The 144,179-nt window shown below is 46.9% G+C and overlaps 1 protein-coding gene across 1 annotated transcript; it reads left to right on the forward strand.

Annotated features, from left to right (window-relative positions):
- Positions 1-58,353: 58,353 nt before the first annotated feature.
- YEATS4 (YEATS domain containing 4) lies at positions 58,354-101,772 on the forward strand. The gene is made up of 7 exons (XM_082252682.1): positions 58,354-58,640; positions 75,202-75,321; positions 87,747-87,813; positions 87,907-88,001; positions 99,243-99,335; positions 99,538-99,625; positions 101,525-101,772. The coding sequence occupies exons 1-7, from the start codon at positions 58,590-58,592 to the stop codon at positions 101,692-101,694; spliced, it is 684 nt and encodes a 227-aa protein (XP_082108808.1). The 5' UTR covers positions 58,354-58,589; the 3' UTR covers positions 101,695-101,772.
- Positions 101,773-144,179: the final 42,407 nt, after the last annotated feature.

Genomic DNA, 144,179 nt, shown 5'->3' on the forward strand with positions numbered 1-144,179 from the left:
CAAAAAAAACTTTTCAGTCCATGAGTTCCAAAAATGCAGATGAAGACTTGCTGGTTTCCTATAGCACAGCCTACCTGACTAGCTAACTATTATACAAGGTCTCTGTGACCCCAGAGTCCCAATAGCTCTATTCAATACTCTGGCTAGCGAAGATTAGTTCTTGCTGGCTCTGTTACACCAAAGTCCAGCAGGCACTTTACTTATTGCATTTGTTTCAAAAATAGAAAAACACACTCCTTTCTTAGGAAAGTTCGAGTTCAGTAGTTGTACCAAACTGATGATAGTGTTGCAAACAGGCAACACCAATAACTGAAAGATAGCATCAGCCATTTTCTCCAGGAGGCTGAGGCTAGTTTTCTTCACACCTGGATGAGAGGCATGTTGGCCATTCAAAAGCATAAGCCAGCAGGTATTTAACTTGAGCTTGTTTGCATGGCTACTTCCAGAAGCAACACAGCCACACAAAAATTGCAGAGGACTATCATCATCATGAACTTTGCTGATTCACTTCCATAGCAACAAAGTCCCACTGCACATGTAATTTCATCTCACCTTTTTCATAGCAAGACACACTGACAATGAAGAGCAACAGGTCAGCATGTCACTTTTCAGGGCACCTCCTGTAACTGCTGGCAATTCAGAGCACAGCCCAGCAGTAACATAACACAGACAGGAGTGTCCCCAAAGCAACTTTCAAAAGAGGAACAGCTTCTGGTGAGACAGATACAGCTTCAAACTTGGCATCACACAGCTGTATTCCATAGGATTTCGACACAGAAATTCAAGCTTTATACATCACCAGTAGTATCGTGGATCAGGCAGTTGAATAGGCTTCCCAGAAGATCCAATAGTGGTGATGTAATGCCTTGCATCAGCTTGATTGGGCCTCCTTATAATGACACAATCCGGGTATATATGCCGACCATAGTCCCAGGTTTTCAGAACTTTCGTGTACTGTTCTGCTTGTCTGGGTGACAACTCAGAGATTTTACGGTATGCAGGAATTCTCAGATAATCTATGATTGCACTGTCAATCCATTGAGCCCGCTTGTCTTGAATTTCAGCTACAAGAGACTCTGGCACATAAGGATACAAATAGCCATATTTCTCAGCTATTTTCTTCATCACAATTCGCTGAAACTTAGACAATTTTGACAAGATTCTAGGGTCTCCATAGCCAAGCAACACAGGCGTATCTGGAGCACACTTGACAGGATACCCTGCAATTGTATCTGGTCTTGGAGGGACACTTGCAGGACCAGATTCATGACTTGCAGGCAAAGGCAAGGTAGGCCTAATACTGGAGGTAATATTGGGTGAATGGACATCCTCCTTTGTAGGCTCAACTTGCGGTTCAGTCTCACTATCAGACCAATTTTCACAAAATGACACAGTGTCAGAGAACAGTTCTGAGATTCGGTCAGACATTATGTCAGAGTCTGACTCTGCAGAGAACTCTTCAGCTGGGAGCAGGTTAGGCCGGGAAATTATAGCAACAGACTCTCCTGACTCTGCTCCCAAGGAAGACACTGGTCTCACAGTCCCAACAGGTACGCCACCCTCACCCACATCAGGCTTACCAGGTTCAGGCGATTTCTTTTCCGGTGATCCCATCATCAAAGCAAGTAGGCGACCTCGACCGCGACCACGGCGGGAGGTCACTGGGATGTCCGGCATTGCAGCGGTCACTGTAGCTGAAGAAGAAGAAGGAACAGGAGCTTCAGCAGGTAGAGCAACAGTAGTAGTGACCACTGGAGCCGGTCCGGAATCGGCAGTTGCAACACATTTGAGCCAGTCCACTTGCAGCACCCGGGGTGATAAGGCCGGTGAGACTACTTCCAGGAGCGATTCCCCGCAACTTCCGCAGGTGATCCAGGGCCGAATACTAGTAGCCAGTCCAGAACATTTCACACATGTCAGCCCGATCGCTTCATAGCCTCCAGCCGTGTACAGCACCAGGTTCCCTTTAGGTGTGTACCGCACCCCGGTGTCAGTGATGACTTCCTTCAGCCCAGCGGGGCTAGAACCGATGCCTGGCACAAACACTCTCAGGTCAGAAGAGGGAATTCCAAAGTGCGCCATCTTCACACTCTTCCAACACGTGCAGCCAAGTAACTGCGCACACAAGCGCGGTTTAATTTCCTCCGCGTGGGAACAGCGACCCCTCCCCCTGCCAAGGGATTGGTCCAGCCGTTCAGCAATATCTTCAGCGCCCGCCTCTTTTCCTTTGCGGCGCCAAAAATCTTCTGGAGTCTGCCTTAACCCCTTCAGCCCTGGCGTAAAGTGACAAAAGACCAGGCTGACACTCTCCCCAGAGCAAAGAGACAGTTAGGTTCTTCCCACGTTGTTAAAAGGACAAAACACAGTCTTTGAGGTACAAAAGATGTTACTTGCCACTCTCCCACGGAGCCAAACGGTGATTCCTGCGCGGTTGCTATAGGCGACCACCACAAAAATACCGCTTCGCCCCACGTTGGGCGCCAGATGTAGCGGACCCCCCAGAACCCCCTAGGGCCTAGTGATAACCTTCAGAGGCAGAGAGGGCTACATACCTCCTGTGGGTGTGGATTGTCAGGCATGGTGGGTAGTGATGCAGGTAAAATAAAGGTTGGGCGCCAGTCACTTTTATGCTGAAGTAAAGGAATAGTTTATTTCTTCTCAACAGGACAAGAATAAACAGGGGGAGAGAGGGGTAGGGTCCAGGACACCCTTTAAGAACAGTCTATTAGGCAGACTCCTATTGCAAAAGACAGGTTATTCAGACAGCAGTACAGGATAGCAGACCTTGAGAATTATTAAGTATCCATGAGCTTCAGATTGATCTGGGAGACATCTTCTCTCCACTAGACGCAATCCCTTTTTGTGGTGGTCTGTACTGTTTGGACAGCTATCCTCCATAAGATACAAGCAGGTTACTCACACAGGTTACTGGATGTCTGTGGATGATCTTTCCCTTGTGGGTCGCTGGCTCTCCTCAGCAGAATCCCAGGTATCTGACCAGGCCTCAGGCTTCAGGCCTAGTCAGCAGCAACAGCAGCACACACCCTTCCCCAAGGGGGGTAGGGGCGGAAGAGAGCGAACATTGGACCTCCCATCCTTTTTATAAGATCCCCCACAATGCCGTAGTGACACTGTGATTGGTTGAGGGACACCTGGACATTAACAGTTTGCTTAACTGTAATTCTCACTCTAGTGCCAGAGGCCACAGTGCCACCTACTGACAGAAGGGAGAAGCGCAGTCAAACAGATTAGAAGGGAAGTCCAATTAACCACAGAATAATTACAGCCAAGCTAAGTAAGGCTCAGCAAACTAAATTTAACAGCAACCTTGCATAAAGACAAGGGTGCTACACAGACAAGGCCTACTATGCATCTACCTAGCACCTACCTGTAGGGTGCTACATATATAGATATATATATATATATATATATATATATATATATATACATCTTTTTGCACACATCTCCAAAATATTCTTAACCTTTATAATTTAAAAAAAATGTAATATATTTGACCCAGTTTTATATAATGGGTTTAAATTAAATCAGTTTAAATATATTATATTTAAAAACATTATTTTAAAATAAACAATTTTTATTAACATATATGGTACTATCTACCCCCTCGTTATAGTATTAATAATCTTGATTTAATTTATTTATATATATTTTCTGCTATTCAAAGACGTCTATTTCTCTGGATAGGGTCATAAATCTAAATTTCTCCCTTTTAAAATGAAATCAAATATTTATTCTTATAAATACATTGCTCCCTTTGCATGACCTATATATTTATGTATTTATTGTATTTAATTCGGTTACTACTTGGATATTATATTTTAATTTTTTGCATATGGACACATATATCTATATATTTAATTTATTTAACACTTGGACATCATAATAGAGTACTTTCCCATTATCACGTAATCTATATATAGTCACAATATGTGAGGGCATTTTTAATATAATTTTTTAATAATAATTTTTAATCATAATATATTAATGTAATTAGCAGTCATATAAACCACCATTACTTTTTTTTGCCATTGATATTTATTGCTTTCCCCAACATACCAATCATTAAGACCTCATTTCTGGAACCAATACTAGTTTTTTCTAGCTAACAACAATCGACAAACTTTATGTTTTTTCTGATTGGTTGTTTAGCCGCTTAATATTGCTTGTTCAGAATGATTTACATACCTCAATCCTGCCTAGTAACTGCTGACAGTTTTTCCAAACTGTTTTTTTTCTATTGGCTAACACAGTTAGTTTCATCCGGTTGCCTAGTAACCACATAGTATTTACACGGAGCGGAGGTGACGGTACTTACGCTTCTGAAGACATCATTGATGATGAAACGCGTCAAGCGTAACTACGTCACTTCCGCATCGTTGGAACGCAGATCCGGTGGTTGGCTAACACAGCGTCCCGGAAGCCACCGCTAAAGAGGATCTCGCGGTCCCTACAGCTTCTGTCGCCTGTTTTTACCTGTCTAAATGTGAGTACGTTATGGATTTCTAATAAAGGTTATACCTTTTAAACGATACATCACTATATGAGGCTCTTTTTCCCCTATGGCACCCTGGACATATTCCCTATGAATATATTTGATATATGATATCCACGATACACACGGCTCCAAGAATATTGCACCAGAGGAATCATCTCATATGAAAACCTTATGACCGGATAGTGGATCTGTGTCCTATACGCTGATTACCCCTGTAGGGGTGCTATCTGGTGAGTGCGGGAGAGATTGGGAATAAGAGGGGAGCACTGTCTCCACACCCGGCACTTAAATAACTGGAGCACCTCAAAAAAATCACCTACGGTTCGATTATTCGATTGATTGATTTCTCGATTACTGTCACGGATTAATTATATATAAATTTATAATCTTACATTTTTTATAGCATGGGTCCCAAGATTAGCACTTCCTAATCTGGACCATCCGCACAATAGCACTTTAGTATCACTCATTGATTATTACTTCCCCCGGATTATATATTATATTGGTCTGTTTAGAACCATATTTCACTTACACATTTTATTTTGGATTTCACTATATCAATTGCACCGTTTTTTTTAATTTTTTTTTTTATATTTTTTACTACTTAGTTTCATAGTAATTTATTGCAGTGGAAGGATTAAATTACTCTTCTGTTGATTCACTGGCCAGATTCTTAAACTGGCTATCCTCACTACAATCACTTTTTCTATATATACCACAAATATATACATTTTTGGTGGTGTGCGCACTGGTATTGCACTATTGCACTTTATGTTTCCATAGAATACATATATATGTATATATATTGATTTGTGATTGCACTGTTTTGTATTATTACACTTAATATTTATATCAATTTTTATATCTAAGAGGATCTCCTGCACATAAGTTATTGGTTTTACCCTAATCTTCCACATACCTTTTAGGCAGCGCCAATTACCTCTTTTCTTTTATATGTCTCCGCTGACATCCGATGCCGCATAGGGATGCATGGGGGGACCGTTCAGATCCGCCAAAAAAACGGACAGGTGGATCTGAAAGGTCCGCCTGTGTGAAAGAGCCCTAAAGGGAGTGCTCCTAACCTCAACTTGTTACCTGTATAAAAGATACCTGTCCACAGAAGACAATCTCTCCACCATGTCCAAGACCAAAGAGTTGTCCAAGGATGTCAGGGACAAGATTGTAGACCTACACAAAGCTGGAATGGGTTACAAGGCCATCACCAAGCAGCTTGGTGAGAGGGTGACAATTGCTGCGATTATATATATATATATAAATAACTGTCAATCTCCCTCGGTCTTGGGCTCCATGCAAGATCTCACCTTGTGGAGTTTTAATGATCATGAGAACGTGAGAAATCAACCTAGAACTACACAGGAAAATGTTATCAATGATCTCAAGGCAACTGGGACCATAGTCACCAAGAAAACAATTGGTAACACACTACGCTGTTAAGGACGGAAATCCTGCAGCGCGCACAAGGTCCCCCTGCTCAAGAAAGCACATGTACAAGCCCGTCTGAAGTTTACTAATATACATCTGAATTATTCAGAGGAGAACTGGGTGAAATTGTGGTCAGATGAGACCAAAATCAAGCTCTTTGGAGAAAGAGGGATGCTGCTTATGACCCCAACAACACCATCCCCACCGTCGAACATGGAGATGGAAACATTATGTTTTGGGGGGTTTTTTTCTGCTAAGGGAACAGGACAACTTCACCGCATCAAAGGGACGATGGATGGGGCCATGTACCACCAAACTTTGGGTGAGAACCTCCTTCCCTCAGGCAGGGCATTGAAAATGGGTCGTGCATGGGTATTTCAGAGTGACAATGACCCAAAACACACGGCCAAGGCAACAAAGGAGTGACTCAAGAAGAAGCACATTAAGGTCCTGGAGTGGCCTAGCCAGTATCCGTACTATATTCCCATAGAAAATATGTGGAGGGAGCTGAAGGTTTGAGTTACCAAACGTCAGCCTCGAAACCTTAATGACTTGGAGAGGATCTGCAGAGGAGTGGTGACAAAATCCCTCCTGAGATGTGTGCAAACCTGGTGGCCAACTACAAGAACCATCTCACTTCTGTGATTACCAACAAGGGTTTTGCCATTAAGTACTAAGTCAGGTTTTGCAAAGGGGTCAAATACTTATTTCACTCATTAAAATGCAAATCAATTTATAACTTTTTTTAAATGCAATTTTCTGGACATTTATGTTGTTATTCTGTCTCTCACTGTTAAAATAAACCTAACATTAAAATTATAGACTGATCATTTCTTTGTCAGTGGGCAAATGTACAAAATGAGCAGGAGATCAAATACTTTTTTTCCCTCACTTTAACCACTTGCCGACCGCCGCACGACTATCTACGTCGGCGGTCAGCCCCTCACAGGCAAACTAACGTAGGGCTACGTTGCTTGCTTGTGAGGGTCTAGGGAGCGAGCGCGCGCCCCCGGAGGCGCGCTCCCGCTCCCGCGTGGTCACGGACCCCCCCGCGCGTGTGACCAGCGGACCCGATGTCCGCCGGCCACTCGGCGATCGGCGGGGGAGAGGGAGAATGTCAGGCAGCTTGTGTAAACAAACTGCCTGTCATTCTCCTCGCTGCAAAGACACTGATAAAACGGATCTAGTATGTAGATCCGTTGATCAGTGTCCTTACAGCTAGAGCCACAGCCAATCACAGTAGAAACCACGCCCCTAGGGACACACACAGCCCCTCCCTTCCAAATAAAGTTAACCCCTTCACTACCAGTGTATTTTTACAGTAACAGTGCATATGTATAGCACTGATTACTGTAGAAATGTCACTGGTAACCCCAAAAGTGTCAAAAATGTCAGTCAAGGGTCCGATCTGTCCGCCGCAATGTCGCAGTACCGCAAAAAAAATCGCAGATCGCCGCCATTACGCGTTAAAAAAAAAAACAACAAAAATGACAAAAATCTTTCCCTTTGTTAGTAAACGCGATAACTTTTGCGCAAACCAATCAAAATACGCTTTTTGCGATTTTTTTTACCAAACATAGGTAGCATAAAACAAATTGGCCGAAAATTTTTAAAAATTTTGATTTTTACATTTTTTTTGGGGGAATTTCATATAAAAAAATGTGAAAAATATTGCTATTTTTGCAAAATTGACGCTCTTTTTTTGTTTATAGCGCGTGATCAAAATATCGCACAGGTGATCAAATACCACCAAAAAAAAGCTCTGTTTGTGGGAAAAAAAGGACGTCAAATTCGTTTAGGTACAGCGTCGCACGACCGCGCAATTGTGCGTTAAATTCACGCAGTGCCGAATCGCAAAATACCCCCTGGTCGGAATGGGGGTAAAATCTTCCGGGGCTTAAGTGGTTAAGCGGAGTTGCTGGAAGAAGTTCAGTGAGTAGAGAGACCTTTAGGCTGGGTTCACACTCATCCCCCCCGCATCCAATTGGCATGACAGGAGACTGTGACCAGCTCTTATTGGAGCAGGTTCCCACACCTCCAGGACAGCCACAGTCCACACTGGAAAAGGGTCCTGTGCTTCTTTGTGTCTGTTTCCGGTCCGAATTCAGGCAAAAAATCGGACCTGATTTGCACCTGCAACAGAGAACAGGGTTGCACCGAACCCTCAGGCCGGCTGCAGCTAGTGTGAACTTGGCCTTAAAGTGGACTGATTCCACAGAACACAGTAACATTCTGGTGGCTGTTCACAGTTTTCCCTCCTGAAGGATCTGATAATATTGGCATTTATAGGTTCATGTCACAATAGGGTAAAGTGTAATATTCTGTAGTATTCTACATGATTTACATTATTACTGAAATCATATTGGTAACAGGTTCATCCTGCTTTTTGTGCATAATACCTACCATACACAGACTGAAATTTTTTCACGATACAGCTAGTTGTACAGTAATGTCCACTTGTATGAATTGTGATGGATCGTATTGGTAGGGCGTTATACTCCAGTGCTAATGAGTAGGTTGTAATTGAAATAAATAGAGGAAATATTCTGGATAATAAATGTACATGTTGGGTTAGGTGAGGTTTTTTTTTTTTTTTTTCATATCCTGTATCTGTCCAGCTTTACTTCTCTTTGCATGTGTTTTTTGCTTCTTAAAGATAATGGGGTTGATTTACTAAAGGCAAATAGACTGCCCTCTGCAAGTTCAGTTGTTTCAGAGCTTAGTAAATAAGGTAAAGCTTCACTTTGCAAAGAATACCCAATCACGTACAATAAATGTTTTTAAAAAACTGCATTTTTGCTTGCACATGATTGGATGATGGTAGTCAGCAGACCTTCTGCTCATTTACTAAGCTCTGGAGCAACTGCTCTTGCAGAGTGAGTCCAACTGCACTTTGCCAAGTGCACAGTGTATATGCCTTCAGTAAATCAACCCCAATGTGTAATGGTTTTGTTCATAATGTACTATATTTATTATGGTCTGGACTAAAAAAGCAAAACCATTTTTGAATAAGTGGTTTAGCTTTCATGTCCCCTCTTTCTTGGTTTCAACATCTGTTTATGTGGTCCTTGCGGAAAACTATTATAGTGTTGAAATATAATTTCAACACATCTATACAATACGGAACTGGTCAACAACACATGTTTCACAATGCTACATCAAGCATGTGATGGAAACTGTAGTGTATTGCATCAACTGTAAGAATAATGAAATAGTAGAAATCCCTGATTTTTTAATTTGCTGAAATCAGGAATCCAAAATAACTATTGATTATAATCATTTTATGGTCTATAAAAGAAAATCCTTGTACTTTATGCACTATTTTTTGTACTCTTTGTGTGCACTCCTTGGCATTTAATTGAAATGCATTAAATCATATATGAAAAATACACTCATCTCTTGTCAAAATCACACCTAGTATTTATGGAAGAATAGAACAATGAACTGAGCTGAATGCGAGAATTTTGCTGAATGTAATTTAGAAGGTATTTTTGATCATAGTTTTTTTCCCTTTTAATAAAGGTGTTACAAAACACTTTCAGCATCTTTTAACAAGTAAATTCTCTGACTGCATAAATGGTATGTTAATGCCCCAGGGACAAACACCATAGAACATAGATACAGTGCCTTGCGAAAGTATTCGGCCCCCTTGAACTTTGCGACCTTTTGCCACATTTCAGGCTTCAAACATAAAGATATAAAACTGTAATTTTTTGTGAAGAATCAACAACAAGTGGGACACAATCATGAAGTGGAACGAAATTTATTGGATATTTCAAACTTTGTTAACAAATAAAAAACTGAAAAATTGGGCGTGCAAAATTATTCAGCCCCTTTACTTTCAGTGCAGAAAACTCTGTCCAGAAATTCAGTGAGGATCTCTGAATGATCCAATGTTGACCTAAATGACTAATGATGATAAATAGAATCCACCTGTGTGTAATCAAGTCTCCGTATAAATGCACCTGCACTGTGATAGTCTCAGAGGTCAGTTTAAAGCGCAGAGAGCATCATGAAGAACAAGGAACACACCAGCCGGTCCCAGATACTGTTGTGGAGAAGTTTAACCACTTGCCGACCGCCGCACGACTATCTACGTCGGCGGTCAGCCCCTCACAGGCAAACTAACGTAGGGCTACGTTGCTTGCTTGTGAGGGTCTAGGGAGCGAGCGCGCGCCCCCCGGGGCGCGCTCCCGCTCCCGTGTGGTCACGGACCCCCCCGCGCGTGTGACCAGCGGACCCGATGTCCGCCGGTCACTCGGCGATCGGCGGGGGAGAGGGAGAATGTCAGGCAGCTTGTGTAAACAAACTGCCTGTCATTCTCCTCGCTGCAAAGACACTGATAAAACGGATCTGGTATGTAGATCCGTTGATCAGTGTCCTTACAGCTAGAGCCACAGCCAATCACAGTAGAAACCACGCCCCTAGGGACACACACAGCCCCTCCCTTCCAAATAAAGTTAACCCCTTCACTACCAGTGTATTTTTACAGTAACAGTGCATATGTATAGCACTGATTACTGTAGAAATGTCACTGGTAACCCCAAAAGTGTCAAAAATGTCAGTCAAGGGTCCGATCTGTCCGCCGCAATGTCGCAGTACCGCAAAAAAAATCGCAGATCGCCGCCATTACGCGTTAAAAAAAAAAACAACAAAAATGACAAAAATCTTTCCCTTTGTTAGTAAACGCGATAACTTTTGCGCAAACCAATCAAAATACGCTTTTTGCGATTTTTTTTTACCAAACATAGGTAGCATAAAATAAATTGGCCGAAAATTTTTAAAAATTTTGATTTTTACATTTTTTTTTGGGGGAATTTCATATAAAAAAATGTGAAAAATATTGCTATTTTTGCAAAATTGACGCTCTTTTTTTGTTTATAGCGCGTGATCAAAAAATCGCACAGGTGATCAAATACCACCAAAAGAAAGCTCTGTTTGTGGGAAAAAAAGGACGTCAAATTCGTTTAGGTACAGCGTCGCACGACCGCGCAATTGTGCGTTAAATTCACGCAGTGCCGAATCGCAAAATACCCCCTGGTCGGAATGGGGGTAAAATCTTCCGGGGCTTAAGTGGTTAAAGCCGGATTTGGATACAAAAAGATTTTCCAAGCTTTAAACATCCCAAGGAGCACTGTGCAAGCAATAATATTGAAATGGAAGGAGTATCAGACCACTGCAAATCTACGAAGACCTGGCCGTCCCTCTAAACTTTCAGCTCATACAAGGAGAAGACTGATCAGAGATGCAGCCAAGAGGCCCATGATCACTCTGGATGAACTGCAGAGATCTACAGCTGAGGTGGGAGACTCTGTCCATAGGACAACAATCAGTCGTATACTGCACAAATCTGGCCTTTATGGAAGAGTGGCAAAAAGAAAGCCATTTCTTAAAGATATCCATAAAAAGTGTTGTTTAAAGTTTGCCACAAGCCACCTGGGAGACACACCAAACATGGGGAAGAAGGTGCTCTGGTCAGATGAAACCAAAATCTAACTTTTTGGCAACAATGCAAAACGTTAGTTTGGCGTAAAAGCAACACAGCTCATCACCCTGAACACACCATCCCCACTGTCAAACATGGTGGTGGCAGCATCATGGTTTGGGCCTGCTTTTCTTCAGCAGGGACAGGGAAGATGGTTAAAATTGATGGGAAGATGGATGGAGCCAAATACAGGACCATTCTGGAAGAAAACCTGATGGAGTCTGCAAAAGACCTGAGACTGGGACGGAGATTTGTCTTCCAACAAGACAATGATCCAAAACATAAAGCAAAATCTACAATGGAATGGTTCACAAATAAACATATCCAGGTGTTAGAATGACCAAGTCAAAGTCCAGACCTGAATCCAATCGAGAATCTGTGGAAAGAACTGAAAACTGCTGTTCACAAACGCTCTCCATCCAACCTCACTGAGCTCGAGCTGTTTTGCAAGGAGGAATGGGCAAAAAATTCAGTCTCTTGATGTGCAAAACTGAGACATACCCCAAGCGACTTACAGCTGTAATCGCAGCAAAGGGTGGCGCTACAAAGTATTAACTTAAGGGGGCTGAATAATTTTGCATGCCCAATTTTTCAGTTTTTTATTTGTTAAAAAAGTTTGAAATATCCAATAAATTTCGTTCCACTTCATGATTGTGTGCCACTTGTTGTTGATTCTTCACAAAAAATTACAGTTTTATATCTTTATGTTTGAAGCCTGAAATGTGGCAAAAGTTCGCAAAGTTCAAGGGGGCCGAATACTTTCGCAAGGCACTGTATTGATAACAAATATACATGCAATCATTATTAAGACAAGTGGTGTTCACAGAAAGGAAATAAGAAGATTCCAGACACGGGCAACAAAAATAGTGAAATGTCTGAGGGATAAAACATATTAGGAGAGATTTCAGGGACTTAGTGTAGCACTGCCCCCTAGGGGACTGCTGGATATAACACTTTCTGGATTCCCCTGGGTTACCCATAGCAACTGATAGCAGAAAATTAGTACTTTAAGTCCTTAGATCAGTCAATGATCAGTCCAGGGGATGTTGTTTTTGTGTTTTTATTGAGAACTTAGATAGGAGAAGGGATTAATGGAATACTCCAACTGACAACTATTCACAATAAAGAGGACAACTGACTTTAGAGTGCGGCAAGGGCGCTGATTCGCCCTGCCACTAAGGTGAAGGTATGTTAAGTATTCCTGCCTGAAATTCTCTTCAGGGCTTTAAACTTGGCACCCCTTTCACTCTCTCTCTGTTTGCTGACACCTGTACACTCCGGAGTGGTCCCCTTTCCAGGCAGACCCAAGCGCAAGTTCCTCTATACTTAAGGAGACTGTTTTTCCAGATTTACTTCAGCCCCAACTCCTTCAGTCAACATCTCCAGGACCTCTGGGTTCAGCCACACTGTCTGGTTCACCAGGCCTACTGCCTGTGACCACCATCCATAACTACAGAAGGAGAGACAGCCGTCACACTACTTCCGGGGCCTGGCTTCCCACCCAAAGACCTCTTGCCTCATGTGCTCCTTGCTTTTATACCCTATCCCATGATACACCACTTCCTGTGCCAAACCCATGGGACGGTATCTAAGCCTGTGTGTCATTGGCTGGGTTTCCTCCACTGTCCAACACACCTCTCCATTGGACACAGTGGAGACACTCCCTCAGCCCCATGAATCACACATGGAACACATGAGCAGGCCTAACGATCAGGCTCCCCTGATAAGTAGAAGGAGCAACTAGGCTTTACCTACCTAGCACCTATCTAGGAGGGTGCTACATTAGTATGTACAGTCTGGAGGAAATAAGTTTAAGGGGTCCATAACTGAAACCTTTAAATACAGGAAGGGTGTGAATAAAGTTAAGGAGGGCAGTTTTTTGTTAGTTTGAATCAATGATGAACACAGGGGCAAACTGGCAGGAGGTAAGTTCAAAACTACCCTTTGAAAGTATTATTTTTCAGAAAGAGTAGTTGATGTCTGGAACAGACTTCCAGTAGGGGAACTGAGTCAGTCAAACGTAAACTAATTAAAATATGCTTGGGACAGACATACAGCTATACTCTAACAGTATAACGTAATAAAAAATCAAAAAGGTGCAGACTCAGTGGACCACTTGGTATTTCCTTGCCTTTGTTCTGCCAAAAACTCCAACTTGCCGAGATCCTCAAGAGTCGTTTTTTCCGGTGAGTGTACACCAGGAATAATTGGAGATTTCAATCACTTGGTGTTTTCACACAACACCGGCAGCCTATACACTCCAGTAGATCCTATAATTAGTGCAGATTGTTAGTCCGCCCACTAGTAACCAAAAACATGGCCGCCTCCAAGGCAGCGACAACTAGTGGGCGGACTAACAATCTGCACTAATTATACCATCTACCGAGGAGTATAGGCTGCCAGTGTTGTGTGAAAACACCAAGTGTTCGAAATCTCCAATAATTCCTGGTTTACACTCACCTAAAATAATGTCATTGGAGATCTCGGCAAGTTGGAGTTTTTGGCAGAACACTGTCACTCTTCTATGTTTCTATTTAGAAAACAAGGATACATGGACATTCTTGTGCTGATTAAATTATTACGTGTGTGTTTAATGCTCTCCTTTCCCAGCCTGTCAGTTTAGGTGGACGGCCATGTCTTTGTAGGCTTGCAGTTGTGCCATACTCTTTCCATTTTCGGATGATGGATTGAACAGTGCTCTGTGAGATGTTCAAAGCTTGGGATATTTTTTTTATAAGCTAACCCTGCTTTAAACTTCCCCAGAACTTTATTCCTGACCTGTCTGGTGTGTTCCTTGGCCTTCGTGATGCTGTTTGTTTACTAAGGTTCTCTAACAAACCTCTGAGGGCCTCACAGAACAACTGTATTTATACTGAGAATAATAGAAAAAAGGAACTGTGGGGAATCGTGGGTTTGGAAAACCAAACCACAGTTGATTCTTCACAAGGACATATGGCTGGACTTTCTAAGGCACATCATAGAATGAATCATAGCGAATCATATAATTAAAAAAGTTTGTTTATTGATTACAATTGACATAAAAATGAGGACAAATGAGCATATTTTCCTCAATAGGACATACAACACATATAGCTGACAACTAGGCACTATTAAAATCGAAAAACCCAAGACTATTTTTTACCCATATGGTCAAACGACCATGGGAAAAATGTGTGGGTTATTAATAGTTTCACAATATTAGAGTACAGTGTATATTATATAATTATATCTGATCTCTGGGTCAACGCGTTTCGCAGCGTGCTTCTTCAGGACCACAATTTTACATCAGAGATTTCTGTAAATGGGTGTAGCCAATATCTCACCCGGGTTGGATAGGCTCTGGCAGCAGTGGTTGAATGACATACCCGACCTGGACAGGGAGGACTGGGAGGACTGCTTGGGGAACTGTTCCAGATTGATGATAGCGCCCAGGGACAAACTTATCCAAACAAAGTTCCTGCATAGGGTATATTATACGCCCTGGAGACTGCACAGAATTTACCCCACTAGATCCCCGCTTTGCCCTAAATGTCTAACTGGAGAGGGTACCTACTTGCACATGTTCTGGACATGCCCACGGGTGGCCGAGTACTGGGGGCAGTATTTGACACTCTTTTTTTTCAAATTCTTTATTTATTTATTTATTTATTTATTTATAGGAAAAGGAAAAAGAAACCTCTTACAGATAACAAAGCTGCAATTAACAATAGGAACACAGCAAGTAAGTGTCTTGAAAACATAAGATCAAATCAATCATGGTGTCAAAGATATCCATCAAAACACAATCAATTGAAGTCTAAGTACACATCTTAAAACACTAAATCCGGCTCCCGAAAAAACAGAGGCGGGGGGCGGACCAGTCATCTCAGAAAAGGGCCAGGGGGGAAGGGGGTAGACAAGACAAGGGGATGAGGGGTCATAGCCAGAAAGGGAGGTAAAACTATTCAAAGGGGAAAAGGAAAAAAGGGGGGGGGGAGGAAAGAAAGGAAGGTTGTGATAGTTGCATCCAAGCGAGGGCTCGGCCTCCACTCACGGTGTGCCATCACCTAGTAAGGCTTTGCCCTCATCGGAATAGATAAACATGTCCCAGGGCGCTCAGGTTCTCATATATTGTTCCGCCTATTTTGAGAGGTTAGTACGAGATCTTCCAGGACATTTATCGATCTAACTTTCCTAAGCCATATAGCGACGGTGGGTGGGTTAGAGCTCTTCCAATAATGAGAAATACACGATTTCGCTGAATTCAGCAAGTGACATAAGATCGATTTTTTATATTTCTTGGGAGGTATTGGTGTACAATGAAGTAAGAAGAAGGCAGGGTCCTTGGGTATGAGGAAATCGGTAAATCATTGGGCTATAGCCCTAACTTCTGTCCAAAACTACTTCAATCTGGGGCAGCTCCAGAATATGTGGAGCAAGGTCCCCGGTTCCCCTCGGCATCTCCGACACTCTGATGTATTTGGAAAAAAACGGTGTAACGCAGACGGGGTATAGTACCAGTGGGATAAGAGTTTATAGTTAATTTCTTGTGTCCGTGTACAAATGGAAGATTTTAGGGCAAGGTGAACTATATTTTGACTCTGGACAGGTGAAAAAGACCTACCCAACGCCCTTTCCCATTTCACCAAGCCCAGCAACTCATAACCCTCTGGAGGAGACACAAGTATAGAGTATACCTTAGAGAGGGAGTGAGGCAAAGGGCCATCTCCAGTACAGTAGGATTCAAACCGCGTAAGCTGGCGGCTGTAAGTCTCCGGGGAGTGGAGTGATCAAAGAAAATGTATAAGTTGGAGGGCTTGCCAAAGCTTCAATTGGAAGCCCCCATCTGGCCTGGTCAGACTCTCAACAGAGGGCCAAGAGTTCCCCACCACAAAGTGCGAGGCCTGCGAGTAGCCCCTGTTTAGGAGATCCCAAAAGCCTTCCCGTTCACAGCCAGGTGGAAAAGCAGGGTTACCCAGAATTGGGAATAACGGCGAACTGGGATGGGGGGGGAGATGGTAGAAGTACGAAGCGCTAAGGCACAGAGCTTAATTGTAGGTCCAATAGTAGGATGCAACTTAAGAGGACATGGGAGAGTCGAGTAACACCAAGGGGGTCCGCGCAAGGGAAAGGGGCTAAAGCTCTGTTCGATGGATGGCCAGAGTTTAAGCTCTTTATGTCTGCAGCAATCTACCAATCTCCCTAGGTGTGCCGCCTGATAATATTTAGCCAAGTCAGGAACCGCAACCCCCCGTAGATTTTAGGTAGTTGCAAAAGGCGTCTATGAAGCCTAGGGCATTTGTTGGCCCAGATAAATCTAGTGAAGATTGCGGTCACCTGTCGGAAGAAACGCATCGGAACAGAGATAGGTAGTGTCTGGAGAAGGTACAGAAATTTAGGAAAAATACAAATTTTAATAATATTACAACGGCCAAACCAGGAATGAAGACCTGACTGCCATTTAGTGAGAAGGGATAGAATTGTACTCAATAGGGGGGGGGGGGGGTTGAGGGAGAAAAGTCTGGTCGGGTCCGGGGGAATATAGGTACCCAGGTATTTCAGTGCGCTCAGAGTCCATTTGAATTCAAAGGTAGATTTGAGATGAGTAACCGCACAAGTGGACAACATCACACTCATAATAAACGACAAATTGACCAGCGCTATGGACTGTGAAATATGGAGAGAATGTGATTTAAGAAAAAAGGTGTAAGCTGCCACCAATCAACCCTTATGTGCAAGGGTGAAAGTGAGAAATTTGGGATGTGATGATTGGTATCGGCGCTACCCAGGCCCGGATTGGCTAATCGGGAGCATCTGGAGAATTGCAGATGGGCTGGTCCATTTGGGGTGCAGGCAGGGCCGGTGTAATGCCGAAAGTTACAAGTATCATCTTCCCTGGACATGTCCATATCTGTGATGAAGGGGGGGGGCACACTGAGAGCTTTTGCCTTCTCCTGCCTGACAGGGGTAAATATCATTCTCCCTCCTGTCACTGTACAACAATGTATGATCCTCGGACTTGTTCATTCCATTCACTTCACCTCTGCCTTATCTCTCCTTCAGCTGTTTATCACTCTACTCTTTACAAGCTCCCCTCCCCCCTGTCAGCTTCTTCTACTTCCCCGTTCCCGGCCAGGTCACTTGAGTCTTCCTTGTTGGTCACTTTCACTTTGTCCGCAGCATGTCGTCTCTTTACCTTCCCTGAACAATAGTAAGTCAGCACTGAGTCTTCTGCTCCTCTCTCCTGTTCACATTAACCCTTCACCTTCTTCTTTCAGCTGTCCACTCCATAAATCTGCACTGCATGTCCTGCAGCCTCTGGTCCCAACTCTGGGCTATCCAAGCAGCCATTTAGCTGACCCTGTCCTGTCCTAAAATGCAGCATTAGCACTTTCTTTACAGCCCTTCACTCTGTTCTTCATTAACACATATTCTTATTACCCAGACCTGACCTCCCCCCCATCCCTATCCCCCCTATACCTTTTCCCCCCCTATCCCCCCCATACCTACCCCCCCACCTATACCTATCCCCCCTATACCTATTCCCCCCCTATCCCTATCCCCCCCTATCCCTATCCCCCCCCCCATACCTACCCCCCCCCATACCTATACCTATCCCTAATAACCTGTGTGCTGCGGTTTGGTCACAGTGTGATTGTGTGTGCGTTTTACCTGGATTTAGGTGGACTTCTATTGAATTTCTATTACAAAGTGCGTTTTCATGAAAGTACATCAAGGTCCTGCATGTTGCATCTTTGATGCGATTTCAGAAACGCACTGTGTAATGGAATTCAATAGAAGTGCACCTAAAATCCAGGTAAAACGCACATACAATCACACTGTGACCAAACTGCAGTGCACGGTGTGACCCCACTATAAGGCAAACTTCACACCTTTGAATGTCAGTCACAAGATTGTGGCTTTCCTGACACACACACAAACAAATCGTCCATTAGTAGACGTGCGACAGTGCCATTTATTGGTAATGGCACCCCACACATCTGCTATCACATGCACCAAACCACATGGTATCTCAAAAGTGAAACATCTGGGGTCTGTTTAGAGCCCTGATATTTAATCAAAGCCCCCCAACAGGGCAGTTAAAAATGTAAAAAGTATATATATACACTGTACATATAAATTCTCAACACAATATAAATAATGTAAAACATTTGTAAAAAAGAAATAATTAAGGGCTTGTTCACACGTGTTTTGGTCTCTGAAAAGCAACCATCATGCAGATTGCTCTTCAGACTGCATTTGACAGGAGGTAAAGAGCCGTTGTATCGCCTCCCTACTGCCTGAAACAAACCTTCTACCATTATTAGCCTTATGGGGTGGGGGGGCACAGCTTGCCATGTTTGCCCTGGGCACTGAATGACCTTGTCTCGGCACTGGGTGCAGGGGGTCCGGCCGCACCGGGCGCAACATCTGAGGGGGTGTCGTGTAGCATGACAGTGAAGGCAGTTTTATTCCAGGACAAAGCAGTGTCCCAAAATGAAACGCACACTGTGTGATTCCTGAACTGGTGATTCCAGTGACATCAGGCACACACAGGCAGAAGCCCAGCATTGATAGCGGAAGAGGGTTTAAATTCCTCCTCCTCCGCGCCAAGAAAGTAGCTCCACCCACCTCCTCCTCGCTGCAAGTAAGTGGATTGTTCATGTTGTCCTCGCTCTGGCTCTGCTCTTCTTCCTGCTAAAAATCACTGCCCTTGCCACAGTGTAGGATTGTCTTCTCATGAGCTTTGCATTACTCAATATTCCCCAGGATCTCAATAGAAGGAGATGATGTTCTCCTTGGTTAGCTACCTCTGGAGGAGGCTCATCCCCCCCCCCCCCCTACAGGTATTTATGGGATATTTATTATTTTTTTTGCAGTTTTAACTAGCATTTTATGGAGGGTGAGGTGAAGGATGGCCTTGAATAAGGAGATATTGCCCCTGAGTTGCAAGGTCCTCTTGTTGCCATCATCATTAATTTTGGTGTTCCTGAGACAACTGCACAGTACAAGAACAAGAAGCAGGCGTTCCATGTGGGAGCTTGCATGAATCTTAGATTTTTGCATAATTCTTAGAAATACATAAAATTCAGATTAAGGTGAAGTAAATTAATTTCTGACTGCAGCACAGTTGCAGGGTTTGGTAGTTTACTGAAGCAAAATTGGAAAAAAGCCTCCAATGGACGCAGCTTAGGGGCTTTTGAGGTCCTTGATCAAATGCACATAGACCATACATGACTGAATGTAACTGTCACCTTTCACCAAACTGAATGTGATCTGTGGATTCTACATCGTTGCATGTCTGTGTATTTCTCTAGAAATTTGTACAGGGTAGAGGTTTTATGTGAGCTATAGCCGGAGAACAGATTACAAAAGTTCCCCACTTTATATCACTGAAATGTTTAATCTCATTTTTAATACTAAGCTAAAACATGGAATAGGCTGCTTTGGCAGCACTATGAATTAGTGATTGACCGATATAGTTTTTTTTATTGCCGATACCAATATTTTAGCCATTGAATATCGGCTTTTGCCGATATTGGCTGATATTTTCGTACATTTAAAAAAAACTATGTGGCAAATAAGGTTTAATGTTGATAAATGTAAAGTTATGCACTTGGGGGCTAAGAATATGCATGCATCATACATACTAGGGGGGGGGGGGGGAGGATCTGGGGGAATCCATGGCGGAGAAGGCTACTGTATTTGCACTGAATTGTAAATGATGATATTTTTTGAAAAATACAATGAATTACAAGGCTGTAGAGAACAGTGCGCCATTGCAAACTTATATTGTGAGGTTTTAATTACATTATTTTAATATAGTCAGTCGTGAACTAAAGTGGGCCAGTCTAAGGCATGAAACTCCAGGGCTGAAAATGAGTCCCACTCCGGCCCTGGCGCTACCTTAAAGTGATTAAATGATAAAGTGCCACAAACTGGCGTGAGTGAAGTTATCAGTGAGAAAAAAATAATAAAAAAATAAAATAATATATGAATCTCAAAGTGTTACCATCTGCCGTGGGTGAAAACTCAGTGAGAAATTGGTGCGTGATAAACAAATATATGTGTTTATTCAAACAATATGAAAATATCCAAACTCACAGCCAAAATAAATATGGTGGTGTGTAAGAATCACAAAACATAAATACTGTGAGGGGATGTGGAATTCTAATCCTTCACACTACCACAGGGATATTTACCAGGCCACAAATGCCTGATATATGTGCCACAAAAATTATGTGATTTAACAGAAAAAGTGAGATTACTGGTGTGTAAAATCCAAACTCGCCACTGGGTGGCGTGTCAAACATACGACCTGTTCACTTATCCATAAACACTGTATGGATTGAGGGGATCCTTCCTCTGTTCCCGGGGGGAGCAGCGAGCCGGTAATCTTGCTCTAAATCCTCCAACAGAGAAAAGGCCCCATAGTGAATAGACAGTATATGCAGAGGTGGAAAGTACGATGTGCACTTTTGTTTGGATGATCAGGATCAGATAGCGTATTCGCGCCGGGATGCTTCCGCGTTCCACGGCCGATAACCGGAAGTGACGTTGTGACGTACGAGACTCCGCCCTACGCGTTTCGTCAGAGGGACGTCAACTCATCACTTCTGACTTGGAAAAGTTGATTTTCAAGATTGAAATCACATTGTAGCGGTCAAATTTCGCCATCAGGTTGGGAAGGGAGATGAGGGGATCCGTTAGTGAAAAGAGCAGGTCGTCGGCATAAGCCGAGACCTTATATTGGGATTCCCCTACGGGGATACCCCTAATGTCAGGGTTGGAGCAGATTCTACTCAAAAAGGGTTCCAAAGATAAGGCAAATAACAGGGGAGAGAGGGGGCAGCCCTGACGGGTACAGTTGGAGATGGGGATTGATTCGGACAACTTACCGTTCACCGAGGCGTGGGGAGTCGAATAGATATTAGAGATCCATTGTATCATCTGTTCCCCAACTCCAACACCCTGCAGGACCGCAAACATGTAGGGCCAACTCACCCTGTCGAAAGCCTTCTCAGCGTCCGTACTTAGGAAAACTCCAGGTAGTTTTGCATCCCTGGTCCTATGGATCAAATTAATCACCTTGATGTGTATTTGACACTCTTAATACTCGCCTGCAACTATCGGTTTCCCTTGACCGCGGAGCTGGCGCTCTTGGGCATTCCGGACACGGTTAAACGCTCCAAGAGTTATAGGTTATTGCTTTCCCTTCTGCTTTACTATGCAAAAAAGGAGATCATCCTTCTCTGGATCTCTCTCTCCCCTCCCACGACGGCTTCATGGGAGGCTCTCGTCAATGGGGCTCTGCCGTTGTACAAGTTGACTTATATTAATAGAAATTGCCCCCAGAAATATGAAAAAATTTGGCAACCTTGGCTAGACTGTTCTCCTCTATTGTATCAGCCTTCCGTCCTCTTCGCCCTTTCTTTTCAAACTTGAATTGTGATGGGACACAGCCGGTCACATGGTAAAGAGACATTTTTTTTAATGGCTGTTTACACTGATGGAAGATGGGCTGTGTCCCGACGGCGAGCCTCCGGGGGGGAGGGGGGGGCAGGAGAGCAGCATGTTCCTACCAGCGTCATTTTACAATGCGCCGGTAGGGAACTGGTTAAAGCTCACTTTATCAGTCTAAAGCCTTGGACTGAGTTGTCCTATAAAGGTAAGTCACTGAAAGAGTCACTGCTCTTGTATTTGCAACACTTAGCTTGAGCTATTAAGTTCTGTAAACATTTGTCAACAAAGAGGTTAAAAAAAAACAGGAAAAGATGTGAAAAGGAGCCTAAACCTTCACTTGCTGGTTTAAAGGTGAATACAAAATAGTAATATGCAAAGTTTTTTTTTCTAATCAAAAAAATATTTCTTAACACTTCATTTTTTTTAGCCCTGACCATAGTAAAGTAAGAAAAGTATTTTATACAAAAGCACCGTACATTCCTTTTAATTGTTGTTATGATATTAAACCAGTGATTGTATTTTATGATGAATATATTCCAGGAATAGGTTGGCATAATATGGGCATTTTTTTCAGAATTGCAGAAAAGGAAATATAGGTTTTTTATGGTCAATTTAGGTTGTTAGTATTATGCATGGTGATTAATTCAAGTGTTGAGAAATCTGTGGCATTTGGAAGGCGTCTATCTCAAACAGATGACCAGTGGGTGTTTTACCAAAGGTTTTCAAGTTCTTTGTATCTAAAAACATTCATCCATATCCATAAAAAAAATGACTTTGTAAGAAATTAAAATGTATTTAAATGTATTTCTGCATGCAACCTCTCTTGTGTATCTTGGAGCACAATGTCTCCCACCCCCATCTTTTTATCTTTGTAGCTTAGCGCATAAAATAATAATATACACTGCTTAAAAAAATTAAAGGAACACTTTGAAAACACATCAGATCTCAATGGTGAAAAATACCTTGTTAGATATTTATACAGGAATGGACTGGGTAATGTGTTAGGAATGAAAGGATGCCACATTGCTTGATGGAGCAAATGAAAATTATCAACCTACAGAGGGCTGAATTTAAAGACACCCCCGAAAATCAAAGTAAAAAAATGATGCAGCAGGCTAGTCCATTTTGCTGAAACTTTATTGCAGCAATTCAAAATGTTACTCAGTAGTTTGTATGCCCCCACGTACTTGTATGCATGCCTGACACGTCAAGGCATGTTCCTAATGAGATGACGGATGGCGTCCTAGGGTATTTCCTCTCAGATCTGGACCAGGGCATAACTGAGGTCCTGAACAGACTGAGGTGCAACCTGGCAGAGTTGGTGGGTACTGCTGGAGCATACTGCTGGCTGGTACTGTTGGTGGGTACTGCTGACTGGTACTTCTGGCTGGTATTGATGGCTGGTAATAGTGGTGGGTCCTACTGGCTGGTACTTATTGGCCCTTCATGAGAAAGGAGGTTGAAAGGTATTGCCACTCTTGTATCAGATGTATTCAGAGGAAGACATTGCCTAGCAGAGCTGCCCCAATGAGCCATCTAAGAAGCCAAGGACCAATGGAGTTTGTGTGCATTGACTTCCTGTGTCTTGAACCCGATCTGGGTGGGCATAGTAATGTCCTAGTTGTGACCGATCATTTTAGTAGCTATGCTCAAGCTTTTCTAACTCGAGACCATCAAGCTAGTACAGTTGCCAAGACTCTCATGGAAAAGTTATTCGTTCATTATGGCCTACCTCAATGCATTCATTCAGATCAAGGTCGGGACTTTGAAAGTAAACTGATACAACGACTTTGTGAATTGCTGAGCATACAGAAGTCCAGAACTATCCCGTATCACCCACAGCCTGAGAGATTTAACTGTACCCTATTGAACATGTTGGGGACTTTAACCTTGGAGAAGATGGAACACTGGGGTGACCACATTGATACTGTGGTGCACGCTTATAACAGCACTGTAAATGACTTTTCCGCATATTCCCCTTATAGGTTGATGTTTGGAAGAGAAGCTTGGTTACCAGTGGATTTAGCTTTTGGGACGTCACCTGATCATACTTCTCAGAATTCCTATCGTGGATATGTGGATAGGCTTAGGAATAACTTGAAGTTAGCCTATGAGAAGGCTGTAAGGGAGCAGAGTAATAAGAACTTTGATTTGAAGGTGAGGATTCAAGATCTGCAGCCAGGTGATCGAGTCCTATTAAGAAATTTGGGAGTGCCTGACAAACACAAGTTGGCTGATCGTTTGGCGCTCTCAACCCTTTATCATTTGTAAGAGGTTATCTGGCCTACCAGTGTATCAGATTCGTCCTGAGGGAAAGACTGGTCCAGTGAAGACTTGGCATAGGAATCACTTGTTACCTATTTCAGATGCTATTCGGGTGCCCTCAGTTCCTTGTCCTGTTACCTCTCTAGCTCCTACCTTGCGACCCAGGACTCGGCGGATGCCAGGACCCTCAGCTCAGGAAGAGGAAGACAGTGATGAGGAAGAAATTATATTCGACTGGTTGTGGTCCCCTCCATTGAGAGATACCTTTGAAGGTTGTCAGCCTTCTGCAGAGGGCAGTCAGATGCCACCTCTACCTGCAAGGGAGAGACATCAATCGAGAGACATGAGAAGGTCTATATTGCCTTCTGGCAGAGGAATTCAGGAAATCAAATCCAAGTCTATTGGCCAGCGTGAGTTGCCAAGTGTTGAAGAGACTTCGGTTGTACCTCCATTGACAGAAGGGTGATTAGGCCAAGCTCCTTGCAGCACCCTGTCCAGCCGCACTCGATCAGCATCTTTAGGGTCTATGCCCTTTTTTTTAACAGAATCTGGTGCAGCATCTTGTCCACACAAAAAACATAGTCAGATAATCTCTCTCCCATTGCTGATGGTTATGGTTAAACTTATACAACAGATCTGTCGTTTTTTTACACTCGTCCAAAGACGGCAAACGAGCCGTACAACTTTTGTTGCCCATCCTCAGGTTTCTAATCACTTCAGCAGCTGTGCCCCTCAAACTCTCACTGAGCCGTTGTCTCTTTACTGCTTCTGGCACACTCCACTCTCCCACAGCCTGAGTGGCCTGGCTCATCCAACTCTTAAAGCGGAGTTCCGGGCACAAAATCGATATTTTTTTTTGTGCCCGTCCGCTAGTTCTGCATCACCTGAAAAGGAATTGGATAGTTAGGTTTTTTTTTTTTAAAACTCACCTTGTAATTGAAGATCGTAAATACTCACCTCAGGGTACTTCCTCCCTCAGCGCCGCGGCTCCGCTGTCACTTCCTGTCTCGCGATGATTCCTGGGAGCTGAACGTCATCGCTCCCAGGAATCAATGCGACGGCACTGGCCCCGCTCGTCACTTCCGGGCGACGCCGCATTCCCCTGCTAAACAGCTTCTGGGCATGCGCCGGCTTCAGCTGCCCACAAGAGAGATGGAAATGCTGTGGAAGAAATTTTATAAGTAAGTATTTCTTCTAAAAGGTAAGTGCGAACCGGGACAGATCAGAGGCTAGCCATTGTGGAATGTACTAGCCCTGACTGTCCCGGGGGTATGTTTGTTAAAAAATGACTTCTGTGCCCGGAACTCCGCTTTAAAGTCTTCTTCTCCAGTGGGAGTTGGCAGTTGGCCAGAGAAGTATCGCAACCACCTGTAACTCTGCCCAGCGCCATTAGAACCATTCTTTACCAGGCTGTCAACTAAATGGCTCATATCTGCATAGAAAGAGGCAGGGGGAGCTCCGAGTCCATTGGCATCCACGTTCACAGGACCGGGACTGGCCGGCGAGGGTGGTGACCCTTCTTCTAACTTCTCCTTCTTCTCCAACTGAGAGAACATTTGGGCCTGAATCCCCTCGTCTAATGTCACCTCTTCTACCTGAAAAGCATTCAGGTATGTCTTCTCGCCATTCTAGCAGCACTTGTACAGCATCCTCGTCTGCCCGGGCATCTAATGAATAAGCCCTCTGGTCAGGTGCCAGGGCTTTCACCCCCTCCGATTCTCGTTTTCTGTGCACTCGCTCCCAGCGACCTCCAAGACTGTACTCTGCTCCAATTGGGCCCCTTGGGACTGTCCCCAGGCTCTGGCGATGGTCAAGTTAATTGCCCTTCCTGGAATTGGCTTGTAGGGAGGTGTACTCAGGGCTGGAGTTGCAAAGAGGATCCTGGACAAGCCCCCAAATGTAGCACGACCCCTTGAGGGCTGCTGGTAAGTGGAAGTTCCTCCGCACTCACCTGACCCTGAGAAGTATCCAACGCGCTGGGCACTGTAGGTTCCAACATTTCAGTGGTATTCTCCAAAAATACACTGACACAAAAGAAATATGATTCTTATTGTTTACTGAAGCAAAAGGTAAACCAATCAAACGTATTAATAACAAATAGGGTTCAGTAATAACCAATATTGCAGCGTCAATCAGTTGAATCCCAGAAATCATGATAGAGTTCAAGGGACTGACACTGTGGAAATAGATGCTTATCAAACAAGGTGTTCTATTTAATAAATAATGTTCAGGAAAAGTGGTTGTTGGGCGCTTCTGACCAGGCGAGAGGGAAAGGAGTCCACCGCTGTAGGAGGGGTGCAGGGGATGCTCCAAATTCTTATTTGGGGACTGTCCTGAATGGCAAGATACAAGGCAGCACTGACAGGAAAACTCAGAAGAATCCGCTGGCAGAAGTAGAAAGACAAGAACAGGCGCCACTGTAGTTAGCCAGAAATTTTATTGCACAAAATACATAGTAACTTACTCATGGGTAAGCTCCAGTCCGTATGGCAGCGTCTCCAGCGCACGATCCGGCCATCCACCGGTCCGGAGGTGACGTCACAGGAAGCTGGTCAGAGACTTGGTTACACCGGAAGCCGCAAATGGAACGCAGGCTCCCGGAAATGACGCAACGCGTCGCTTGAGGAAGGAGCCGAGTGCGCATGCTCCGAAACGCGTTGCGTCATTTCCGGGAGCCTGCGTTCCATTTGCGGCTTCCGGTGTAACCAAGTCTCTGACCAGCTTCCTGTGACGTCACCTCCGGACCGGTGGACGGCCGGATCGTGCGCTGGAGACGCTGCCATACGGACTGGAGCTTACCCATGAGTAAGTTACTATGTATTTTGTGCAATAAAATTTCTGGCTAACTACAGTGGCGCCTGTTCTTGTCTTCTATTTAATAAATAATAGTGACTGACTGAATTACCAGCTCTAACTGTCAAACTATTGCTGTATATATTAACCTTGAACCAGTGTTGGGGTAGTTACTCAAAAAATGTAACTAGTTACTAGTTACTGGTTACTTCTGTAAATTGTAATGAGATTACTTTACTAGTTACTGCATTTGAAAAGTAACTTCACTACTTATTACTTTACTTTCCTCTTTCTTAATTGACCGTGTAGAAGATACATGACACTCTTTCTGCATAGAGTTTATTGTATAAACACAGGCTTTGGGAAACATGAGAACAAAACCTGAAAAAACAGAATAAAACATAAAGTGCAACAAAAAGTCATAAACTTCATCCCTCTCTAGTCTTCGAAATAACGATTGTATCGCACGGCTTGGGTAACGCAGGAAAGCGCCTTCCTATAGCCTAGTAAAGTAGTGTAGTTTCCTCCTTTAGCCTAGTAAAGTAGTGTAGTTTCCTCCTATAGCCTAGTAAAGTAGTAGTTATCTCCTATAGCCTAGTAAAGTAGTGTAGTTACCTCCTATAGCTTAGTAAAGTAGTGTAGTTACCTCCTATAGCCTAGTAAAGTAGTGTAGTTACCAATATTAGTATTGTAACTAGTTACGTTACTTAGTTACCAAAAAAAGTAATGTAGTTATTGTAATCAGTTACTTTGTAACTAGTTACCCCCAACACTGCTTTGAACACTGTTGAACCTCTTCTAGAATCATAACTAGCAATTTCTTATCTTCACCTAATAAGGTTCTAACAATATTCTAACGGGTCCCCTTTAAGAACTGTGAGTACTCAAATTTCTGTCCTAGAAAGGCCTTGTGGAATCTTTGCCGCCAGTTGGAGCTCTTATCACTCTTCAGTGTGATATTTGTAATCCCATAGTAATGATGTGTATGGAATCCTATCTGTAGTCAGTATATAATGGATGCAGGTTTATACTTGCGATTTAGAGGATGTTGCCAGGCACTCTTTCACACAGCAGTGTCCACCTGTGATTATCCTGTCGCCCAGGCGAAGTATCTCCCCCTCCCGCTCTTGCGTCACAGGGGATGTTCGGCTCTCCCTGCTCCGGTCAGTCAGTTCAGCTTCGCCCACTCTGTACTCAGCTCCACTGGATCTATCACTGCCCTGTGACCACCAGCATCCGCACCGCTGAGGATGGGCTCCGCTCTCTCTAGGCCGAACTCCCCGGCCTCCGTCACCAACAGTGTCCCCGGCACCTCTCTGACCTATCTGTCCTCCACGAGTCCCGGAAGCAAGAGAGCTCATGCTCAGCCCGCCAAGAGGTATATCGGCTTCCACAAGATCCTTCACTCTCCCATGGCTCCCTGGGAGTATAGTCCCTCCTGCCATCCACGCAACAATCTGCTGTCAGATCCAAACTACATCTCCCACAATTCAATTAGTCAGTTTCCGGGGGAAAGCCGATCCTTCTTGTAAAGAACCTTAAAGGAGCACTCTAGTTGCATCATAACGATAACTTGAATATATGTGTTCATTCCCCGCTCATCTTCATCATTACACTAGAACCCTTCCTACGTCGACTGCGTGCACATCCTGACATCAAGGGGGTCACTATTGCCGGTAAACAATACAAGGTAGCGGCATATGCAGACAACATCCTCCTCTTTCTCACTGAACCCCTCACTACAATCCCTAATTTGCTCCAAGAACTCAAAGCTTTTCAAACAATCTCAAATCTTAAAATAAACTACACCAAATCCAATGCTCTAAATATATCTCTCACGGAAGAAACCCTCAATCTTTATAAAACGAATTTCCCATTCTTATGGGACCCCCACTCAATCACTTATTTAGGCATTCAAATCCCCACCCACTTTAAAGACCTGTACTCCCTAAACCATACAAAACTACTACGTTCCATCAAAAAAGATCTATTAGAGTGGAAGAACTGTCCCTTCTCCTGGTTTGGTAAAATTGCACTAATTAAAATGAATATCTTACCCAGACTGCTATATCTTTTACAAACAATCCCTATCAAACTACCGTCCTCCTTTTTCACAGAATACAAGCGAATTTGCTCTGAATTTGTATGGTCATCCAAACGGCCTAGACTAAACTGGGATAGGCTCACAGCTCCAAAACTTCAAGGGGGAGTAGGACTTCCTGACCTGCTCAAATATTATTGGTCTTGTCATCTCACTAGAGTGGTGGATTGGCACATTCACACACCTTCCAAAGACTGGGTCACGCTTGAGAGCTCAATGTCAAACATACCATTAAAACAACTCCCTTGGATTGACCCTCTTCTAAATCACAAACCACATACTAAACACCCATTGATCAATGCCTCCCTATTAGTCTTCAGGCAGATGTGTAAGAAATTTGATATGGCATCAGCCCCTGGACCCCTAACCCCCCTTTCCAATAACCCCAACTTTCCACGGGGTCTTAAACTTCATAACAGCCCTTTCATTGATTCAGAAAATCCTCAGAGAGCTGAACACTTTTTCCACAACGATATCCTTTGCTCTTTTGACTCATTGAAAATCCGATTTCCCAACCACAATATTCCCCACTTCAACTATCTCCAAATCAGACAATTCTTACTTACACCCAAAAGACTTGCGTTATGGTCCAAACCAATAACCCCCTTTGAACTACTATGCCTACAGGTGGAACCCCAACGTCATTTGATCTCACATATACATACTCTCTTATCTCCACAAAATGACAACAGCACGGATAAAACATGTCAAAAGTGGGAAGAAGAGCTTTCAATTCACCTTTCCTATTCAGATTGGAGAAAAAATTTTTCACACATACACAAAGGCTCCCTTAACGTATCTGTACAGGAAAACGGTATGAAAATTTTCACAAAATGGTACCTGACACCCGATAAATTACACAAAATAAATGCCACCAACTCTCCCCTTTGCTGGAGATGTTGTAAAGAGAAAGGTACATTGCTACATATATGGTGGGAGTGCCATCTTATACAGCCTTTTTGGAAAGAAGTACATGATACAATTTCGAAAATCACTACATACACAATTGAATATTCCCCCTCACAATCCTTCTCCATCACACCTTACTTCCTCAATCAGTTTACAAAAAATCACTCATGCTTCATCTTATTAATGCGGCCAAAATGTGCATCCCCTGTCACTGGAAGTCAACATCTTCCCCTTCCATTAAAGAATGGTTCTCTCGCATATCCAAAGTAGCAGAGGTGGAAGAATTAATACATCAAGCTAGGGACTCCCCTGAAAAATATTACAAACAATGGGCACCCTGGATTGATTTTGCCATCACCAACGCTCTCTAGAGCCACATTAATACCTTTAACACATAAACAGTCTCGGCCTAAACCTTTACCCCTTAGATCCGATTTATTCTCGGCCACTTTAATATCATAAAGACTTTCATCATATTAAGCTACATGCCATACACCATTGTTGTACCTCACCCCACCTCCTCTGTCACCCAATATCTACATACCCCCCCCCCCACATCTCTCCAACAACATCTGATACGCCCCTATAACGATCCTCAACAGGCTTAGGACCCACTAAGCCCTCCTCCCTACATTCCCATCTCCACTCCCCCTCTCTTTTAAAATAAAAAGAGGGTTCTCCCCCCTCTAACACCCTGGTAATTAAGAAAAAGATCTATCTCCATGCCGGGGGGAAGATCTGTGGTGCGGATACAGCTTGATCCCTCGGGGGGTGTCCGCGGCACCGATTGACTCCCTATGAACACAAACACTCAAAGGGTACAATTCCCACTTCCTTACTGAAATAGTCGTACTTTATATGCACTTTTTTGTTCCATGTCTATGTTAATTGTTTAAACTGTATTCGGCTTTATGTAGCCAAAGTTTGATATATGTTACTTGCATGTATGCATTTATAAAAATCCAATAAAAAGATTTGAAAGAATATATGTGTTCATGACATATATACACGTCGAAATCCCAGCACATCTATATTATTGACATGATGCCTGCCATACCTGGGGGCAGAGGAGGGTAGGTGGCGAATTAGGCTGCAGTGCCACACTTATTAGCATTGGCGGCCGTCGGGCCAGTTGTATTAAGTGTGGTCGGCGGCCTGCGGTCTGTCCGAATGTCCTCACCGGCCGGCATTATCATACCAGCAGGTAGCAGTGTGACTGCTTTATGGGGGTGCCAGACTGACGTGCCTCCTGGACCTTGCCCTATGGCCCAACTCACTCCATAAGACTGGCACTATACTATAAGTGTAGCGCAAGCTGGTGGGGACCCTTTTTGTGTGGGAGCCAGGAGGAGGCTGTTTTTTTTTTCATGCGGGTTGCAGCTTTTTTGCTGCCCCCTGCAAAGTGCTGCCCTAGGCCTGGGTCTTGTCGGCCTAGGCCAAGATACAGTACTGCAATGATCAGAGAACACAGATTACAGGAGATCACTGATCAGAGAACAATGATTACAGGAGATCATTAATCAGACAACGCCAATAACAAGAGATCACTGATCACAGAACACAGATTACAGGAGATCACTGATCTCAGAACAATGATTACAGGCAGTGGCTTAGCGTGGGGGGGCAGAGGGGGAAACATTTAGGGGGGGGTGCATCCCACGCCCGCCAGTCACACTGTCCACCCTTCTTTTTTATACAATATGCTGTCCGATGGCCCACCTGCCCGATTTCCCCCACTTGGACGAGCAGCTCAGCGGCGGACTGGCTAAAATTGTCACGTGCTGCAACTGGGCGGGGTTGGCTCGTGGGCGAAGATCGCAGTCGGTCCATGTGCAGTGCCGATCCGGAGTCTCAACTTGCTGTCCGGCCGCCTCTACGCTGGCAGGCTGTATCTCTCCTCCTCTCTGGATCGCCTCCTCGAGTCCTCATTTTGGCAGTATTTGGCAGAGGCCACATAATAGCAGAAACAGGGGAGTGAGTCTGTGAGGAATGTGCTTCCTGCCCCCCGAGCCCAGGGAAGTGGACATGGTTGGGGGTGGGGGGGGGGGGAGAGAGGAGGGTCAGTGTAGGGGCAGTTAGGAGGTCGGTTAGGGGGTCAGTGTGTGTGCCAGTGTAGGGGGTCAGTGTAGGGGTTGGTGCAAGGGTCAGTGTAGAGGGGTCAGTGTAGGTGGGCTGTGTAGGGGTTCAGTGTAGGTGGGCTGTGTAGGGGGCAATGAAGGGGGCAGTTATGGGGTCAGTGTAGGGTGTCAGTGTAGGGTGTTAGTGTAGGTGGGCTGTGTAGGGAGCAGTGAAGGGGGCAGTTAGGAGGTCAGTTAGGGGGTCAGTGAAGGGGGTTAGTATAGGTGGGTTGTGTAGGGGTCAGTGAAGGGGGCAGTTAGGAGGTCAATTAGGGGGTCAGTGTAGGTGTCAGTGTAGGGGGTCAGTAAAGGTGTCAGTGAAGGGGTCAATGAAGGGGCAGTTAGGAGGTCAATGTAGGTGTTAGTGTAGGGGTCAGTGAAGATGTCAGTGTAGGGGGTCAGTGAAGGTGTCAGTGTAGGGGGAGTCAGTGTAGGTATCAGTGTAGGGGGTCAGTGTAAAGGTCAGTGTAGGGGGTCAGTGAAGGTGTCAATGTAGGGGTCAGTGAAGGTTTTCAGTGAAAAAGTAAAAGAAGGGATCAGTTAAGGGGTCAGTGTAAAAGTCAAAGTAGGGGGTCAGTAAAGGTGTCAGGTAGGTCTGTGTAAGTGTTAGGTAGGACAGTGTAGGAATCAGGTAGATCTGTGTAGTGGTCAGTTAGGTCAGTGTAGGTTTCAGTGTAGTAGGCAGGTAGGTCAGTGTAAAGGTCAGTGTAGGTTTCAGTGTAGTGAACAGGTAGGTTTGTGTAGGAATCAGGTAGGGTTGTGCTGGAATAAGGTAGGTCAGTGTAGGTGTCAGTGTAGTGGTTTGTGTAGTAGTCAGATAGGTTTGTGTTGTGGTCAGGTAGGTCAGTGTAGGAATCAGGTAAGTCAGTGTTGGAATAAGTTTGGTCTCTGTAGTGATCAGGTAGGTCAGTGTAGGTGTCAGTATAGTGATCAGCAGGGCCGGACTGGCCTATCGGGATAGCGGGAGATCTCCCGGTGGGCCGCCGGCCCTGGGGCCGCTTTGAGACAAGGCCGCCAGCAGCGCCGCTTTAAGCATTGGCGGCCGCTGCATTGATTGGGGCCGGTCGCCGCTGATTATGGTTGGCCGCTGCAGGCCTGCACTGCCCCGCCCCCCGCTGGGCTCCGTCTCTTCTACGTCAGCCGCTGTGAGCGGCGTGACGTCACGAGGCGGCTGCCCCTGTGTGGCGGATTGCCGGGCGGTGCTGGTGCGGTGCATGAGCTGAGGCGAGCTGACTGGCTGTGGCTGGCGCGGCTGCTAAGGAATGTCTGTCACGGCGCCGACAAGGATGGTCCCTCTTCCTGTGAAACAGACAAGATGTCATGCTCCACATGTGATGTGATCGCAGGTGAGGGGGCTTACTGAGGGGTCTGTACTGGGAGGGGGCTTACTAAGGGGTCTGTCTGTACTGGGAGGGGGCTTACTAAGGGGTCTGTAGTGGGAGGGGCTTACTAAGGGGTCTGTAGTGGGAGGGGGCTTACTAAGGGGTCTGTAGTGGGAGGGGCTTACTAAGGGGTCTGTAGTGGGAGGGGGGGGGCTTACTGAGGGGTCTGTAGTGGGAGGGGGGGCTTACTGAGGGGTCTGTAGTGGGAGGGGGCTTACTGAGGGGTCTGTACTGGGAGGGGGGCTTACTGATGGGTCTGTACTGGGAGGGGGGTTTACTAAGGGGTCTGTACTGGGAGGGGGCTTACTAAGGGGTCTGTCTGTACTGGGAGGGGGCTTACTAAGGGGTCTGTACTGGGAGGGGGCTTACTAAGGGGTCTGTACTGGGAGGGGGCTTACTAAGGGGTCTGTCTGTACTGGGAGGGGGCTTACTAAGGGGTCTGTCTGTACTGGGAGGGGGCTTACTAAGGGGTCTGTACTGGGAGGGGGCTTACTAAGGGGTCTGTACTGGGAGGGGGCTTACTAAGGGGTCTGTCTGTACTGGGAGGGGGCTTACTAAGGGGTCTGTCTGTACTGGGAGGGGGCTTACTAAGGGGTCTGTACTGGGAAGGGGCTTACAATGGGGTCTGTCTGTACTGGGAGGGGCTTACTAAGGGGTCTGTCTGTACTGGGAGGGGGCTTACTAAGGGGTCTGTCTGTACTGGGAGGGGGCTTACTAAGGGGTCTGTCTGTACTGGGAGGGGGCTTACTAAGGTGTCTGTCTGTACTGGGAGGGGGCTTACTAAGGGGTCTGTACTGGGAGGGGGGTTTACTAAGGGGTCTGTACTGGGAGGGGGCTTACTAAGGGGTCTGTACTGGGAGGGGGCTTACTGATGGGTCTGTACTGGTAGGGGGGTTTACTAAGGGGTCTGTACTGGGAGGGGGCTTACTAAGGGGTCTGTACTGGGAGGGGGGCTTACTAAGGGGTCTGTACTGGGAGGGGGGTTTACTAAGGGGTCTGTACTGGGAGGGGGGTTTACTAAGGGGTCTGTCTGTACTGGGAGGGGGCTTACTAAGGGGTCTGTCTGTACTGGGAGGGGGGTTTACTAAGGGGTCTGTACTGGGAGGGGAGTTTACTAAGGGGTCTGTCTGTACTGGGAGGGGGCTTACTAAGGGGTCTGTACTGGGAGGGGGCTTACTAAGGGGTCTGTACTGGGAGGAGGCTTACTAAGGGGTCTGTACTGGGAGGGGGGTTTACTAAGGGATCTGTACTGGGAGGGGGGTTTACTAAGGGGTCTGTCTGTACTGGGAGGGGGCTTACTAAGGGGTCTGTCTGTACTGGGAGGGGGCTTACTAAGGGGTCTGTCTGTACTGGGAGGGGGCTTACTAAGGGGTCTGTCTGTACTGGGAGGGGGCTTACTAAGGGGTCTGTCTGTACTGGGAGGGGGCTTACTAAGGGGTCTGTACTGGGAGGGGGGCTTACTGATGGGTCTGTACTGGTAGGGGGGCTTACTGGGGGGTTTGTACTGGGAGGGGGGTTTACTAAGGGGTCTGTACTGCGAGGGGGCTTACTAAGGGGTCTGTACTGGGAGGGGGGTTTACTAAGGGGTCTGTCTGTACTGGGAGGGGGCTTACTAAGGGGTCTGTCTGTACTGGGAGGGGGGTTTACTAAGGGGTCTGTACTGGGAGGGGGGTTTACTAAGGGGTCTGTACTGGGAGGGGGGTTTACTAAGGGGTCTGTCTGTACTGGGAGGGGGCTTACTAAGGGGTCTGTACTGGGAGGGGGCTTACTAAGGGGTCTGTACTGGGAGGGGGGTTTACTAAGGGGTCTGTACTGGGAGGGGGGTTTACTAAGGGGTCTGTCTGTACTGGGAGGGGGGTTTACTAAGGGGTCTGTCTGTACTGGGAGGGGGGCTTACTAAGGGGTCTGTCTGTACTGGGAGGGGGGCTTACTAAGGGGTCTGTACTGGTAGGGGGGCTTACTGATGGGTCTGTACTGGTAGGGGGGCTTACTGATGGGTCTGTACTGGGAGGGGGGCTTACTGGGGGGTCTGTACTGGGAGGGGGGCTTGCTGGGGGGTCTGTACTGGGAGGGGGGCTTGGTGGGGGGTCTGTACTGGGAGGGGGGCTTGGTGGGGGGTCTGTACTGGGAGGGGGGCTTGGTGGGGGGTCTGTACTGGGAGGGGGGCTTGGTGGGGGGTCTGTACTGGGAGGGGGGCTTGCTGGGGGGTCTGTACTGGGAGGGGGGCTTGCTGAGGGGTCTGTACTGGGAGGGGGGCTTGCTGAGGGGTCTGTACTGGGAGGAGGGCTTGCTGAGGGGTCTGTACTGGGAGGGGGGCTTGCTGGGGGGTCTGTACTGAGAGGAGGGCTTACTGAGGGGTCTGTATTGTATTAGGTATAGGGGGGGAACAGCATTGTATTAGGGGGAGGGAGGGTCAGCATTGTATTAGGGGGAGGGAGGGTCAGCATTGTATTAGGGGGAGGGAGGGTCAGCATTGTAATAGGGGGAGGGACGTTGCGCTGGTATAATGACGCAATGCTATGGGGCTGGTATGTAATTTTTCCAGGGCTGGTTTTCATACCCAGTCCGGCCCTGGTGATCAGGTAGGTTAGTCTAGGAATCAGGTAGGTTAGTGCAGGAATAAGGTAGGTCAGTGTAATGGTCAGCAAAGTCTGTGTAGTGGTCTGTGTAGTGATCAGATAGGTCTGTGTAGGGGGCGCAAATTACTTACCTTGCCCTTGGCGCTGACAACTCACGCTACGCCACTGATTACAGGAGATCACTGATCAGAGAACACCGATTACAGGAGATCACTGATCAGAGAACAATGATTACAGGAGATCGCTGATCAGAGAACAATGATTACAGGAGATCATTAATCAGACAATGCCAATAACAGGAGATCGCAGATCAGGGAACATCGATTACAGGGGATCACTGATGGCCGTATAGAAATGTCTCATTTTTATCCATCCAGTATATTTTTCTATAGGCCCGTGTAAACAGCAGTGTAAAGATTATTAAACGTATGCTGTGTTCACAGCTATAATATTAAATAAGAGAAATCAGTGTCAACAGACCTGTGACTAGATCGTATTTTATGCAGTATGTTTGTGTCTTATGTGTACAATGTAAATGTCTTCTATTGGCCTGCTCGGGGCCAACCTGTAATCATCAGCAATGTGTAATGAGATTGATTCCACGCTAGTGAGGTGACATGGCAGCTTGCATCCTACCAACCAACAGGGACAATTCCTCTGTGCTATACGCTGTATATATGTGGATTACAGCACAGACGTTACATGAACTCAGTGTACAGACAGAATTTTACATTGGATCTCACTGCCAGCAAGATCCTCAGTCATATCACATGCTCCATGTGCACAAGTCTGGAATGGGAGTTAATGCTGGGCCACAGTCAGCTAAAGGGACGCACAACGATGCATGGCCAATTAAATCCTTTGGGCTGCCATACTGTGATCTGGTTTCCCTGCTGGTACTTGTAGTTATAGGAGCACAGATTGAAATAAATGTGTGTATAACCCAAACTTCTCATTTCTGGAAAGGGTAGGAAAGGGCACACGTCCAGGATGATGTCATTCTGCCATCGACCAATCAAAAAGGCCAAAACGCAGCACCCAGAATTAGCTAGGGAGAAGATGACATCAGCCAGCGAGAAATTTCACTGCTGCATCACTGGAATGAAGAGGTGAGTATTTAGTACCAGTTTAGTTCCACTTTAAGGCCTGACACACACATCCTCCTGCATTTATGCAAAAGAAATTGGTCTGGGAAGTATAAACAAACTTTATATTTTCCAGATTATTTTCTCCTGCATCTAGATGTACTTGTGTTTACACACGTTCAACTGCAGAAAGCCAGGCTAAATGGTGCTAGGATGCACAAATATCTTATTTATCTAAACGCAGCTACATCTTCTCCATTCTGTCTCTGTAGTGACCTTTATATGAACACCTACCTCCCCCATCTTGCCTATTAAAGCGGAGTTCCGGGCAGAGAAACGTTTTTTGGATGAACATACCCCCGGGACAGTCAGGGCTAGCACATTCCACAATGGCTAGCCTCTGATCTGTCCCGGTTCGCACTTACCTTTTAGAAGAAATACTTACTTAGAAATTTTCTTCCACAGCGTTTCCATCTCTCTTGTGGGCAGCTGAAGCCGGCGCGGTCCTCTTCTCCGTCTTCTTCCGCGTCTTCGTGTCCCAGAATGCACTGTACCGGCCCCTCTCGTCACTTCCGGTGCGGCGCCGCATTCCTAAACAGCTTCTGGGCATGCTCAGAAGCTGTTTAGCAGGGGAATGCGGCGTCGCCCGGAAATGACGAGCGGGGCCGGTGCGGCGCATTGATTCCTGGGAGCTATGACGTTTAGCTCCCAGGAATCATCGCGAGGCAGGAAGTGACGGGGTGAGCCTCGGCGCTGGAGGAGGAAGCTGTCATAGGTGAGTATTTACGATCGTCAATAAAAAGGTGAGTAAACAAAAAAAAAAAAAATAACTATCCAATTCCTTTTCAGGTGCGGCATACCTAGCGGAGGGGCACAAAAAAAAAAAATCTTTTTTGTGCCCGGAACTCCGCTTTAAGCCCCTTTATCTCTATTTCCCCACTGTGTGTGATCTGTACACATTAACCCCTTCAACCCATCCTCCCTCTGTGTAGGACCTGTACATCAAAAATTTGATCATCCTGTGGTGTTAACTTTTCAGAGGGGTCATTAAGTCCCCGTTCACACTGGGGCAACCTGTGAGGCGACCTGGTCGCCTCACAGGTCGCCGTAGGTTGCCTTCCATAGGGAAGCTGCGGACCCGTTCTAATAGGAGCGACACGAGTCGCTCCGACTTAGAAAAAGGGTCCGGAGCTTCTTTGGGGCGACCTGGAGCGACCGTCATAGACTTCAATGTTATGAAGTCCGTGCCGGCCGCTCCGAGGTCGCGGTGCGCTGCTCGCACCGCGACCTCGGAGGTCGCCCCTGGAAGTCGGATCGCCCCAGTGTGAACGGGGCCTTATTTAAATGTTTTATAACAGAAAGTAAGGTAAACATTTATTTCCCAAAATATTTTGTCTTTTTCTTTATCTAGTAAAAATCCAGTAGTTATTAAGGACTCTTTCACATGTGCGTCCACCTGTGTGAACGGCTGTATTTGTCCATATGGAATGCTCAGGTGTTCTTTGTATCTACATGCAGGCAGTCCCATTCATGCCTATGGCTTTGTTCACATGGGGTGTACTATAGCTTACACCCGTGCGAGGTCCATGCTTCCCAGATGGTGTGCCTTCGGGGCCATGCATCTGCACTGATTTTAGATTAGGAGAAGCAGCTTTGTCCATGCAGCTACTCCATCCAACAGACATCAATGGGACTGCCTGCACAAGGTTGCAAAGAACACTTGTGCATGTCTGTGTGGGTAAACATGGCTCTTGCACAGCATCTGTGCAATGCAGGTCCGTGAACTGTCAAGGGGCACCTGTGCATCCCCATGCGGGTAAAGCATGCATGGCCATACAGTGTAGCGGCCTACTGAGATGCAGTGATTGCACAGAAACAGCCGCTGGTCCCTGAACTCACAGGGATTGATTAACTAATGAAAAACAAACTGTGTACTTAGCAAGTGCAGTTGCTCCAGAGTTTAGTATATGACAGGAAGTGCTGCTGACTGCCATCAAGTGCAAGCAAAAACACTGTTGTTGTTTTTTTTCCTTGTATGAAATTGGGTATTCTTTGAAAAGTGAAGCTTTACCTCATTTACTAAGCTGTAGAACAATTGCACTTGCAAATAGACTGTACAAGTAGTAAATCAACCCCACACTGTTTGCCTTCAAGGACATGCACCCAGATGGATGTCAAAATGGGACCAGAGGCTTTGTCCATGTACCTGCTGTATCCCAACAGACATGTGCACCCCTTATGGGTAAAGATGGCACTTCGCATGGGTTTGAACATAGGTACACGCGTGTGAATGAGGAATAAATACCACCAAAACATAACTAGATTGATCTCAAAAAATATTAAAGGCATTGGGTATTGTGTTGCATACGCAAGCAATTATCAGTAAACGATCACAGCACTATTATAGCGACATAGATAGACTCTTCTATTGTGTGAAGTTTGGGGGAGATTGGTTAACATCTGAGCTCTTTTTTGTACATTAAGCCACATTAAACTCCCAAAAAAGAGCCTAATGTCCCTAGTTTTCCTTGTGGGAGACCAAAATCCATGAAACTTCTAGGATAGGTTTGGGAAGTGTAGAACTTAGGATGTGCAAAGTTTCAAGACACTTATTTGAGGTTTAGGCACATTATGGAACGTTAAGCACTTTTTACATTAAACTGTTCACATTAAATCTGTTAGGAATGTAAAATATAGCTTAATGGGAATAACTTTTGGTGTGATTTACCAAATGATCTGAAATTTTCAGAATATGTTGACACAGATAGACTCTTCTATTGTGCAAAGCTGGGAGGAAATTGGTTAACATCTAAGCTCTTTTTTGTACATTAAGCCACATTAAACTCCCCAAAAAAAGGAGCTTAATGGCCCTAGTTTTCCTTGTGGGAGACCAAAATTCATGAAACCTCCAGGATAGGTTTGGGAAGTATAGAACTTCCCAACTTTTTATATTAAGCTGTTCACATTAAATGTTTTAGGAAAGTAAAAAAATTGCTTAATGTAGATAACTTTTAGTGTGATTTACCAAATGAGCTACAATTTTCAGAATATATTAGCATAGATGGATTCTTCTATTGTACGAAGTTTGGGGGATATTGGTTAACATCTGAGCTTTTTTTTTTTGTACGTTAAGCCACATTAAGCTCCCAAAAAAACAAGGTTAATGTCCCTAGTTTGTCTCGTGGAGGACCAAAATGCATGAAACTTCCAGGATAGATTAGGAAAGTTAAAAACTTAGTCTGTGCAAAGTTTCGGGGCAATTGATTAAGGTTTAGGCACTTTATCACACGTTAAGCTACATTAAGCCATTTTCACATTAAATGTTTTAGTATGTCCCTCATTTTTCTGCTCTCCTTAGTAAACACAACAGAAAACAAGTGTCGATTGATATCAACATATGGAATTTTACAAAAAATTGTGAGTGATAAAAATAATGCGTGTGTTGCAGTAAAAACTGGATTTTTGTACTTACCGTAATATCCCTTTCTCTAAAGTTCATTAACAGATGCAGCTCCATATCTTCTTAGATATTAAATAAACTCTATATGTTGCATAGAACACCCAGAAAGCACAGTTATTCATGTTCTTGACACCTTGTGTATAGTAGCAAGACAGCACTTGGTGAGCAGATAGGGCATGCACCTTCACCACATTAATCTGTGAGCCTCTTACCAGAAGGGATTGATCACAGTTCACACAGTGATCAAAAAAGGCCTTTAAATCTCAGGGGAGATCCTATTGGAGTAAGTATCGTCCTCACAGGAGACACCAGGCTCTATGTCCACATCAGGGGCTGTATTGTACAATGCATTGAGTCCTTGCAGGCATCTGGTGGTGTATATTGAACCATGGAAATAAAAAGGCTAATAGTGCAGTATGTCTCAGAAAAGTATTTTATTAATAATATGCAGAGCCGGTACAGGGGGGGGGGGGGGGTGGAAGGGTCGGGTGCCCTGGGCGGTACAATTTATTAGAGGGAGGGGGGTGCAGTAAAGTGTACTTCTAAAAAGTGTCTGGACTACTGTGTGTGTGATTGATACAGCTAGTAGCTGTAGTTGCCCCTCCTGCAACGATGTGCTGAGTGCGCTCCTGCACTTGGCACAAGCCTAGAGCAGAGCAGCCTGTCATTTCCGGTAGAGCCGACACTTCCCCCTCCCTCACAGACAGGAGAGAGAACTGCTTCTGCTCCTCCTCCTCCTGCCCTCTCCTCCTGTGCTTGCCCAGCCCACACTCCCCGACAGAGAAGATGTGTGGGCGGGAAGATTGAACACCAGCAACAACCAGAAGAGGAAAGATGGAGCCTGATCCATCCCATCCCATCCATCCACTCCATCCCTTCTCTCTTCTGCTTCACAGTGAGTACTCTGATGTAAGGGGACCCCTTCCTTCCTTCCTCCATCTCTCTCCGTTTCTTTCTTTCTCTCTCTCTCTCTCCATTCCTTTATTCATTCCTTCCTCCCTCTCTCTATATTTCTTTCTGGCTGAGGGAAGGAGGTTATTTACCAGTTATATTTAATTTCTGTAATATGTAGCATGAGGGGGTTAATGTATTGCTGCTGGTCACTGATACATCAGTAACATTGACACTGGTGAAACTAATGCAGCACAAAGGGGTTAATTAACTGCCACTATTCACTAATGTATCAGTGACCAGCGCAATACATTAACCCCCTCATCCTGCATATTACAAATTGAGTCAAACACCAGTAATAAACACAAAGTCCCAATGTGCTAATAAAGGTTCTTTGGTAACAGCCGCCCATCTGGCACCTTCAATTAAGTGTTCCTGTGACAGTCACCTCCACCATAGATAAAGTGCTCGCACCAGCTTGCACTGATTTCAAGAAGCGCGGTGACATCAGCACATCACTCCGTCAGCTGACGTCACCGCGCTTCTCGAATCCCGGAAGGACAGGTAGCTGCAATTAGCCAAAGGTTGAGCGGTGAATTGGCGCAAGAAGAGGTCTCAATAAATCTGGTCCTGGGGACCCGGGGGAGGGGGAAGGGGAAGGGAAACAACCAGGGGTAGGGGGGCCCCCAAAGTTCAGGGGGTAGCTGTCCACTGTAGCTGCTGCCGGCGGAAGAGACAGAAGAGATCTCTGGGGGGAGACAAGAGGGAAGACAGCGCAGCGCCTTCTAAGTGCAGCAAGACATTTATTGAAGTATGTGCAGAAGTAATACACTCACATTTTGTCGGTGAATGAGAGGCAGTTAATCAAGTAATGTTGATCATAAGGAGCATCACTGGAGCGGGTCCTGGCGGTGGATTCAGTGGATCCCGATGAGAGCGGCAGGGGGGTTCCTCCGTGTGTGCAGGGACGGCCTTGTGGTGTCCACGGGCTCCCCGTCAGCTGGTGGGACGCTGGCACTCGTGGGTCCTGGAATCCTGACGTCACTCCTGGCGGTGATGCGGGACGCTACGGCGACGCGTTATGGGAGCATGCTCTCCTTCTTCAGGCCGTGGATGCGCCATATTGGTACAGGGCATTTATGCGGTGATGCGGACGGTGGCTCAGGGGAGGCAAAAGACCAGGTGTGAAAGTCTGCAATAGGTGGAAGATCGGTGTTTGGCCACTAGGTGGGGTGTGTGGGTACACAAACTAATGTGGTTGAAGGGGGAGGGGAACAATAAATCATGTATGAAACTGTAGCTTAATGTGACTGTAGTTGAAAATGAAAAGGGGGGGTTTCACTAGGAGATGACAAGGGAGGGGTGCGTGGGGGGATTATGTGTATAAGTGTCACAGGTATGTGTAGCTGTATGTATGATGCTATAGGACACAAATAGGGCGCATGGTTTGGACACGGTGATATTTTGGGGGGGGAGGAGAAAGGAAAGGTGACGGATATGTTGGGGGTGGGGGGGGGGGTAGAGGGGAAGATATGAACCCCTATGTGATAAACACATAGAAAAATAAATATATGAATCAATAAATATCAAATCCAAACTTTTGCAAGAGGTGATGGGAGGGGGTTTTTGGAGGGTAATGGGGGGGTTGTTTTGACGGGCGGTATTTTTCCGGGGGGGGGGGGGTTGGGGGAGGGGAATGGAAGGGTGGTGTGTTGTCTCCTGAGGGGGGGGGAATGGGGGTATCGTGGGGAATGGGAAGAGGTGGGTGGGGTGCATGTAGAGGCATTACAGTAAGGTGTTGGTTTTGATTTCCTCGTTCAGGCCTCCAGGCGCGAGGGTGTCAAGCATGTAGATCCAGAACGTTTCTCTGTGACACAGTGGCTTGAAGCGCTTCGTTTGTGGAAATGAGTTGGGGATGGACTCGATGACCCAGACACGCAGACCTGTGGATGATTTCTCATGGTGTTCGGCAAAGTGTCTGGGCACACTATGTTTGTCCTTTACGGCCTCGACTAGGCGGCGGTGTTCGCCAAACCGTTTTCTTAGGGTCTGGATGGTTCTCCCTACGTAGAACAGGCCACAAGGGCAGGTGAGGCAGTAGATCACGTATTCGGATGAGCAGTTGTGAAAGTGTTTGATGGCGTAGGTTTTGCCTTTTACGTTGAATTCTTTTTGTCCATGTTGAATGTGCTTGCAGGTGAGACAAAGGGCTTTGCGGCATTGATACATCCCAACAAGCGGGATAAGGCATGGGGTGGCTGTGGGGGTTTTTTGTTCTCGTTTTACTTTGCTCGGGGCTACAAGAGTTTTGATGCTTCTGGCCTTTCGGTAGGATACCTTAGGCTTAGGGGGGATGGTGGATTTTAGGTGGGGATCTTCCAATAGGATGGGCCAGTGTGTAACGCTCCTGCGTTTTATGTATGGTGTGGATTTTCAGCTGCAGAAATATTCCACTTCAGTAGTCATGTAGAGAAACGCTGAGATACCATTCCCAACTCCCAATGACTCATCATGTGTGGAGGATCTCAATTCAGCAAGTAAATACACACACTCAATAAGATGTTTCCTAGAGTGACTTATGTATATAGTAACACAGTGATGATAGGCTGCAGAGACAGGTTGGGTAGAGATGGTAGATGACAGACACTTGAAAGGAAATGTTCTTGAAAGTGAGATAGTAGCAGATGAGATGCAGATAGGTTTAGCAATCATGTATGGTAGCAGATGACAGAGTAGCAGGTGGACATACAAGAGAGATCAACCCAGTGCAAGAACAGGTGGTAGTAGGCTCAAGAGCTAGCAATCTTAGATAATGCAGATGTAGTAATAGTCCTTAGTATGCAGAGCTAGATAGTGTAAGCTTTAGTATGAAAGTTATAGAGGTTTCCCCTACGGGGTACTTATCACTAATAGCAATGTAGCAGAGGAGAGGTTCGGCAAGAGCGGATGATCCGGTAGCGGGATACAGGGATCAGCGCAGCGTGGTTCCGACAGCGAGGTAAGCTTGCAAGCATGAGAGCTTCAAGACAGGTTAGCATCAAGGCACAAAGCAGTTTGAACGAACACATGTGAGTGAGAGCCGGCGATCTAAATAGCCATCAGTCCGGCGCTCAGTGATGACAGCATCAGTCTTAAAGGTGTATGCGCACCTTACCAAAAGAGAATGGTGGGGCGCATACACTTATGAAAGAGTAATTAGGGTACCCAAAGGTACCAGAACATTACAGTACCCCCCCTTTAAGGCCGGCTCCTGAAGGCCTCTGGAGCTGGTTTGTCTGGGTACTTCGCATGAAAATTGCGGATTAATCTAGAGGCATGTATGTCAGAGGTGTTTAGCCAGGTGTCGTCTTGGGGCCCATAGTTCTTCCATCGAACCAAGTACTGAAGTCTTCCTCTGTGGATACGAGAATCCAGAATCTCTTTTATCTCATATTCTTCTCCACCTTCAACTTGTACAGGAGGAGGAGGTGGGATAGTAGGCCTTATTCCTTGGTCAGGAACATGGGGCTTCAGTACTTGGTTCGATGGAAGAACTATGGGCCCCAAGACGACACCTGGCTAAACACCTCTGACATACATGCCTCTAGATTAATCCGCAATTTTCATGCAAAGTACCCAGACAAACCAGCTCCAGAGGCCTTCAGGAGCCGGCCTTAAAGGGGGGGTACTGTAATGTTCTGGTACCTTTGGGTACCCTAATTACTCTTTCATAAGTGTATGCGCCCCACCATTCTCTTTTGGTAAGGTGCGCATACACCTTTAAGACTAATGCTGTCATCACTGAGCGCCGGACTGATGGCTATTTAGATCGCCGGCTCTCACTCACATGTGTTCGTTCAAACTGCTTTGTGCCTTGATGCTAACCTGTCTTGAAGCTCTCATGCTTGCAAGCTTACCTCGCTGTCGGAACCACGCTGCGCTGATCCCTGTATCCCGCTACCGGATCATCCGCTCTTGCCGAACCTCTCCTCTGCTACATTGCTATTAGTGATAAGTACCCCGTAGGGGAAACCTCTATAACTTTCATACTAAAGCTTACACTATCTAGCTCTGCATACTAAGGACTATTACTACATCTGCATTATCTAAGATTGCTAGCTCTTGAGCCTACTACCACCTGTTCTTGCACTGGGTTGATCTCTCTTGTATGTCCACCTGCTACTCTGTCATCTGCTACCATACATGATTGCTAAACCTATCTGCATCTCATCTGCTACTATCTCACTTTCAAGAACATTTCCTTTCAAGTGTCTGTCATCTACCATCTCTACCCAACCTGTCTCTTCAGCCTATCATCACTGTGTTACTATATACATAAGTCACTCTAGGAAACATCTTATTGAGTGTGTGTATTTACTTGCTGAATTGAGATCCTCCACACATGATGAGTCATTGGGAGTTGGGAATGGTATCTCAGCGTTTCTCTACATGACTACTGAAGTGGAATATTTCTGCAGCTGAAACCATTTGTGGTTCGTTCAATCTGTAACGCTCCTGCGTTTTATGTATGGTGTGGATTTTCAGCTGCAGAAATATTCCACTTCAGTAGTCATGTAGAGAAACGCTGAGATACCATTCCCAACTCCCAATGACTCATCATGTGTGGAGGATCTCAATTCAGCAAGTAAATACACACACTCAATAAGATGTTTCCTAGAGTGACTTATGTATATAGTAACACAGTGATGATAGGCTGAAGAGACAGGTTGGGTAGAGATGGTAGATGACAGACACTTGAAAGGAAATGTTCTTGAAAGTGAGATAGTAGCAGATGAGATGCAGATAGGTTTAGCAATCATGTATGGTAGCAGATGACAGAGTAGCAGGTGGACATACAAGAGAGATCAACCCAGTGCAAGAACAGGTGGTAGTAGGCTCAAGAGCTAGCAATCTTAGATAATGCAGATGTAGTAATAGTCCTTAGTATGCAGAGCTAGATAGTGTAAGCTTTAGTATGAAAGTTATAGAGGTTTCCCCTACGGGGTACTTATCACTAATAGCAATGTAGCAGAGGAGAGGTTCGGCAAGAGCGGATGATCCGGTAGCGGGATACAGGGATCAGCGCAGCGTGGTTCCGACAGCGAGGTAAGCTTGCAAGCATGAGAGCTTCAAGACAGGTTAGCATCAAGGCACAAAGCAGTTTGAACGAACACATGTGAGTGAGAGCCGGCGATCTAAATAGCCATCAGTCCGGCGCTCAGTGATGACAGCATCAGTCTTAAAGGTGTATGCGCACCTTACCAAAAGAGAATGGTGGGGCGCATACACTTATGAAAGAGTAATTAGGGTACCCAAAGGTACCAGAACATTACACAGTGTTTGGCAAGGATCTGTTCCATTCTGCAAAATTCTGCAAAAAAATGCAGATAGGCGGAGCGGGGGAGCCTAAGAGAAGGTGCCCTTGCCCCCTCTTGGTGGGTGATAAGTAGGGCGGGGGAGCCTAACAGCAGGCCCACCGCTGACCCCCCTCGGTGGGAAATTGGTGAGCGGGGAAGCCTAAGAGCAGGCAGAGTGGGGGGGCGGGGGAACCTGAGAAGATGTGCCGTTGCCCCCCTCGGCGGGAGATAGGCGGAGTGGGGGCCGGGGGAGCATAAGAGCAGGTGCCCCCCCTCAGCGGGGGGATAGGCAGAGCGGGGGTCAGGGGAGTCTAAGAGCAAGCACCCCGCCTCCCCTCAGCAGGGAGATAGGCGGAGCAGGGGTCGGGAGTCTAAGAGCGGGTGCCCCTGTCCCCTCTCGGCGGCTGATACTGGCGTCCAACCTCCTCTATAGCCAGCCCAACACACGCCTAAGAAAATAAACAGCCTCTAACCAACTTATACCCGGTCCAACACACAGCTATAATATATAAACACTGGCATCCAACCTCCCCTATAGCCAGCTCAACACACGCCTAATAAAAGTACCAGCCTCCAACCACCCTATAGCTGGTCTAACAAATGCCTAAAAACAAGAACCAGCCTCCAACCTCTTCTTTTGGCTTATCCAACACACACTTAAAAAGAGAAATACTGATCTCCAACCTCCCCTATAGCCAGGTCCAAAACACGCCTATTAAAAGTACCAGCCTCTAACCACCCTATAGCTGGTCAAACACATACATAAATAAAAAAAATACTGGCCTCCAACCACCGCTATATCTAAAACAACACACTACTAATAAAAGTACCAGCCTCCAACCACCCTATAGCTGGGCCAACACACACCTGAAATATAAACATACTGGCCTCCAACTTCCCCTATAGCCAGTCCATTGCATGCCTAAGAAAAGTACCAGCCTCCAACCTCCACCTATAGCTGGTCCAACAAATGCCTGAAAACAAAAACCAGCCTCCAACCACCCTATAGCTGGTCCAATACACACCTAATAAAATTACCAGCCTCTAACCACCCTATAGCTGGTCCAACAAATGCCTAAATACAAGCACCAGCATCCAAACTCTTCTTTCTGCTGATCCAACACACACCTAAAAAGAAAAATCTGGACTTTTGACTTACCATAAAATCCTTTTCTCTTAAGTTCATTGACGGAGGCAGTCCTCTGATCCATATCAGTAGGGTTATACTGCCCCCTACAGGAGTAGGGACACTAGGCAGAAAAAAGTTTGGGCTACGCCTACGGGCAGTCCCGGAGGGTACACCCTCTCTCTTCCTGCATAGGATGTCAGTTTTGTATCAAAGCAGTGTCAGAAAAGTAACACCAACCCAAGTCAAAATAGAGGGGTGGGTACTGCGTCTGTCAATGAACTTAAGAGAAAAGGATTTTATGGTAAGTCAAAAATCCAGTTTTCTCTATTGTTCCTTGATGGACCCAGTCCTCTGATCCATATCAGTAGGGACGTCCCAAAGCAGTGCCATAAAATGTGGGGTGGGAACAGCAGAAAAGAACAAGTCCCCATAGCTAAACATAGCCAACCAGGCAACATAGGACCCATCAGGACAAAAGATGGGGCCCACCTGAAATAAACAGCAAACACCCTCAAGGAAGGCCAAAAGCCCTCCAGACAGCAGCCAGCAAAACTTTGCGGCCAAAAGAGGCATCTGCAGATGCCAGCACATCCATCTTGTAAAATTTGGTAAAGGTGTGAACAAACGACCAGGTAGCCTTCTTGCAACCTGAAGCACAGATGCCTGTATGGTGAAAAGCCCAGGAAGCACTAGCGCCCGAGTAGAATGCGCTGAAACAGGGAAAGGTAGGACCTGACCCTTAATTGAATAAGTCTGCACCACCGTCTGTCTGATCCATCTGGAAATAGTCGCAGCAGATGCAGGCAGCCCTGTTCTTGAGCCATCCGTGAGTACAGAGAGCGAACCTGACTTACGAAAAGACTTAGCAGTTGCCAAGTACACCTTGAGTGCCCGAGCTATATCCAGAGTATGCAATGCACATTCCTCAGGATGGTAACACAACATCCTTTTTCAAGTGAACACTAGAAACCAGCTTCAGAGAGAAGGACTGATCCGGACGAAGTACCACTTGTCTCCATGAACCAACATATAGGGAGAATGATAGGACAATGTCGCTAATGCCGACTGACAGCAACCTAGAAGGCCACCCTCTGTAATAAGGTAAACAGGGGATACCCCCAAACACTGGCAAAAGGAGGTTCTTGAAGAATCGACTGCACCAAATCAAGGTCCCCAGTTGGTGACGGAGGTCACACCAGAAGTACTAAGTGTCGTTCCCCCTGGAAGAAGTTACGCACTAGGGAACGGGCGGCCAGCGGCCTTTGGAAGAAAATTGCCAAAGCAGAAACCTGACCCTTGATAATACTCAAGGCCAACTTTTGATTAACTCCCGTTGAAGGAAGGCCAAGATCTGGGCCACCAAGTAAGAGCAAGGGGGAGCCCAAAGAGACTCACACCACGCAATATACGACTTTCTCATACAATGAAAAAAAATGGATTTTTGACTTACTGTAAAATCTTTTTCTCTTAGGTTCATTGACGGACGCAGTCCTCTGATGCATATCAGTAGGGTAATACCGCCCCCTACAGGATTAGGACACTAGGCAGAAAGAATTTCTGGCTACGCCTATGGGCAGTCCCTTTGGATATACCAGGAATGGGCAAACTACGGCCCGGCGGACCTTGTAATCCGGCCTGTGGAGCGTGCAGTGTTCCCCAACACGGGGATCAAACGGCACCGGCCGCCCGAAGAACTTTGGCAGTGGCGGCCTGGGCGCCCGCCCATTGTGTGACAATAGCGAATGAAAATTCGCTATTGTCACACGGATCCTCCTCCTGGCCAATCAGGGTCCTCCCGCTTCCTGATTGGCCGAAAGGCAAACCCCATGCCATTGGCTGAGGAGGACTGAGGATTCGAGAAGACGCCGGGGGACTGAAGAGAAGTGCTGCACTGGTCTCGCGGGGGGGGGGGGCCTTGGCATATCTGCATTGAAAGGGGGCCCTGGCATATCTGCATTGAAAGGGGGCACGCTGGCATATCTGCATTGAAAGGGGGCCCTGGCATATGTGCATTGAAAGGGGGCACACTGGCATATCTGCATTGAAAGGGGGCCCTGGCATATCTGCATTGAAAGGGGGCACGCTGGCATATATGCATTGAAAGGGGGTACGCTGGCATATCTGCATTGAAAGGGGGCCCCCTGGCATATCTGCATTGAAAGGGGGCCCCCTGGCATATCTGCATCTTGGTCCGGCCCCCGGGTCCAATATATGAACCCATTTCGGCCCTCAAGTCAAAAAGTTTGCCCACCCCTGGGATATACCCTCTCTCTTCCTGCATAGGATGTCAGTTTTGTATCAAAGCAGCGTCAGAGAAAAGCACACCAACCCACTCAAAAAAATAGAGGGGCAGGTACTGCGTCCGTCAATGAACCTAAGAGAAAAGGATTTTACGGTAAGTTAAAAATCCAGTTTTCTCTATCGTTCATTGACAGACGCAGTCTCCTGATGCATATCAGTAGGGACGTCCCAAAGCAGTACCCAAATGAGGGGTGGGAACAGTAGAACAGAGAAAAAATAGTCCCCAAGGCCAACCAGGCAACACAGGACTCATCAGAACAACCAGATGAGGTTGACCTGAAAACAAACAGAAAAACACCCTCAAGGAAGGCCAAGGGGCCCTCTAAGCCGAAGCCTGCAAAACCTTGCAGCCAAAAGGAGGCATCTGCAGATGCCAGCACATCCACCTTATAAAATATGGTACAGGTGTGAACAGACGACCAGGTCGCCGCCTTGCACACCGAAGCACAGACGCCTGATGGCGAAAAGCCCAGGAAGCACTAAGCGCCCGAGTAGAATGCGCCTTGACAGGGAAAGGTGGAACCTGACCCTTAAACACTTAAGCCCCGGAAGATTTTACCCCCTTCCTGGCCAGGGGGTATTTTGCGATTCGGCACTGCGTGACTTTAACGGACAATTGCGCGGTCCTGCGAAGCTGTACCTAAACGAATTTGACGTCCTTTTTTTCCCACAAACAGAGCTTTCTTTTGGTGGTATTTGATCACCTGTGCGATTTTTTGATCATGCGCTATAAACAAAAAAAGAGCGAAATTTTGCAAAAATAACAATATTTTTCAAATTTTTTTAAATGAAATTCCCCCCAAAAAAATGTAAAAATCAAAATTTTTTAACATTTTCAGCCAATTTGTTTTATGCTACATATGTTTGGTAAAAAAAATCGCAAAAAGCATATTTTGATTGGTTTGCGCAAAAGTTATCGCGGTTACTAACAAAGGGAAAGATTTTTGTTGGTTTTTTTTTAACGCGTAATGGCGGCGATCTGCGATTTTTTTTGCGGGACTGCGACATTGGGGCGGACAGATCGGACCCTTGACTGACATTTTTGACACTTTTGGGGTTACCAGTGACATTTCTACAGTAATCAGTGCTATACATATGTACTGTTACTGTAAAATGACACTGGTAGTGAAGGGGGTTAACTTTTTTTGAGAGGGAGGGGTGGTGTGTGTCCCTAGGGGCGTGATTCTAACTGTTATTGGCTGTGGCTTGAGCTGTAGGAACAGTGATCAACTGTCCTACATAGTAGAACCGTATGATCACTGTTTCTACACAGGGGAGAATGACAGGCGGCTTGTTTACACTAGCCGCCTGCCTTTCTCCCTCTCCACCGACGATCGGCGAGTGACTGGCGGACATCGGGTCCGCCGGTCACACGCGCGGGGGGGGGTCCGTGACCGCGCGGGAGCGCGCCTCCGGCGGCGTGCGCTTGCTCCCCAGAACCTTACAGGCTAGTGACGTACCCATACGTCACTTTGCCTGTGAGGGGCTGACCGCCGCAGTATATGTACTTGCGGCGGTCGGCAAGTGGTTAATGGAATAAGCCTGCACCACTGTCTGTCTGATCCATCCGACTTGCGAAAAGACTCAGTAGACGCCAAATACACCCTGATCGCCCGAACAACATCCAGAGTATGCAGAGCAAATTCCTTAGGATGTTTTGGCTTAGAGCACAAGGAAGGTAACACAATGTCCTCATTCAAGTGAAAACTGGAAACCACCTTCAGAAGGAAGGATCCGGCCGAAGTACCACCTTGTCCCTGTGAACCACAAGATAAGGAGAACGACAGGACAACGCCGCCAGTTCCGACACCCTGCGCGTAGAAGTAATAGCCACCAAGAAAGCCACCTTCTGAGACAAGGTAAGCAGGGGAACCTCCCGAATATATTCTCAAAGGGAGGCCTCTGGAGAACCGACAGCACCAAATTAAGGTCCCAAGGCGGTAGCAAGGTCGCACCGGAGGTACCAAGTGTTGCACCCCCTGGATGAAGCTACGCACCAGGGAATGGGCGGCCAATGGCCTCTGGAAGAAAATAGCCAAGGCCGAGACCTGACCCTTGATAGTACCCAAAGCCAACTTTTGATCAACTCCCCGTTGAAGAAAACCAAGATCCGAGCCACAGAATAGGAGCGAGGGTGGGTCCCAAGGGACTCACACCACGCAATGTATGACTTCCACGTACGGCGATAAATCTTCCTGGAGGTCGCTTTCCTCACTTTTAGCAGAGTGGGAGTCACTGAAGCAGACAATCCCCTGTCCTTCAGCACCTGGCTTTCAAAAAACAAGCCGTCAAAGCAAGAGACTATAAAGCAGGATGGAAGATTGTCCCCAGACAGCAGATCCTCCCTGAGAGGAAGTCTCCACAGGGCGTCTGCGACAAGCCTGACCTGGTCGGCGTACCAAACACGATGAGGCCAGTCCAGAGCCACAAGAATGACCGAAATCCCTTCCGCCTCTGTCCTGCGAAGAAGTCTTGGCAGCAACTTGAGAGGAGGAAAGGCATACATCAGGCTGTACTGGCCCCAGGGGGCCACCAGCGCGTCACCAGCTGGGGGCCATGTATGAGGACCCCCCCCCCCCAACTTCATCCCAGACAGACTCGCATGCATGGTGACAATTGTCCAGTATATAGGGAGAAAGGATTTCCCCGACTGAAGCATTGGGGACCGAAGCTACCAGGCCAGGGACTCCCTGGTCCTGTGACTTAGCCGAATCCAAAGGTCCAGAGAATTTGGGTGCTTGTCCCACTTGAGAAGAATTTCCCTTTAAAGAACCCTCGTGTGGAACTGAGTGAATGGGACCGCCTCGAAGGAGGACACCATCAGTCCCAGTACACTCATACATGTCCGAAGGGACGGCCGGTCGTTGGACACTAACAGATGAACCGCTGACTGGAGCTTCTGGAGTTTTTTCGAAAGAAGAAACACCCTGGCTGAGGACGAGTCCAAAGTCAGGCCCAGATAAACCAGTCTCATGGAAGGGGTCAGAGATGACTTCTGAAGATTCATAATCCACCAGAACTCCTTCATAGTGACTCAATCATGTTCTCATAGTGACCCCCAAGTTTTCCGTCAGTAACTCGGGGGAATCTGCATGGAGAATCAGATCGTCCAGGTAACCCAGGACTGATATCCCCCACTGCTGTAACAGCGAAAGGACCGGGGGGCCAACACCTTTGTGAAGATCCGAGGAGCGGAGGGGAGACCAAAGGGTAATGCCACAAACTGATAGTGATGCTCCCCCACGGCAAAACTGAGAAAACGTTGGTGAGCGGCACAGATTTTAATGTGAAGGTTGGCATCCTTGATGTCTATTGAAGCCAGGAAATCCCCCTGATGCAGAGAGGCCACCACCGTGTGAAGTGTTTCCATCTTGAACTTTTGAGCGCGCACGAACACATGCAGTGCCTTTAGGTCCAGGATCAGACGCACCTTGCCCTCCTTCTTAGGAACCGTGAACAGGTTGGAATAAAAACCGTGAAAGCGTTCCGCCTGTGGAACAGGAGTGTGAGGGTCTGACCATCCCAGGGAGGGGGCCCGTGTCCACCCCAAAATCTGCCAGGGAAGGGGGGGGGGACTTTTACTCACCATACCAGGAACACAGACGGGCGCCATCTCCTGACAGGACCCCACGCCACCGAAGTGGGGGCTGTCGGCCAAATAGGAATGCTGCAACATAAGCCTAGAACCTGTCGTGTGCATCCTGGCGAGACGTTTAACTAGTGGGGCCAGTCCCCGTCCAGTGGGACTATGTCACAGCCGACCCAGCGCGGAGCTAAGGCCATCATGTGCTCGGTGGCCAGACTGGGGTGACCACTGGATATAGTGATCCAGCCCGTCGCCCAGCCTGGCGTAATTGCTTGAAGATCTCACAGGAAAAAAATCTGGAGAAAAGGCTAGCTAAAAAAAAAATGATATCTAAAAAATACTGTTTGTGCCAGGACCAAAGATCCCAGCAAGAAACTAGGTCCTTACTCCTGACTAGGCAGATTAAAACTGACATCCTATGCAGGAAGAGAGAGGGTATACCCCCAGGGACTGCCCATAGGCGTAGCCAGAAATTCTTTCTGCCTAGTGTCCTACCCCTGTAGAGGCGGTATTACCCTACTGATATGCATCAGAGGACTGCATCCGTCAATGAGCGATAGAGAAATCATCCTAGAAGTCACTTCCCATGCTTTAAGCAGGGTGGGAATCACTGAAGCAGACAATCCCCTGCACTTCAGCACCTGGCTTTCAACAGCAAAGCCGACCAAGCCAATGACCGTAATTGCAAAAAAATTACAAAAATTACAAAAAAAAAAAAAAAAAACGGTCCCACCGCGCTACAGCGCCCCCCCCCCCTCCCACCCGAAGGTCAGGCAAGCCCTCCCATCCCAACAGAGAGAAGAGAGAGCCCCCAGAACCCACTGTCCGAATATGCATTCGGAGGACTGCACGTGTAATAAGCAAGCTCTCCCATAAGGGAGTGGGCAATGGAAACTGCCCAGGGTGAAGGGAGAGGCTCCACCCCCTGGAAAATGCCTCCAGCAACTTCCACCTAGCTTCTCATCAGAGAATCCACTGCAAAAGGGTCAAAAACGGGTGTACCAAGATGGCCGCTGCCATAATAGCAGACGAGGCTACAAGAAAATGGAGGCCAGGGCGGCAACCAGGCCCACAGGGAGACCCCCCGCCAGCCCTCCTACACCATCCTGCAGCAGGAAGCCCTGGAGGAACCGACTGAGACCCCCCTCGCACCCTGCGCACAAGGTCCCAGCCCCAGGTAGACCCTAAGAGAAGAGGTGCCACCGCCCCCCCCCTCAGCTGGAGATAGGCAGAGCAGGGGGGCGGGGGAGCCTAAGAGCATACGCTCCCGCCCCCCCTCGGTGGGAGATAGGTGGAGCGGGGGAGCCTTAGAGCAAGCGCCCCGTTCCCCCATCGGCAGGGGAGCCTATAAGCAGTACATCTATAGAAAAATCCAAGCTGGGATTTGAAGTACATCTATAGAAAAATCCATGCTGGGATCTGTAGTCCCATTGCATATAAATTCAGGTGGGGACCCCATTGTTTACAATATATGCTGGGACTCATAGGCTCCCCTACAGGCAGATTGCTAGGAGTTGCAGTCCCTCCCGCCAATGGCTGTACATGGCTCCGGAGTAAAAGCGCTGTTTGACGGAGCATCTTCCCTCCTCGCTGCTCTCTCAGCACACTGGCGCTTCCGGCGCCGCTCGGGTATTTATAGGGCTCAGGACCAGTGTTAATTTTGGCAGCAAATTTCAATTTAGTTTTAGTCTTAGTCTTAGGACTAAAATGGCATTTTATTTTTAGTCCCATTTTAGTCTTCTGCAAGTGTTTTAGTTTTAGTCGACTAAAACTCCAGTACATTTTAGTCGACTAAAACATCTTACATATTAGTTGTCTAAAACGTCCTACATTTTAGTCGACTAAAACTCATTTTAAGCCCCGTACACACGTACCGATTGTCGGCCGTAAATATTCGGCCGCTGACCGATCGGCCGATTGTAGGCTTGTTAGTATGATGCTTCCGACAGCCGACAGCGCATTTTCGGCCGAACAGAATCTGTCGTGCAGACTTTAAAATATATGTTGGCCGTCACCAGAACGGCCGGTTGTTCGCCAGTCAGTACAGATTTCGGCCGACAGACAGCAGATTAGCAAGACTGGGCATGCTCAGAAAAGAAAAAAGACAAGGAAAGTTAACCATCACATGACATCCCTTCTGCAGTCGGCTGTTGTTGGCCGACAAAATTCGTGTGCAGTCTTTTGCAGTTTTCAACAGACACGACACCCCTGGACAAAAGACGGCCGATCGTTCGGCCGACGATCAGTACGTGTGTACGGGGCTTTAGTCATCTAAATGGTCATGGTCAGGTCAGAGAGGAGGCCTGTAATGCTGCTGCCTGCAGTCAGTGCAGTGAGTGAACACAGTGCTGCTCAGAGTGCTGGATGGGGGTCTCAGGTTTAAGGGTGGTCTCTGGTCTGACTCTGAACTGAAGTTGTTGAACAGGATGGGCCGGGCGGGCCTCAGCGGCCTATATGTACGCACACAGTCCTGGATGGATGGCGGAATCTGATGCCAGTGTGTGACTGGTGAGTGGTCTGAAGGGACTCAGGGAGGAAGTAATAGCTGGCCTGGCTGTTAACACACAGTGGGTGCTCTGCTCTGGATGTGGTGGCCGGGTGCCAGTGCCGTGTGATCAGTTGGGCCTGGCGCGTCTGGCTGTAGTCAGTGCTGTATCTTGGCCTAGGCCAACAAGGCCCAGGCCTAGGGCGGCACTTTGCAGGGGGGGGGGGCAGCAAAAAGCTGCATCCTGCACGTAAAAAAAAAAACAGCTTCCTCCCGGCACGAAAAAGGTCCCGCCGGCTTGCGCTACACTTTTTGTATAGTGCTAGTCTTATGTGGTGAATTGGGCCGGAGGGCAGGGTCCAGGAGGCAAATCAGTCTGGTACCCCCATAAAGCGATCACACTGCTACCTACCAGTATGATAATACCGGCCGGTCAGGACATTCAGATAGACCGCAGGCCGTCGACCACATTTAATACAACTGGCCCGACGGCTGCCAAAGCTAATAAGTGTTGCACTGCAGCCAAATGCTCCGCCTACTCTCCTCTGCCCCCAGGCACTGATGGGCACTCTTATGCTGCACTGATGGGCGCTAATAGGCTGTACTGATGGGCACTAATATGCTGCTTTGATGGCCACTGATGAGGCAGCAATGGTGGGTACTGATAAACTGCACTGATGGGCACTAATGAGGCTGCACTGATAAGGCAGCACTGGTATGCTGCACTGATGGGCACTGATGAGGCTGAACTTATGGGAACTGATGAGGCTGCACTGAGACTGTGGTTGTGGTCTGTGGTTTACAGATGACAGGGTGGGTCATAAACCGGAAGGGGTGTGGCCTTTACAGGAAGGGGTGGGTCATATTTAAATTAGGGGGTGCACAAGTTTAGTCAGGCCTAGGGCAGCACAAAACCTAAATACGCCACTGGCTGTAGTGCTGCAGCTGCTGTTCTCTGGTGAGGTCAGGTGACTGGTTCTCGAGCCGACTCTCTTGTATTAGTCCACTCCTCACGTCGGACGTCACAGGGCACGCCACGCCAGGCGCCACACAGGCGGAGCTCCGTGAAAACCTGAAGTTGAGTAAACATCCCTGCCTCACATTCTCATTTAGTTTTCGTTCGTTAACGAAAACGGATTTGATTTTCGTCATAGTTGTCGTCATTTGACGAAAATGTGCTATACTTTGCGTCTCGTTTTCGTCAGTTGAAAAATGCCGGTGACGAAAACGTTTTTGTTGATGAAATTAACACTGCTGTAAACTCCATTGGCTGTAATGTCATTGCACATATTACCTGAATAGATTACCAACATTAAATATTAGGGAAAAATATAAGAAAAGCCTTTTTCTTAATTGTTTAGGTTTCAGCAGCTTAGTAGATGCTCCTTACTTATGCGTATGCAGTGGTGCAATACATGTTTGAACTTTAATGTGCTATTATTACATGCTCTGGATGGAATTGTGCTGCCGATATAGAAATGGCCAGCAGAGGAGTGTTCATTTTGATGATGTCAATTTTTTATTTAGTTTTAGTTATAGTCTTATGACTAAAATGCCATTTTAGTTTTAGTCGTATTTTAGTCTTAAGACTAAAATGCCATTTTAGTTTTAGTCGTATTTTAGTCATCTGAATTGTTTTAGTTTTAGTCGTATTTTAGTCATCTGAATTGTTTTGGTCGTATTTAGTCTAAAATTGTGTTAATTTAGTCTACGAAAACGTTTTAGTCGGTTTTAGTCGACTAAATTAACACTGCTCAGGACACGCCAACGCTCCACTGACCACGCCTGCTGTTTCACTGACCATGCCTACTGCCCTCCTCAGCCCTGACGTCATTCTCCGCAGTCTGATCTGAGAACAATAATTACATATCACTGATCAGAGAATAATGATTACAGGAGATCACTGATCAGAGAACACCACCATGTTTACTAGCAAAGTAAGGACTTTCCCCTTAGACCCGCCCCCAACCTTCCTCCAATGGCACTTGTAATCAGGACGCATCAGGCTCCGCCCGCTTCTTCTCTTTGCGACCTGGCTGTGGCGGGGAGGAGGTTGGTGGGTTTGCCTGGATTGTACCATTATGACAATAGAATAGGAGGGTTCAGATTGCGGCGGAAAGTGTGTGTATGGACATCTCTGTTCGTTCGTGTCGCTGAAATTGCCCGCACACTGTGTGCGCTCCCCGCTATCTGCTCGGCTTTGTGTGGTGGTTGGATGGTGTGTGAGGCGCTGGCTCCTGTGTGAGCTGCTCCTGCCCCTCCCCGGCTGCCTCTCGCTGCAATATGTTCAAGAGGATGGCTGAATTCGGCCCGGACTCCGGAGGGAGAGTGAAGGTGAGGGTTCGGGGAGCTCTGTGTATGTGTGGCCTCGGTGGGCGCCCCGTGCTCTTGTAGGGCTTTGTGTGGGGGCCCGTCTATGTGGTAGTGCCGTGTACGGACGGGGCTGCTTTCTATTTTATCCCCTTTTCTGTGCCGGAGACTTCTCCGCCCTGGGCCAATATACATGAGACCTATGGAGGAAGCCTACAAGTCCCCTCAGAGAGGTCTGGCCTGAGGTATGGGGATGTCTGCTGTGTTCCTGTCACCTACAGCTCCTTCTAAATCCTAATATGTCTTCTATGGGAGATCACCTACCTGTGGGGATCATTTGTGTGTGAGTACATGGCAACCAAGAAATAATGGTTCCCTATGTGGTACTGGCACAGTGCTGAAAAACAAAGTATTGCATGTATTTGTTTTTTCTCTCAGTGCAATATGTTCAAATGCATGCACATACGCAGAAATGCAAGGAAACCCTCTGCAATGCATTACAAAACATGCATATGCTCTTTGGTGTCCATGAACCTTTAGTGTGCTGGCTGCATTTGTTTCCTTTTTTATTCTTTGTGTTTTCACCTGTTGATCCTGCCAATAACACCCTTCCTGTCCAAAGGTGACAACGCTCACTCTCTGTACTGTACCTGGAGAATCAGTTTTGTCACTTCATTGCTGGATTGCAAAACACTAAGCATTCATTGTTAATATACAAGGGAAAGGGGGCCTGTAATTTGTCTCCAAAGGGTCACGTGATATTACAGAAAATACTCGCAGACTGGAGACTTAAAGCAGAGCTCCTCCCAAAAGGGGGAGCTCCGCTTATCTGCTTCTCCCCCCCCCCCCCCCCTCTCTGGGGCCACATTTGGCACCTTTCAGGGGGGAGGGGGTACCTGGTTTTGACAGATACCCACCCCCACTTCTGAGTGATATCACCGCAGCAAGATCACCCAGAAGTCTGCGTATATACATTACGGTACAAGACGAGTTGGCTGTCTTGATAGAACACCGGCAGCGTATATATACACTACGGTACAAGACGAGTTGGCTGTCTTGATGGAACACCGGCAGCCTATATACTAGGGCTGGGCGATAAAACGATACCGATAGGTATCGCGATAGTCGCGTGCTCGATAGCAATAGGAAAACTTGAACGATAAATCGAAAAGTCCGCTCTGACGGGTTTAAACTTTTAAAAAAGGCGCCGCCAACACGTCATTGCGCACGCGCCGCCGCCACTCGGGAGAGGCCGGGAATAGCCGAAATTACACGAGCGGAGGTGGCGCGTGCGCAATGACGTATCGGCGCCGGGCGGCGCCATTTTTAAAACGAAGGCGCCTCTGGAACAGGTAAGTGAAACAGCTTCACTACCTGCCGTTATGCAGGGCTGCGGGCACACTACAAGGGATGCAGTGCTGCGGGCATGTTCTACCTGTACCATGCCCACAGCACTGCATCTCCTGTAGTATGCCCACAACCCCGGATCCTCTTGTACCATGCCAGTCACCCTGCATTCTCCTGCAACATGCCAGTCACCCTGCATTCTCCTGCACCATGCCAGCCACCCTGCATTCTCCTGCAACATGCCAGTCACCCTGCATTCTCCTGCACCATGCCAGTCACCCTGCATTCTCCTGCACCATGCCAGCCACCCTGCATTCTCCTGCACCATGCCAGCCACCCTGCATTCTCCTGCACCATGCCAGCCACCCTGCATTCTCCTGCACCATGCCAGTCACCCTGCATTCTCCTGCACCATGCCAGTCACCCTGCATTCTCCTGCACCATGCCAGTCACCCTGCATTCTCCTGCACCATGCCAGTCACCCTGCATTCTCCTGCACCATGCCAGTCACCCTGCATTCTCCTGCACCATGCCAGTCACCCTGCATTCTCCTGCACCATGCCAGTCACCCTGCATTCTCCTGCACCATGCCAGTCACCCTGCATTCTCCTGCACCATGCCAGTCACCCTGCATTCTCCTGCACCATGCCAGTCACCCTGCATTCTCCTGCACCATGCCAGTCACCCTGCATTCTCCTGCACCATGCCAGTCACCCTGCATTCTCCTGCACCATGCCAGTCACCCTGCATTCTCCTGCACCATGCCAGTCACCCTGCATTCTCCTGCACCATGCCAGTCACCCTGCATTCTCCTGCACCATGCCAGTCACCCTGCATTCTCCTGCACCATGCCAGTCACCCTGCATTCTCCTGCACCATGCCAGTCGCCCTGCATTCTCCTGCACCATGCCAGTCGCCCTGCATTCTCCTGCACCATGCCAGTCGCCCTGCATTCTCCTGCACCATGCCAGTCGCCCTGCATTCTCCTGCACCATGCCAGTCGCCCTGCATTCTCCTGCACCATGCCAGTCGCCCTGCATTCTCCTGCACCATGCCAGTCGCCCTGCATTCTCCTGCACCATGCCAGTCGCCCTGCATTCTCCTGCACCATGCCAGTCGCCCTGCATTCTCCTGCACCATGCCAGTCGCCCTGCATTCTCCTGCACCATGCCAGTGCCCTGCATTCTCCTGCACCATGCCAGTCACCCTGCATTCTCACCCTAGGGTCCTTATTTTAAATGGGTAATAAAAAAATATCAATATATATCGATATCGACCGATATGAAACACTGATATCGTGATACAGTTTTCAGCCATATCGCCCAGCCCTACTATATACACTACGGTACAAGATGAGTTGGCTGTCTTGATAGAACACCAACAGCGTATATACATTACGGTACAAGACGAGTTGGCTGTCTTGATAGTACACCAACAGCGTATATACATTACGGTACAAGACGAGTTGGCTGTCTTGATAGTACACCAACAGCGTATATACATTACGGTACAAGAGGAGTTGGCTGCCTTGACAGAACCCTTGGCTAAGGAGGAAAAAAAGTTGTTGCTGCCTTGGAGGCCAAAAATACGTATTATGCCTCGTACACACGTGCAGATTGTCGGCCGAACGATCGGCCGTCTTTTGTCCAAGGTCTGTCGTGTCTGTTGAAACCTGCAAAAGACTGCACACGAATATTGTCGGCCAACAACAGCCGACTGCAGAAGTGATGTCATGTGATGGTTAACTTTCCTTGTCTTTTTTCTTTTCTGAGCATGCCCAGTCTTGCAAATCTGCTGTCTGTCGGCCGAATTCTGTACTGACTGACGAACAATCGGCCGTTCTGGTGTCGGCATACAAAAATTTTAATGCTTGCACGACAGATTCTGTTTGGCCGAAAGTGCGCTGTCGGAAGCATCATACTAACAAGCCTACAATCGGCCGATCGGTCGTCGGCCGAATCTTTTCGGCCGACAATCTGCACGTGTGTATGGGGCATTAGAATACATTTTTGCCTAAATTGATGAAGAAATTTGATTTTTTTTTTTATTATTCAAAATTGTCGTTCGTTTTTGTTTTAGCGCAAAAAACGAAAAAACACAGAGGTGTTTAACCTCCCTGGGAGTCTGATTATGTCCAGATTTCTGTGCTAAAAGCAGTACATTGTTTTGTACGGAAATCTGTTGTTTTACATTTTAAAACTCACCTTCCCCTGCGATCCCCCGCCATCCTCCCGCTGTTTGTTCGGCTGATGCCGGCACCTGTCTTCCAGTTCCCTTCCTTGCGAGTGTTGCGACGCAGGGGGGGTGGAACCGGCGGCAACTTCAAAAATGTAAATACACTAAATGACAGTTGTGATCCTAACGGATTACACTGTATGATGCCATTTCACCACAGGATTGCACCTGGTGACTTTTCCGGTGCCCTGCCTGTGCTTTTCCAGTTTTGTGCCTGGAAAATAGAGAACGACCATGGTGTCCAAAAAGCATTCTTTTTGCGCAAAAGGGCTTTTAGACGAACTGGAAAACAGCGACAGCGAAACAGTTACTTGAAGAACTGAGTGATAGCGATTCATGGGAAAATTCATCCTTAGGGACTGAAAGTGACGACAGCTACGATTCTGATGTCTCTTTCTGGCACATAGCTCCGTTGGAAATTCTGAAGAATCATTTGATATACTTTCCAAATTCCACAAGCTATGTGCCAGAACGAGACATCAGAATCGTCGCTGTTGAAACTTTCAGTACCTGATGACCCATTTTCCCACAAATCGCTATCGCTCAGTTCTTCAGGTAACTCAGTTTCACTGTCGCTGTTTTCCAGTTCGTCTAAAAGCGCTTTTAGGCAAAAAAAAAAAAAAAAACGCTTTTTGGACGCCATGGTCGTTCAAAATTTTCCAGGCACAAAGCACTGGAAAAGTCACCAGGTGCAATCCTGTGCTGAAATGGCATGATACAGTGTGATCCGTTAGGGTCACAGCTTTGTATCATGTCATTTATGTATTTACACTTTTGAATTTGCTGCCGGTTCCACCACCCTGCGTACTAACGCTGTGCGGAGACAGAGTTGTCAGGTCCCTGCTGTTCTCTATGGGGGAATCGGATGGGAACGGACCGTCTGTCCGTTCTCATCCGATCCCCTGGATGGATGGAAAATAGGGTTTCCATCCGTCCAGATCTGACAGATCGGCTGTCAGTGGCCATGTCTCCGCTGACATCCGATGCCCCATAGAGATGCATGGGGCATCCGTTCAGATCCGCCTAAAAAACGGACAGGCAGATATGAACGGTCCTCTAGTGTGAAGGGTGCCTTAAGTGTAGCAATATGGTTACATTTAATGCAGGTACAACGTTTAGCAACTCACATGGCCAATGATTAAGACAGGCGCATCTAAGTAGGCAGGCATCCAGGTTAAAGTTGTCCACATAGACCATCCTCCGACCCGCCATCGAGGTCATCCCTTCCAGGCTGCGCTCCATGCCTTGCTTTTAGATCACTCTACTGCAGGGTAGTCTTTGCAGTCACAATTGTAGGCAGACAGCGGTGAGAGCCAGCGGTGTGGAGGATGGTCTATGTGGACAGCTTTACCCCGGATGCCTGCGTTCTTAGGCTGGCCATACATGTGTTGAATTTCGAAAAAACATTCTTTAGCAAATCAGAAATGTCATGCGTTTTGTGATTCGATGGTGCCACCATTGATTTCGAAATTCGACCGACCAAGCTTTCAATTTCACCTTATATTGCTACAGAAAATAATTTTCATGGCCTGGGAATTTTCTTTTCTTGCAATCGTGCACATTTCTTTTTTAATTATATTTCTTGCACGATTCTCCCATCATTAATTAGAAAATAGTTTTTTCAAAAAATTTCCATCATGCCCGATCACTCAACTTCGGTAAACACCTCATAATCGGCAGTTGCTGCAGCCCACTAATGGTCCGAAATTCGAACGAAAATTCTTAAGAGAAGATTTTCAAAATTCGACCCATGTATGGCCTGCCTAAGATGTGCCTGTTTTAATCATCAACCATGTCAGCTGCTAAATGTTGTACCTTCATTAAATGTTGTATGTGGGGGAGTAATGCCTCGTACAGACGCAACGATTATCGGCCGACTGATCGTCCGACTTTTGTCCAGAGTGGTGTTTTGTTGGTTGGAATGTGCCTAGACTGCACACGAATTTTCTCGGCCAACAAAAATCTACTTCAGAAGTGATGTCATGTGCTGGTTTACTTTCTGTGTGTTTTTTCTTCTCTGAGCAGACTTGCTCATCAGATTTTTGTCTGCCGAAATCTGTACTGACTGACGGAAAATCGGCCGTTGTGTTGACGGCCAACAAAAATTTTATAACCTGCACACCAGATTTTTTTCTCCCGAAAAGTCTTAGTCGGTTGTCGGAAGCATCATACTAACAAGCCAAAGATCGGACGTTGGCCGAAAATTCACGGCCAATTATCGACACGTGTGTACGGGGCTTTAGATAGAGTAGCTAATAGGGTTCCCTGAGCCTCACTTACTCGGCGCTATGGAAATGTAAAGAAAGGTGTACAATATAATAAAAATAACAGCTGCTGCTATTTAAAAGTATAAACAATGGTAAATAGGTGTATAAATATCCTGCAGACAGATGATCACTGTCGGAATAAAAACACACTAGCAGCAATTAATGAACTTAATAGCATAAGTCCCAAAATTATCAGAACTCTTCATAGGTGCCAAGACATGCAGTGTTGCAAAAAAGTTCAAATGAAATAACTTTGCAAATCAACAGGTGAGTAAATCCTTATTGTTGTGACATGGAGACATGCACCGCCACCGCACCGATGTGGACCCCCCTAGGTAATGCCCAACGTACCTATAGGGAATCAGTACTGCACCTGGTATCAAAGATGACAAACTTGTCAGCAGCAGCAAACCTCAGGTCCCTTAGATGCATCAATGGCGTTTCTCCAGATGATGCTCAATGATCATGCAATCAAACAAAAGGAACTCATAGTTGTCACCGCAAACCATTTATTTACACCATAATAGTATTCATATATGCGTAGAGGGTGTGACGTCAGATGTCCTGGTTGCCGGGATGACCGCATGCTCCACGTGGACACCCCGGCAACCAGGACGTCTGACGTCACACCCTCTACCCGGAAGCCCGTCGGCTGGTACCGAGCCGCGGGCGCTACGAGTCACGTAAGCGGTGTGACAGTACAGCCGCGAGGAAGCCTTGTTCCATACACTAAGTAACGCTGGTTTTTATATAATAAATGTGAATGTATATATGGATACTATTATGGTGTAAATAAATGGTTTGCGGTGTACACTATTGGTGCTTTTCCTCTGCATGGAACCGAATGGTTCAGCACGCTTTTGTGCTTTTCCACTGCTGGTGCCGCATGGTATGGTGTAGGAACGGTTCCGTACGGTACGGTACGGCGCCGCTTTTCCACTGCATGGAACCGAAAGGTACGGCTCTCAAAAACAGTACCTACTCGATTGTGGTTCCAAGAGGTACCATACCCGGTACCATATCCTACAATCCTTTGCATGCAGTCACTACTAGCCACTGATTGGTCAGAGAATCGTTGTTATCCCACCCACTTAACTTTAGTACTACTTTAGTGGAAAAGCAAACCTATACCGTACCGTACCGTTCCAACACCGTACCATGCAGTACCAGCAGTGGAAAAGCAAACCGGGCCGAGTAGAGCCGAGCCGGTACTTGCAGTGGAAAAGTGCCATATGAGTTCCTTTTGTTTGATTGCATGATCATTGAGCATCATCTGGAGAAACGCCATTGTTTGCATCTAAGGGACCTGAGGTTTGCTGCTGCTGCTGACAAGTTTGTCATCTTTGATACCAGGCGCATTACCGATTCCCTATAGGTACGTTGGGCATTACCTAGGGGGGTCCACATCGGTGCGGGGGCGGTGCATGTCTCCATGTCACAACAATAAGGATTTACTCACCTGTTGATTTGCAAAGTTATGTCAGTTGAACTTTTTTGCAACACTGCATGTCTTGGCACCTATGAAGATTTCTGATAATTTTGGGACTTATGCTATTAAGTTCATTAAGCGCTGCTAGTGTGTTTTTATTCTGACAGTGATCATCTGTCTGTAGGATATTTAGACACCTATTTACCTTCATTAAATGTTGCTACACTTAGAGGTGCCTCTCTTCTCTTTTATACTCTGTAGCTACTGCTGGATTTTGCTTCTGATCCTCTTGTGGAGGCGCCATTTGTGGATGGACATTTTATTGTTACACAACCTATCACATTGCTATAATCTTTTCTTATGAACTATAAACTGAAAGACTTATCAATAAAGGGTTATGAAGCGAATCATCTGAGTTTCCATGATTTCTTATGGGGAAATTTGATTTTAATATACGAGTGCTTTGGATTACAAGCATGTTTCCAGAATGAATTATGCTCGCAATCCAAGGTTTTACTGTATATATCTGAAAATCGATCAATCCTGAGGTACTGATGGCCTATCTCATTTCTTGAGGCCCATAAATGCCAGGACAGTACAAATACCCCCAAAATGACCCCTTTTTGGAAAGTAGGCAGTCCAAGGTATTTAGTAGGAGGCATTGCAGGTTTTCTGAAATTGTAATTTTTTTTGAAAATTAAGAAATTTAAAAAGTCACCTTTTTTTTACACATGCGGTCACCGGTGCAGTACAGAGTCATCGTATAACTGGTGTGGTGGTGATTAGGGACTGTGATTGGTGAGAATACAAAAAAGTTATAATGCTTTTTTGTTACCACACTGTGACCAGAGCAATATAATGTTGCCATAGTAACATTGTACTATGGGAAAGTGATCAGGATTTTTTTTTTTTTTTTTTACACATAGCTGTGCGGAACTTTCTGACAGGATTTCATATGATGTCCAGTCAGAATGGGGAAGCCACCACCCAGCCATTATTCTGCTATAGGCCGGGAAGCTGTTAAAAGTCCCCTATGTGATAATTTTTTGGTGATAGGTTCTCTTTAACCACTTGACCACCGGAGGATTTTGCTGTCTTCCGTCCAGGCCACTTTTTGCGATTCGGCGCTGTGCGACTTTAACTGACAGTTGCACGGTCGTGCGACGCGGTACCCAAACGAAATTTACGTCCTTTTTTTCCCACAAACAGAGCTTTCTTTTGGTGGTATTTGATCACCTGTGTGATTTTTACTTTTTTGCGCTATAAACAAAAAAAGAGCGTTTATTTTGAAAAAATAATATTTTTAACATTTTTTTATATGAAATTCCCCCCCAAAAAAATGTAAAAATCAATTTTTTTTTAAATTTTTGGCCAATTTGTTTTCTGCTACCTATGTTTGGTAAAAAAAATCGCAATAAGCGTATTTTGATTGGTTTGCGCAAAAGTTATTGCGTTTGCTAACTAAGGGAAAGATTTCTGTCATTTTTGGTGTTTTTTTTTTTTTTAACGCGTAATGGCGGCGATCTGCGATTTTTTTTTTTTTTTGCGGGACTGCGACATTGCGGCGAACAGATCGGACTCTTGACTGACATTTTTGACACTTTTGGGGGTACCAGTGACATTACTGCAGTAATCAGTGCTATATATATGCACTGTTACTGTAAAAATGACACTGGCAGTGAAGGGGTTAATTTTATTGGAGAGGGAGGGGTTAATGTATGCCTGGTGCTTACTGACGTGTGGGGGGGAGGTGACCAGAAGGACAGATCGGATGTCCAGCTATGCTGAACACTCCGATCTGTCAGTCCCTGTCACTATGGAGATCCGCCCGCTGTGTTTACACACAGCGGGCGGATCTTCAGACTCGATCCCCGACGATCGGGGCAGAGCAGCGGCAATCGCCGCTGCTCCTCCCCTGGCCCGACTCCCGCTGTGAATGAAAACAGCGGTAGCGCGCCTACAGGGGGAGGAGTCCAGCGACGTAGGTCTACTTCGCTGGACGGGATCGTGCCACTTTGCCGCAGTACGCTCCATGTGAACGGTCGGCAAGTGGTTAAGGAGACATCCAGGGTCTAAAAAAACTCTGGATGTCTCCCCGGTGCTCCACTGAACGTAATTCAATGCAGATTACATTACATTCTTTCCCAGCCATACTAGCCGGGGACCCAAAAGTGACATCAAACATGTCGCTTTCCAGGTCAGCAACAAGAAGAAAAGGAAAGCAGAGGTGTCTCTGCTCAGCTGCCTCCCTCCTACCCAGCAACACCTGCTGTCCTGGTCTCTGGCCTGCAGATGGGCAAGCAGAGGCCGGGATACATCGTGGGGGTGCACATTACCGGGGAATGTGAAAGCAATCTGGCGGCGCTAGACTGCTTTCATCTGACAGGTGGCAGTCTGCAAGGGTTGTAACTGGAAAGGGGGCAGCACAAAAAGTTATCGGCTCTAAAGATCTCTGGCAGGATCAACAAGTAATATACCAGGCAAAGAGCTTAAAAAAGACAAGAGACCTTGATGGGGTGTACATAGACTTTAATACCCCCAAATGACATCTCAAATGTATAGGACTCTCTTACCGCCCTTACCGGTGCTCATTGGCTTCCAAAAAGCAAAAATTATTATCTGTCTGTTTAGTTTACTAATGGGAAACCTTGTAATGTGAAAATACAGTTCTGGTTTTCTACTAAATTCTGCTTTTTTTTTTTTTTCTGCCAGTTGAACTAAAAGCACTAGAAGTTACAGTGCCTTGAAAAAGTATTCATACCCCTTGAAATTTTCCACATTTTTTTCTAGTTAACAACCAAAAGCATAAAATGTATTTTCTTGGGATTTTATGTGATAGACCAACACAAAGTGGCACATACTTGTGAAGTGGAAAGAAAATGATAAATGGTTTTCAAAATTTTATATCAATACAGTGCCTTTGGAAAAGTATTCACCCCCTTGACTTTTTACCTATTTTGTTGTATTACAGCCTTAAGTTCAATGTTTTGTTAATCTGAATTTTATTTGATGGAGCAGAACACAATAGTCTAAGTTGGTGAAGTGAAATGAGAAAAATTTAGAAATAGAAAACAGAAAATTGGCGTGTGCGTATGTATTCACCCCCTTTGTTATGAAGCCCATAAAAAGCTCTGGTGCAACCAATTACCTTCAGAAGTCACCTAATTAGTGAAATTATGTCCACCTGTGTGCAATCTAAGTGTCACATGATCTGCCATTGCATATACACACCTTTTTTGAAAGGCCCCAGAGGCTGCAACACCTAAGCAAGAGGCATCACTAACCAAACACTGCCATGAAGACCAAGGAACTCTCCAAAAAAGTAAGGGACAATGTTGTTGAGAAATACAAGTCTGGCTAGGTTATAAAAAAATATCCAAATCTTTGATGATCCCCAGGAGCACCATCAAATCTATCGTAACCAAATGGGAAAGAACATGGCACAACAGCAAACCTGCCAAGGGACGGCCGCCCACCAAAACTCATGGACCGGGCAAGGAGGGCATTAATCAGAGAGGCAGCACAGAGACCTAAGGTAACCCTGGAGGAGCTGCACAGTTCCACAGCAGAGACTGGAGTATCTGTACATAGGACGACAATAAGCCGTACGCTCCATAGAGTTGGGCTTTATGGCAGAGTAGCCAGAAGAAAGCCATTACTTTCAGCAAAAAACAAAATGGCACATTTTGAGTTTGCGAAAAGGCATGTGGGAGACTACCAAAATGTATGGAGGAAGGTGCTCTGGTCCGATGAGGTTAAAACTGCTTTTTGGCCACAAAAGAAAACGCTATGTCTGTCGTAAACCCAACACATCACCCAAAGACACCATCTCCACAGTGAAACATGGTGGTGGCAGCGTCATGCTGTGGGGATGTTTTTCAGCAGCCAGGACTGGGAAACTGGTCAGATTGAGGGAAAGATGGATGGTGCTAAATACAGGGATATTGTTGAGCAAAACCTGTACCACTCTGTGCGTGATTTGAGGCTAAGACGGATGTTCGCCTTCCAGCAGGACAATGACCCCAAACACACTGCTAAAGCGACACTTGAGTAGTTTAGGGGAAACATGTAAATGTGTTGGAATGGCCTAGTCAAAGCTCACACCTCAAACCAATAGAAAATCTGTGGTCAGACTTAAAGATTACTGTTCACAAGCGCAAACTATTCAACTTGAAGGAGCTGGAGCAGTTTTACAAGGAGGAATGGGCAAAAATCCCAGTGGTAAGATGTGGCAAGCCAAGCCCATAGAGACTTATCCAAAGTGACTTGAAGCTGTGATCGCCGCAAAAGGTGGCTCTACAAAGTATTGACTTTAGGGGGGTGAATAGTTATGCACATTTACTTTTTCCTGTTATTTTGTCCTATTTGTTGCTTGCTTCACAATAAAAAAAAATCAAAGTTGTGGGCATGTTCTGTAAATTAAGTGATACAAATCCTCAAAAAATCCGTGTTAATTCCAGGTTGTGAAGCAACAAAACACGAAAAATGCCAAGGGGGTGAATACTTTTGCAAGGCACTGTATGTGAAAAGTGTGGTGTGCATTTGTATTCTGCCCCCCTGAGTCAATACTTTGTAGAACCACCTTTCACTGCAATGACAGCTACAAGTCTTTTTGGGTATGTCTCTACCAGCTTTGCACATCTAGAGCGTGACATTTTTACCCATTCTTCTTTCTACAAAATAGCTCAAGCTCTGTCTGATTTGGATGGAGAGCAATTGTGAACAACAGTTTACAAGTCTTGCCACAGATTCTCAATTGGTTTTAAGTCTGGACTTGACTGGGCCATTCCAACACATGAATATGCTTTGATCCAAGCCATTCCATTGTAGCTCTGGCTGTATGTTTAGGGTTGTTGTCCTCCTGGAAGGTGAACCTCCACCCAGCCTCAAGTCTTTTGCAGACACTGAACAGGTTTCCTTCTAAGATTAACCTGTATTTGGCTCCATCCTCCCATCAACTCTGACCAGCTTCCCTGTCCCTGCTAAAGAAAAGCATACCCACAACATGATGCTGTCACCGCCATGTTTCATGGTGGGGATGGTGTGTTCAGGGTGATTTGCATTGTTTTCTGCCACACCGTGTTTTGCTTTTAGGCCAAAAAGTTTATTTTGGTCTCCTCTGACCAGAGCACCTTCTTCCACATGTTTGCTGTGTTCCCAGCATGGCTTCCCGCAAACTGCAAACAGGACTTCTCATGGCGTTCTTTCAACAGTGACTTTCTTCTTGCCACTCTTCCATAAAGGGCAGATTTGTGTAGTGCACGAATAGTTGTCCTGTGGACAGATTCTCCCACCTGAGCTGTGGTTCTCTGCAGCTCCTCCAGAGTTACCATGGGCCTCTTGGCTCCTTCTCTGATAAATGCTCTCCTTGCCTGGCCTGTCAGTTTCGGTGGACGGCCATGCCTAGGTAGGCTTGCAGTTGTGCCATACTCTTTCCATTTCGGATGATAGATTGAACAGTGCTCTGTGAGATGTTCAAAGCCTGGAATATTTTTTTTTTTTTTTTTATAACCTAACCCTGCTTTAAACTTCTCCACAACTTTATCCCAGACCTGTCTGGTGTGCCTTCATGATGCTGTTTGTTCACTAAGGTTCTCTAACAAACCTCTGAGGGCTTCACAGAACAGCTGTATTTATACTGAGATCAAATTACACACAGGTGGACTCTTATTTTCTAATTAGGTGACTTCTGAAGGCAATTGGTTCCACTAGATTTTAGTTAGGAGTATCTGAGAAAAGGGGGCTAAATACAAATGCACGCCACACTTTTAGTTACTTTGCAAATAGTGGAAAGAGATTTGTTTTCCTAGGAATAAGTGAATAATATCCTATAGTGCTATAGGGAAAAAAACTACCACGCTCAAACAAGTATTATACCTTCAAAATAATTATATATATATATATGTGTAAATACACATTATAATTAGATATATTAAATATTGTAAATTAAATATAAACCATATAGTGTGACTCTAAATAAATCAGTGCAAATATTAGTGAAATCGTGGATATAGTGATGGATTAAGGAAGTCTCTAGTGCAAAAAAGCCACAGAAGATATCTCAATCTCAGGACAGCTGTTATCAGAAACACTGCGACTTGATAGCAGAGACAAAGTTCACCTTCACTCCAGTGTGTGCAAAATAACTTCTTACCAAAATTATAAGACCCCTTGATTATAGGGGGTCAGATACGGCGATGATCGTGTTCAGGGCTCGTGAGTGTGACGCTGTGGTCCTTATGATTTAAAAACAGGCATAAAAATAATGCAATGGTTTGGTGGTGAATTGGCGCAAGAAGAGGTCTCAAAAAAAAAAAAAAAAAGTCTGGTCCTGGGGACCCGGGGGAGGGGGAGAAGGGAAACACCAGGGGTGGGGGGACCCCCAAACAGTTCAGGGGGTAGCTGTCCACTGTAGCGGCTGCCGGCGGAAGAGACAGAAGAGATCTCTGGGGGGACACAAGAGGGAAGACAGCGCAGCGCCTTCTAAGTGCAGCAAGACATTTATTGAAGTATGTGCAGCAGTATTACACTCACATTTAGTCGGTGAATAAGATGCAGTTAGTCAAGTAATGTTGATCATCAGGAGCATCACTGGAGCGGGTCCTGGTGGTGGAGGCAGTGGATCCCGGTGAGAGCGGCAGGGGGTTCCTCCGTGTGTACAGGGATGGCCTCGGTGGTGTCCGTGGGCTCCTCGTCAACTGGTGGAACGCTGGCACTCGTGGGTCCTGGGATCCTGGAGTCACTCCTGGCGGTGATGCGGGATGCTACGGCGACGCGTTATCGGAGCATGCGCTCCTTCCTCAGGCCTGAAAATCAGGAAGTAATCAAAGAAATGTAAAAAAAAATAATTTTAAGACAAGTAATTATGATACACCTTCTTATTTATTTACTAAGACTAGCAGCATAGGGATTAAAAATAGTCAATGTTGATGGAGAGAGTGAAGTTCTACTCTAAAGCCCAGCTCTTGGCAAAACAAGAACCCCTCTCCACCTTCTGTCAACTGATCACTGGAATAAAAATCTACATTGTAATAATACTTAAAGAGGAGCTCTAGGCCCCCCCCTAAAAATGAAGTCCAAAGCTACAAGTACTATAGCTGCAGATTTTAAATATAAGAACACTTACCTGTCCAGGGATCCAGCAATGTCCTCTCTGAAGCTGATTCGTCAATCAGCTTCGGGTGTAGGCGCCAGCATCGTAAGTAAGGGAAACCGGCAGTGAAGCCTTGCACCTTCATAGCTGGTCTCCTACTGCACATGCATGAATCACGCTGTGCTTTGTGAATGGTCCCACAGTCCTCTGGGACATGTGATGTGTCCCAGAAGGCTGCAGGGGAAAGAGGGGGGGATCTAACTTCAGGCTCAGATCCCTGCGGCGCATCTGACCAGAAGTGGAAGCTAGTACCTGTCAAAACCAGGTACCCACACCCCCCCCAAAAAAAAGTGCCATATGTGGGGGAGGATGCAAACAAGTGGAACTTCCCCTTATGGGTGAAGTTCCACTTTTACATTTCACAATCCAATAATGGCTTATTTAAAATATATCCTTTTATGTTGAAAGTATAGCCTAGTTGCAGGAGACTCTTGTTCCATGACCCCAGTGAAAATGAGTCCTGTAGATTAAATGTTCAGTTATAACTGTATATATTGCAAAAGATTAGCAGATCTAAGATAACAGAAAGCCCTCTTCTGTGTGGAAATCCCAGCCCTGCTAACCCTTTACATAGCCATAATATTTTTTTATTGCACGTTGCAGAACTTTGGCATTGTGAAAGATGTGCTCTGAGCAACCTGCAAGCAGTGACCACTCTTTGAAGCTGCTGTTAGAACTGATCTGTTTTTTTTTATTAAGCACCTGGCGTCCATAGGTCATATACACCCTGACCCATTGAGGCATGGACACCAAAGTAACATCCACATGAATGGCAGGACCCAGGGTTTCCTAGCAGAACATCTCCCAAAGCATCACATTGCCTCTGCTGACTTGCCTTCTTCTATCGCATCTTGGTGCCATCTCTTCCCCAGCTAAGTGACGCACACTCACCCGGCCATACATATGATGTAAAAGAAAACGTGATTCATCAGACCAGGCCACCTTCTTCCATTGCTCCATAGTCCAGTTCTGATGCTCATGTGACCATTGTAGAAGCTTTTGGCTGTGGACATGGGTCACCATGGGCTTCACAGCCCCATACACAAACTGCTGCCTAATATATCCCACCAATTTTTAGATGCCACTGTAACGTAATATTTCCTTTACCTGTCAGTGGTCTTAAATTTATGGCTGATCGGTGTATAAGCAACCTGGACTTCACATAGTTAAAACTAGCTCCTCGCCATTACCATTTTTTTTTTCAGTTGCCAATCATCTTTTCAATAAAAGTGATCAGGACAGCTCACTGAGGACTGATCGCTTTTACAATACTGAGATTGTGTCTTCTAGGGGTTTTACGTCACGTTAAAAAATGCAGATTAGCATGTAAGAAGAGCTAAAAATTGCTCTCAAGTATGGAGATTGCCCATCTCTCCACAAAATCACCCCTCCATCCCATGTTGTTGTTGTTTTTTTTTTTTTTTTTTCCTAACTGCTACCCAGATCTTTGAATAGTATGGCAGGTAAAGAGTAGGAACACCTACTATAGGTCTGTTGCAGTAACATGACACCACAGATCTTGCTTGAATATCTCTGGAAGTGCACAATAACAGCCATTTTCTTTGGCTTAGTTTGGAGTTTACACTATCAAAAGTGATGGGTCAGTTGTCAGTACAGTTTTCATGTCCCTAGAACAGGTTTTCCTAACCAGGGCTCCTCTGGAGGTTCCTGGAGCAATGAGCAATTGTTACCTCTCAGATCAGTTCCCACTGACACCATTAGCTATCTGTAAGGGGTTCATTCTTCCCAATGACCAAAAGTGAGGGGAGCATTCTTCCCAATGACCATCACACTAATGTTGTAGATTCATTTTTAGCAGGTGTTCCCTGAGAGTGAAAAGTTAATTAAAGGGTTCCTCTGTGTTGAAGAAAAGGTTGAGAAAGACTGCCCAAGAAAATTCCTTGTTACTGTACCCTATACACAGCCCATTCAGATTGCAGCATGCAGGTATGTGGGAAAACATTACTGCATCTATGGTAAGACCTAAATGTTTCAATACGTGAGCAGTCGACAATTCTAATGATGTTAGGGAGTGGTTTTAGACAAAAGCATGCCCCAGGTGTTGTCTTCCCAGCTATTTTTTTTATATGTAGTCTTGTGAAGTAGCTGACATGCCTGCAGACTCTGTTTATAATATGTTTATATATTTTGTAGGGAGTTACTATTGTCAAACCTATTGTCTATGGAAACGTTGCACGGTATTTTGGTAAGAAGAGAGAAGAAGATGGCCATACTCACCAGTGGACTGTTTATGTGAAGCCATATCGTAATGAGGTAATATTGTTTATTGCATATGTTGTAAAACTGATGCTTTTTGTGACCTTAGATTGTAAAATGGAAAAATACCTTTACGGCAGCGCTGTGGTGTCCCAGAGCTCCCTGCCAGCTGTTGACCTCTTAATCGGTTGTGCTACTGGATCCTGATCTTCAGGCGTTTTTGTTGACCGTCCCGAGATAACATCACTCTCAAGTGTATGCAAAAGTTCATTCATTTCCGCAATGGCAATATTATACACTGAGCTGTGCATGTGCAGCTCGGTATATAGTGCGGAAAGGCAGGTAAGAAACTTTCCCAAATCATCTTCCAGGACAGCTACTTGAGAGATGATTGGCTCCACCTTCAACAGGAAACACAATGCAGAAAAATTAAAAAGCCCCTCTCTCCTTCTCATCTCCAGTTGTTTTGTGCTTCCGAACCTCCAAGAGTACACTTCCTAATGTTTGTTTTGTTTTCTCTGGCTCTGATAGTTGTGGTTGTTGGGCCCTCCTAAGGTGACTAGGTCCTTGTGTGCCTGGCTTTACAGGTCAAGTTGCTTATCTGAGGATTTTCCCTAAAGACGTGTTGCTTGACTGCTGCCGGTCAGTTTTCTCCGGGCGCACACCGGTGGTTACAACAGGGTCCTTAGTCACCCTGGGGATTAGTGACCTGGACAGGGGGTGGTCCTAAGGGCTCCTGGTTGTTGTGTTGGGCTGGGGAAGCGGATGGGTTCACATCCGCTGGTCCGCGCTGCACGTGGCCGGACCCGGCCGAAAATTTAGGCAGCGGCCTACCGGCCGGACGCTGTTTTGCGAAGCCCTAGTGAAGGGCCACCCTCCGTTTGGGCATCTGCCTTCTCACCCGTTGTTCCTGGGCGGTCGGCTCCAGCAGGCTTCACACTCAGATGGCGGGGTGCCCACAAAAAATTTAGGCCGCGGATCGTGGACTACGGTAGGCTGAAACAACTAATCGATTAATCGACAACTAATCGATTATGAAAATAGTTGTCAACTTTTTTCATAATCGATTAATTGGTCAGCCGATTAGTTGTCCTGCATACAGAATGCAGTATTTGTTTACATATCAGAAAATATAGTGCAACGCACATATAGCTCAGTACACCGTCCGTACATGTCAGTAAATGGCAGAGAACTTGTGAATGTGTGAGGAGCAATGCCTCATGGGAAATGTAGTCCTGGGCAAGAGAAGGAACCAAGTGATTCTAAAGGCAGAGTTTTTTTTTTTTTTTTTTTTTTTAACCTTGCTTACAATCACTTTAAGGGCTCTGTGCAGGAAGATTAGCATCTGAGTCCAGAGAAGGTGGAGGCTAATAGACTAGAGGTGATATAATGCATTACAATTATGGTACATTTAGAGTAAAAGTTTACTAGTATTGTGCATTATATTTAAAATTATTATATCCATGAAGAAAAAGTCTCAGCTGTTAGTACTACTTTAATATATAAATGTTATTCCCCCCTCCACCCTTCATATAGCTTCATGTTTGACTCCCAGTTAAAATATCCTGCATATACGCCTTCTGGGCATATTATTTTATATAAATACACATGATACAAGATATAAATACTTTCACTGTTTCACAGTAGAAATTATAATACAGTAGCAATTATCTGCTGTTTATTTTACTATAAAGGGCTATTTTTTTTCCTTTTTTTAACCCCATCTTGACAGGTGATAAAAAAAAAAAAGCATGCTGCTGCTACTAAATGTCTTATGCTGCCCATACATGTATTGGATTTTTGGACAAAAATATTTGCATCTATATTTATACAAAAATGATTTGTATATTTGTTAAATGGACAAGTGTTGTTTGAAAATTCCACTTGCTTTTAACATTCAATTTTAAAATGAATATAACTTCTAATCAAAAACCACATAACACTATTTAAAGATTTGTTTGATCGAGAAGTTTTCCATTCTGCTCCTTCGAATGTTACTGTCACTGTGGTTGACAACGAACACCAAATGGACCCCACTAATGGCTGTAAAATTGGATGAATGTTTTTAAAAAAAATTTCTAAAAAAATTTAGTTTGTGTATGGCCAGCATAAGTGACAGTAGGCGCAGGGAGCTTGTATCAAGCAACCTGCCTATTAATAAGGGAGTGTGTCTTGAATATTCTTTACCAATCCGGTCTGAAAATTTGCCAAAAAAGTGTTTTAGGTCTTTTAAAATTTTAAAAATTTTGGTCTCTGAGTCTGATATGTACCACATTTAAACCTCCAGTAGGTGATCCGTTTGTGGGCCCTGGGTCGGCCTCCCCTTGTGGGATCGCAGCCAGCGACCCTCACCTGCCTGTTTTGTGGCTATGTAACAATCCTGATTGTTATGTTTCGGGGTGAACTTAATATGTAGCGACCCTACTGGGTCTACGTCAATGCACTTTGAGTGCTCTGATAGTGGGGATGATTCCTCTTCTACTGCAGCCGTGCATGAAATGGTGCTGGTGGATGCACTGATTGTATCGGCGCGGGCAACTTAAAAAAATTGGAGGATGCAGCTGCTGCTGCGTCGAAGGTGGCGGTCCCCTTTGGTACCCGCAGCTCCCCAAAAGCGGCACAAGGTAACCCCTTTTTCAGCCCACTTTGACAAAATTGTCACGAGTCAGTGACCTAAACACAGTATGTAGGTGCCTAAGCCTAAAGTATCCCTTTGAAGAGTCCCTGTTTAAAAAAAAAAAAAAAAAAGTGGACAGTCCCACATGTGGTGGATTCCCAGTTTTCAGGCTGAATAACTCCACTCTAATCCTGGTGGAGGAGTCTCCGGCTTTTAAGGACCCCTTTTGACAGGAGAGCTGAGACTTTGGTCTGCCACATGTTTACTGTGGCTGGTTAGGTCCCTAGGCCATTGTTCACCATAGCAGTGGTGTCCCAGACTTTAACGGAGTGGGCACAGTTTTTCCCCCTGCCCTTGCAGGCTGGCGGACCAGTTGGTCCAGGGGTTGTAGTTTGTCTGTGGTGCCTCTCTGGATGCAGTTCCCTTGGTTTTTAGGCTGTCCGTGACAGTAGTGGTCCTTCAGCGCATGATATGGCTGAAATGCTGGTCTGGGGATCAGTCTTCCAAGATGGCCTTATCTGTTCTCCCCTTTTGGGGGATCGCCTGTTTGGATCTTCCTGGATGATATCATTAAGGGTCCTACAGAGAGGAAGAGTACTCTTCTTCTACAGGCTGCCAGGGGCGAGGAGTCTCGTCACAGAGAGACGGGTTCTTCCAGACCTGCAGACAAGCCCTCTTCTGCCTGAAGGGTTGCCCTCACCTGTGTCTGAGGTGGGGGGGACATCTTCGCTTCTTTACGGACCCATGGACCTCCCTGATTCAAGACAGGTGGTTCCATGAGCTGATCTGGTTCAGCTACAAGATCGCGTTTCGGTCTTATCCTCCAGTGAGGTTCTTTCCTTACAATCTGCATTTGTCCCCAGACCACCTTGCAGGGTCTCTTTGGGGCAGTGCAAGACTTTCTACTACAAGGGATGATTGTTCCGGTTCCAAAATCTGAACGTTTTTAAAGTTTGTAGTCAAACTTGTTTACAGTTCCCAGGAAGGAAGGCACGGTACGTCCAATCCTGGCTTTAAACTGCTTGTGCAGGTACAGAAGTTCCAAATGGAATCCATTCATACAGTAGTGGCATTCCTACATCAAAGGGTGCTTACCTTCATATTCCAATATATGTCAGTCATCAACGTTTCCTCCGCTTGCCGTGGGTGAGGAGCCTGATCAATTCATGGCATTACCCTTTGTTCTCTCCTCAGCTCCTCGGGTATTCACAAAAGTGTTGGCCCCAGTGTTTGCATTGTGGCGGCAGCGGGGGACCGCGGTGCTGGGTACCTGGACTATCTTCTTCTGCGAGCAGATTCTTCGACTGCTCTAAAGGACAACCCCTAAATAATCTGATACTGTTGAGCCGGGATTTGAGAGGGTCCCTGATATAGTGGCTTTGCTCTCCGGCACATCCACAGGGCAAATCCTTCCTTCCCCCTACTGGATGGTGGTCCCCGTGGTTGCCAGCCTGTCCGGGTGGGGAGGTGTTTTGGGCACGGATGTGCTCAAGGAGTCTGGACCCTGGGGGAGTCAAGACTACCGATCAATATACTGGAACCTTGGGCAATAAGATTTGTCTGGCTCATTGGACCTCGCAAAGGGTTGGTCGCGTCTGCCGCGACCATTTTCAGATAGACAAGACAGGCGGTGGTGCAGGCCTATTCCATCAAGGGTCCAGTTCCCTTCGTTTCCTGTTCAGGCGCATTCTACATGTGCGCTTAGTGCCTCCTGGGCCTTCCGCCATCGGGCGTCAGTGGTGCAGGTTGGCAAGGCGGCCTCTTGGTCGTCCGTGCACACATTCACAAAATTTTATAAAATAGATGTGCTGGCATTTGCGGATGCTGATTTTGGCTGCAACATTTTGCAGGCCGCTATTTTTTCAGATGAGCTCTAGTTGTTCCTGGTTGAGCTCCATGTTACCTAGTTGGCTAGGTTTAGCCTTTTGGGAATTTTTTTTCTGCTGTGTTTTTTCCAACCCCTCATGTTTGACGCTGTGTCCGTCAATGAAGGAGAAGAGAAAATTGGAATTTTTTTCTTACTGTAAAATCCTTTTTCTCTGATGTTCATTGACTAACACAGCACCCACCCCTCTATTGAGTTGGATTATTTTTCTTCTGACACTGCTTGCAACTAAACTGAAAGTGGGAGTATACCCCTTGGGACTGCGCCATAGGCATGGTAAAGCTTTTTCCTGCCTAGTGTTCTACTCTTGTAGAGGGCAGCATAACCTGATGGTTAAGAAGATTCTAAAGCTGTGTCCGTCAATGAACATCAGAGAAAAAGATTTTACGGTAAGACAAAAATCCAATTTCTTTGCAGGTAAAAGTGCATTTACTAATTTTTTATTTTTTTTTTTCCCAGGAGCCCTGAAACTTATTGCATCGCTAGTGCCATGTAGGGCTCCTGCAGACTCAGTGTAAGCTGTGTGCCCTTAGCAGGGGTGCAGTTTCGCACTTTCAGGGAATCAAACTACCACAGTGCTCAACAGCGCCCTGGTAATTCATTGAGAACTACAAGCCAGACGCAAAGGATGTTGGTACTTTTAGTCCATTTATTCACGGAAATCTCTGAATAGACGACGTAACCGTGTAGGTGGATCTGCTTGTGTAACTGCAGTGTGAGATGGAGTTTGGCTTCAATTTATTAGTGTATTTAAATCTGCTAATTTATATAACATTCCCATCCCCACCCCAGACTGACAATCCTGCTGGCCAAATGTGAGCAGGCGAGTGGAAATTTTGAGGGCTGCGCTCAATTATCACATACCATTGGCAGCTAAGTTTCTTAACTTTCCACACTCGCTAACAGGGTAGAATGTATAAACAAGGAGTGGCTTCTTTGCTGCCCTTGACACCAGGTCATCCTCTAAAAGTCTTTGCCTCGCTGTGCGTGCAAATGCACTCACACCTGCCTGCTGCCATTTCTGAGCAAGCTCTGCACTGGTGGTGCCCTGATCCCGCAGATGAATCAACTGTAGGAGACCGTCCAGGCGCTTGCTGGACTTGGGCGCCCAAGAGCCTTCTTCACAACAATTGAGCTTCTCTTTGATGAAGTTCTTGTTGATCCGATTTAAATGGTTGATTTCAATCTCTTTTTGTGCAAAGCAATGATGACTGCATATATTTCCTTGTAGGTAGGAAAATCAATGATTGTAAGCACCACCCTCCTTTTAAAGCTTCCAGTCTGTTATTCTAAGGCTTCTTTCACGCGGTCCGCCTCCGCAGGCGGATCCGTGTTGCTCAGCGGGGATCGATCCGCGATCCCCGCTGAGCCGGGCAGATGACAGCTCCGTCTCCGCTTGCAGAGCGGAGAGGGAGGTGTCTCAGCACCCGCTGCCCTCTATGGGGGATCGGAGGAGAGCGGACCGCTCTCTTCAGATCCGCTCCGCTCCGATTACTGAACGGATGGAAAAATAGGGTTTCCATCCGTCCAGATTTCAGCACAGAATCGGATGCGGGTGTCAGCGGAGGTGACCTCCACTGACACCCGCTGCCCCATAGAGCTGCATGGAGGATCCGATCAGATCCGCCTAAAAAACTGACAGGCGGATCTGATCGGACCGCCCGTGTGAAAGAGCCCTTACTCAGTCAGCATTCGAGTAATTTACAGCCTTGTCCTCCTCAACCCTGACACCTGTGTTAATGAGAGAATTACTGACCTGATGTCAGCTTGTCCTTTTGTGGCTGGGCTGAAATGCAGTGGAAGTTTTTTTTTTTTATTTTTTTTATTTTTTTTTTTTGGGATGAAGTTCTTTTTCATGGCAAAGTGGGACATTGCAATTAATCTGATCACTCTTCACATCATTCTGAACTATATGCAAATTGGCATAATAAAAACTGAGGCAGCAGCTTTTGTGAAAATGTATTTTCTCAAGTCGTCTTCCAGGGCAGCATCTGAGAGATAGGGCTCCTCCCTCCTGTAAACAGGAAACACAGTGTCCACCATTATAAAAAGATAGCACATGCCTGCCTCAGTTGTGTTTTCCTCCGGACCAACAGGATCAGCACACCTCCAGTCCCTGTGCTAGTTGCAGGGGACTTCCTGGCTGGTTGTCTTCAGTTGCCTCTGAGGGGGTCAGGTGATTCAGGCCAGGGCCTCCAGGGACCCACACAGGGATCTTAACTGTCTAAGGTTTCGCTCACTTTGGGGGGTAAGCAACCGTCCCCCCAGCCGAAAAGGCATCTTGGGATGTCTCCCTGAGTCCCCCTCTAGCATTAGGATGCAGCAGCATTTCCCGCGGCGTCTGCGGGCCCCCATCCACTCTTTTCTCTCCTCAACCCTGCTGGTATTAGGACTGGAGGGGTGTAGCAAGATGGCGTCAGGCCCGGGACGCTGATGGTGTCACTTCCAGTGACGCACTTCCGTCCGGCGCCATCTTTGTTGTGGGCACCAGGATTCGGAGGGGGACAGCAAAATGAGGACACAGCAATGAAGTCCCTTCTGGCCGCCGTCAGCAACCTGGATACAGCATCTCTTCAGGACACAGACACACAGAGGTATGTGTCCACCCATACCTCTATCAGAGCGGCTGGGGGCTGGGCAGGAGCAGGGGCAGAGAAGCCTTAAAAGGAGCACCTGGGGGAAGCTCAGTGGGCTAATCATGTCGGAAGCTGCATCACCCGGCCCTGCAGATCCTGCTAAACAGGACAGCTCCAAGGTAAGCCTGAGCATGCACAGGGCATCTCTGTTCTTACTAACCACTACTCACCTAGGCTATGTAGTGGTATGCAGCAGGCTACACCTTCCTCATGCTGGTTCCTTTTTTTCTTGCTTAGACAAAAGCCCCAGAAGAGAGAAAAGCCAGGCCCAGCAGTAATGCATGCGCTTCATGCGATCACAAATTAGCATCATATTGGACAAAACACTTATGCCAAAAATGTATCAGCACGCTAGTAGCAAAAGAGTTGCAGGGGTGCTTTTAAAGAGCTTATGTCAACTTTCAAAAAGGAAATGTGGGATACCTTATAACCCCTTGCATACAGCGATTACAAACCTCCAAAACCCGGCGGCGGTGAGCAACTCTTCCACCAGTCAGGCAGCCACCCCGTCCACTAGCAAAGAACAACCAGGCAGGTCTGACCATGAAAAAAGTTCAGAATACTCTGCCTCTGAATTGGAGTTAGGACTATGCTCAGATTCTGAAGATGAAGACTCTTAAAATGTCCGACTGAGGAACTGTTGAGGGCAATTGCAGACACACTAGGAATAAAAGCACAAAAATTAGAATTGACTTTACATGACAAAATGTACAAGGGACTGCAACCAAAGAAATCCAGGACATTCCCTGTACATCAGTCCTTAAAAGACATCATAAAGAAAGAATGGGAAGAACCCAAGAGGAGATTGTTCATACCATCAGCAATAAAATGCAGGTACCCGTTTGCGGAAGAAGACACCCAAATCTGGGCCAGATTTCCCAAGGTAGACTTGTCACTATCAAGAATAGCAAACAAGTCTGATCTTTCTTTTGAAGATTCCAGTAACCTAAAAGACCCATAGACAAGAAAGCGGAATCACTGCTAAAGAGAGCATGGGAAGCAGGAGCTTCAAATCTTAACCCGGCAATTGAATCCACATGCACTGCAAGAACTCTGCTGCTATGGCTAAACCAACTGCAAAAACCCTTAGGAGATACACCCAGAGAAGATTTACTAAAAACCATGCCCACTCTGGCAAGGGTGGCTGCTTTTGTAGAAGATGGTTCTGCTGAGGCAGTCAAAACCACGGCCAGGGCAATGGCACTGAAACTCTGCCAGGAGGGCCCTATGGCTGAAAGAGTGAACAGGGGACATCTCCTCCAAGAACAAGTTGTGTGGTATCCCCTTCACAGGCAACCTTTTCTTTGGACCAGATTTGGGGCAGGTACTTGACAGGTCAGCGGAAAGGAAAAAGGGGTTTCAGCAAACGAAAGAAAAACAAAGCAAGACGCCCTTTCGGCAGCGGAAAAAAAAGCTACAAGCAAAACTAAACAAGGATGCGCTGGTCCTTTCCAAGGGGGGAAAATAGGGAAGACCTTATCTTTAAGCCTCCTACGCCCAACACCAAAAGACAATGATGTCCAGCAGGTGGGGGTAGACTCTCCTCATTCACACACAAATGGTGAGAAATTGCCACAAGCTTGTCCTTAACACAGTAGAACAAGGTTACAACATAGAATTTTCCACTCCCAACCAGAATCTTGGTAACCTCACTTCCCAGAGACAAGCAGAGGGGTTTCTGTCCTCCTTAGAAAACCTCCTAACAGAGTCATTGCTGCAGTCCTACAGGACGAACTAGGCAACAGTTTCTACTCGTACATCTTTGCCAGGAAGAAACTATCCAGGAAGTACAGGCTCATCTTGAACCTAAAACCCCTCAACAAGAAAAGAAAATACAAAAAGTTTCGGATGGAGTCTATTCGGTGAGAAACTTGCTACCGCCAGAAGCCTTCATGGAAACAGTAGACTTGCAGGAGGCCTACCTGCGCATACCAATAGAGAGAGCACTACAAGTTTCTAAGATTTGCAATATAAGGGCCAAAAGCCACCCTCCACTTCCAGCACACCACCTTGCCGTTCGGCATTTCGTCAGCATCCAGAATTTTTACCAAAATCCTGGCGGAGGCACTGAAGAGTCTAAGGATAAAAGGCATAGGAGACGTTCAATACTTGGACGGCCTCTTTTTTGCCAGCACAAAAAAAAACCCTGACAGACAACCTCCATTCGAGTATCGATTATCTAAAAAGTTTAGGATGGATAATAAACAAAAATCCTGCCTAAACCCCAGCCAAAAGGTAAATTACCTAGGGTATGTATTGGATGCGAAGAAAACAAAGATTTTTCTACCTCCAAGACAAGATAGTAAGGTTAATGGAAGAGGTCGAGACCTTATGTCTTCCCAACGCGGTCACCGTCAGAAAAAGCATGAGGGTGCTGGGCCTAATGACGTCTTCTATACCGGCCATCACTGGGACGGGAACCCGTGATCCATGGAGTCCTGGATCGCAATCCCACAAGAGATCAGATCTTTGCTGCAATAGTGGCTAAGACCACACACCTACAGCCAGGGGCGCTTGTGGACACAAATGTGATCCGCATCACCACAGATGCCAGCACCTCAGGCTGGGGAGTGCACTTGACAGAACATCTGGCCCAAGGCACTTGGAGACAAGACTTAACCCTAACCTCATCAAATATGAGGGAAACGGAAGCAGTGTGCATCTAGCACTAAAACCCTTCCAAGCACTGATCAAGGACAGACATGTCCAAATACAAACGGACAGTTTGTATTTTGTTTTGTATATTGTTTGTAGCATACATAAACAGACGTGGGGGGCACCAGATCCCCTCAACTTATGTCTACAGCAGACATGATCTTGACGTGGGCAGAAGCGAACCTAGAGTCGATATCTGCCATACACCTGAAAGGGACAGAGAATGTCATCGCAGATTACTTGAGCAGAAACATGGTGCGAGACACGGAATGGTTCGAAGACGAGGCAACCTGCGATTCGCATCGAAGCACAACAAGAAGTTCCCGAGGATCTTTTCCTTATCGCCAAGGATCGGGAACATGGGGGTGAATGCCCTGGCACAAGACTGGTCATTCCCACTATGTTATGCATTCCCTCCAACAATCCTGATCTCCAGGGTCATCCAAAAAAATCAAGAAGGCCACGGTCATCCTGATTGCCCCCTACTGGCTTCAAAAAACATGGTTCAGCCATTTAAAGAACATGAGCAGTTGGCTGCACCTCCCATTGCCATGCAAAATGGGACTACTAAATCAAGGGCCAATCCGACACCCGAACGTCCAAATACTGAAGCTTTCAGCCTGACTCCTGAAAGGATAATGTTACAGAACAAAGGCCTATCAGACAAAGTAGTGAATACCATCTTGGCTAGTAGGAAGAAAGTCACCCAAGCGATTTTATAAGAAGGTTTGAAAAATGTTTGTATCTTGGTGTTTGAAAGGAGGAGATCGGGGGAAAAAAATTATTACAACCATTTTGGACTTTCTGCAAGACAACAGGTTATCGCATAATACCTAAAAGGTGCAGGTCGCAGCACTAGTGTGAAAGACTAGCGGAAGATCCACTCATAAAATGTTTCCTCCTATCGGTAAAAAGACAAAACCGACAAGTTATAGGAAATACCCCTCGTGGGATCTATCCCTCGTACTAAAGGGGTTCCTCTCTACTCCTGTCGAGCCTCTAGACAAATGCTCAGACAAAACACGAACACTAAAAACGGTGGTCAGCGAGGTTCAGGCACTATCCAATCTTTGAACCATTTTAGACAAAGTACAATCCTTTTAGACAATTTATTCCTCTTGCCTGACCCAGCCTTTCTACAGAAAGTCCCCTCAACATTTTATAGGTCACAGGGCATCATCATACCTTCCCTTCCAACTAACCTCCATAGCAACAAAAGGGAAAATTATTCCAAATTAGAGGTCAGGAGAATCCTGATAGCTTATCTGGAAAGGACCAAAGACTTGCACAAGACTTTCTCGCTCTTTGTTCTATACTCAGGAAAAACATAGGTCATCAAGCTACAAAGAGCTGCATAGCGAGATGGATTAAAATGGGAATTTCACTAGTATACCAGTCTGGGGGCTACACCGGAGCAGATCTGCAGGGCAGTGACATGGCCAATCTTTAAGACCTTTGTAAGGAACTATCACATTGACCACCTATCCAGCCAGGATCAAACATTCGGTAGCAAAGTTCTCCAGGCAGTAGACCCCCCCCCCCATAGTAAGTATTCCTTGCTACATCCTCCTCAGATGCTGCCCTGGAAGATGACTTGAGCAAAACGGAGTTACTCGGAGGTACCTGGTAACTCCTTTTCTATTAACGTCTTCCAGGGCAGCACTCATTCCCTCCCTTTAAAAAAAAAAAAAGGGGGGGGGGGATTATTTGGTTTCAGTGAACAAGCATAATAATCACCTGTTGTTCCTTCGGTACTTTTATATTACTGAGGCAGGCAGGTATGTGCAATCTTTTTATAATGGTGGACATTGTGTTTCCTGTTTACAGATGGGAAGAGCCCTATCTCTCAGATGCTGCCCTGGAAGACTTCCTAAACAAGGAGCGTTACCAGGTACCTGTTGTTTTTTTTTTTTTGTTTCTGTCATTTTCAAAACGTTTGGCCACAGCTGTATGTGCATATGATGTTGTAAATTTGGTCTACTGGCCAGAATACTAATTTATTATTGGAATACATTTACACTCTTCTCAAAAGCTCCTCAAAGAACAGCCCTTTTTTATGGAGTGTTTTTTTTTTTTTTTTTCTGCCTGTAAAGGCTCCTCTTCACATACTACTGTAAATGTTTGTGTGTGTGCATGACCACATGGCTAACATAGAAGTGGCATAAGAAAGTAAGAAAAAAAAAAATCTTAATGCCTATATAGACCGATTTTTAAGCTCCGAGTGCATGAGGCCTAAGGGAAGAGCCTGATGTAAAGCTTTGATTTGTCCAACAAAAAGACAAGACTTGACATATGTATTTGTATACTACATAATGGAGCAATGTACATCTAATCCTTTCTTATTTTTTTCCCCTCTGTTCTTTACTATGAGGAGATTTCCTTTGAGTCCTGTTATGTCTCTATTCAAAAAGTCTTTTGGCGGGCAGACAGCAGTAAACATGTGACAGGGAGTCCTAAGTCTTCCCTACATAGAAAGTGCCTTTTTAACACTGTTAACATAATACAAATCCGAAAAGGTTAAAAAGTACAAACCGATTTTAAGAAGGAAACACAAAGAAAATATTTATATAGTTTGGTACAATAGTATACTCAGTAATCCTCTCACAAAAATGTTACTGAATATATTCTTTATGCTAAATGTAATATATTCTCATGAGCTAATTTTAATATACTTTGATTCTGTTTTCAGGATATGTCTGCTTATGTTAAGAAAATTCAGTTTAAGTTGCATGAAAGTTATGGAAATCCCCTGAGAGGTATTTTCTTCTTTTTTTTTTTTCCTTTTTAAGCAAGAACCTTTTACTTGCAATATATTACCTTTCCCTTTTTTTTTTTTTTTTTTTTTTTAGTTGTTACCAAGCCTCCTTATGAAATTACAGAGACTGGGTGGGGTGAATTTGAAATCATCATAAAAATATTTTTCATCGATCCAAATGAAAGACCCGTAAGTGCATTTTGTTTGCTTATTTTTCTCTGAAAATAAACTGAATTCCATTTTGAGTAGAAAAGGTCCATATAGAAAGCTTATATTAATGGCATATGCACTGTACAGGACAGAGAGCTGGATTCTCAGAAATCTCAAATACTGAACACTCACAGAATAAATCATAACTGGTAGATTTTGCCTTACTGTATAATGGAGTTATACATTTACTTGTGTTTTTCATTTGTGCCTTTTGGGGCTGGGGACCCTGCCTATCTGCACTTTTGTGCTGTCAATCCTTGCCCATTTTGGCATTGGTCATAGGCTTAAAAACCCTGCGCTTGTTTGTGAGGATGTAGAATATATAATATAGTTTAAAGCTTTGGTCTGCTCCTCCCTTCCTCAACTGTTAAAGTGGTTGGTTGTAAACCCACATATACCCAGTGAAATGACTGGCCTTAGGTGATACACAGAGATGTAACCAATCCTCCTACATAAGGTGTACCAGTTTATCTGCAGTCTTCTCTTCCTGTACATCTGGCCAGTATTTAAACTTTGGATTTAATCTTTGGAGGGAAGAGACACCCCCCCCCCCCTTCATTCAGCACACAGGAACAGAGCAGAGGCTGTCAATCCTATAGATGTCCCTCCCCGGTCACCTTTCTTCTCTTGGTGTCAGGAAAGACGCGATTCATGCAGATAGCAGAGGAACTATAAGCAGCAAACAGAAATGACACTTGGTGCTCTTTAATTGAGACAAGTATACACTATAGAGCAGTGGTTCTCAACTCCGGTCCTCGGAACCCACTAACAGGCCAGGTTTGCAAGATAACTGAAATACATCACAGGTGATATAATTTGCTGTTCAGTGATTGGAGTATTCTAGTCTGCTTCTCCCCAAGGTAACACTTCAAATGTGGCCTGTTAGTGGGTCCTGAGGACAGGAGTTGAGAACCACTGCTATAGAAGAATATGCTTTGCTCATATTTCATGTCTGAGGTTTACAATCACTTTAACTAAAACCATGATCGAGACAACCCATGGGCTCAAACCTTTGAGCTGCTGGACTCCTGTAAGATCCAAAATAGAGGGTCTACTGTGAGTCTACATGGGTAGAAAACAGTAAAATGTGTTTAGACTTGGCTACATCTGACAGTTGTTTAGGGGTGGGGACGGATGGATGCTAGTAAACTGCATTTAGTTCTTAAACACCAAAAGAAGAAAAGTAACCACGGTTGAATAACATGGGCACAGTGGCACACCCTAAAAATATGGATTTCTGCTGTTCCTGTACCATGTAAAAGTACTACACAGTAAAATCTTCACACCCATAGCATTACATTTCTCACAACATACTTTCACGTGCTTTTGCAGAATTTTTCTCTGTGAACTCTACCATGTGATGTAATGTCAGTGGATTACAAACTGTTACATTTACAAGTGGCACATAAAATATTAAGCATACCTCTGTGTAGTTCTTTTAGATCTGTTAGTAATCTATCATAAACCAGCACCTACACTTTGCCTCTTGAGTTTCATGTGATAAAGGCTAGTCAGTAGAACTCTCTCCTTGTGCAGGATGATAGGGCTTGTAACTGGGCCCTGTACTTTTCTTCAGGCAGCTTGTAGTTGGGTCCCTTACAGCTCCTTTTCCTGCACAGGCTACATTGTGTATAGAAAAGAATCACCCCCTTTAAAATAATCACATTTTGTTCCTTTGCAGACTGAAATGAAGAAACTGTTTTTGTTTTATCCAGCTGTATTTATTTTACTATTGCAACTTATAATATCCAAGTGAAAGATATAACCCCAACCAGAGGGAAAAAAAAATCAAAAACTGAATCGTTTAAAAAAAAAAAAAAGGATCACCCCCCCCCCCCTTGTGTCAGTATTTTGTTGGACCACCTTTTGCTTTAAAAACAGTCTTTAGTCTGTTGGGATACAGTTGGGTCTATATATATTTGGACACAGGCACACTTTTCATACTTTTGGCTCTGTATGCCACCAGAATAAGATTAAAACAAAACAATCCAAATTAATTTGAAGTGCAGACTTGCAGCTTTAATTCATGGGGTTCAACCTAAATATCAATTACACATTTTAGGAACTGCAGCCATTTTTTATACACAGTCCCCCATTTTCAGGGGCTCAAATGTAATTGGACAAATGAATATAATCATAAATAAAATGTTCATTTTTAATATTTTGTTGAGAATACTTTACTGGCAAGGACCTGTAATGTCCATAAATTCTAGACTTTAGGCAAAGAATGGGTTTCTTCCTTTCTGATGCTTTGCCAGGCTCTAACTGCAGCTGTCTTGAATTGTTCTTTGTTTGTGGGTCTTTCTGCCTTTTTTCGTTTTGCCTTCAGCAAGTGAAATGCATGCTCACTTGGGTTGAGATCAGGTGATTGACTCAGCCATTGCAGAATATTCCACTTATTTTCCTTCAAAAACTCCTGGGTTGCTTTTTGCAGTGTGTTTTGGCTAATCGTCCATCTGTACTGTGAAGCTCCGTCCAATCAACTTTGCTGCATTTGGCTGAATCTGGGCTGACAGAGTGTATCTCTAAACACTGCAGAATTCATCCCGCCGTTTCTGTCACATCAATAAACATGATCCAGTGCCACTGGAAGCCATGCCACTGCCTTCACCATATTTTACAGATGACATTGTGTGCTTTGAATCATGGGCTGTTCCAAGCCTTCTCCACACTTTTTTTCTTACCGTCATTTTGGTACAGATTAATCTTAGTTTCCTCCATCCAAAGAATGGTTTTCCAGAACTGGTCTGTTTTTTTTTAGATTTATTTTGGCAAAGTCGAATATGGCTTTTCTATTCCTTAGGCTTATGAATGGTTTGCACCTTATGGTGAACCCTCTGTATTTGCTCTTGTGAAGTCTTCTCTTGATTGGAGACTTTGACAATGATACACCCACCTCCTGGAAAGTATCCTTAACTTGTCTGGATGTTGTGAATGGGTTTTTCTTTACCATAGAGAGGATCCTGCGATCAGCCACCACTGTTGTCTTCTGTGGACGTCCAGGCCTTTTTATGTTGCTGAACTCCCCATTGTGCTTTTCTTTCCTCAGAATGTACCAAACTGTTGATTTGGCCACTCCTAATGTTGCTGCTATCTCTCCGATGGATTTGTTTCATTTTTAAAGCCTTACAATGGCCTGTTTCACTTTGCAGGGACAGCTTCTTTGAACACGTTATGTAGGATCACAGAAATAGATTGCAAATGCCACACTTATGCCCCGTACGCACACGTCGATAGTTGACCGTGAATTTTCGGCCAACGTCCGATCGGCCGATTTTCGGCTTGTATGTATGATGCTTTGGACAACCGACTCCAGATTTTATTCGGCCGAAAAGTCGGTGTGCAGGCTATAAAATTTTTGTTGGCCGTCAACACAACGGCCGATTTTTCCGTAAATCAGTACAGATTTCGGCAGACAAAAATCTGATGCGCAAGACTGGGCATGCTCAGAGGAGAAAAAACACACAGAAAGTAAACCAGCACATGACATCACTTCTGAAGTAGATTTTTGTTGGCCGAGAAAATTTGTGTGCAGTCTAGGCACATTCCAACCAACAAAACACCACTCTGGACAAAAGTCGAACGATCGATCGGCCGATAATCGTTGCGTGTGTACGAGGCATTAGAATCCACTCCAGACCTTTTTATCAGCTTAATTGATGAAGAAATAACAAAGGAGTTGCCCACACCTGGCCTTAGCTTCAATTGTCAATTTACTTTTGGTCCCTTGAAAAAGAGGGGGTGGCTATTCTTAAGAGCTGTAATTCCTAAACTCTTCCTCTGATTTGGATGTACATACCCTCAAATTAAACCTGAGAGTGTGCACTTTTAGCCCATATCCATTATATAACTTTAGCTTGAATATGTTTTGGTAAATACCAGAAAAAATCTAAAATTGTGCCTGTGTCCAAATATATATGGACCTAACTGTATGTCTCTAATAACTTTGCACATATAGACTTTGCAATACATATTTGCCCACTCTTCTTTGCAGAACTGCTCCAGTTATGTGACATTTTATAGTGACCATTTGTGGACTGCAGTCTTCAAGTCTTTTAACAGATTTTCAGTGGGGTTTAAGTCTGGGTTCTGACTAAGCCATGCAAGGACGTTCACCTTTTTTGCATTCAACCGATGTGTGCTTTATGTCATTGTCCTGTTGGAAGGTAAACCTTCTTTCCATTGACAACTTTCTGGCAGAGGGCAGAAAATTTTCCTCAAGGATTTGATGGTATTTTGCCCCATTCGTTTCTCCTTCTATCCTGACAAGTGCTCCAGTCTCTGCTGCAGAGAAACACCCCCATAACAGGATATTACCACCTCCATACTTTACTGTAAGAATGGTGTTCTTTGAAGGGTGAGCTCGATTGGATTTCCGACAGACATATCATTTGGTGTTGAGGCCAAATAATTAAAATTTGTCTCATCTGACCATAACACCTTTTCCAAGTGGCCTCAGAATCTTCAAGGTGTCTTTTGGCAAATCTCAGTCCTGACTGCATATGGCCTTTCTAGAGGAGTGGCTTTTTTCATGCAACCCTCCCATACAAGCCACATTTGTGATTATGTTGTCCCATGCCCACAATGACCACTTTTTGTCATAAATTCCTGCAACTGCTTCAGAGTTGCTGTAGGCCTTGTGGTAGCCTCCCTGGCCAGTTTCCTCCTCACTCTTTCATCCAGTTTGGAGCAACGTCCTGATCCACGAGGGTCTGTGATGTACCAAACACCTTCCGTTTCTTAATAATAGACTTCACTGTGCTGCTAGGTATTTAGCCTTTGAATTTTTTTTTGTATATATCTCCTGACTTGTTCCTGCCCACAACTGTATCCCGGAGATCCCGATGACAGTGCCTTGCCACCCATAGTTAATTGTTTGCTTTAGTTGCACTATCAGGAACTCCAGGAAAGCTCTTTTCATGCTGAACTAATTAAAATGACAACAGCTGATCACCATTGAAAGTCAAATGGTTTTGTGTGCCATTGAGAAGGTGATTAGCTACACCCGATTGAGTTCACTAGTAATTTTTAGGAGGGGGTTGATCCTTTTTTCCAACTCAGTGATTCTGTTTTTGAATTTTATTTTTCTCTATCGTCCATCAACAGATGCAGCCTCATCTCCATGAGCTGAGTGGGTTATGCTGACACCTGCAGGAGTAGTCTAGGCAGTACGTTAGTACAAAACTGTTAACATGTACACGCCCACGGGGCTGTCCCTCCAGGCATAACCCCCACTGCCACAGCACATCAGTTTGTTTCTGCCTGGAGAAGGAGTAGGACCTAGATTTCCTGCTGGGACTCCGGTCTCAGTTTTTTATTCTTTTCAGAATATTTATTTTTATTTCTATTTACTCACTTGCTAGCTAGTGTTCAGGGAAGAATCCTCCTGGTGCTCTACAAGCAAAGATGCTGGCTGGGGCTTCACACTGGATAATCTAGATCCTTATGGTCCCCCCAGTCTGGCCTAGGAGGGTGAGCAGGTTATAGTCCCGACCTAGGCCTAGCCATGACGTTGCCCCTTTTCCAGATGGGGACGAGCCTGGGAGCGGATGCCTCGCCGGGACGCGACGACCTGGAACGCCCTGAGTCGCAGCATATCCCTCGGCTGGAACCCCCCCTAACTTCAGGTGGGAGGCAGTCTGCCCAGGGCGGAGCCCACCCGGTCTATGGTATGGTGAGTAAATGTGCCTCCCTTGCCCCTGCTGGTCTTGGGGGGGGGGGGGGGGGGATATGGGCCCTCTCCTGGAGATAATGGGATTTGTGCCTCCCAAGAGATCCCCCTGGCCTGCCCGGTATGTGTGTCCTACCCCCCCCCCCTTCCCTGTCCTTGCGGTGGCTGTGTGTCTGTAGCGCCTGGCGGCCTGTGGGGGGGGGGGTGACATGGTACCTTGGGCTTGCTGGTCCCTGTTGTGGTTCCTGAGGCCTTTATGTGTCGGTTCCTAGCGGCATGGCTCGCCATGGGCGCCGCCATCTTAAGTGTGGGCAATGTGAATTTTTCCCCATAGACTTGTATGAGGCAGCCATTTTCCCTGAAACTTCGTATTGATGTGTATGGGCATCCATCTTTGTGTAGCCCCTGTGCTATGCTGAGCAGCATGACCTTCCTCAGGCATCATCGTTTCCCTGCTGCTAGCCGAGGTCACTTCCTGTCTTTCTCTCCATGCTGTTGGAAGAATCAGGAGGACGGTTTGTCTGAGGTGGTACTGTACTTGGGGGTCCCTGCCGGCATATTCCTGCACATTCTACTGTCAGTTTAATTTAAAGCGGGTGCGATCGGTGGTGGGTGCCGCGATCGACGCTCTTAAAGCGTCAGTACTCAGTTTTTTTTGCTACTTGCAATATGGAGTCCCAAACTGTGATATCACTCTCTGTCCGACTCCCGGACAGTCCAGATCTGTCACTGGCCACGATTTCAGCAGCCCTGGAAAGCCTGGTGACCTAAAGTTGATGTAGTCATGAAAAAGGTCGATAGCCGAAAACGGCCACTGCTTTCTCCATCTATGTAGGTGTCCTCTGAATCAGAGACTGATGTGGTCGCCCCGGATGCTCCCCTACCTGAGGGGTCGCTGTCTTCACAGTAAGATGGTGTAAAGGACCTGTCCTCTTTAGCTGCAGTGTGGGAACGCGCTTTGGTGGAAGCCCTGATTATTTCAGTACGGGATACTTTAAAATTGGCTGAGGAACCCACACCCGCAGGGACGTGGGTGGCTTTTGGCTCCCAGAAATCTCCAAAGACTTACAGGGTTTTCCCTTGTCCCGATGCTTTTCACGATATTGTAAATGAACCAGTGGCGGCGCATGAATAACCAATGGCGGTGGTACCAAACGGTTTAAACGCAGGTACCCTTTTGCTGAAAAGGTTTCCAGGTGGGTGGAATCCCTTTCCCACCATCTTCATGTGCTGGCGGGTTCCATTTTGAAACCGTTTTTTGTGTCCGTTAGTCTCACACATGGTGACAGAATGGATTAGCGGTCTGCGGGAGTCTTTGGACCCCGAGACTGATCCTTAGGAACAGCTGGAACTGTTGGACCAGGTTATCCTGGCTCTGGTGTTCCTGTGTGATGCGTCTATGGATGCAGCTCCCCTAGTGGCCAGGGTTTCAGCCGTGGGCATTGTTTTAAGGTGCATGGTTTGGCTGAAGAGCTGGTCGGCTGGCCAAGCGTCTAAGAAAGCCCTAGCTGATCTCCCCTTTCTGGGAGAGCGTTTGTTTTGCGACTCATTGGAGGAGTTAATCAAGAGCCGACTCATTGGAGGAGTTGATCAAGAGCCTAACTAGCAGGAGAGTACTCCTCTTCCCCCAATCCTCCAAGGATAAGACACCTGGCACCAAGCGGGGTCCCTCGTTTTCTGCTCCTAAGCGGTTTTTATGTGCCTCTGGGGCGCAAGAAAAAGGTAAGCCGTTCATAGCTTCTGGAGGAGCTAAAAAGCATTGGAGCCAGCCCAAGTCTGGTGCTGCTGACCATTCCGCTTCAGCATGAAGGGGCGCCATCACCCGTCTCAGGGGTGGTGGGGACGTCTGCGATTCTTTCAGGAACCCTGGACTTCCTTCATTCAAGACAAGTGGGTTTGCAAACTGATTTGCTCTGGGTACAAGTTTGAATTTTGGTCCCGGCCAGGGGACAGGTTCTTTCAGTCAAATCACCTGTTTGTGAAATCTTTAAAGGATCTGCGGGGCGGGGGGCAGTGCAAGATGGGGTGATTGTGGCGGTTCCTCTCAAGGTTTCCATTCAAACCTGTTCACAGTGCCCAGAAAGGAGGGCAAGGTGCGTCCACTCCTGGACCTCAAGGCTCTGAACCGCTTTGTGCGGGTGCAGAAGTTTTGAATGGAGTCCATTCGGTCAGTGGTGGCATCATTGAATCAGGGGGATTTGATGGCCTCCATCGATCTCAAAGATGCGTATCACCACATCCCCATATGAAAGGGACATCAGCGTTTCCTCCGCTTTGCGTGCGGTGGCAGAGGATCGCTTTCAATATTTGGAGTTACCCTTTGGTCTCGCCTCGGCTCCCAGAGTTTTTACCAAGGTCCTAGCCCCTGTGCTGGCCTTGTTACGTCTATGAGGTATCTCCATTGTGGGATATCTGGGCGATCTACTGTTGCGAGCAGTCTCCCATTCGGATCTGCTGGACAACGTCTCTATCACCATTCAGACCCTTCAAGAATTCAGGTGGATGATCAATTTAAAAATAATCTGTCCTGACGCCATCCGTGCAGGTCACTTATCTGGGGCTGATCCTTGATTTTGAGGGTCTTCCTTCCCTTTGACAAGCTTCAGAAGTTGCAAAGGGCGGTCCGGTTGTTGATGGAGACCGATCCTTGCGGGCCTGCATGAGGGCCCTGGGTCTAATGGTCTCGACCTTCGAAGTGGTCCCGTTTGCTCAGTCTCACACGACAGTTGCAGAAAGAGATTCTGACAAAAATGGAACAGGGATCCTCGGTCATTGGACCTGAAGATTCGGTTGAGCCATCTCACGAAGTTGGCTCTCTTGGTGGCTCCAGTCACCTGTCCTGTGCCAGGGCAAGTCCTTCCTGACCGTGTTTTGGACAGTGTTCACCACGGACGCTTGCCTGTCAGGCTGGGGTGGCGTCCTGGGGAAGCTCTGTGCCCAGGGGCTTGGACGACAGAAGAGTCTTCCTTGCCGATCAATATTTTGGAGCTGAGAGCTCTGCCTGCTTCACTGGACGAGTCAGCTACGCGGATCTCTGGTTCAGGTTCAGTCAGACAATGCCACGGCCATGGCTTACATCAATCTTCAAGGGGGCACCAAAAGTGCCCTGGCGGCCAAGGAGGTGGCCGAGATTCTAGTGTGGGCGGAACAAAATGTTCTTTCCGCAGTCCACATCCCGGGTGTGTAGAATTGGCAGGCTGATCACCTGAATTGTCAGGTGTTGGATCAAGGGGAGTGGTCCCTTCATCCAGAGATGTTTTGTCTCCTGGGTGCCCGGTGGGGGACTCCGGAGGTGGATTTGTTTGCGTCTCGCCTCAACAGGAAGGTTCAACGGTCTGTGGCCAGGTCTCGGGATCCTGTGGCCGATGCCACAGACGCTCTGGTGGCTCCTTGGAGTCAGTATTGCCTGATCTATGCCTTCCCTCCACTCGTTCTGTTGCGGTTAGTGGTGATGGAAGGCGTTCCGGTCATTCTGATGGCACTGGCCTCGGTGGTCCTGGTATGCAGAACTGGTAAAAATGGTTGCAGATCCTCCATGGGGTCTTCCTCTGTGGGAAGATCTGCTATCTCAAGAACCAATCTTCCATCCTGCTTTACGGTCGCTGGCTTTAACGACTTGGCTGTTGAAAGCAAGGTGTTGAAGGAAAGAGGTCACTCTGCTTTGGTGATTCCTACCCTTTTGAAGGCCAGGAAGTTGACATCTAGGAAGATCTACTATCATATGTGGAAACTGTACATTTCATGGTGTGAATCGCTGCAGCTGCACCCTCGCTTGTTCTCTATAGCTAGGGTTTTGGCCTTCTTACAAAAAGGGGTTGAGCAGCGCTTGGCGTTAGGCACTATCAAGGGCCAGGTGTCGGCCTTGGCTATTTACTTCCGTCTGTTGGCTACTAATAGTTTGATTTGCTCTTTCATTCAGGGGTCGCGTAATCTGGCTCCTCTGCGGAGATCCCCGTTACCACCATGGGATCTTAATCTGGTTTTGTCTGTTCTTCAGAAGCCTCCTTTTGAGAATATTAGGGAGATTTCTCTGCTTTCTTAGCCACTAGAAAGGCAACCTTCTGTGACAATCACTTCTGCTCGCAGAGTCTCTGAGTTGGCGGCGCTGTCCTGTCGTCCACCTTATTTGGTGGTCCTCAGGAATAAAGTGGTCCTCCGGCCTAATCCATCTTTTCTCCCTATGGTAGTGTCGGATTTTCACCTGAATGAAGACATTGTGTTGCCTTCCTTATGTCCCAAGCCTACACATCCCAAAGAAGATGCCTTGCACTGTCTGGATGTGGTTCGGGCGATGAGGGTTTATCTGACGGTTACTGAGTCCTTCAGGAAGTCGGACTCCCTCTTTGTTCTTCCGGCCGGTCCTCGCAAAGGTTTGGCGAGGACCGCTACCGTCCACTGCTACCGTTTCGAGATGGATCAGGCAGACGGTCGTTCAGGCTTATTCAATCAAGGGTCCGGTTCCTCCTTTCCCTGTAAAGGCGCATTCTACTAGAGCGCTGAGTGCTTCTTGGGCTTTTCACAATCAGGCCTCTGTTGTACAAGTTTGTAAGGCACACCTTTACAAAATTTCACAAGGTGAATTTGTTGGCATCTTTGGATGCCTCTTTTGGCCGCAAGGTTTTGCAGGCTGCTTTTTCATAAGAGAATGTTTTTTCGTTATTCTCTTAGGGGTCTTTTTATCTGGGTGAGCTCCTGTTGTTTGTTTGAGCTCCATGTTGCCCGGTTGGCTAGGTTTAGCCTCTTGGATTTGACGTTAATGTCTGGTTGTGTTTTTCCAACCCCCTCATGCCTATACTGCTTTGGGACGTCCCACTCAGCTCATGGAGACAAGGCTGCGTCTGTCGATGGACGATAAAGTAAGATCTTACTGTAAAATCTTCTTCTCTGATGTCCATCGACAGACGTAGCACCCGCCCCTCTGTATGGGGATGGCTTTTTTTGTCTTCACTGCTTGCAACTAAACTGATGTGCTGGGCTGTAGCAGTGGGGGTTATGCCTGGAGGGACAACCCCGTGGGCATGTACATGTTAAGTTTTGTACTCACGTACTGCCTACACTACCCCTGCAGGTGGCAGCACAATCCACTCAGCTCATGGAGATGAGGCTGCCTCTGTCGATGGACATCAGAGAAAAAGATTTTATGGTAAGATCTTACAAAAATCTTATTTTTCTGACATGTTGGTGTTGTTCTTTCACTTGGATGTTCTAAATTGCACTTATGAGAGTAATAAGAGTAAATACAGCTGGATAAAACAAAAACTGTGTGTCTTCAAATGGAATTATTTCAAAGGGGGGTGATTCTTTTCTATACCAACTGTATGTGCAGCACAGTGATGAATTTCCCTGCTACTTTTACATGGTAAAATCTGTGTTTGAAAAGGTATTTAGTACACACAAAGTTAATTTCTATCCTTTTGTGGCTTTTGAGTAATCTTTTTAAATGAAAGTATTGTGCCACACAGCTCAGCTTGAAGTTAAAATGCTAAAAAAGCAGCTGCCTGGCCTTGACATAACTCATATTTTTATCTTTGTGTATTTATTGGTTCCAGGTCACTTTGTATCATTTGTTGAAGCTGTTTCAGTCTGACACAAATGCTATGCTAGGAAAGAAGACTGTAGTTTCAGAGTTCTATGATGAAATGGTGAGAAGCACTTTATTTTTTATTTTTTCCTGATCAAGATTGTAAAGATGTTAAATATCCTAGTGTATGGATTGGCAAAGAACATATCCATTTTTTTTTATCCAGTTATAAGTTAAGAGATATATTCATCTGCTTTGTGAAGTAATATGGCAATAATTTGCATTTCTGTCACATAATGTCAGCTTGTTTGTCATATATCTAGATATTCCAAGATCCAACAGCTATGATGCAGCAGCTCCTGACCACGTCACGCCAGTTAACTCTTGGCGCTTATAAACATGAAACAGAATGTAAGTGAATTTTACTTTGACCTCCCTGACATCAAGCTAACACTTTGTATAGGCTGTCTGATATTCTTTTAATGTAATGTAAAATTGTATGGTCAACCACTTAAGAACCCAGCCCTTTAAAACCTTCAAACATTATAATTTTTTTTTTTTTTAAGCAGAGACTCTAGAGGAAAAAAATGGCGGTCGTTGAAACTTTTTATGTCTCACGGTTTTTGCGCACCGTTTTTTTTCAAACACAATTTTTGGTGGCAAAAATACACTTTGCACTTTAATCAAATGAAAAACCCAAAACATAATATAAACCCCATTTTTTTTTTTTTTTTTTTGTAGAATATAAAAGCTGTTCACGCCACATACGTAATTGGATACTCAACATGTCATGCTTTAAAATTGTGCACATGGAATGGCTCCAAACAACGGTACTTAAAAAAAAAAAGTCTTCGTGGGCGACGCTTTGAAAAAGTCTACAGGTTACCAGTTTAGAGTTTGAGGGGGTCTAGTGCTAGAATTATTGCTCTCGCTCAGATGTTTACAGCGATACCTCACATGTGTGGTGCACCAATACTGTTTACCGGGCGTGACCTACGTATGTGTTCACTACTGCATGTAAGCAGACAGGGGTGGTTTAGAGCCTTCTCCTTTTTTTTTTTTTTTTTTTTTTTTTTTTATTGTTACACTGGTACTTTTTGGGGAAAAAAATGGTTTTGATAACTTATAACTATTGCAAGGAATGTAAACATCCCTTGCGATAATACAGCATGACAGGTCTTCCTTATAGATAGATAGATATGGGGTCTAAAAGACCCCAAGTCTTTCCTTTACCCTTTTATAAGCAAAAAAAAAAATATATATGCTTAAATTGCCCGAGTCGACATCACTCCGGTCCTCCCAATGGCATAGAGATGAGGCCATCTTGCCTATCTCTATGTGAAGAAACTGCTGGCGCTGGATGGTTCCTGGAGCCACCGATTGGTCATGTTTGCCTGGGAACCACCGGGAAGCTGCAGGAGAGGGGGGAGGGGCGCCACTTCTAAAAGCGATTCTGCTGAAAATTTTCTGGCCGCCTAAGGGAAAAAAAACGAAACCGGGTTTATGGCTTCTAGCTGCAGCAATAACCCCGGTATTTAACGTCAAAATCATGGCGTACATTCCCAGTTCGGCCGTCAGCAAGTGGTTACCTAGAACAGGGCCATAGCTGTATGTCTCATTAAGTAAATAGATGTCAGATTCAGGACATCTTGGCAGATACCAGAGTCAGAGAATATTAAGGTGGATGTATGTCTGCTTTACATCACTCCTAGTATTAAGGGGGGGCATTTGGTATTGACAGCTGGGAATCGCTGGTATTTTTGGTAAGGGGAGTGGCACAGCTTCAACATAGTTTCTAGTGTGTATCTCCTTTCCCAAGCTCCTCAAGTGATTAGGCTATTGAATATTATGGGGAAAACATGCACATTCAGGCCCCTTAGTGGCAAACGCAAAGATACAAACCACTTTGCCCACTGCACAGTCCCATATTTCATTAAATGTGATAACAAGCACACAAAGTATCCCAATGTACATAAATACATTGGACTTTTAAGCGTACTCATAAATAAGACATTTTACAAGTGATCCTGTTCAGTCCGATGTGGTAAAAGCCACAGGATCATCTATACCAGGGATCCCCAAACTACGGCCCTCCAGCTGTTGAGGAACTTCACATCCCATGAGGCATTGTAAAACTCTGGCATTCACAGATAGGATTAGGCACGATGGGAATTGTAGTTCCTGAACAACTGGAGGGCCATAGTTTGAAGACCCCTGATCTATACCATACTTGCCTTGAACTGGCTAGTTCCCCAGCTTCAGGTTCTTTTCAGTTTTTATATAATTTATTTTTTTCTCTTTTCCTCTTAGTTACAGAATTGGAAGCAAAAACTAAAGAAAAGGTGGAATCTGCCAAGAAGAAGACCAGCTTTGAAATATCAGAGTTAAAAGAGAGATTAAAAGCGAGTCGGGAAAGCATAAATTGTTTGAAAAATGAAATCAAGAAATTAGAAGAAGATGATCAGTCTAAAGATATATAGACTATTGTAATGATTTTGTACAGTTTTTTGATGCTGTGTTTCTTATTTTTTACTGTAAATACATATTTGGAACCATAACAGTACTTTCTGAGCTTTGATTATTCATCATAAACAAGCAAAAAATTGGGGGAGCAAACCCTGAACATGTATATCTAAAGCCAGTGCAGCTATGGACCAAGCAACATGTATATTAAAAAAGAATAGCGCACACATGCAAAAGAAATGACTATCAAATATGGAAACAATCCATAAATGAAAATGGGGATTTAGTCCCACCATATGGCCATATCGTGCTCAAGCCCACTACTGCGTCAAAGTACCCCATTATCAGTGGGTCCTACACTATCCATAAAAAAGGGGTGAATCCAGCCTCTCTTACCCTTGGAGACAACACTCCTTGCTGGGAAGGTGTGCTAATGCACTACAGGGGACTCCTCCTATATCTACTTGATAGTGGACACCAATAGAGTACAGGTGTGTGTGGGGGATGGGATGCTCAACCTCAGAAGTCTGGTCAGACCGAATACATAATAAACAAGCAAAAAATTGGGGGAGCACTTGATCCTTCCACTGGAAATATAGGTGATGTCAACAAGGTTGCTGGCTTTGTTCATGGTTACAAAAAATTGTGGATTTTGTCCATTGAGGGACACGTTTGGGAGATTTACTGAAACTGGTGCACTCAGAATCTGGTGCAGCTGTGCATAGTAACCAATCAGCTTCTAGCTTAATATGAACAAGCAAAAGTTAGAAGCTGATTGGTTACTATGTATACCTGCACAAGTTTTAGTAAATCTCCCCCATGAAGTAGAACTACAGGGATTCATTTTTTTTTATTTGTTATAAAAAGATGTCTCATTACCAAGGTGTCACACAAGAAACCTCTCATGATGGGTAAAAGCAAAGTGCTCTCCCAAGACCTTTGCAACCTTATTGTTGCAAAAAATACTGATGTCATTGGTTACAGAAGGGTTTCTAAACTTCTTAATGTTCCAGTGAGCACTGTTGATGGCGTGCGCTCGCCCCCTAGAGTCTCCTGAGCGAGCGACGTAACATAACGTCGCTTTGCCCAGAAGTGGCTGCCTGCCGCAGTAAAACTGCGGTGGGCGGTTGCTATGTGGTTAAAGCTTGCTGCACAACATTTGGACAAGCCTGTGAATTACTGGGAGAATATAGTCTGGTCAGATGAGGCCAAAATTGAACTTTTTGGATGCCATAATACACACTGTTTGGAGGTGAAATGGCACTGCACGTCCCCCCAAAAACACCATGCAAACAGTAAAGTTTGGAGGTGAGAACATAATGGTGTGGGACTGTTTCTCAGCATACTGTACTGGCAAACCTCATATCATTGAAGGAAGGATAAATAGGAAAAATGTACCCAGACATTCTTAGTTCAATCTGAGTTTATTAAGAAAGAGGAGTTTTACAGAATATGGGTGAAAGCTAAGGAGCAAGGAGCAAACAGAAAAAATTCACAGCCATGTCACACAATGAATTTCAAGTAAGTGCTTAGTACAAACAATATCAATCAGTGTTGAGACGAAACAGAAACTACCAAGTCCATTGGAGTACGATTGTATCGCAACTTGATATACAGCAGCTTGGTGTAACCTGGGTCAACATAAACAAGGGAGAGAGCAAATAAAGGATAACACTGTTAGAGACACCGCCACATCTGGTGTCACATTAGAAAATGGTGTAAAGTTTGGGAGGCACTAGTAAATACTCAGGTTTTACGCTGCGAAGCACCCAAAAACAACAAGGGAGCACAAAAAGGATAGCCGTATGGTGCCAGTGGTATAGCCAAAGAGGTAGAGAGAGGGGAGGTGGGGTAAAGCAGGAGAGCGAAAACAGAGAGAAGTCAAGGGGGTGAGGAAGACAGAGAAGATCATGAGGGACCGCCCACGTCCCACTACTGTTCCCCATCACCCGGCAGCACAGGCGCTTCGATCCAGGACTGAAAGGCCTCCGAACACCGAAACACGTCCCAAGACATCCATGCAGCAGAGAACCGTTCCTCTTTGCCCCCTTCTCGCGCCAGCAGGTTTTCCATGTCTCTAAGCCTGTCTAGTTCCAAAGCCCACTCAAGTTTAGAAGGCACGTGCTGGGTCCTCCAGTGTCTGGGTATTACTGTCCGTACAGCCGCCAAGAAAAAACGCAGAACGTCTCTCTTGATCGACCGGAAGGAGCCGGGTAACAAGGACAACAAGGCCAACTGCGGTGTCGCGGATACTGTAGTTGCCTGGAGCCTGCAGTAAAGAGCAATAATTCCAGTCCACAATGCATGGATCTGCGGGCATTCCCACCAAATATGAAGGAGCGTCCCCCTAGATGACTTGCATCGCCAGCATTGGTCCGACTGAAGTGGATCAATATAGGTAATCGAGGAAGGGCACCTGTACCATCTGCTCAGGAGTTTGAACCCCTTCTCCTGAACTTGCGTAGCAGGAGACAGCGAGTGAGTCAGCGCGAAGCATTTGTACCAGTCGGTAGATGAAAGGGCTCGCCCCAGGTCCCTGTCCCAGGCAGCAGTATAAGTTGGCAGGTCAGGGCGAAGGGCACGTAGGAGTAATGAATATAAGAGAGATACCGTGTGCGTGGGGGGAACATCCTGGAGTAGGATAGAGTCAAACTCCGAAGGGTCTCCCCTAACAGCAGTCAGTGAGGGCAGGGAGCGTATATAGGAGAGAGCCTGGCCGCGCTGCAGCCAGCTCACAAGAGCACCATCGGATGTGGTGGAAGTAGGAGTCGTCAACAAGGACGAGTCAGTTCTGAGAATTTGGGAAACACGTCGATGGTCCGTCGCAGTCCAGGGTCCAAATCTAGAACACGAGGCTGCCGGGGGGAACGCCGGGGTGCCAAAGAAGGGCGTCATGGGGCCCTGAGGACCTGAGAGACGGCCCGATTTATTCAGGCAATCCCAAGTCCGCAGGGTCTGGCCCGTTAACATGTTGAAAGAGGAAACGTGACCACGAAGATGCACCGGAGTCCAGGGAAGTGCCCTGAGATCAAAGGGGGCAAGAAGATGTTCAAGTTGCACCCACAGTTTAGTGGGGGCATTGTGAAACCAATCCACCAAGCGCGTCAGGGTCGCCGCGCGGTGGTAGAGAGCGAAGTCCGGGATACCGGTGCCCCCTCTAGACTTCGGAAGGGTGAGAGTCGCATACTTTAGGCGGGGTCGGCTATGAAGCCATACAAATCTCGAAAGCGCTCTACGCAGCTTGTCAAAGAAGGAGGCAGGTATGTGAACAGGAAGCGCTTGGAAGAGGTACAAAAAGCGAGGTAGAACGTCCATTTTCAGGACATTGATCCTCCCAAACCAAGACAAGTGTTTCGTGGAGTAGGTAGACAGGTCAGACAGGGTTTTAGTGAGGAGTGGAACAAAATTGTCAGTGAAGAGGCGCGTCGGGTCAGAAGGCAGATTGACGCCCAAGTAGCGAACGGAGGAGGATCCCGTCTTAAAGGGGTATGTGTCCGAGATACGCTTAAGAGTCGATTTAGGCAGGGAGATATTTAATATCTCCGATTTAGAGTGATTAACTTTAAAGTTGCTCACAAGGCCAAAGTCGCGGAACTCGGCCAAGATCGCAGGGAGGGACTTTTGAGGAGAAGTGACGTAGAGCAGTAAATCATCTGCGAATAGCGCTAGTTTTGAATGTATGGGGCCAATGGTCAGTCCGCAGACATTGGGGTTGTCACGAATAGCAACGGCCAGATGTTCCATTACTAGGACATAGAGGAGCGGAGACAGGGGGCAACCCTGGCGCGTACCGTTGTGGATGCTGAAGGTAGGAGACAAGGAGCCGTTAATCCGGAGCCTAGCGGAAGGTGACTTGTAGAGGGCCATAATTCTAGCCAGCATCAGCAGGCCGAGACCGATTTGTTCCAGGGTAAGACGCAGAAAATGCCAGTCAACACGGTCAAAGGCCTTCTCCGCGTCCACTGTCAGCAGGCACAAAGGTATATCGTGGGAGCGGGCATAATCAGTAAGCAGGAGGGTTTTCAAGGTATTGTCCCTAGCTTCTCGGCCTTGGACAAAGCCCACCTGGTCCATATGAATAAGGTCTGGCAATAACGGTTTCAATCGGGTCGCTAGGATCTTAGCATAAAGTTTAAGGTCGATTCCAATTAAAGAGATAGGTCTGTAATTGGCACACGATGCGGGGTCCTTCCCCGGCTTTGGAATTAGAGATATGTGGGCCTCTAACGTTTGAGGAGGAAAATCCGAGCCGTCAGGAATCGAGTTAAAGACCCGAGCCAGAAAAGGGGCCAGCAAAGTGCTGAACACCTTATAAAATTTGGCAGTAAAGCCGTCGGGACCAGGACTTTTGCCGGAGGGGATAGATGCAATAGCTGCCACAACCTCGTCGACTGAGATCGCCGTTTCCAGGTCCGAGACAGTCTCAGCAGGTAGGCAAGGGAGGGCAGTCGCCGACACATACGCAGCTTTGTCCTCGAGGGAGGCTCCCGCGGCACCCTGGGGCAGGGACGCAGACAAATGGTAAAGCGACTGATAGTAAGTCGCAAAGGATTGACCAATCAGCTTCGGGGTCATCACCAGGGACCCTGTTGGGTCACGAATCCGGTCAATAAATGTAGAGGCAGCGCGTGGGTGGAGTGCGCCAGCCAATGGTCGACCACATTTGTCTTGAGACTTGTATCTGTGTAGAGCCAACTTCTGGTCGTACGTGCGGGCGGAGGCCACATATAGGTCTCTAAGTTGGGACCGAGCCGTAGAGAGGTCGGCTAGAGTGGCAGAGGATGGGGTCCGGCTATGCTTTGTTTCTAGATCGCGTAGCTTTAGAGTCGCAGCCGTAATAGAGGCCGACCTTTCTTTTTTAAGACGGGAACCCATCTGGATAAAGGAACCCCGCAGCACTGCTTTGAGCGCTTCCCATTGCAGAGGGAGGGACGTAGGGTCCTCAGCGTGGTCTAAGTAGAAATTGTTAATGACAGTGGAAATCGCGTCCACGCAGCCCGCAGTCGCCAGTATAGAGTCATTAAGCCTCCAGGTCCATTCTCTCATCGGAGTGTCCGGGGGGGAAAGCGTGAGGAAAATCGGGGAGTGGTCGGACCAGACCAACGTCCCAATGTCTACCTCGGGGGACCAGTCAAGACAGGCATGGTCCACGAAGAAATAGTCTATCCGGCTGTACGACTGATGGGCAGACGAAAAGTGAGTGTAGGTCCTAGAGGTCGGGTGGAGGATTCGCCATACATCAACGATGTGCAAGTTATGAAGGACACGCTTCAGGGCACGCAACTTCGTATAGGAAAGAGCTGAACGAGAGGAAGAGGTATCTAGTGTAGGGTCTAATGGAAGGTTGAAGTCGCCGCCTAGGAGGATCCTCCCCTCCGCAAACCCCGCGAGTAGCTCAAGGTACCGCAAGGCCCAGGCAACCTGATTAGCGTTAGGTAAGTAGAAGTTGGCAACCGTGTATGTCGTCCCCCAGAGAGCAAACTTAACCAGCACGTACCTTCCCTGTGGATCTGCAACATGGTCAATCATGATGACAGGCAGGGATTTATGAAAGGCCACAGACACCCCTTTGGACTTCTGAAGCGGGTTAGAACTGTGTATCCATCGGTTGTAGTACCTGTTGGAGCAAGCAGGGACAGAATCGGAGCAGAAATGCGTCTCTTGGAGTAGCAGGATATTGACATGGCGCTTATGCATATGGTATAGGATTTGGCCCCTCTTAGAAGCAACATTGAGGCCCTGTACATTATAGGAGCCTAGGATCAAACGGGGGCGAGTACTTATTGTGTGGGCCATAGTAGGACGCGGGCGGGTAGGCAGAGGAGAGGAGGCCTCCAGGGGAATGGAAGCCGCGATCAGAAAGAAGGAAGGACAGCAGAAGAAGAAAAAACAAAGAAGAGAAAAAAAAAAGAAAGGGGGGGGGGAGAAGACACAGGAACAGTGAATATAGAAAGGGAGTGGGAGAGGAAAGAAGAAAAAAAGAAAAAAAGGGGGGGGAAAGAGCAACAAAAGAAGAAGTAAAACGAGAAAAAAAAAGGGGGGAAGGGGGGGGTGGAAGGCTAAGTAGTACACTGAGTAGTAGACAAGGGGGACTCCAGGAGGGGAGCCAAGGAAACTATGGTGCCTGAGTACAGGACACCGCGCGTAACACACGATACGAGCACAGAACCGTGCTCAACCTATGGGGGGGTGGAAGTGTGAAGAGGGAGATAGAAGCACATGAGCGGGTCCGGCAACCCAGCAGATTTAAACAAAAAATCAATTATGTGTACACCGAAGAAGAACAACAACATTAGAGCTCAATACGGGGATATTGGTAAGGACGCAAAATTGCGACCGTCAGGGGAGAAAGCAATAAAATCATAAAACATGTTAGAACAACAATATAAGAGCAATTGAAACATTAAGCTGTGGGCTAGGATCTATCAGAATCATGGAGAGTCAGGCGACCCCCCCAAACCCCAGCTGGACTGGACAACAGCAAGGGGCAGGGGTAAGGTCACACCGAGCCAGTAAGTACATGAAGCCGTGGGGCAGCGAGCATTAAACAGAGAAAAAGGAAAAATTGTCACGAATTAGAGGAAGCATTAACATTGTATAACAATACCAATAACATGAAACATAAGAGACAACTCAAGAGCCGGCGGACCCCAAATTCTGTGTCTTGAACGGTCACATAGCGACCCCCTCAAACCCCAGCCATTCATAGCAATAGCAAAGGGCAGAAGCAAAGTCAGACCAAGACGGATGAGGCCGGTAACTGTGGAGAGAAGCATGTTATAGCAGGAGAGGGCAAGCAGGGGGTCAACAAATAGGGTCCGGTCGCACTAGCACAGTCAGAGTGGAGTGCGGTATATGCAGTCATCAAGCTTCCGGAGACTGAGGGCGGCTAGGCCTGTGCCTGGGTAAGGCAGATCTTGAGCGGGAGCGACGACTTCTCTGAGGAAGGGGACCAGATGACTGTGGTCGCGTCCATTCAACTGGAGGATCCAGCCAATTCGGAATGTCCACCGGAGCATGACCCAGGAAGGAGAAGAAGTCGGGTAGTTGATCAGGATCCGCTAGCACGAACTTCCGGGAGTTGAAAGTCACTTTGATGCTGAAGGGGTGCCCCCATGTGTAAGTGGCCCCAATTTGACGTAACAAGTCCAGTAAGGGACGGACCACTCTTCGCATATGTAGAGTATTGCGGGATAGGTCGGGGTAGATGTGAATGGAGGAGCCATCAAAGTCAAGAGATCCCAGCTGCCAAGCCTTTCTCATAATTTCTTCCTTTAGGGTATAGTAGTGAACCCTACATAACACATCACGGGGACGGCCTTCTCCCCTACCTCCCGGACCCCCCACTCTGTGCACCCTGTCCAGTTCGATGGCCGTGGTCGGGGCTCTACCGAGAATCTGATTGAGAATGGCAGTCACTGTGGGTTTAAGATCCGTACCAGAGGTGGCCTCAGGGAGGCCCTGAATCCTTATGTTGTTCCTGCGACTCCTGTTTTCGCCGTCATCTATGCGGAGTTGTTGCTGGCGCAGGCGGTGGAGGTGGTCCCGGGAGGCAGTCTCCAAAGCCGTAATGCGGGACTCATGGGCTTCCTGAGTAGCGGTGACAGCGGCAACAGTGGAGTCCGTAGCGGAGACCTGCTGGCGGATCGCATTCAAGTCAGCATGCAGCGAGAGCTCCATTTTAGAGGCCCAGGATTCGAAGTCCGACCGGAAGGCAGAGAGAAGGGAGGCCGCCTCCGACCTGAGGGTTCCCCCACAATCCCTGGAGTCAGGGCCCCCATTCATTGAAGAAGAGCTGGGCAGGGGAGGCGAGGATGAGGATGCTGCTGGAGAAGGAGGCCGCACCGCGCCTCCCGTGGCCCCATCAGGAGGAGTAGGCAGAGATGGCGGAGGGGGAGGTTTGGTTTTACCCACTGTGCGACTGGGCGCCATCTTATCAGGTCTGGGGGAGCGGGGTTCCGGTAGCGCTGTGCGCAGCAGGTAACGTTGTATGGAGCTCTGTTGAAGGTCTGCAGGGTCAGCGAGGTGGGAGCTGCCCGCAGACATGCGTATAGTAGGTGTAGTCAGGCTAAAAGGTAACTGCTGGAGCCGGACAGTCCCGTGGCTCAGCACCTCATTACAAGCGTCTTCAAATCAGTTACAAGAAGATGCACATGGGCTGGAGGTCACGGGCATACAGTGCAAGTTTATTAATGTAGGAAAAAATTTGATCAGAGCAATCCACAGCAAAAAGGGATCAAAAGGACAGGGGAACTGTTGCAGGGATTTGTAATATAGTCAGTGAGGGCCTGGTGCAATACTCTGCAGCTGTGGGTATAGGGATTTGCAAGAAAGTCAGTGAGGGCCTGGAGCAATACTCTGCAGCTATGAGTATGTAGCTGGAAGACTGCACAGCAGCAGACAGGTACCTGGCAGGCTGATGGATATGCTGCAGGAGTTGTGAGGGACACTCAACAGGGCTGAAGGATAGCAGGCAAATAAGGATGGAAGTGGACAGGGGTCAGCCAACAGTCCACAGAACCCCCCAACTCACAGAGTCCGCAAAGCAGCAAAATCAGAGCCCGGACTGTATCCCCCCTCAGCACTGGAGGTCCGTAGCAGCAGAGTATGATCCCGGCAGCTTCCCAAGGAGGATGAGGATGGGACCCCAGGTATCCCTCCGTAACAGGGGGGTACCCCAGGACTCCTAGGTGCAGATGATGGATGTAGGGGGGGCCGGCAAGATGGCGGGCAGCGGCGGCCAGGGGCCCTGGGAAAACGGATGGCGGAGGTCCCCAGACTTAGAGCAGGCCAGGCAGACAGTGAGGGGCGTCCCGAGGGGGGGAGACCGGGAGGATGGAGAGGGCTGCGTTCGCTTACCGTCCCGGGCGGCGGATCGCGGAGGTCAGCTAGGCCGCAATGTCGCGGGTAGGCCGCAGGCGCCGGTCCGGCGCGATCCCCTGGAGGAGCTGCACAATATGCGGATGGACGGCTCCCCGGTCACCGGCGACGGTCAGAGAAGGTGTGGATGCCGCGATCGGGTGGTCAGGAACGGGGATGCTGGTGGATTCGGCCGTGTCCCGCACGGAGCTCCCTCTTCATGCGGCCATCTTGGCCAACGTCCGGACACGCCCCCCACCCAGACATTCTTGATTAAAAAAAAATCTACGGCTATCTACCAGGATGATGAGGAGGAAACGAGGGTGGACATTTCAGCAAGACAATGATCCCAAAGCCAAGGAAACTCTCCATTGGTTTCAAAGAAAATAAAGCTGCTAGAATGGCCCAGCCAATCGCCTGACTTGAATCCAATAGAAAATCTATGGAAAGAACTAAAGATCAGAGTTGATTGCGGTCATGCAATGCTGTACCCAAACAATATTTACATCCTTTTTTTCCACAAACAGAGCTTTCTTTTGGTGGGATTTGATCACCTCTGCAATTTTATTTCTTGCGATAATAAAAAAAAGCGAAAAATTTACATTTTTAAATTTTTGTCATATATTTAGGTCAAAATGTATTTAGCTACGTCTTTGACAAAAAAATTCTCAATGAGCGTATTTTTAACCACTTTAAGACCGGAAGATGTTACCCCCTTCCTGACCAGGCTATATTTTGCGATTCGGCACTGCGTTACTTTAACGGACAATTGCACCGCTGTACCCAAATTAAATTTACGTCCTTTTTTTTTTTCCCCCCACAAATAGAGCTTTCCTTTGGTGGTATTTGATCACCTGTGCTTTTTTTTTTTTTTTTTTTTTTTTAATTTTTGAAAAAAGGAGCGACAAACTATTTTGTCAAGATACATAACATTCCCCCAAGAAAAGTTACAAATCAAAATGTAACATTTAGGCCAATTTGTTTTCTGCTACATATTTTTGGTAAAAAAACATCGGAATAAGCGTATTTTGATTGGTTTGCGCAAATGTTATCATGTCTACTAACTATGGGAAAGATTAGTCATTTGTATTTTTTTTTTAACTAGTAATGGCGGTCTGTGATTTTTTGCGGGACTGTGGCTTTGCAGCGTACAGATCGGACCCCTAACTGACATTTTTAACACTTTTGGGGGTACCAGTGACAGTGCTAAAAAAAAATATGCACTGTTACTGTAATAATGACACTGGCAGGGAATGGGTTAACAATGTTGGTGATCAAGGGGTTAAATGTGTGCCTCAAGCATACTGACGTGTGTGGGGGGAGGGGGTTGTGTGACACAGATCGCAGGTTCAGCTATGCTGAATCCTGTGATCTGTCCTTGCCTGTCACAGAGAAGATCCGCCCGCTTTGTTTACACAAGCGGGCAGATTTTCTCACTCTTTTCCCGACGATCGGGGAAGAGAGACGGTGATCACCGCCTCTCCTCCTCTGGCCCAACTCCCGCTGTGTTTAGCGAGCCTCCGGCGCTGCGCGCACACCGCCGAGACAGCAGGGAATCCAGCGACTTAGGTCTACGTCGCTAGACCCAGGGCTGCCACCTTGCTGCAGTAGCAGCAACGGGAGCAGTCTTAAAGTGGTTAAAGACCGTTTGTGTGGAAGAATGGGCCAAAATCACACCTGAGCAATGTATGCGACTAGTTTTTCCATACAGGAGGCGTCTTAAAGCTGTCATTACCAACTAATGGTTTTGTAAGGAGTAATAAAAACATTGCAGTTAGCGTGTTCAAAACATTTTGCCAGTATCATTCCATTTTATTACACATAACTTAATTTCTGAACTTATTTGTTTTGGTTTCCTTGTATGTATGGTTTGCATGTGTTGTTAGCGAAATGTGGTGACATTTTCATGTCAATAGCGCATTTAGAAATATATTTACCTAGAAAAATGGGGGGGGGGGGGGGCAGTCAGACTGTGGCCAGTGGGATTAGAAAATGCGCTGGCATCAATGTTCGTAAATAATGTTCCATTTTGTTTTAGTGGAAGCAGGAATATGGACATTTTTAAGTAACTACTTGTCCAAGAGAGTAAGGCTCAGTTCACACTAGCCCGCATTCTGTTGGCTGGATGCTAGTGCAGGAATCACATCTGATCCCGCTCACATAACCACCCCGCAAACAAATCACTCTGCTCTTACTAGATGCACTGGGCTGCCATTCATTCTGAATGGCACCCCCACGTGTCCCATCCCACAGCTCTATTGCAGGTGTGGGAACCACAGGGAAAAATCATGGTCAAAAAGACTATGCAATTTTCCTGCAGGCACGTTTTTAAAAAAGTGCATGCATCTTTTTTTTCTGTGGGTGCGGGCACAGCAGCCCATTGAAATTAATGGGCTGCTGTGACAAAGGAAACGCAGGCCATATGGCCGGCAATAGTGTGAATCGAGCCTAAATTGGAGTCCCAATCTTCTTGTCCCTCATGACAATCTTGTACATGATAAAAAAAATGTAATTTTACCAGGATGGAAAATTTGAAGGGCTGATGGGTTTTTTTTTTTTTTTTATTAGGCAGATGTGCTTTTAAGAATGTCTGGGGCTTTAACCACTTAAGGACCAGGCCTATTTCTGACACTTGTTGATTACAAGATAAAATCAGTATTTCTCTTACGTCCTCCGACAGTCGCCGCCTCCTCTAAGTCATCACTGTTGGGTATTGACTTCCCATCCGCAGGAGTAGCTAGGCATATAGACTTAGTCCAAAGACATTAGCATATACACACCCATGGGGGCTGTCCCATCTGGTCAATACCCCCCCTGCATCACCACTCCCAACTCAGTTTTAATCTGCCTAGCGTCAGGAGTAGTCAGCCTTACCTTGTGCTGGGGCTTCAGTCTCAGCCTTCCTAATCTTTTATTTGATTTTCTTTGAAAATGTCAGTTTTTTCTCTTACTTTACTAGCTGTTTATTTTGTCAGCTTCTAGTGTTAGTCTTCTCTTCAGATGAAGATGGATCATGCGGTGCTGGGATTCGGACTGACCGCCCTGGTTCTCCAGAGCAAAAGGGTCAGATGGACCCCCAGCCCGCCATCGAGCGTTCAGCTATGGCTCGCCCTGGCATTACGAACGACCCATCCCTGTTCGCTGCAGGGATGTAGCCGTGAGGTGGCTACCTCACAGGACAACTCTGCGGTGCTGCAGTGTCATGTCCCTGGCTCACGGCACTCCCTGTCAGGTGAGGACAGCGGTTTTCTGTGCATAGAGGCTTCCCACGCCATCTGGTACAGGTAAGTACTTCTGTGTGGGGACTCTGTCTGGGGTGGCAGTCTGTGTTGCTGTGTGCCCCCCATGTCTGTGCCTGTGTGACTCCCTGATGCGGTCCCTGCGGGGATCGCTTGTGCAGTTTTCTGTATGTGTGGGGGTCCCCTTCCCTGTGTCACTTCGGTGCATTGTTGGGGGTGCAGACTTTGTGTGAACTCGTGCGGTCCGCCATCTTTGATTTGGACAGGCATGGTCAGCCTCTCTGTGGGCGATACTACATGCTGTTTTGGCGCCATCCGCCGCCATTTTGGTGGGTGTAGAACGATCGGTCCGACCACATGTTCGGCGGCCATTTTCTTGAAGCCTCCAATGCAATCCTATGGGGCAGCCATTTTCCCTAAGACTGAAAGTCTTTAAGTTCAGCTTACTTCAGCAGCACTTCCTTTCCATCAGCAGCAGGACATCGGTAGCAATGCTCTGCGAGCTCTGCAGGTTATTGCTCTCAATCTTCCTCTGTGTTATCGCTTCTGGCTCAGTTTCTCTTATCCTTTTGGGGTCTTTTGTCACTATAGCGGTAGCGGTGGGCTGCGCACACCGCAGCGATTTTAAAGGACCAGTACATTTGTATTGCACTGTGGTTTTGTTTCTGATATCTTGGGCAATGGATTCTCAGGAAAGCAAGTTTCCTCCAGCTTTAGTGGGGGGCCCCAGTTCTCCTGTGGCCCCGCTGCGACCCGATTTGGCTGCTGTGGTGGCGACCTTGGTGGCTAATATGGAAATGCTGATGGCTGAACGTGCTGCGAAAAAGAGGCCCAGATTGTCTCTCTTCTGATTCAGATGGGGATATGGCTGCTGCTGCTAGCGTGCCCTTTTCAGGGTCCCGCTCATCCTTGGACCCCCCGGGGTCTGAGGGGGAGGCTGAGGTGGAGGGGGTTGATACCTCCTCCCCGGGGTCGCCTGAAGAACGGGCGACCATGGATGAGTTGATTGTTTCTGTTAAGGACACCTTACATTTAGAGGATGAGCCCTGTCCTCCGGGCGTTGTGTCCTCATTTGGGACGCACAGGACCCGCAAGTCTGCGCAGGTTTTCCCTTGCCCGGCTGAGTTTCATTACACTGTTAATGAGATGTGGCGCACGTTAAAACGTCCATTCCTGGTACCTAGTCGGTTCAAATTGCTTTATCCTTTTTCGGCTACGGAATCACGATGGTGTGTGCCTCCACAGGTAGATCACACTGTGGCTGTGTTGAACAAGGCTACCTTGGTTCCTACTGAGGATACCCCGGTTTTCCGGGATCCCACGGACCGACGGTTGGAGTCTCTAGCCCGCCATTCCTATACGGTGGCGGGTTTGTTGCTCAAACCCGTTTTCGCGTCCGTTCTGGTGGCTCAGGCGGTGGCTGATTGGACTAAGATGCTTAGGAGCAATCTCGTGTCTGATGGTGTTCCGCCTACCCGGCTGGAAATGGTGGATCAGATCCACCAAGGAGTCATGTACTTGTGTGATGCAGCCTTGAATGAGGCCCCCTTGGTGGCTCGCCTCTCTAGTGTCGCGGTGCTTAACCGGCGACTGATATGGCTGAAGAGCTGGTCAGCCGACCAGTCCTCACGGAAAACAGTGGCTGATTTTCCCTATGCTGGCTCTCGCCTTTTTGGTGAGGCGTTGGACACCCTGGTGAAAGGCACGGGGGGCAAGAGCACTATGCTGCCCCAGAACCCGAAGAACAAGTCTTTTCGAGGCAAGCGGGGTTCTGCGCCTAGATCCCATCAGGGGTCCTTTCGTGCCTTTCGGAACCAATCCAAGGGCAAGCCCTTCAAGGCCCAGGGCAACCAGAAGAAGCCCTGGGCGGGTAAGCAGAAGTCCGGCAATGCCGGCTCAGCGTGCCTAAAGGGGCGCCCTCACCCATTTCTGGGGTGGGGGGACGTTTGCGCGGTTTCCTCCAACCTTGGCTGCTCCGGATATCGGACAGGTGGGTTCAGGAAATCATTTGATCGGGGTACAAGATTGAATTCCTTTCCAGGCCAGCGGACAGATTTTTTCCCTCAAATCTACACTTGTCCCCAGGGTGTCTACAGGACCTGCACCAAGCGGTGCAGGACCTTCTGTCTCAGGGGGTGATTGTCCCGGTGCCTCATCGGGACAGGTTTTGGGGGTTTTATTCAAACCTGTTCACTGTGCCCAGAAAGGAGGGCAAAGTGCGTCCTATTCTGGACCTGAAATCGCTGAACCGCTTTGTGCGTGTTCGGAAGTTCCGTATGGAGTCTCTCCGTTCGGTGGTGGCCTCCCTGAGTCCAGGGGAATGCCTGGCCTCGATAGATCTGAAGGACGCGTATCTACACATCCCCATTTTCAGCGGTACCTTCAGTTTGCTATCGCAGAGGACGACAAGTTTGTGGCGTTACCTTTCGGTCTCGCTTCGGCACCCAGGGTTTTTACCAAAGTGCTGGCGCCGGTTCTGGGCCTACTGAGGGCACAAGGCATTGCGGTCTTGGGCTACCTGGACGATCTCCTTCTGAGGCCAGCCAGGACCTTGTCCACCACGGTACAGACGCTTCGGGAGTTCGGATGGACCATCAACGTTCAAAAGTCGGCGTTGTCTCCATCGGTTCGTCTTCCCTATCTGGGAATGATTCTGGACTCTGCTCAGGCAAAGGTGTTCTTGCCGGAGGACAAGCTCCAGACCTTGCAGGACGAGATCAGGTCCCTCAGGGACAACCCGTCCTCGTCACTCAGAACCTGTATGAGGTCTCTGGGATTGATGGTGTCGGCCTTCGAGGCAATACCCTTTGCTCAGTTTCACACGCGGGCTCTCCAGACGGAGATCCTGGCCAGGTGGGACAGACTGCCTCAGTCCCTGGATCTGTGTGTCTCCTTGAGTCGTCAGACCAGATTGGCTCTTCTGTGATGGCTCCAGTCCCTGTCGGTGGCGGAAGGCAAGTCCTTCCGTCCGTTGGTGTGGACGGTGATTACCACGGATGCCAGCCTGTCGGGCTGGGGTGGAGTCCTGGGCAACCTGTCTGCCCAGGACACTTGGCCAGAGGAGGAGTCCTCCCTCCCGATAAATGTGCTGGAATTGCGAGCGATAAAACTCTGTCTCTTCCAGTGGTTGGACCGTCTCTGGGGCCTACCTGTCCGAGTACAGACGGACAATGCTACCACGGTGGCTTACATCAACCACCAAGGGGGCACCAGGAGTGTTCGGGCGGCCCGGGAGGTGACCGACATCCTGTCTTGGGCCGAGACTCATGTCCCGGCGATCTCAGCTGTTCACATTCCGGGTGTGGAAAATTGGCAGGCCGACTATCTGAGCCGCCAGACCCTGGACCAGGGGGAATGGTCCCTACACCCGGAGGTCTTTCAGATGCTGTGTGCGAGGTGGGGATCCCCGGACATGGATCTGTTCGCATCCCGGCTAAATCAAAAGGTGGAAAGGTTCGTGGCAAGAACGCGCGATCCGTTGGTGGACGCCTCGGATGCGTTGGTAGCCCCTTGGCATCAGTATCGTTTGATGTATGCCTTTCCTCCGATTCAGTTACTATCCCGGTTCCTCCGCAGATTGGTCTCGGAACCGCACCCGGTGATTCTGGTGGCTCCGGACTGGCCACGCCGGTCCTGGGACACCGACGTTGTTCACCTGGCAGTGGCACCTTCGTGGCGTCTGCCTCTGCGGGAAGATCTCCTGTCTCAAGGTCCGATCTTCCATCCTGCTTTACAGTCGCTGGCTTTAACGGCCTGGCTGTTGAGACCCAGGTCCTGAGGGACAAGGGTCTCTCCCCTGAGGTTATCCCTACTCTGATCAAGGCTAGGAAATCCTCCTCTGTTAAGATCTATTACCGTACCTGGAAAGCTTATTTCGCCTGGTGTGAATCCAGGGGGTTTTCACCTCGTTCTTACTCGGTGTCGAGAGTGTTAGCTTTCCTCCAGTCTGGAGTGGATCAGCGCCTGGCGCTGGCCACGATAAAGGGCCAGGTGTCTGCACTGGCTGTCCTTTTCCAAACGCCCTGTGGCGTCTCATTCCTTGATTCTCACCTTCATTCAAGGTGTGCGACATTTGGCTCCTCCCAGGAAGGAGCCTTTACCTCCATGGGACTTGAACTTGGTTCTGTCAGTATTACAGCGTGCTCCCTTTGAAAACATCAGGGAGATATCGTTGCCTCTGCTGTCGAAAAAAGGTTGCTTTTCTAGTGGCGATCACTTCGGCTCGCAGAGTGACGGAGCTGGCGGCATTGTCTTGCCGCTCCCCTTACTTGATAATTCACAAGGATAAGGTGGTTTTGCGACCAACCCCATCCTTCCTTCCCAAGGTGATCACTGAGTTCCACCTTAATGAGGACATTGTCCTGCCTTCGCTTTGTACGAAGCCTAAACATCCGAAGGAGATTGCCTTGCATTCCTTGGATGTTGTCAGGGCGATCAGGGTTTACCTGTCGTCTACGGAATCCTTTCGGAAGACGGATTCCCTATTTGTCCTTCCTGAGGGACCTCGGAAGGTCATGGCTGCGTCTGCAGCAACTATTGCCAAATGGATCAGACAGACCATTGAACAGGCTTATGCCTTGAAGGAACGGGTTCCGCCCTTCCCTGTTAAGGTGCACTCTACCAGATCTTTGAGTGTGTCCTGGGCCTATTGGCATCGGGCCTCGGTGACCCAGGTGTGCAAGGCTGCGACTTGGTCGTCGGTGCACACCTTTTCCAAATTCTACAAAGTAGATGTTCTGGCATAAGCTGATGCTTCCTTTGGCCGCAACGTTCTCAGTGCGGCAGTGCCATGATGGACCCTGGAATTTTTTCTGGGTCCCTGGCTGTTGGTGTTTGCTTTCCTGGGCTGTTGCTCCTGTTGAGCATTGTATTTTTCTGTTGCCCAGTTGGTTCTCTTACGGTGCATGTAAGATTCCTTTCTCTGATGTGGGTACTGCGTGGCCTTTTCTACGGTTGCGTCTCCCACCCCTCATGTCTGTACTGCTTTGGGACATCCCAACAGTGATGACTTAGAGGAGGCGGCGACTGTCGGAGGACGTAAGAGAAAACTGAATTTTTGTAAAATCTTACCTGTAAAATTCCTTTCTCTGAGTCCTCCGACAGTCGCCGCCCCCGCCCCTCTTTTGGGGTTCTTATTACCTACTGCTATGCTACCAAACTGAGTTGGGAGTGGTGATGCAGGGGGGGTATTGACCAGATGGGACAGCCCCCATGGGTGTGTATATGCTAATGTCTTTGTCTTTGGACTAAGTCTATATGCCTAGCTACTCCTGCGGATGGAAAGTCAATACCCAACAGTGATGACTTAGAGGAGGCGGCGACTGTCCGAGGACTCAGAGAAAGGAATTTTACAGGTAAGATTTTACAAAAATTGTTTTTCCTGACAGACTCCATGGCAGCATACGTATCGGGTTTGGCCCCGCCTCCAAACCTACCCATAGGACCTCACTCCCATAAATCTTTGCTCCTGTTCAGCACACGTGTTCTTTTTTTGTCCTCCAAAGGATTACCTGATATCCTACCTGAAGATGGATTCCGGGTGATGGATGGCTCTACCAGTCGGGTATGGAGCTCTCCAATAAGCCCCAGCTGCTGCGGGGTATGGAGTAGGGGCGAAGATGTAGCAGCCTTGGCCAAAAAGCCCAGCTGCTGCGGGTGGCCGGTACCCTTGAAGAGATAAGTCCGGTGTGCATCCATCCCTGGTGGTCTGCGGTTCGTGAGTACACTCCATGGCAGCTATTTTATATGTTTATATTGCCTTGCTTATATATGTGTCTCTTACCTGGTCTTTCCTGCCTTCCCTGGTGGCTAGTGGTCCGGGGCCGGTCAGCGGTTCACTTCCTGACCGGCCGCCGGTGCGGTACGCTACTGCGCATGTGCGGCGCCTCGAGAACGAGGCTTGGCTCTCGCGCGTGCGCAGTAGGAGCTCGGCGCATGCGCAGTGAGTTGGCGTCGGTGGCGATCGCTGATGACGTCACCAGGCGCCATATTTAAACCCCAGAACTGTCAGCAGTGTTGTGTTTATACACACTGCTGATACTGGGTGTTCTATACTCCGCATCTGATCGGTTTTTGGACGCCTGCTGTTCGCTGCCGCTCTGCCTGCTAACCTCTGGTTCTTGGTGAGTACTGGCCCCAGTTTGGGAGCGCCCCCCCCCCCTCCTCTTTTGCTGGTTTTCTGACATTGCTGTCCGGCTCATTCTTGTAGGTCAGCATCAGAATGGAAGCTACTTTGCCCTCCGGTGGTCAGCCCGCCCCTAACAGGTATTTGGGGCTTCTTGGTGGGGCTGTGGGTTATAGGGGGTGGGGGTAGGAACTCAAGTGTTCCTAGCTTCCTGTCTGTTTTTTCTGTTTTTTTCTCTTGTTCACAGCCCTCCTCGTTCAGAGACTAGGCACTCTTCTCAAAGAAGTGAAAGGCGCTCGAGCTCTCGCCACCGGCACTCTACAGGAAAGTCCCGTTCGGGCTCACATCATCAAAAATCATCTACTTCAGCCAGCCACGCACGGAGACCTGACAAAGCAGGTTGCAGAGGCTGTGGCGCTAGTGTCCCGGAGAGGAAGCTTTTCTGTGATAGATGTTTCTCCCAGGCTGCGGGAGAGAGGGATACTTCCGATCAGCGCATTGAGGCTTTGGTCAAGAGAGTGGTTAAGGACTCTTTGGCAGAGTTGGGTGTCAGTCGTTCTCAAGACACTGCAACGGCTTCCCCAAGCCCCTCCCCTGTAGCTCTACAGGTACAGGAAGATTTCGAGTCGGCCCACACAAGCCATCAGTCGATGCTCTTGTCAGGTAGCGACTCTGAAGATGAGGATCCCTGCTTGGGTTTTGAATATACCTTGGTGCCTTCCCTGGTTAAAGCGGTCAGAGAGACCTTAAATTGGGAAGAGTCAGCTGTTCCCCCTCCCAAGCAGAAGAAGTACTTTAAACAGCTCAATAAGGAGCGTGTTAATTTTCCCTTCCTGGGAGAGTTGGGTGAAATCATCTTGGAGGAGTGGAAAAAGGTGGAACGAAAGAATTCCTTAGTATCCAAGATGGCTAAACTTTACCCCTTCAAAGAGGATGATGTGAAACATCTTGAGTCTCCTCCCCTAGTTGACGCAGCAGTCATGAGACTGGTCAAGCACGTGACCCTTCCCTTAGAGGATACGGTCTCATTTAAAGACCCGTTGGACCGAAGGATGGACTCTGATTTGAAGAGAATCTACCTTACAGCAGGTATGGCCTGTAAACCAGTCCCGGCTTTAGCTGCCCTATCCAAAGCCATGGAGTCTTGGGCTGATGTGGTAGACGAATCGGTCAGATCGGTTTCGGAGGAGGTGGCCAGAAGCGCTCCAATCCAGGAGCTTAGGCTGGGCGCGTCGTTCCTTGGGGAGGCTTCCATAGACTTGATCCGTCTATTGGCAAGAGTTATGCTGTCCTCGGTCACAGCTAAGAGAGCTCTTTGGCTCCGCCCTTGGGTGGCGGATCCGGCATCAAAGCAAGTTTGGTGCCGTATTCCCTTTGAGGGGTCCTCCCTTTTCGGGAATAAACTTGACGAGGCCATAACCCGGGCTACAGGCGGTAAGTCTGGGTTTCTTCCCCAGGATCGGCGCCAGTTCAACGTCAAGAAAGGACAGCCTACCAGAAAATTTGTGCCTGACCGGGCCAGGGAAGCTCGTTCTTATAGACCTGGTCGGGAGTTCAACCGGAACTGGAGATCCAGACAGTCTTCCAGGAAGACGACAAAGAACGTCTCCTCGGGGGACCGTGAGCCCACTAAGTCCTTTTGAAGGTGGGCCCGCTCAGACGTGTCGGGTGGGTGCGCGTCTACGCTCCTTCCGACATGTCTGGGCGGCTTCGATTCAGGACCCCTGGGCCGTCAGGACGGTGTCTTCAGGCCACAAGTGGGTCTTCAAGGAGAGGCCAGGCTCAAGGTTCCTGCCTACTGCCATACCATGCCTAGAAGAAAGGCGTCAGATTTTGTTTTCTTACGTCGAAGCTCTCATTGCTCAAGGGGCTGTCATCTCCGTTCCAGAGTCCGAGCGAGGCCAAGGAATATATTCTCCGCTCTTTCTGGTCCAAAAGAAGAACGGATCATGGAGACCAGTAATAGATTTGACCTTCTTGAACAAATTCATAAAAAAAGAAAGGTTCAAAATGGAGACCCTGTTGTCCATACAGCAGTCAGTCCAGCCGGCAGATTGGATGGTGTCCATCGACTTGAAAGACGCCTACTTTCATGTCCCTGTGGACGAAGATTTTCAAAGGTTTCTCCGGTTCGAAGTGGGAGGATTACATCTTCAATTTATCTGTCTCCCATTCGGGCTCTCAACATCTCCACGGACCTTTTCAAAAATCTTATTGGCCGTGGTAGCCCTACTGAGATTGAAAGGTATCCGTCTTCACCACTATTTGGACGATCTACTCCTGTTGTCCCAAGACAGAGACCAACTATTAGTTCATCTGGAGCAGGTCGTGTCCACTCTCCAGAAGTTTGGTTGGTTACTCAACAAGGAGAAGAGTCACCTGATTCCAACTCAGTCCCTGATCTACTTGGGCGCTCTGTTCGACACAGAGAAGGCGACTATCTCTCTTCCAGAGGAAAAGATAGGGACTCTTCGAGACAGGATTCGCTTTGCCCTCTCATCCTCTCATCTTCAGGCACGTCAATGCCTGAAGGTGATCGGGACTATGGTCGCAGTAGTCCCCATGGTGAAGTGGGCCCTGTGGAGGATGAGACCCTTTCAGAAGGGATTCCTTCAGCAATGGGATACGTGGCATCTGGATCAACGCATCTTCTTAACCCCTTCAATGAGAGCGAGTCTCCCCTGGTGGTTATGCAGAGACCACCTGCTGAACTGCCACTCTCTGAAGCCAGCTCCGTGGGTAGTGGTTACCTCGGACGCCAGCAACATAGGCTGGGGTGCCCACTGTCTGTCGGAGGTGGCACAGGGCAGGTGGGAGTTTTCCACTCGAGGAATAGTATCCAACATACTAGAACTCCGAGCAGCATTCCAAGCTCTTCGAGCATTTGCTCACCTGACAAAAGACCAACCTGTCATGCTGCGCCTGGACAACACCTCAGCAGTGGCATACATCAGGAAACAAGGGGGAACACGCAGCTGGTCCCTATTGAGGGAAGTGGAGCCGATTATGTCCTGGGCACAGAAAAATCTCTCAAATCTTTCAGCGGTTTATGTTCCAGGAGTCCAGAATGTCAAAGCAGACTTCTTGTCCAGAGTGGATCTGGACAACAACGAGTGGTCCCTTCACAAGGAAACGTTCAACTGGATCCTAACATTGGGGCTTTCTCCAGAGGTAGACCTCTTCGCCTCCCCCTGCAATCACAAACTGCCGAAGTACTACTCAAGATTCAGAGATCCACAAGCATCAGGGATAGATGCACTCTCGGATCAGTGGAGATTCCACAGGGCATACGCCTTCCCACCAATTCCGATTGTGTTGCAGTTCCTTCGGAGACTCAGGTCGGAGCCAGTGGAGGTAGTGGCGGTGATTCCCTTCTGGCCGAACAGGCCATGGTTTCCCCTTCTGACGCTACTCAGTGTCCGAGACCCAATCCCGCTACCCTTCAGACCGGATCTGTTGTCCCAGGGGTCTGTACTCCATCCGTGCCCAGACCGTTTACATCTCAGGGTCTGGATGTTGAGAGGAGGAGGTTACAGGCTTTAGGCTGTCCAGAAACGGCAATCTCGACATTACTTAGTGCTAGAAGAAGCTCAACGAACAGGGTGTATCAGAGAATCTGGGAAAAATTTTCTGCACAACTGAATACAAGGCCTGATCCTCAATCTTCAATTAAGATCCAGGATGTATTGAGCTTTCTCCAATCAGGACTGGATTTGCCTCTATCAGTGAGTTCGCTCAGAGTCCAGGTCTCGGCTATTTCCGCTTTTACAGGGATCTCCTGGGCCACTCATGCCCTAATTCGTCAGTTCTTCCAAGGGGCAGTGAGAATCAGACCTCAGAGAAAACCCAGGTTTCCCAAGTGGGATCTGCCACTAGTTCTGGATTTCCTGGCGAGTCAGATTCAAGACATGTCTGATTCTTTGACCATAAGAGAGCTTACACTGATAACAGTGTTTCTGGTAGCTATAACCTCAGCAAAAAGAGTGTCGGAAATTGGGTCCTTTGGGACACAAGAGCCTTTCTTAACCTTTTTTCCTGACAGAGTGGTGCTCATCCCCATGCTGGATGCGAGACCAAAAAGGACCTCTGTCTTCCATGAAAACATAGAAACAGTATTACCAACCTTTAGACAGGAAGAGGAAGAATCTTCGGTTCATCCGCTGGATGTTGGAGAGTGTATTAAGAAATATTTAGATGCCACTTCCTCTTTCAGAAAATCAGAACATCTTTTTGTTACCTTCTATGGAAAAAACAAAGGTTCAAGAGCCTCGACGAGATCCATTTCCTCTTGGATCATCCAGACCATCCAGTGGGCTTATAGGGCTAAGGGCTTGACCCCTCCAGCAGTAGTTACAGCTCATTCGACGCGGAGCATCTCTACCTCCTGGGCAGTATCCAGACATGTGGCTCCTGAAGTCATTTGCAGAGCAGCGTCGTGGTCCTCTATTAACACTTTCTTATCCCATTACTGTGTTGAGCCAGCGGCTCTTTCTTCTGTGAATTTTGGTTTGCAAGTCCTGTCTGTTTGACAAAATGCATTAAAACTTTTCTGTTCAGCACCTGCCCACCCTGTGTGTACGGCGAGTTATTTCCCGATACGTATGCTGCCATGGAGTCTGTCAGGAAAACGGAAAATTTATATCAAATACTTACCATAATTTTCCTTTCCTGATGGACTCCATGGCAGCAGGAGTTCCCTCCCGGATTTCTGTGGAGGATAGTTACAGAACACGTGTGCTGAACAGGAGCAAAGATTTATGGGAGTGAGGTCCTATGGGTAGGTTTGGAGGCGGGGCCAAACCCGATACGTATGCTGCCATGGAGTCCATCAGGAAAGGAAAATTACGGTAAGTATTTGATATAAATTTTCCGTTTTTTTGCTAGAAAATTACTTGGAATCCCCAAATATATATACACACACAGTCCGGTCCATAAATATTGTGACATTGACACAATTCTAATATTTTTACCTCTGTACACCACCACAATGGATTTGAAATGAAACAAACAAGATGTGCTTTAACTGCAGACTTTCAGCTTTAATTTGAGGGTATTTACATCCAAATCAGGTGAAAGGTGTAGGAAATACTACAGTTTGTATATGTGCCTCCCACTTTTTAAGGGACCAAAAGTAATGATACAATTGGCTGCTCAGCTGTTCCATGGCCAGGTGTGTGTTATTCCCTCATCCCATTTACAAGGAGCAGATAAAAGGTCCAGAAATCATTTCAAGTGTGCTATTTGCATTTGGAATCTGTTGCTGTCAACTCTCAATATGAGATCCAAAGAGCTGTCACTATAAGTGAAGCAAGCCATCAGGCTGAAAAAAACAAAACAAACCCATCAGAGAGATAGCAAAATTATTAGGTGTGGCCAAATCAACTGTTTGGAACATCCTTAAAAAGAAAGAACGCACTGGTGAGCTCAGCAATACCAGAAGACCACGGAAAACAACTGTGGTGGATGACCGAATAATTCTTTCCCTGGTGAAGAAAACACCCTTCACAACAGTTGGCCAGATCAAGAACACTCTCCAGGAGGTAGGTGTATGTATGTCAAAGTCAACAATCAAGAGAAGACTTCACCAGAATGAATACAGAGGGTTCACTGCAAGATGTAAACCGTTGGTGAGCCTCAAAAAAGGAAGGTCAGATTAGAGTTTGCCAAACAACATCTAAAAGAGCCTTCACAGTTCTGGAACAACACCCTTTGGACAGATGAGACCAAGATCAACTTGTACCAGAGTGATGGGAAGAGAAGAGTATGGAGAAGGAAAGGAACTGCTCATGATCCAAAGCATACCACCTCATCAGTGAAGCACGGTGGTGGTAGTTTAATGGCGTGGTCATGCATGGCTGCCAATGGAACTGGTTCTCTTGTACTTATTGATGATGTGACTGCTGACAAAAGCAGCAGGATGGATTCTGAAGTGTTTTGGGCAATATTATCTGCTCATATTCAGCCAAATGCTTCAGAACTCATTGGATGGCGCTTCACAGTGCAGGTGGAGGACAATGACCCGAAGCATACTGCATAAGCAACCAAAGAGTTTTTTAAGGGAAAGAAGTGGAATGTTATGTAATGGCCAAGTCAATCACCTGACCTGAATCCGATTGAGCATGCATTTCACTTGAAGACAAAACTGAAGGGAAAATGCCCCAAGAACAAGCAGGAACTGAAGACAGTTGCAGTAGAGGCCTGGCAGAGCATCACCAGGGATAAAACCCAGCGTCTGGTGAGGTCTATGCATTCCAGACTTCAGGCTGTAATTGACTGCAAAGGATTTGCAACCAAGTATTAAAAAGTGAAAGTTTGATTTATGATTGTTAATCTGTCCCATTACTTTTGGTCCCTTAAAAAGTGAAAGGCACATATACAAACTGTTGCAATTCCTACACTGTTCACCTGATTTGGATGTAAATACCCTCAAATTAAAGCTGAAAGTCTGAAGTTAAAGCACATTTTGTTTGTTTCATTTCAAATCCATTATGGTGGTGTATAGAGCCAAAAAGATTAGAATTGTCAATGTCCCAATATTTATGGACCTGACTGTATTTAGCCAAGACTCTGGAGAATAAAATGGTGGTCGTTGCAATATTTTTTGTCACACGGTATTTGCACAGCGGCCTTTGAAACGCAATTTTTTGGGAAAAATACATTTAACTGCATTAAAAAAATAAATAAACAGTAAAGTTAGCCCAATTTTTTTCTATATTGTGAAAGATAATGTAAATAAATAAACAACATGTCATGCTTCAAAATTGCGCATGCTCGTGGAATGGCGACAAACATTGGTACCTAAAAATCTCAATAGGCAACATTTTAAAAATGTCTACAGGTTACCAGTTTAGAGTTACAGAGGAGGTAATAAGCAGGACAGGTCCTCCTTAATGTGAGATCTGGGGTCAAAAAGACCTGATCTCACATCTACCCCTATCTATCTGAAAAAAAAATGGGCCCTTTAAGGCCTTAAGGAGGAAGCGACCTTTGATGTCGCTCCGGTCCTTCAAGGCCATAGTCGAGTGGGGCCAGCTTGTCCTCACTCGACTTCCTGCCTAGAGGGGGTGAGGACCCCGGATCATCTTCCCTGCTACCGACTGCTCTGGTATGTGGAAAAAACGATCAGGAGGGGGGGGGGGGAGGCACCTCTCCCGCCACCCATAAAAATTATCTTGCGTTGAATCAGCCACTGGGACCATTTTTATGTTAAAGCGGACCGCCTGCTGTTTAAAAAAAAATACCGGCGTTATGGCAACTATTTGCTGCTATAACTCTGGTATTTCCCATTAAAGTAGTGACGTAAATACATGGGCGGTCCTGTAAGTGGTTAAAAAAAACTAAAGGTACTTTATTGTGGCTTAAACTTTTAATGTCTTATTTTTTGCCTCCTGCCCTGAATGGTGTCTTGACAGGTACCAGCAGCCCAGGTTCTGTAAGCACTTGAGGCCTAACCTCCTACCTTAACCACCGGAGGATTTTTCTAATTTACGTCAAGGCCACTTTTTGCAACTTGGCACTGCGCGACTAACTGACAATTGCGCGGTCATGCAACGCCGTACCCAAACAAAATTTACGTCCTTTTTTTCCCACAAACAGAGCTTCCTTTTGGTGGTATTTGATCACCTCTGCGCTTTTCATTTTTTGCGATTATTAATAAAAAAAGAGCGCAAATTTTGCGAAAAAATTGACATTTTCTACTTTGACAGTTAAAAAATATCCAATATATTCAATTTTTGTCATATATATTTAGGCCAAAATGTATTTAGCTACATGTCTTTGACAAAAAAATTCTCAATGAGCGTATTTTTAACCGCTTTAAGACCGGAAGATTTTACCCCGTTCCTGACCAGGCTATATTTTGCGATTTGACACTGCGTTACTTCAACGGACAATTGCGCAGTTGTGCGACACTGTAACCAAATTTATGTCCTTTTTTCCCCCCACAAATAGAGCTTTCTTTTGGTGGTATTTGATTACCTGTGTGATTTTAAATTTTTGAAAAAAAGAGCAACAATTTTGAAAAATAAAACAATTTTTTACATTATGATATATAACATTCCCAAAAAAAATTTAAAAATCAAAATTTTTTAACATTTTAGGCCAATTTGTTTTTGTCAAAACAAAAAAATCACAATAAGCGTATTTTGATTGGTTTGCGCAAAAGTTATCGCATTTACTTAGAACGGGAAAGAGTTGTCATTTTTATGGTTTATTTTTTTTTACTAGTAATGGCAGCGATCTGCGTTTTTTTTTTTTTTTTGTTTGCGGGACTGCGACATTGCGGCAGACAGATCGGACCCCTAACTGACATTTTTGGGGGTACCAGTGACGTTACTATAGTAATCAGTGCTATAAATATGCACTGTTACTGTAATAATGACACTGACAGGGAAGGGGTTAAATGTATGCCTCATGCCTACTGACGTGTGTGGGGGGAGGGGATTGTGTGACACAGACACAGATCGCAGGTGCAGCTATGCTGAATCCTGTAATCTCTCCCTGCCTGTCACATAAGAGATCCGCCCGCTTTGTTTACACAATTGGGCAGATTTCCTCACTCGATCCCCGACGATCGGGAAGAGCGGCGGTGATCACCGCCTCTCCTCCCCTGGCCCGACTCACGCTGTGTCTGAATACAGTGGGAGCGAGCCTCCGGCGGCGCGTGCGCGCCGCTGAGAGAGGGGAAAGTCTGGTGACGTAGGTCTACGTCGCCAGACGATACCGAGCCACTTTGCCGCAGTACCAGCTCAGTGAGCGGTCGGCAAGTGGTTAAGCCTCTATGCAGCTGCAACATGTGTCTGATTCTAGACTTTGGGGGACAGTCTGGTGGCACTAGGTGACTCTGGTACATTATCCTAAGCGGTTGGGTCTGTCAGCAGTGCGGCCATAATGCTGACATTGCTTGAAGCATTGGCTGCTTCTGAGCCTTTGGCTGTAGAAACTCCAAATTGCTCAATCTGCTTTTTACTCCTAAATGGAAAAAGACCATTTTGACACTTGATGTGATGCACCGCATCCTAAAACTGGAAGATCAGCCTATCCCTTCTATCAGCACTGTGTGTGTCTACAGGGCCCCAAAGCGCTTTACCTACTGTGGTTCATTCACGAACACAGCAACCAACCCTCTGAGGAGTTATTCTCCTGGCACTGCTCGTACCTAGTATCCTACTCCTGTAGGCTGCAGTATAACCCAATGGTTAAGAATACCAGAAGCTGTGTCCATCAATAAACATCAGAGAAATGGATTTTACGGTAAGTCAAAAATCCCATTTTTACCAAGCTCCTTTCCGCTTAATTTTATTGCATTTGCGGGCAGGTGTATGGGGAATTTTTGGTATATAGAGCATTTTCACAACTAATATGCCAACATTTTGATGTGAGGGAAGTCATAGATTTGGTGTACTTTGGGTACATATCTGTCCAGCATTCTGAGCCCAGGGAATAACCTTCCCTAACCGTCAGTTTGCTTGGAGTCCATTGAAGGAAATAGGTCCCACCCCTCTTTGTGATCATGCTTTTGCTACTAAACAAGAGACATGCTGATAGTAGTGGAGGCATACTTGGCCAGGCCATCACCTTTACCCTCAGCTTTTAGCAAGGCAGTGGTCGTCTTGGAGTCATTATCATGTTGGAATACTGCCCGGTGGCCCAGTCTCCGAAGAGAGGGGTACATGTTGGCATTCACGGTTCTCTCAATGAACTGTAGCTCCCCTGTGCTGACAGCACTCATGCAGCCCCAGACCATGACACTCCCAATAGTATGCTTGATAGTAGGCAAGGCACACTTGTCCTTGTATTGTCCACCTGATTGCCGCCACACACGATTGACACCATCTGAACCAAAGATGTTTATCTTGGTCTCATCAGACCACAGGACATGTTTCCAGTAATCCATGTCCTTAGTCTGCTTGCCTTCAGCAAACTGAAACCCGTCCTTCCTGCCGAGCGCCACCCCCCATTTGTCCACGCCTAGCTCCCCCCTACTTCCCCCCTAGGGGGTGTCCATACAGACCTGGCGGTTTTGGGGATGGGGGCCGGCGGGGGGGGGGGGGCGTGCTGGCATCTGCTACAAATGTATGCGGTAATTCGGCGGTGGGGTTCTAGTGTTAACTCCAGCGGTTCCTCCTTTTCTCTGATCGCCGCACAGCGCGCAGCTGAACACTCTGCTCTGTACCTGGGTCGGTGTGATGAGTCCCTGTGGGGGTAAACGGCTCTCCCCCTTTGCTATAGCAGAAACTTGGTGGGTTGGGAACTATGGTGCTGCTTGTGCAGTGGTGGGGATTTTTTAGCAGCGTTTTTTTACTATCTGCTTAGGTAGTCCCTCGGTTACCATGGAGCCACTGGAGCATGTTTCACCACCTGACCCTCTCCCAGAGGCTGCAGGGCACTCCGGGGTCCAGTCTGCTATGACGGCGGTCCTTGAGTCACTAGTGCCCAAGGTGGATATGGTTCTGCAAAACAGGACTGGCAAAAAGCTCCTCCCTCCTTCGCCTGCATCCTCTGTCCCCTCAGATTCTGAGGTTGATTTGGCTGCCGCGGATGCGAGTCTCCCTACTGGGTCTGCGTCCACACACCCCGAGTGCTCTGATAGTGAGGGTGATTCCTCTTCCACTACAGCCGTGCACAAAAAGGTGCCAGGGGCTGCACTGTAGCAGAGCGGGAAACTTTAAAACTGGAGGACGCAGCTGCTGCGGCGTCAGAGGAGCCGGTAAGTTTCGGTACCCACAAATCCTCTAAAGCGACAAGGTTGTTACCCTTTCCCGACTATTTTGACAAAATTAACACGAGTCAGTGGGGTTCACCTAAACACAATGTCGGGGTGCCAAAGCGTTGCACTAGAAGGTATCTTTTTGAAGAGTCCCTGTTAAAAATCTGACAGTCCCACCTGTGGTGGACTCTCAGGTTTCCAGGTTAAATAAAGCCACCCTTCTCCCGGTGGAGGACTCTCCGTCTGTTAAAGACCCTTTTGACAAGAGAGCTGAGTCTCTGGTCTGACATCTTTTTACCATGGCCAGTTCCATCCCTAGAGTGGTGTTTACCATAACTTTGGTCTCCCAGACCTTAATGGAATGGGCAAATCTTTTGTACCAGGCTTTGGTAAGGGGAACAGATTTTCCCTAACCTTGCGGAGCTTGTGGACCAGTTGGTCCAAGGGTTGCAATTCATCTGTGATGCCTCACTAGATGCGGCTCCTTTAGTCTGCAGGGTATCTGTAACAGCAGTGACCCAGAGGCGCATGATTTGGCTCAAACATTGGTCTGCAGCCCAGCCTTCCAAGAAGGTCCTGTCTGATCTTCCCTTTGTAGGAGATCGCATGTTTGGAGCTTCCATGGATGAGATCATTAAGGATCTTACGAGGGGGGGGGGAAGCACTCTTCTCCCACAGGCTACCAGGAGCAAGGAGGCTCGTCTCAAGCGTTACCCTTTCTTCTCGGCTCACAAGCAGCTTTCGTTCCTCAGGATCTCAGGACAAGGGATTGAAATCCCCTCAAACCCCCTCAGGAGGTTCCAAGAGGCCCTTGTCTGGTAAGCCGAGAGCGGGTCCCTTCAGACTCGCAGACAAGCCCTCTTCTGCCTGAAGGGGGCGCCCTGATCCGTATCTGGGGTAGGGGGGACGTCTTTTTTCCAAACCCGTGGACCTCCTTGATTCAAGACAGATGGGTCCACGAGCTGATCAAGTCCGGTTACAAGATCGAGTTTCAATCTTCGCCTCCAGCAAGGTTATTCCCTTCTAACCTGCGTTTGTCTCCAGATCACCTGCGCGGTCTCCTCGAGGTGGTGCAAGATTTACTTCTACAAGGGGTCATTGTACCGGTTCCCTATTCGGAATGTTTTCAGGGGTTTTACTCAAACCTGTTTACTGTTTCCAGGAAGGAGGGAAGGGTTTGTCTGATTTTGGAACTCAAGGCCTTGAACCGCTTTACGGGTACAAAAATTACGGATGTAGGGGCATCCCTTCATCAAGGGTATCTTCTGGCCTCCATAGATATCAAGGATGCTCACCTTTATATCCCAATATATGTCGGGCATTAGCGTTTTCTTCGCTTTGCCATGGGTGAGGAGCATTATCAATTCGTGGCATTACCTTTTGGTCTAGCCTCAGCTCCTCGGTTGTTCACAAAGTGTTGGGCCTGGTGTTAGCATTGTTGCACCAGCGGGGGTTTGCGGTACTGGGGTACCTGGACGATCTCCTTCTGCGAGCAGTGTCTCCTACTGCCTTGAAGGACAACCTGGACATCACTGTGAGAACCAATTGTCCAACACGAGGTCATCTCTCAGGACTTGTATGCAAGTGCTGGGTCTGATGGTTTCCACCTTCAAGGTGGTTCAGTTTGCACAGTTCCATGCGAGACCTCTGCAAAAGGAGATTTTTGCCAAGTGGGACAAGAATCCACAGCCTCTAGGACAATGTGATGCTGTTGAGTCAGGGTAGGAGAGGGTCCCTGATTTGGTGGCTTCGCTCTCCGGCTCTTCGACAGGGAAAATCCTTTCTTCCCCTGTACTGGACGGTGGTCACCATGGATTCCAGCCTGTCCGGGTGGGGAGGTGTTTTGGGCATGGATTCTGCTCTGAGGGTTTGGACTCTGGAGGAGTCCAGACTGCCGATCAATATCCTGGAACTTCGGGCGATCAGGCTTTGCCTGACCCATTGGACGGATTGTCTGCAAGGGTGCCCGGTCAGGATTCAATTGGACAATGCCGCGGCATATGTCAATCACCAAGGGGGCACAAAAAGTGTCCTAGCGGTCTTGGAAGTTTCTGGCCTACTACAGTGGGCAGAACACTTTGTACCAGCCCTCTCCGCCTGCCAATTTTCCACCCCTGGAATATGCACAGTAGACTACCTCAGTCGGCAGGCGTTGGACCAGGGGGAATGGTCCCTTCATCTGGAGGTGTTTTATCAACTGTGTCTATGGTTGGGAACTCTTGAAGTGGACCGGTTGGCCTCTTGTCTCAAGAGGAAGGTACAGAGGTTTGTAGCATGGTCTCGGGATCCTCTGGCCATATATACGCTTTTCCTCCTCTGAAACGTCTGTCAAGACATCTGCAAAGAATCGAGGCAGAAGGGATTCAGGTCATCCTAGTGGCCCCAGACTGACCTTGCCAGTCTTGGTACTCAGCTCTGGTATGGCTGGTCGCTGACATTCCTTGGAGACTCCCTCAGAGAAGATCTGGCTCAAGGGTCAATCTTCCATCCTGCTTTACAGTTGCTGACTTTAACAGGATGGCTATTAAAGCCAGGTGCTGAAGGAAAGCTAGAAAATCTACCATTGCGTCTGGAAGGCGTATATTGCGTGGTGTGAGGCTCGGGTCCCCCCGTTCCTTTTCAGTGACTAGAATTTTGGAGTTTCTCCAAAAATGGGTAGATCAATGCTTGGCCTTGGTGACCATCAAGGGCCAAGTTTCGACCTTGGTGATTTTCTTTCAACGCCCTTTGGCTACTCCTTGATTCATACTTTTATTCAGGGGGTCCGCCGCTTGGCTCCCCTGGTGAGGTCTCCGTTTCCTCCGTGGAACCTCAATTTGGTGCGCTCCGTTCTTCAGAAACCACCTTTTGAAAATATTTGTGAGATTCCTCCGCTCACTTTGACACACAAGGTATCTTTCTTGGTGGCTATTACTTCTGCACGCAGGGTGTTGGAGTTGGCTGCGTTGTCTCGTCGTTCCCCTTATCTGATGGTCCACAGAGACAAAGTAGTACTTCGTACCTGTCAGTCATTCCTTTCTAAATGTCTTAATTTAAATGGAAATCATAAACTACTTGTGTTGCCTTCCTTGTGTCCTAAGCCTAAACACCCTAAAGAGATTGCCTTGCATTCCCTGAATGTGGTTCGGGGCAATCAGGGTGTATCTAGCAGTGGCTGAGTCGTTTAGGAAATCGGATTCACTATTTGTCCTTACGAATGGACCTTGTAAAGGGCTGGCTGCGTCTGCTGTTACCATTTCCAGATGGAACAGTCAGACATTGCTGCAGACCTATTTTATTAACCACTTAAGCCCCGGAGGATTTGGCTGCTCAAAGACCAGGGCCTATTTTGTGATTCGGCACTGCGTGACTTTAACGGACAATTGCGCGGTCGTGAGACGCTGTACCCAAATGATATCGATGTCCTTTTTTTCCCCATAAACAGAGCTTTCTTTTGGTGGTATTTGATCACCTGTGCGATTTTTACTTTTTGCGCTATAAACAAAAAAAAAGCAACAATTATAAAAAAAATGTGAAAAATATTGTTATTTTTTCAAATGAAATTCCCCAAAAAAATAATGTAAAAAATCAAAATTTTTAACATTTTAGGCCAATTTGTTTTCTGCTACATATTTTTGGTAAAAAAAAAATCGCAATAAGTGTATTTTGATTGGTTTGAGCAAAAGTTATTGCGTTTACTAACTACGGGAAAGATTTATGTCATTTTTATTGTTTTTTTTTAACGAGTGATGGTGGCGATCTGCGATTTGTTTTTTTGCGGGACTGCGACATTGCAGCGGACAGATCGGACCCTTGACTGACATTTTTGACACTTTTGGGGGTACCAGTGACATTACTACAGTAATCAATGCTATACATATGCACTATTACTGTAAAAATGACACTGGCAGGGAAGGGGTTAACTTTATTAAAAATCAAGGGGTTAAGTTTGTCCCTAGGGATGTGCTTCAAACTGGCTTTAAATGTAACCACAGAGACATACGATCCTACATAGCAGGATCATATCCTACATAGCAGGATCATATGATCTCTGCAGTTACACCAGGGAGAATGACAGGCGGCTTTGTTTACATTAGCTGCCTGCCTTTCTCCCTCTCCAGCCGGAGATCGCGAGTGACCGGCGGACATCGGAGCCGCCCCGTCACTCACGCGGGGATGGCAGTGAACGAGCGGGCCTTTTGTCATCTGTGCACACTTTCACATAATTTTATAAAGTGGATGTGTTGGCATCTGCAGACGCTGCCTTTGGCCGCAAGGTTTTGCAGGCTGCTGTTTGGGACAACTAGTCCTCTTTGAGGGTGTAATTTTAAGGTGAGCCCCAGTTGTTCTTGGTTGAGATATTGTTACCTGGCTGGCTAGGTAAAATTTTGCCTTTTGGGGAGTTTTTTCTGCTGCGTTTTTCCCACCCCTCATGTTTGGCACTGCTTTGGGACGTCTCAATGGTCAAGAAGATCTGAAGCTGTGTCTGTCAATGAATGAAAGAGAAAAAGAATTTTAAGGTAAAACAAAAATCCAATTTGCTTTGAGTCCATTGAGGAACATTGCGGTATTGGAAATAAGCAACCAAGGGTTCTACCACCACCTCCAGGCAGAATGGAAAAAAAAAAAAATAGGATTCCTCCATCTACACAATCGAGGCAGATGGAGGAATCCCCTGCACTGAGACATTGTATTCTGATGGCGGGGACCCTCTGCACTGATCAGCAGATGAACAAGAAATTTTCCAAACCCGATAAACTTCTGTCCAACAGGAGTGGCAATACATGGATTAATATTCCTCTGGCCCCTGCTGAACAGGTAGAATTAATGTCTATTGCTTGCTTTAAACTGGTCATAGATGCATTTTGTGTTATCATCATCACCCAGTTAAATAAAAAAAAAAAAAAGTTGATTAACCGCTTCCCGACTGGGCCATAGCCGAATGAAGGCTACAGCACAATTGGCTTATTCTGGGAGGACATACAACGTCCTCGCAGAATCGCGCACCCCCTGGGACGTGCACATGGAAGTGTTCGTTCCGGCCGGGTCCCATCACGGAGCGTGGTAAAGGGCCAATGACAGCTGCCCTTTACCACGTGATCGCTCCATCCAATGATGGAGCAATCACTTGTCAACATAACCAGCGCATGTCCAGTTCCGTTCTCTCCACGCACGCTGTCCTGTACACAGCGTGTGAAGAGAGAGATTACAGCTGCACTCATCCTCTACCTCCTCCATACCGCCACTATGCCCATCCCTGTCCACCCATGCCACCTCAGGGCTCATCCATGCCACATCAGTGCCTCATCAGAACTCATCCATACCTCACAAAATTGTAATGGGAAGTCAGGAAATGACCGTGCTCCCTGAATGTTGGGCCTCTGTATGTGGCCAGGCTATATAAAGGTGTGTACACATGTGGTATCGCCATACTCAGGAGAAGTAGCAGAATGTATTTTGGGGTGTTATTTTTGCTATGCATTAGAAATATCTAATAAATGAACAAGTGTGTGTGTGTGTGTATATGTATATATATATATATATATATATATATATATATATATATATATATATTTAAAAAAAAAAAAAAAAAAAAAAGCGTTTTCATTTACGTTCCACATTTTCCAAAAACTTGTGGAAAAAAAAAGACCTGTTCAAAAGACGAATTCTTGGATTATGTGTTGGGCTTTTGGTTTCCAAAATGGGGTCATTTTGTGGGCATTTCCATTGTCCTGGTGCTAGAACACCTGGAGATGCTACTTGGATGTTGGACCTCTGTATGTGGTCAGGCTGTGGAAAAGTCCCATACTCAGGAGTAGAAGCATGTATTTTGGGGTGTAGTTGTAAGTATGCCTATACAGTGTGCAAGAAATAATAATATGATCATTTTGTGAAAAAGGAAAGAAAAAATAATAATTTTGCAAAGAATTGTGAAAAAAAATTACAATTTAAAAAAAAAAAAATCACCATGCCACTTACAAAATACCTGGAATGATGGCTTTCACAAAAGGGGTCATTTGGGCGGTATTTGTACTTTACTGGCTTGTTGGGGTATCAAGAAATGAGATAGAACATCAGGTGTGATCAATTTTTAATGATTACCACCACAGGACCCAGGGCTCTATAACCTTCTCAAAAACCATATAATATATACGTATTTGGGTTATTTTTTACCAAAGATATGTAGTAAGATAAATTTTGGCCAAAATTTATGAAGAAGAAAAACTGGATTTTTGTAAGAACTTACCATAAAATCCTTTTCTCTATCGTCCATTGACAGACACAGCTCTTATACTTCTTAAGCTGGATACACACTATACAACTTTTGTTGCTTGAAGGTAAATCTAAAGGAAATCTGTGTAGTGCAGGGGCCTGCCTGATTGGATACCAATTGAAAGTGTTTGGATTTGACCTCATATTATATGGTTTTGGTAAATCTAAAGGAAAAAAATCTAAAAAAAGACAATTGTATAGTGCGTATGGCCCATTAGACCATTGGGACGTCCCACAACAGTGTATTTATGAGGGGTGGGGAGAACGCAACCAGACAGTAAAGGTGAACTCCAAAGGCTAAACATAGCCAACTGGGTAACATGAAGCTCAACCAGAAACCACAGGAGCTCACCCATGAAAGAAAAAAAAACCCTAAAAAGAGAAATAAATGATTCTCTTATGAAACAGCAGCCTGCAAAACCTTGCGACCAAAGTAAGCATTTAAGATGCCAACAAATCTACCTTGTAGAATTTTGTAAAAGTGTGCACAGATGAGCCAGTCGGCGCTTTACAAACTTGCACTACTGAGGCCTGATGACAAAAAGCCCAAGAAGCACTCAGCATTCTAGTAGAATGCACCTTTACAGGGAAAGGAAGAACCTGCCCCTTCAGTGAATAAGCCTGAACGGTCTGCTTGATCCATCTTCAAAAGTGTAGGCATCACCGAGTCAGAAAGACCTCTATCCCTCAGCACATTGCTTTCAACAGCCATGCTGTTAAAGCCAGCGACCGTAAAGCAGGATGGAAGATTGGTCCCTGGGACAGCAGATCCTCCCACCGAGGAAGTCTCCACGGAGGATCGATGACCATTTTTATGAGGTCTGCGTACCAAGACAAACGAGGCCAGTCTGGGGCCACCAGAACGACCAGAATTCCTTCCACCGCCACCCTGCGAAAGAAACCTCATATGGAGTTTGAACGGAAGGAAGGCATAAATCAGCCGATACTGGCTCCAAGGAGCCACTAAAGTGTCTGTGGCATCGGCCAGAGGATCCCGAGACCTGGCCACAAACCTCTGGTCTGTTGAGGCAAGACGCAAACAGGTCCACCTCCAGAGTTCCCCATCAGACGCACAGGAGATAAAACTTCTCCGAATGAAGGGACCATCCCCCTTGATCCAGCACCTGACGACTCAGGTAATCCGCTTTCCAATTCTCCAAACCCAGAACGTGGACTGTTGAAAGAGCCAGAACATGGTCTTCCGCCCATACCAGGATCTCGGCCACCTCCTTGGTCGCGAGGACACTCTTGGTGCCCCCTTGATGATTGATGTAAGCCACAGCCGTCGCATTGTCCGAACCAGAGATCCGTGTAGCCGATTTGTCCAGTGGAACTGGCAAAGCATAATCGCTCTGAGTTCCAGAATATTGATCAGCAAGGAAGACTCCTCTGTCGACCAAGGCCCCTGGGCATAGAGCTTTCCCAGCACTCCACCCCAGCCTGCCAGGCTGGCGTCCGTGGTGACCACCGTCCAAAATAGCAGCAGGAAGGACTTGCCCTGACACAAAGCTAGCGACTGGATCCACCATATAGACAGAGCCGACCTAGTGAGATGACTCAAACGTATCTTCTGATCCAATGACCGTGGATCCCTGTTCCATTTTGCAAGAATCTTTTTGCAGAGGCCTTGAGTGAGACTGAGCAAACGGAACCGCCTCAAAGGTTGATACTATCAGACCCAGGGCTCTCATGCAAGTCCGTAGGGACGACCGATTGGTTTCCAACAGCGACCTGATGGCCCCTTGCAACTTCTGAAGAGTTTCCCTGGGAAGACCTGATTGGTCTTGGGCTTGCCCCAGGGCTTCTTAGTCCCTCCAGAAGCTCTGAACCGCCTAGCTTTTTCTTGCACCCTGGAGGCATGTAAAAACGTCTATGAGCTGTGAAGGAAGGCCCCCGCTTATTACTGGGTGCTTTACCTTTGGAGGATTAAGGAAGAAGAGTACTCTTCCCACCATTCAGACCCTTGATTAACTCATCCAGCGAGTCGCCAAATAATCGCTCTCCCAGAAAAGGAAGATCTCTTAGGGCTTTATTGGAAGCCTGGTCAGCCAACCAGCTCTTCAGCCATACCATGCGTCTTAAGGTAATCCCCACATCTGACACTCTGGCCACTAGGGGAGCCGCATCACACAGGAACACCAGGGCCTGAGCCATCTGGTCCATAAGTTCCATCAGCTCCAGGGGAACTAGGTCAGGATCCAAAGTTTCCCTTCAGAACCTTCACCCATTCCGTAACTGTCTGTGACACCAAAACAGACACAAAAACCGGTTTCCGGATAGAACCTGTCAACACATGAAGATGGGGGGAAAAAGGATTTCCACCGACCTATAAACCGGATCTGTAAAAAGCGGGGAATCTTCCACAGGCACTATAGTAGATTTATTTAACCTGGAAACAGGATGATCCACCTCAGGCGGTACAGTCCAGCAGTTGGAAACTGTCTCACCAAAGGGATAACGGCGTTTAAAGTGTTTAGGCACTACTAGCACGTGCTTAATGCGCCACCATTGGTCATTAACAAGAACATGAAAATTCTCGGGACAAGTAAAAAACCTTGAATGATTTTGGGGTCTTGCGGGAGCTAAAAAAAGACACCTGTGTCCCTGCCGCCGTGGGTTCATCTGCCATTTTTAAAGTTTCCCTTACTGAAACAATCAGGGCTTCCACCAAGGCACGTTCCCATTCTGCAGCTGAAGAGGACAGGTCCTCTTTACCATCCGATTGTGAAGACAGCGAACCCTCAGGTAGGGAGAAGTCCCTGGCGACCATATCAGTCTCTGAATCAGAGGACCCCACCAATAATGATGAAGGCAGCAGCCGTTTGCAGCTCGTAACCAAAATCAACTTTGGTCACCAGGCTTTCCAGTGCTGCTGAAATCGTGGCCAGGGACTGCGATCCGGAAGTCGCACTAAGGGGGTATGAGTGGGAAACCACCTGGGACTCTATAGTAATGCACAGAAAAAAAAGGAGTACTGGCACTTTAAAAGCGCCGATCGCGGTCCCCACCACCGATCACCACGGCCTGCGGAGTCCCTCTCAAATATATACAGATAGAGTGCGCAGGGGTATGCCCACAAAGATCCCAGTACTTTACCACCTTTAGAGAAAACCTCCTGAGTTGATCTGCAGCAGGAAAGTGAGAGTCAAAGGAAATGACATCAGCCTGGTATTGGAAAAGTCATGCCTGTGTAGCTCCATAGGGCTACACAAAAATGGCTGCCAATGCAAGTCTATGGGAAACACAGGGAAAATGGTTGCCCCATACAAGTCAATAGGAAAAACAGTTCTATTGCCCACACTAAAGATGGCGGCGCCCACGGCATGCCATGCGGTTAGGGACCCCAATATAAAGGCCACAAAAGATCTACAACCAGAGGGGGGCAGGGCACAGGGCCGGGTAGCCTGACAGGCGAGGGAGATCTTTTAGGAAGGTCTACTCGAGGAGGAAGAAGACGTCCGTCCAGACTCCCGTCAGCAGCAGCACGCCAGGCACCAATGTGAGGTAAGTGAAGTGATGCCTCGGGGGGGGGGCCCACACACTGCATTGAAGGGGGCACGCACGCACACTGATCTCTGCATTGTAAAGGGGCATGTATGCTGGTCACTGCATTGTAAAGGGGCATGTACGCTGGTCACTGCATTGTAAAGGGGGCATATATGCAGTGTTATATTTGTTTTAAATGTCGCAATGGTTTTGCGGCTCCCAGTTTTTTTTTTTTCCTTCGGAAACGGGTCCAAGTGGCTCTTTTTGTCTTAAAGGTTGCAGACCCCTGATCTAGACTATCCAGTGAGAAACCTCAGACGGCATTGCTCACCAGGAGGAACCCCCGTGAACACTAGCAAGTGAGTAAAGAAAAATAAAAAGTAAAAGAATAAAAAAAAAAACTGAGACCGAAGTCCCAGTAGGAAACCTAGGTCCCACTCTTTCACTACGCAGAAACAAACTGTTTTGCTGGAGCAGGGTGTGTGGGGTTATGCCTATAGGGACAGCCCCGTGAGCGTGGTAAATTGCTTTTTCCTGCTTCGTACTACTCCTGCAGGGGGCAGCATAACGCAACGGTCTAAGAAGTATTGGAGCTGCGTCTGTCAATGGACGATAGAGAAATTACTAAATTTGCAAAATGTTAAAACCGAAACGAAAAAAATGAATTTTTGTGAGTCCTCCAACAGTTGCCGCCCGTTCAGTTAGCCTTCACTAGTGGGTAATGGCACCCTCTGCAGGAGCAAGCTTGGCAGTTTTAAAATGTTGTTAAAAAAACTTTCTACACTCAGGCACACCTCCAGGGGGCCGTTCCTTAGCCATTATCCTGATCCAGTTACCACTGTCCCTCAGTTTGTATCCAGCAGTACCGGAAGGCAATAAACCCAAGATCTAAGAACCAGAGGGGCGGGGGCGGCAACTGTCAAGAGGACTCAGAGAAAATAATTTTACGGTAAGTTCTTATTTTAATTTTCTCTTATGTCCTCTGACAGTCGCCACCCATTCAGTTAGCCTTCACTAGTGGGATGTCCCAACCTACCGAAAAGGTAACGTATCAACCAGGCCAGAAAAAAACAACTGAGCCAACAGGGCAACAAAGCTCAAACAGGAGCTAACCCAGAACAAAAACACCCCAGGAAGAGACAGAAAAACAAACACGTCTCAAACAACCCCGAACTCAGAACCTTGCAGCCAAAGGAAGCATCCGCGGATGCCATCACATAAATTTTGTGCCACAGAAGCCTGATGGCGAAACGCCCAAGAGGCACTGACAGCTAGTAGAATGAGCCTTTACAGGGAAAGGCGGAACCTGACCCCTGATAGAATAGGCCTGAACAATCATCTGTCTGATCCGCTTAGAAATGGTTGCTGTGGACGCAGTCAAACCCTTCCGAGGTCCCTCAGGAAGGACAGACAGACAATCAGACTTTCTAAAAGACTCTGTGGCAGAAAGGTAAACCCTGACCGCCCGGACCACATCCAAGGAATGCAAGGCAAATTCCTTGGGATGCTTGGGCTTCGCACAAAGCGAAGGCAACACAATATCTTCATTGAGGTGGAAAGTCGAAACCACCGTGGGGAGAAAAGACTGATTGGATCGCAGAACCACTTTATACCTATGAACCACCAGATAAGGCGAACGGCAAGACAGAGCCGCCAATTCAGACACCCTGCGAGCAGATGTGATAGCCACCAGAAAGGCAACTTTCTGGGACAACACAGGCAGAGGAATGTCTCTGATGTTCTCAAAGGGAGGCCATTATAAAATGGATAACACCAAATTAAGGTCCCAGGGAGGCAAAGGAGCCTTCCTCAGGGAACCAGATGCTGCACCCCTTTGATAATGGTGTGAATCAAGGAACTGATCGCCAAGGGACGCTGGAACAGAATGGCTATGGCCGACAACTTAATTTTTATCGTGGTCAGTGCCAAACACTGATCCACACCTTCCTGCAGGAAGGCCAAAACCCTTGCCACCGAAAAGGAGCAGGGATTAAACCCTTGCGACTCGCACCAGGCAATATACGCCTTCCAGCTGCGATGATACATTTTTTTTTAGAGGTAGCTTTCCGAGCCTTCAGTAAGGTAGGAATGACAGCATTCAGGAGACCCTTGTCTCTCAAGACTTGGCTTTCAACAGCCACGCCGTCAAAGCCAGAGACTGTAAAACAGGATGGAAGATCAGCCCTTGAGACAGAAGATCATCTCACAACGGAAGCCACCAGGGAGGCTCAATGACAATCTGCACGATGTCTGCGTACCAAGACCGACACGGGCAGTCTGGGGCTACCAGAATGATCTGCATCCGTTCCGACGCCAACCTGTGGAGGAACCTGGATAACAGTTGAATCAGAGGGAAGGCATAAATCAGCCGATATGGGTGCCAAGGCACCACTAAGGAGGCCATGGAGTCCGCCAGAGGATCGCGGGCCCTGGCCACGAACCTTCCCACCTTGTTTTTGAGGTGGGACGCGAACAGGTCCAAGTCCAGAGACCCCCACCAGGCACACAGGAGGCGAAACCCCTCCGGGTGCAGGGACCATTCTCCCTGGTCCAGCGTCTGGCAACTAGGATAGTCCGCCTGCCAGTTCTCCACACCGGGAATGTGAACGGACGAAATCGCCGGAACGTGTCTCGGCCCAAGAGAGGATCTCGGCCACTTCCTTGGCAGCCCGGGAACTCTTGGTGCCCCCTTGGTGATTGATGTAAGCCACCACCATGGCGTTGTCCGTCTGTACCCGAACCGGGCAATCCTGAAGCAGAGTTGACCAACGGAACAGGCAGAGTTTGATTGCTTGGAGCTCCAAGATGTTTATCGGTAAGGAGGCCTCCTCCGCCGACCACGTCCCCTGGGCACAAAGCGTGCCCAGAACTCCACATCAGCCCGACAGGCTGCCATTCATGGTGAGCACCGTCCACAGCAGAGCCCGGAAGGACTTGCCTTGTGTCAAAGTTGATAGCAGGAGCCACCACAAATGATCCGATCTTGCGAGGTGGCTCAGAGAAAACCTCCTGTCCAATGACTGAGGCCTTCTGTCCCACCAGGCAAGGATCTCTGCTTGCAGAGTTCTTGTGTGAAATTGAGCAAATGGGATGGCTTCCAAAACCGAAACCATCAGACCCAGGGACCGCATACAGGCCCGTAGAGAGGAGAGATCGTTGTCCCTGAGGGACCTGATCTCGTCCCGCGGGGTCTGGAATTTGTCCTCCGGGAGAAAGACTTTTGCCTGAGCAGAGTCCAGAACCATTCCTAGGTAGGGGAGGTGAACCGAAGGAGTCAGAGCCGACTTCTGAAAGTTGATGGTCCACTCGAACTCCTGGAGCGTCTGAACCGTGACCGACAGATCGCTTGTCAAAGTTGCACACGAGCGCGACCCTAACAGGAGGTCGTCCAGATAACCAGGGACCGCAATCCCCTTTAAACGCAGTAAAGCTAGCACTGGAGCCAAAACCTTGGTGGGTGGGAGCCGAAACGAGACCGAAGGGCAACGCCACAAACTGGTAATGCTCCTCTGCCACCCTGAAGCGGAGATATCTCTGATGACCCTTGTAGATAGGGATGTGCAGATAAGCATCCTTCAAGTCGATGGAAGACAGAAAGTTCCCTGGACTCAACGACGCCACCACCGACCTGATGGATTCCATCCGGAACTTCTGTACCCTCACAAAGCGGTTCAGAGACTTCAGGTCCAGAATCGGATGCACTTTGCCCTCTTTTCTGGGCACCGTGAACAGGTTGGAATAAAAATTGCGAAACCTGTCCCGTGAAGGCACTGGCACAATGACTCCTTGGGTGAGCAGACCTTGTACCGCCCCCATGAGATCTCTGAAATGATC

This window comes from Pelophylax lessonae, assembly GCF_965119305.1.
Source record: "Pelophylax lessonae genome assembly, chromosome: 4".
NCBI lineage: Eukaryota > Metazoa > Chordata > Amphibia > Anura > Ranidae > Pelophylax > Pelophylax lessonae.

Bases quoted from the DNA above. Each gene is read 5' to 3' on its own strand.
- YEATS4 (XM_082252682.1), top strand. From the start codon at position 58,590: ATGTTCAAGAGGATGGCTGAATTCGGCCCGGACTCCGGAGGGAGAGTG. The intron at 88,002-99,242 runs GTAAGTGCATTT...TATTGGTTCCAG, and splicing joins TCGATCCAAATGAAAGACCC to GTCACTTTGTATCATTTGTT. The intron at 99,336-99,537 runs GTGAGAAGCACT...TCATATATCTAG, and splicing joins CAGAGTTCTATGATGAAATG to ATATTCCAAGATCCAACAGC.